Source organism: Notothenia rossii (assembly GCF_949606895.1).
Source record: "Notothenia rossii genome assembly, chromosome: 11".
Classification (NCBI taxonomy): Eukaryota; Metazoa; Chordata; class Actinopteri; order Perciformes; family Nototheniidae; genus Notothenia; species Notothenia rossii.
This window is the reverse complement of record NC_136910.1, coordinates 33,679,893-33,801,788: the sequence shown is the minus strand read 5'-3', so window position 1 is coordinate 33,801,788 and position 121,896 is coordinate 33,679,893. Positions and strand designations below refer to the sequence as shown.

Sequence of the window (121,896 nt, the reverse complement as noted above, 5' to 3'; positions counted from 1 at the left end):
TAATTATATTTCCCTATAACTCAGCGTAAAATATTGTACTACATGTATATGTACTATACTCCACTGCATTAACATAATCATTAGTTGCAGCCTTGCTTTATGTTATAGACGTTGTTAATTTTACTTTTTGAAACACATTAGTATTGTATTCATCAAGGTAGATTCTTGCATTTTAATTTTCATAAAGTAATGTATGATGTTTGTGGGTATTCTAATCAATCTAGCAGTTGACAAGTAAAAGTCCACACTGAAATTGAAAGTATTTATTGAACAAATGGACACTGGACAATGAATAAACAGTAGACAGATAAAGGATGATGGCAACAGAAAGAGTTTTGATGACTAACTGTTTTTGGTAGATATTTCCAAACAGGCATTAAATGACAGAAAATCTTTATGTAAACATGTGAGGTATTCTTAGCTCGTTTTAATGTCTACAACAGATTTACAAAAAGAAGAAACACTTTTCACATATTTGCACAATTCTTCAAACACAAGTTATATTATAACAGAGTCCTGATACAGTACATGGTTGATTATCATAGAGGGAAAAACAACATAAAGGAAATAACAAAAAAATAAAAAAATAAAAGATAATTAACATTGAAATAAATTTGTTCTCTGGAGCCCCAAATTTACACATAAAAAAATCTATAAACTCCAAGACCAGTTGGGCAAACTGATATATAAAGTTGTCAGAAAGAGTAGTATTGCTTTAACCAACAGAACGTTAACCACATTAAATAACATTAAATTAGCAAGAGGGGGTCCACTGTATACAGCACGCTTTGAACAATTATACACACTTGTGTCCAGCTACAACAAAGGAACTTTTATTTAATTAAGACTATTTCCGCTAGTTGAGTTTCTAAAAAATATTACATACAGCTGAGGGGGGGCTTTGTACAGAGTAAAATGTTATGCCTACAAACAATCATTCAAACCCTGTGATTTATATACTGGATACAAAAGGAGTAATCTTTTATTTTGTATAGTTATTTCTAGAATAAGTTCAAGCAGAAAAAGCATGTTTGTATCTGCAGCATTGAACAACATCAGGGAACTTTTTTGTTTGGGCTGGGATATTAGCATTATAGTGCATTATGGCAACTATCACAATATATTATATGTATTTTGTTTATTTGATCTAAGCAAGCATGCACTATGAACATCAGAATATTTCAGCAAAGTGGTGTTATTACAGCACTATGGTTAGCACCTTAGATCATTTACTTAGCACCATGCATTAGAGAGAGGATTAGATAGAAGACAGGGTTTCTATTTGGATTAACTGACCCTCTGTCCTCTCTCCTGTGGCTCAAACTCAACACTTTAAGTCTGTTTATTTTAAGTATGGGAGAAAAAGAGACTCCTGGTCCCATATGGCGCAGAGTATATTATAATTCCTATTGCAAGTCAGGAACGGATACTCCACGATTGTAGAGAAATTAATAAAACACTATTTAGAACTAGAGCTCTTTAATTGTTTTTTTATTATCTCCACAATTCTCCCTAATCATCAGTGGCATCCGGTTCAATAATGTATGACTGAGAAAGATAGAAATAAGTATTACTTGCACTCACTTTCCATGTTTGTGTGCATTAGCGTATCATCAGACGTTGTTACTGAGAGCTGAAACTTATTTTTCCCACATTAAGGATGTCAATAAAAGCCATGGTGTCCCATTTTGGAGCACCAGTAAATACAGATGTGATTCCATGCTCATGCCTCTGGATTGATTCACGTGGGCAAGATCATGATGAGCACCTAAGGCAAGTAAAACAAAAATGGCACCCCTGAAAAAATCCTTCCATATAAATGTAAAATATCAAATCATCTTCTCATTTTCTATTGCACTTGAAGATTATTTCTTTACATAAGATATACATGTATACAAGTTAATAATAAGCATTCTTATATATATGTACATTAAACTAATCCCAATTACTTTAATTATTCTCTCTTAATTGAATAGAATTCCTGGTATTTCCAAAAAAAATGCATACAGTTACAAAAATAAGTTATTATAATGTCCGCAGATGAATTTGGCCTTGGTCTCCCTTCACTTAGCAATGTTTTCGAGAGATGAGGCGTGGAGTTTTTATTTCTCCACGCGGGCGGACATACGGAGATCCTTCCTGAAGAGCTTGAAGAAGCTTTTGCCAAACGGAGAAGCTTTTAGATGCTTTTAGTGCAAGAACTCCCCTGTCCTCCCCATCTCTTCTGTCTCCCCCCGGCTTCCTCCCTCTGTGTCTGCAGTCCAACGGGAGTTTGGAAGAGTGAAGCACGATCTGATTGGAGGGGAGGCTTGTACTCGCTTGGGTTGATTTGCCATGGGTTGGAGGAGACTACTCCAATCTCCACGCCCGCATGAGAGTGTCACCTCGGGGGGGGGATGATCCGTCCCCCTCCATGATCAGAGGAAAAACATGGCCGCCCTCACAGGAAGCAAACAGGACTGACTTCCAGGTGGTAATGTGAGCCAGGTGTAGTCTTGGGGAGGTTGTAGATGTCCACCACAGGGAGCAGGGAGGGGTCCAGGGAGTGGAACACAAAATGGGTTTGGTGCCAGCGGCCATCTTTTATCTGAAACCCAGAAACACAAGACCATCTTTTAAGTCCAAATCATGAAATGTACACTGAGGGCTCCTAAAACACAAGGTTGGAGTCTCACGTTCTGCAAAACACCGCGTTGTGTAACTTGTGATCCTGCTGTGCATTTTTTTTATAAGACATAAGTTGGTGATTAAAGTTTAAAGTTAGTATTTGCCCTAACCCCAATCAAAAACCTTCAGATGAAGATACAACCTCGACTAGACTTTGCTGCAGATTTCCAAAATACTAACCTGACAGCTGATACATTTTAGAATGTAATTCTCATTGCTCTACTGGAAAATATATTACAAATAAATATTGCTCAAATATATTGAAATTAAATGGACTTTTATAATTATGTCTAAAAACAAAATTCACTCAAATGGTGGGATTTGTACTCTGATTATCATTCACATTTTAATGTGATGTGAGACAACATATACAAATGATAAAACAAACTTGACATGCATGACATTTTGATATTGAAAGCTTACCTAGTTTGCTTTATAAAATAAAATAAAATAAAAGCATATCCTTTTCCACTCAGTCCAGCTTGCAGGCATGTAAGTAATCTTACACTGTAAAGTAGCCTAAACAGAGCACGGGGCTAATATGGTCAAGTACTTGCTACTATATCCTGCAAACCATACCCATCGTGATGGAATATTGAATTTTTTTAGGAGTCCTGTAATATTTATGGCAACAAGTCTGAAAGTCTTTAAACTTAAGGGCACAAAGCCAGCTAGCACCATGTGAGTCGTACCCAGCAGGAGTCTTCTAAGACTTCAGGCTCCAGTTCTCCCCCCGCCTCGAACACCTCCCCGGTCCAGGCCTTGAACCTGACGGAGCCCTGGGGGGCCGGCTGATCCTCCGCTGCTCTCCAGATGGAGAAGTTGAGGCAGTGCACGATGATGTGCTGCTCTGCCTCGGAGCTCAGCAGGTGCAGGAAGTTCATCTGGACACGACACACGCTTATGGCCGGCTGCACAGACACACACAGCACAGTTAACACGTGGGGGAAGTGTTTCACACTACAGGTGAATATGGAAACTATAGATATCACCATGAACCGTTAACCTTGGTTTAAGCCAGGTTCACAATTATCACAGCGAGATTTATGAATATCTTATTGTATCAGAAAACACACAGTCATACAAAGAATATGAAATGAGCCATAATCTAATGTTAAAGTACATCTTAATGTCAATTTTGGATGATCTTTCCAGAAGCCTAAAGAAAGAGTAGAGAAATAGAAAAAAGACATGTTTCCCCCTGGAATATCTCACTTTAAATTGTATAATCTAGTGGACTTTGCTCATTCCATCTAATCTGTTTTTGTGTCTTAAATACCTTGGAAACTGTGATTGGTTTTAAGCAGGTCTGTCCACCTCCAGTAAAGTTGCAGGAGACTTCTATTGTGTCTGACGAGCAGCCCAGGTTGGGGTCCATCCAGTAAGTGCCTGAAACACATTGTGGGTCATTTCTTAGTCTATCCAAACATACAATGAATCACTATGTTTGTCTCCAACACAACACTCACCATCGTTTAACTTGTGTTCACAGCTGTGCAGGTCCCTGCAGATGCGTGCAGGGTTGTCCCGGGTGCCCAGGGGGTTCTTCAGGCTCTGGATCAGGTTACTGAGGTAGTGGAGGGTCTTAAAGATCTCTGTGCCCTGGTCCAGCATTGGCAGGTCCATCGCCAGCTTATTCTGGAGGACAGACAAAAAGATTAGTCACTGCAATTTGCAAAAATATATCACAAAACGTAGACATGTTGACGTCAAAATCCACCAACCTCGGTCCTGAGAGGGGCGTGTGAATCCATGACCAAAACACCGTCATCCTTCTGCAGGAAAATAACAAAATGATATCTTATCTCACCAGTGTCTCTTTATCTTTCTGGTTTACACAATAAATCATTTCTAACTACTTAAAGCTTTATTTGATGTTATAAAATCAGACAAAATAACATGACTTACAAATGATTGAGGAATACCCGGACGACCCTACAGAGGTAAAAAAAAAAGCTATTTAGACAATGTATCATGAATATTGAAAAGGAAATGATGTCATGGAAGGTGGGAAACTTACTGGAAGTCCAGCGAGTCCACGAGGTCCAGGAGACCCCTAAAAAAAAGGGAAAAACACACATTATGAATTTAATGTTATGTATTCAATCAAGTTTCCATAGAAAATGCTAATTATCTGTAACAACAGGAAATGACACAGCATACAAACGTACCCTGGGGCCTTGGAATCCCTGTTCAGAAGAGCAAAGGCATATTTTCAGATTGATTATTGTCTTGAAATCTGTCTTTGTCTTTTTACACATTTAAAAAGTATAACAAATGGAAAAGAAAATATGTTGTGAGAAGTTAAGACTTACAGTCTCCCCACGATTGCCCTTCTCTCCTCTGGGACCCTGTAAACACATGCACACAGTCAGTTTTTTGGAAAATAAACGAGAGGAATGGTACATTTTACAATGAATCTGTGTAATACTTACTGCGCTTCCATTAGGGCCAATGATTCCCATGGGGCCAAGGACTCCTGATCTGCCCTGAGGGAGAAAACAGGAAAACAAATATGAAATAAGAAGTGAATTGCAGTTATTAATTTATATCTGTACCATTAGTGTCCTTACTATTGAGCCCTGTGGCCCCTTTGGTCCCCGAGTGCCCTTTGGTCCAAAGTCCCCTGGAGGCCCCTGGAAACAGCAGAGATCATATTTAAACACACTTTTATCATAACCCACTTTGTACATGTGATCAAAGCTGCACTCTAATCTTTGATATCATTCAATGTCTAATGTAGTGTCTAGCAGACTCCTCAGTGACAGATGAATACATTGTGTTTGTGTCCGTTTACATTACATTATACACACAAAATGGTGTGTAGTTTTGAATAAATTGTGTCAAATGGTATCTTACATTTTTGAATGTTCTGTTTTCATCATTTTATTTTTATTGTAATATCTAATCTAATCTATTTAATCTAAAAACAGAGTTGAGTTTGGAGTGTCAGAAATATAATGTGGCTGTAGAATGACATGAGAATTGTATATTAACGTCAATGTGTTTACACTGTGCTGCTGTTTGGTGATGCATACATACCCTTGGTCCAAAAACTCCCAGGATTCCTGGAAAACCGGAGTCTCCTATATCACCCTGAATAAGAATAAAGTCAAAATAAGACACACAGAGTTACAAAAAGTCTATTCAAATGACCGGTGTAGGTAAATCATTGTTTTTCTAACTTATGATACTCACAGGTTGTCCTTTTGGCCCCTGGTCTCCCTGAAGCCCCGGCAGTCCCATCCCTCCTCTGAAACCTCTTTTCCCCAGAGGGCCGCTCTGTCCACGAAGACCCCGCTCACCCTGGATGGATGAATGATGAAGTAAAAATCACTCATGGGCAAATAAATAAGCACCAAATGATATGTAATGAGTGGTGGAATGCAATGCATTACAGAGTTTACTAGTTCATTATCCCTCTCACCTTTGGTCCGAAGGTCCCCTGATCTCCTGGGAGTCCCTGGACACCAGTTTTACCACGAGAGCCAGATTTGCCAGTAACACCTTCCTCCCCATCATCACCTTGCTCTCCCTACATGTAGATGCATGTTGGTATTAGGATTCACCACAAAGATGAACAATACACCAGTATGCATTTCTGTCCAGCACTTTGCCCCTGAGCTCTGCTTTGTTTCACTTATAACACAATACATCTCATTGTTTAATAGAGAGTCATCACATGTGCTGATGACTTTCAGACGTCTAAGAATACACCATGTGAAGTCTAATGCATTTCCTCATAGCAACACCCTCAGGACAAATCTGGTGCTTCTCAGGTTAGTCTCTAAACATAGCACACAATGCAATTCATCACTTTGTTGTTTATTCTGTCCAACACATTCATTTTGTAGCATCATTTAATCCTGTAAGGCATGTCAGCAAAGAAACAAATAAAATAAAGAATAGGTAAGAAAAAACCCATGAACAGACTATATTTGTAAAGCACTGTTCACGCATCAAATGCAGCAAAGTACTTTGGATAAGTAGATTCATAAGAATGCATAAATAAATAAAATAATAAAATCTGTACCTTTATTGAAGCATGCAGCATCAATAAACACTGTAGCATCTCCATTCTCTTCTAGTCTGTCCTTTTATTGCATGTTCTATATATTTACATCTTTTAGACCGAAACTCAGCAAAGCTTTGCCTTGGTGTGAATAGGACTAATATTATTGTCTCACCGGCATGCCTTTACTGCCGTCCTTCCCTGGGACCCCGTCCATCCCGGGCGCTCCCTCCAGGCCCTCTCGGCCCACCACTCCTCTGGGACCAGACGGACCCCCCAAACCCTGAAGAGAGGACCAGAAGAGAGGATTAATCAGAAATACAGACCGAGCGTGTTACTGGCTTCTTCTTCTTCTTCTTCTTCTTCTTCTTTTCGACCGTCTCGTTTACTCGAGAGTAGATGAACACAATCTGTTTTCTCCTCTCCTCTCCACGTTAATCTATTTATGACTTTTGTTTAGCCATCATTTCCAAGTTCTCTAGTCACGAAATGCAGACATTTAAAGCTATGAGTATAAACCATCTGTCATTTGTAATGTAATGAGGCAGGTGTTGTTGACTTACCTCAGGGCCTTTGGTTCCTTTTTGTCCTGAATGACCCTTTTTGCCTTTTTGACCCTTAAGGGAGAGAAAATGGGAGATATTATAGTATTAGTGTCCCACATCTGCAGGTCCTTGTTTGTCACTGACAATGATCCACAATTAGATTGAAGCAGATGCTGTTGATGAGAACCAAGCCAAAATAAGCAAATGAAAGCATAGTACTACTGTTATATCACAGTATTCATTCAGCTGATTAATGACCTCTTTATGGATGTTTCTGTTGGATCTGGTCAACATGAGCTAACCTTCACACTTTGCCAGAGACCCAATGATGTGTTTGCAACTCTTATCTTGCTGTTGAACTTTAATCAAAACTGTCAAATAATGTTATTTTAACTGAGTTCCTTTTGTATCCCTTTCCCCCCTTTTCTTCTTTAGTCAAGCATCAAACAAAGGGTTTACAAATAAATAATAATTACTAAACATATTTTTCCTATAATACAAAGTAAAACATGCATTTATAAAAATGTGAATGAAAAAATTAATCAATAGAAAATGTAATTCAAAACTAAGAGTTTTTACCCAATGAGTTAGTCCGGCATTCAGCTTTGATACTATATATAAAACATAGGATCTAAAGCTCTCAAGGACTGAAGCTAATGCAATACAACTATAATTAGGACTTTTATCATTTTGACTTTTATCTTCAATCCACTGGCTTCCCGTTCATTCGAGGATTCAGTTTAAAACTCTTTTATTTACTTTTAAAGCCCTCGATGGCCTGGTCCCACCCTACCTCTCTGAGCTGTTACACAGCTACACGCCCACTCGCACTCTCAGGTCAGTTGCTCCTGAGGGGGCCAACAACTAATCTATGCGCAGAGGGACCGTGCTTTCTCTACTGCCGCCCCTAAACTGTGGAACGACCTGCCCTTGCTAATCAGACAGGCTCCCACACTGTCTGTTTCTAAATCCCGTCTTAAAACCCACCTCTTCTCCTTAGCATTCGGAAACCAGTAGATTGTTGCTTTTATTTGCTTTCAGTGGTCTATTGTTTTTATCATATGGCTGTTTTTATGTTTTTTATTTTGTAATTGTCACGTTTATTCTGGTTTGTTTTGTGTTCGTATCTTTTATTTTAAATGTATTTATTTTTTGTTTTGTGAGCTGAGCTCTGTGATTTTATATGTTATGCATCTCTCTGTACAGCACTTTGGTCTGGAGGTTTTAAAGTGCTTTATAAATAAAGTTGGATTAGATTGGATTGGAGGACTGCATATCATTTATAACCCTTCAAAAATGCACACACCTCTAGCAAACACACACAAGGTTTTTGTTTCATCCTTACTTGATCTCCTTTGGTCCCTTTGGGTCCTTGTTGCCCTCGAGGTCCAGGATGCCCCTGAAATTGCCGGTTAAGTTAATGCAATAAATAAAGAGGCCCAGTGTGAGCCAGTTGTTTATGCAGACTAAATGGCAGAGCTGTTTATGGAACACTCACAGGTAGTCCAGGAGCTCCAGGCCGGCCTCTTCCCCCGTCCACACCAACCAGACCCTGAGAAACACAGACACAATATTAACCTAATGAACAAAGATATGTTTAAAAACATGATTCAAATCACTTATTCAACTCACTTTGTATCCGGGGTCTCCTGATTCCCCTCTCTCTCCTCTGTCACCTGGAGGACCCTGAGAAAGACATGAAATACATGAGCTAAAAGCAAATGCTTTCATTCCTACAATCAGTAGAAGGAGGGAGAAAATTCAGGCGGGACTTACTATGTCACCTTGAGGACCCTGAGGACCCTCCACCTTCCCATCGTCCCCCTGCTCGCCCTGCAGAGGAACACCAGAACAATGTGAGATCACTGATATCAGGCACACTAATGTATTTAGCTTTGAAACTAAACACTGTATATATCGGAGGCTTACTTAGTGGCTCTCTTTTGAATGCGATCACGTGGGCGATTATGATTCCAATGCTATTAAAGATTATCAGCCTTAGTTTAGAATAACATATTAAAAACACAATTCTAAAAATGTGTTGTATTCCATTAAGGTACTGAGGTTTCAAAACAAGGCTGCACACAAAGAGAGGAGCATTTGAAGATGTTGGTTTGTGTAGCCCATTCGGTGTTATGAATCCAGTCTTAAGTGATGTGTAACCAATCCAACGGGTGCATGGGTGTACTGGGAACAGACGATGTTGTAGAAGATACAAAGGAAGTCCTATATATAAGATTTTATATATAAATGTATCCTTTTGCCAAATATTTCCCCTCTCTTCTATCTCTTACTTATGTGTTACAATTAAAAACACAGTGATACACACATGCACCCTAAAAAAGAGCCAGACTGGTTTATTTAGCTTGGTTTTGTTCCGTCTCATTTAGCATCATGTTGAGTCTTTCCCTCTGCATTGCACTATGGTCTGTCACTTCCGAGCTTTGGTTCGCTGTCCTTTGCACCATTACATACATAAATGAAGATAAGGAGCAAGAATAATAGATTTGTGTTACACATAAAAAGAACGAGGTGTACCTTTTCACCTTTTGGTCCTGGAGGCCCTATGGGGCCCTGTTTTCCCTGATGACCCTGCAAAGACAAACACAACAAATGATGTCATGTTACATTATAAAACCAAATACAAATAACCAATAACAGACAGATTGAAAGTGAAATGTCCACTTGTAGTCATCTTACCTCATACCCTGCGAGCCCAGGTTCCCCCTGGATACCCATTCGACCAGGGGCTCCCTAGAACAAAAGTTTAGTCGCTTGTCACATTTTGTGTAGTAAAGACCGGAAATGAATGACAAATATCTTACACATTACAACCTGAAACAATAAACAGCAACTCTTTTTAATCAATTCGCTTATACCAACAACATGTGGGAAAATGCAACTATTGTAATCAATGTCAATGAGGGTCCTCCTTCATTGATCTCTGTAGTATATAACAAGGTTAAATGAATGAATGAATGTGTATCATTACTGTTCCACTTTACCACGTGTCCGATGGTTCCTCTGGACCCCTTCTGCCCGACAAAACCTGGAGGTCCGGTTTTCCCCACCGCGCCCGTCTCCCCGAGGTGACCTTGATGACCTTTGGCACCCTAAACACACACAAAGGATAAGGTACACAACAACATAGTGTGACAACTTTTGATTTCTGAAGGGTTCAACTGTTATTAGACATGATTTCATGGTAATACCTTGGACCCTTGTTTGCCTTTTTCCCCAAATTTGCCAGACTTCCCTTCTGGACCCTTTGAAAGGAAAATACATTTAGTAAAACTCCTTCAAAAAAGAAAAATGCGAGTTTGTCTTTGACAAGAAAGACTCACTCGGACGCCGTTGAGTCCAGGATTTCCAGACGGGCCCTCCTTTCCTTTTAGCCCAATTTCTCCTTTTTCTCCATTGTCGCCCTCCTGACCCATGTCGCCCTTTTCACCCTGATCATAGATTAAGTAAAGTACGTTTATTCATGCAGCACATTTCAGACACAAAGGCAGTTTAAAGAGACGTATTCTACACATCAAATACGACCATTCACATAATGAGAAAATCCTTAATATAGTTAAGGTAGATTTAATGGATTTTAGGGATGCAAACATTTAATTATGTAACATATTTGAATGAAAATAAGAAATATTCACAAAAACATGACTTCAATAAGGTTAAGGTTACCGTTGCATTATATGGCTGTGTTTTCTTGAGTTCAATGTATCCAAATATTCTTTATATAATACAATACATGAAGATATAATTTTCATTATTGTCACTTCAAATGTAAATATAAATATATATTATATCTGTATACAATTTTACTCTATTCTTGTTTACATTCAGATGTTTCATTTAAAAAGAGTTGTCAACACGTCACCTTGGTTCCATCGGGGCCGGCTTGACCAGCTTCTCCCTCCAAGCCTGGCTCCCCCTGTTATCACACACACACACACACACACACACACACACACACACACACACACACACACACACACACACACACACACACACACACACACACACACACACACACACACACACACACACACACACACACACACACACACACACACACACACACACACACACACACACACACACACACACACACACACACACACACACACACATACACAGGTTAATATGAATGAAGGTCTCGGAAACATTTTTTGGTAGCTTGATGCTGATAAACGTACCCTTGGTCCGATCAGTCCCTGCTCTCCGATGTTCCCAGCAAGTCCAAGAGGCCCCTGATACACACACACACACACACACACACACACACACACACACACACACACACACACACACACACACACACACACACACACACACACACACACACACACACACACACACACACACACGCGCACACACACGCACACACGCGTACACATGAGCGTCATTGAACAGATAATATTCACACAGTCTGTCTTGTATTTGTTTGAAATAAATCCATGTCGTTTTTGACATTACCTTGATTAAACTATGCATGCAACAGTTGATATAAAAGGGACATTTCACCTAAACTCTAAAATACTACTTTCCTTTACCTGTAGTGCGTTTTCTATCAATCTAGAGATGACATTCTTGGTGTGAAACCTGAAGATAGCCGATGTTGAGATTCTGCCTTCTCTCCAGGTACATTACATTAAATTACATGTTACTTGTTAGACGCTTTTATCCAAAGCAACTTACATACTCAATACTGTGGGCAATCCCCACAGGAGCAATTTGGGGTGAAGTGTCTCAGGGACACAACGACATGCTGACTGCAGTGGGGTTTGAACCTGTGAACCCTTGATCCGAACACCAACGCACAACCCACTGCACCACACGCCCCCCCCATAAATGGATTTGGCGTGTCTTGCTTGTGGCACTCAAAGTGTTAATCTGAGTACTTCAACAGAAATGTCTCTTTCTAGATGTTCTTTTTTAGGGTAACTCTGAAACATCTGTTGGGGATTACAGATGAATAATAGCCTCTTGTCTAACTTTGTCGCATTACAGCAACTTTCATTAAAGATAATCCAAAAACCTTACGGTGACGTGTTGTTTCCTGAAGGATCTATTTTTCTATATATCACTACAACTGTCATCGTGTAGGAGGACGTGCGCATCTATCCATACACTTGTTTGAAGAAAATAGGTCCAACATAAACTGCTCACACCAAACTCTGAGGATTATTTTGAGTAACTGGGTCATTGATTTCTGGAAAGACACATTGCTTTTGAGTTTTTCATGTGTATTTTTTGACACTTTATGCATCACCAGTCAAGTGCCATTGAGTTCCAGTATATTGAAGAGAAGGCAGACCTATAAAGCACTACAGGTAAAATGGAGATATGAATTGTATTTGATAGTGAGGTTTTTCTTTAATCTTCTAGGTAAACGTGTCATTCTTTACCTTCTCGCCTGATTCTCCTGGCAGTCCTGGTTCCCCCACCTTGCCTGGAGGACCCTTGATAAACACAGAGGATGGAAGAAATGTTAAATGATTTTGTGGAAAACACTCAGAAATACTGAGTGTTTGGCTTCAGAACAATATATCAGAGGCTGTGTTCCATTATGTATTGTCATGAGAGTCAAACAGAAACAGGACACCTTTGCAATGTGGCTTAATTAGTTACATGTGACAGATTACTTCAATCTGAGAGCGTTGTTGATGCACTGGGGTAGGGTGAACAACAGATACACATGTTTAATCATTTAGTCACACAATACCTTATGTGTGTGTCCTCATGTGGAATAGGAATGTGTGTGAGTGTGTGTTGTCAAAGTCTCTCACCTTATGACCCATTTCTCCCAAGAGTCCAACAGTCCCTGGTGGCCCTGCTGGTCCCTTTAAATGATAACACAAATATTTGAATAATAATCAGATGTAATCCAAGTGGTGGAAAGCAATGTACTTTACATGAGTATTTCCATTTTCTGCTACTTGATACCTCAGCGCTAATAATTTAGAAGCACTTTTTTTTTTTTTTGGGAGGAGTGTGTGGGAGAGAAACTCCCTCTGGAGGGAACACAGGGATTTTAGCCTTTGCAGACCATTTACATGCACACAAACCTATAGAACACTACAGGAGAGGGAGAACCCTGAAAAGCAGAATAGGGCCTCTTCAAAAAAGATGACCATGGAATAAGCCAAATGTATGATAATTACTTGATAACTTTTGGTACCTAAAGTATATGTTGTAATAACAATAATATAATTGCTACTTTTAGAATATCCTACTACTCCTACAAAACCAACTGTGTGTATTTCACCCTAATTAACATCAGACCTTCTTTAGTACGAACAATAGTGAAACATCTGGCTGATTTTGGTCCATCAGTGAAGCATCTGTACAGTTTGGCTCTGAGAGCGATGACCTGCTGAGAGACTTCTAATGCTTGGAAAACACTGACGCTCTGCCATGAATGCTTCTTACTGTCAGTGCAAATGAATGATGTTTGCTCCCCGGTTGACTTGCAGTCCAAACACTAGTGATGGCATAAGTGAAGTCACCTGTGTGCTCTTTCTTTCAATTTTCAAAGACACCTACCAGCTGGGCCCATAATGTATTGTCTCATCAGTGAAAGCAGATGTGCAGCACGACATATGAGACAATGGAGAATGATCGGGAGGAAACAAAGGTGCATTTACAATGTACTTAACGTGAGATTTATATTTAACGATAGTTCCTTGCCTTCCTTTTATCATCAGATATTTCTTAAGGGGAACACAAAACATAGGCTGATTCAAGCTATGAACGAAAAACAGTTTTGCCTTTTGGACTATTTTATACTGCAATAATGATATATTTTGGAAAGGGTTTGAGGTATTTTTTTATTTTTTTGGAAGTTGAAACTCAGCTCCTATAATAAATCTATAATAAACTGTGCAGCCAAAACAGATACACATACGTGAAAATGATCCCTTTAGCAAATATGTATACTATTTTCCACACATTGGATACATGCTATATTTCAGGTTTGGAGATTATATTCGCCCCTGTACATCTATGCAATTTTCTGAAATGTTCTCCTCTTAGGATATCAGAGCAACTTTAGAGTTTGTATTCAAAACGATCATGCAGTTAGGAATGACTGCTAAGTGCAGTCCTAACAATCCAAACAGACTTGATATCCAGTCCTTCCCATTGTATTTGTCTTTCCTTTTGCTGTGTGGAGTGACCTGTGTGAGGTGACCTGCCTTAAGCTGCCAGAGTGTGAAAGTACAAGCTTTTGCTGAAACACGAGAAAATGAGCCTGATTACATCGTACCAATGAAAGCAAAAGAGGATACCCGTCTCTATTATTGGTGACTCATCTTTTTCTATTCAGGACTCTTTGTCGTGAATTCAAAACTCTTTACATTTCTTCCTGCTCTTCTTTGTTTTATGTGAAATTGAATATATTGACTTTGGTCAAAGAAACAAAGAAGGTGGGGGGACTTTTTCATACTTTTCTGACATTTTATAGACTGCAATTCAACGTTTGACTGTTTACTACTGGTATAACTGGCTGCTACTTCAGTGCATTTCTGCGTGTACATACTTTTATAATGCTGTCTCTTATATTGTCGACCTCGGATGTATACTTATGTCATTTTTATTTTATCAATGTTTTATTTTGGCTTTTACCTGCACTTTGCCATTTGCGGTAAGAATGTCAAACTTCCCGCTGTGGGACAGACGAATGATATCTGATTTAAATTCTAATTCTAAATCAGATTTGCTGAATATGGGCAGATTAATTCATAATAAAACAATCATGAGATGCAGCCTTAATGTCAAGATACTGTATGTCGTGAGTTAAGATGTGGAGAAGAGAAAGAGAGCAAGAAGATGGTCAGGTCGTACCGGCTCGCCTGATATTCCTTTGTCCCCTGGAGGTCCTGAGGGTCCCTGGATACCCTACAGACAGTAAAGTAGGTTTAAAAAACACATCATCTTACATTCATAATACTTTGCATGCATGCATAGCTTGTTGACTGTGATCACATCGTTTTGGGGTTCATCTGTGTTTCTGAATCTCTTAAACTTAAAGTTGATTTATCACTATTATCATATCATTTCTATGAATAAGAAAAGTGAACTCACAGGAAAACCTTTAAACCCGGATTCCCCCGGCTCTCCGATCTTCCCCTGTACGGACACAATTCAAAGGAAGAAAATATAAGTCGGGATAAAAACAAGCTATTTATGTAATAATATTATATTTCAAGTACAGACTGTTGGCCTCCCCTCAGACAAAGCTTGAATAATAAAATTCACCCGTCACCCCTCCTTAGTTTACTTGCTTACTCAACTCCTGGATGCCTATGGGCCCATGGTTAAGCTATTTGATCCCACAGACACTCAAAGATTGAGCCAAGGTCCCCTAATATTGCTGTTTGACACCCATACACATACGTATCTGTTTAAAGCATTTATGAGTTTGGAAAAGTGGGGAACGAGCAGCATTCCCCAAAACGACTGTATCGCCGAACAATCTCTATGTGTTTTTTTAAAGATCACTTTTTGTACTTTTTAATAATCATATAGCCAAAGATAGGCAGGAGAGAAGGAGAAAGGAAAGATCATTGATCAAAGAACCTGAAGTCATAATCCCCATAAAGGGAGGGAAAGAGAGTTTGAACTTTGTACCTTCACTTCTACGGAGCACTTCTGTATAAATAAACTGTAAAAGCAATTGATTTCTTTGCAATCTTTTCTCTTGCTTTTCTTATTCCAAGTTTTTATCAACCTTTTGCTATTTGCTCTTGAGAATTCACCCCCAACAAATGAGTTTACAAAACTTCTTTGTAGATAAAGTTTAGCATAGTCAGAGAGATATGCCTGCATCATTTCCAAAAGTGGAGTTAAATGGAGTAAATCTCCTTCAGATGTGGAAATAAGTCTGCTTGTCTTGTATGTAAATCTGCAGAAAGACGTTTCTCTCTAGTCAAATCTTCCTGTGGTCCTCCGCCCTGCTGGTATCAGGTACGTCTTCTAAATCATCCTGATGCTTTCGCCTCTCAAGAAGAACATAACAACTTACAAAATGTACAGGAGGAAGGAGAGGAAAAGTAGAAAAAGTGCTCGAGTGCTTTACCTGTGGTCCAGGGAAACCTATTTTTCCTGGAGGACCCTCAGAGCCCTGTGGAGAGAGGGAAGGATGAGAGAGAGCTTTGTGCTGACACATCACTTCACTGGATACTTCCTGCCTCCTGATAGGATGGAGGAGATGTGCAGCTCTCTACTTTTGGTGCAAAAGATACATTTACCTCTTAAGAATACACTGTTTATGCTGGAGGATATCATTTACACACTAACATTCTATATTATTGTCATTATGTTTGTGTACGCACAGTTTGATTTTGTAAATGTTTCTAGGAAATGTCAGTATATGCATGAGATAAAGTGAGATTTCTTACCGCCTTGCCCTCTAACCCCATCTCTCCTGTTGGACCGTCGGGCCCTATCGCTCCCTGAAACATAAGACAGCTGTCACATCACCAACAGAGGTCACTGTAACATAGCCAGACAGCTGTAAACAAACATCTCTGTGTACTGTACTGCATTCAGGCCAACACGGCCCCCTGTCAGAGGCAGTGACCGGCTGTAAACTACACTTTTCCGGGGTCATAAGGAAGTCATGTGTGTATAAATGTGTGTGTGAAAGTGAGTGTGCACAGAGGGACAAGATTAATTAATAACTACAAGTACATTTACTCAAGTACTGTACTAAAGCACACTTTTTGACATAATGTACTATGAGTATTTCCATTGAATACACATTAGCTTTCTGCTAATCCACTACATTTCAGGGGAAACTATTGCACTTATAAGGCACAACCTGTATTTCACACCACTCGTTAGTGTTTACATTAAAAAACATGCTTATATAACATAAAACATATGTATATATTTATCGACCCAGCAGTATGCAAAGTAACTGAAATTGTTCAGATGTAGACAAAAATAAAAGTGCTTATTTAACCTGTAGTGGTGAGTGATAACACCAACAAAATCAAACATTCTCTGATTAAAATACTTAGACAATGTGCGTAGTAATTAATTGAACCTTCTATATTATATTTTATTAATATCTTTTAAGGACACTTTACTGATAATACTTCTGTAACATTACTTAAGTAATATTTTTATAATTGTTTTTCTTGTGACCAATATTAGTTTTTCAATGGCATGTGGCGATAATTAGAGAATAGAGCAGGTTGATAGATGTGTTATTTCTTTTCCATAATAAAATAAAGCACACACACACACACACACACACACACACACACACACACACACACACACACACACACACACACACACACACACACACACACACACACACACACACACACACACACACACACACACACACACACACACAGTAAGAACAGTCTGACCGTTTAGATTACATGGGTGCGACTGTCAAACAAAATACATCTGCAGTGCTTAAAAGCTGCCAGTGCAGAGAAATGATAATAAATGGTAGCCATCTGCTCTAGACCTGCAGCTCCGCATCCACACACTGGAAGATGCTGGCTATCTGACATGAATCACAGCTACCAGAGATTATAAATAACAAGATTTTCTTAGTAAAAGAAAGAAAATATAACATGACACAGCCACACAGGCAGCCTTTTTGTGTGAGCGTGTGATGACCGGGCACACGGGGAGTAAAGCTGAAGGGATATAAGCCTATTATACGTAGAGCAGGATAAGCAACGCTCATTAACATTCCTGTCTGGGGTACCTGCTACCCACTGCGAGCGTTTACATAGCCGGATTAACCGGTGGTACCAGGCCACGGAGAAAAACACTATCACTCAAGTACAAGGCCTTACAGTTAATTAATTGCACCTTGATTTGTAGCAGAAGTTTCAAACAAAGGCAGAAAAGGCGCAGAAGCAGGGGCATTTGAAAATAATCAGAAACATCTATATTGACTAGTTCAATAATAAACACATGAGATGAATATGCTCCTCAATATGGAGAACATCAGTTGAAGATTTGTCAGCCAAACATGAGTGGTTATTAGAAGAAAAAAAAAAGCATGAATAGTAAAAAGGATTTGTCATGGCTGACAACCATTCAAATGTTTTTTTTAAACAAAAACACAGAAAAACAGAGAGAAGAGGGTGGTGGAAGTACTCAGATCTTTTTCTTAAAGGGACCATATTATGCTCATTTTCAGGTGTGTATCAGTATTGTATGCCTCTAATGTCTCCCTGCTTTAATGTTCAGAAAGCTCTTTATTTGTCTCATACTGCCTGTGCTGCAGCACCTCTTTTTACCCTCTGTCTGAAACCAGAGCCCTGTCTGCTCTGATTGGTGGCCAGCTCTGTTGTGATTGGTCAACCGCTTAGAGATGTCCCCCCCCTTATTAGGTACTATGTTTTGGAGTGCTAGCCAATAGAAGGGTGATTGTTTTACGTGATGTCGCTATGTTCAGGAAGTAAACAAAGGAGTCCAAAGGAGGCGCTTCAGGCAGGGGGGTAGTGTGTGGGAGAAACTCTCTCTGGAGGGAACAAATGAGTTTTAGCCTTTGCAGACCCTATACAAAACACTTCAGGAAAGGCAAAACCCAGAAAACAGCATAACAGGGCCTCTGTATGTTGCAAGAAATGGAAATAAAACACTGGTACTTCGCTTATGTAAATGCACTTGTATGTACGCTTTTATCTCTGACTCTACAGTTTTTCCATGTTAGAAAACATTCTGGTGCCAATGTTTCTGAGAGTGAGGCCAGATGTTACATTGCTGACAAGATTAAAGTGCATTCCTTGAGCCAAGTGCTAAAAGACACATGGTGTTTTAGTCAGTGTAAAAGTTGTACAGCCTCTGTTTTCTTCAGAGTTGAACTCATTTTATGAATGACACATTCCCTCATGGTGGACATTCTCTCAAAAGAGCTGTCTGTCTCCAACTATGCTATGTCTCAATTTGTGTTTTACACTTCCTATTTTGAGCGCATAAGTTAGTTCACATAAGTGTGACAAAATACAATGCTAGTACGCAGATGGTGAACTCATACATTCAAATTGGAAATTGGAACACTGGAAGGGCAGGGACTAACAAACGCTTAGAAATGGCAGCAGAGAAAGCGGTTGCTACTGAAAACACAGGACTGCAATTAATACAATTATCAATTTGTCAGAAGAAGCTGTAAAAGAAGAAGAAAAAGAAGCAGAGGAAGAGGTAAAATGTTGTAATATTTTGTGTAAGGGCAGAGCCTTGTTCGAATTTGAAAACACAAGCCTGATGAATGTTATGCACTATGCAAGTAAGTTCACAGTGTACTACACAGATATAAATATACAAATTGGGACACAGCATTATATTTTAAAGGGTTTAGTTTTGATGTCCTTTATCAATCATTTTTGGTCATTTTCTACATCGAACAAAGCAGAGTTTTGTTTGTCCAGACGAGTGATGGATTCATGAGAACTCAAATTCTTTCTTGTGCTGACTGTGTGTGGTTGGGGCAGCGGGGGTGAGACATGGTGCATATCTGTGGCTGCACACATTTACTGAATGTCTGAAAGAAACACCTCGACATTATGTCCTCTGGCTCTCTCCACTCTGGACTACCCAACAGACTGTGGGTAATGGAGCAGCAGGCAGCAGTATTGGCACTGGGAGCTTTCAGTTTTAATTGGAAACACAGTTTGAGACATTAGAATGTCTCAGCCAATCACAGCGAGGCCCGTCTCCCATGGACGTTCAGATAAAGCTCAATGTCGTTTTATCCCACTCTCCAGCTGGCTCAGTGCACCACATAAAAACATCTATTAAAAGCCTTTGAAATAGTTTGGTGACACAACTGAACTTAAAAAGAGAGTACATAAAGAACAGAGATGTGTCAAGCTGACCCCAAAACATGAATTCTATTGTGTCCTGCTCCATTTTGCCTAATTGTCATTACATTGTCCTTTTTTATTAGTTATTGCCACTTCCTTCTCTGAATACCGTTGGGGAGCATTTAGTTTTCATTTAAATTCCAGCTGCTTGTTTTGACGACTTTAGTTGTATGCAATTTCACTTTTGATGTTAATTTGATTTGACTAATCATAGGTGGTTACTGGTTTATTCATTTTAGGTTGACATATTTATTTCCCAAAGCATGAAAAGCACAGGTGTAATAAATACAGCTGATAGGAGTGCCTTTGTTTCATTTGCATGGAATGCAGTCATATTTAATATGATTAGTTATACCTGGAACTGACAACAACAAGGCCAAAAAAATGAATGTGGTCCCAGCTGTGTGCATCACTTTTTAGTGTCCCCATTTTCATTATGTTTTGAGCATCTTGCAGCATTTAGTTTTTGGCCGATGTAACACGTTTGTTCCTGTCCGCCACCGTAGACAACTCTGCGATAAATGGAGTATCTGATTTTAACTTCACAACGTAACCATATCATCTATCTGAAAATACAGTGACTAAGGGTACAGGTACAATGGGTTTTCAGTGTAATGCTAATGCTAAATGAGCAATTGAATCAGGCTGATACTACTGTGAATAACCCAATCATATGGTCTGAAAGTCACATCATGATCTACGTTTTGCACATTTAGGAACATTTATAAACCAAGTTGTTCTGTCACAGCTGATTCTAATCTGAAAGCTGCCATTGTGGTATTTATGAATGATGTTTTATGAGTTTGAAACCAATAGTTAAATATTTGCTTTGCTAATCCCCCTGATAAATTATGTCCACTCATATTTATCTGCAAAGCAACTTCAAGAATAGCTACATTTAGAATGTCATGGACAGAACAGGCTTCAGATCTCTTTTTTACATGTCCTTCTACTCGTAGTCATTGTTCCATCTATGTGGAATAAAATCATGGCTGGAGCTCTTCCTGCTGTTAATGAGCGCTGACTTGAAAAAGGATGAAACAGACTCGTGCTTTTACTGTGAACCCGAGAGTGTGTTTTGCAAGCACCCATGTCCATTAAACACACACGACCTCAGTTCAGAGGCAGTTCCATATCACTTCATTATGTTCACCCTCTCAAGTTTTTCCAGCGGCTCAACAACAGCAGTGGCACATGGCTCTTATTACAGCAAGTCTTTTACCAAGTATATGCTATGTTCTTGAAGGGATATCTTGGATGTTTTAAAGTGCCGGTTATGCAAGATTTTGATCTATAGTCAGTGTATTACCTACATTAGATGGAGGCACGCGTCCAGTGTGGGGAAACAGTTGAAGCATTCATTGAAGCAAGACAGCCTATGGGATTGACTTGAAATAAACCAAAGACGTCATGTTCATTATTAAGAGGAAACATGCCATTACCTGTGACAGTGACAATCATTGATGTGATAGATTTACTTTTTTTAAATACGGCAACTTAATTGTTACCGTGGTTTATCTGTTTTTATTTTATTAACGTGTGCTCGCCTCTATGTATATGCTCTAAAATTTGATCTGTGTGGTACGTTTGCCGTTGTAACTCCTCTGCAGGACAATTTATTGCTGTAATGCATATTTTAGCAAATAAAATAAATATCAGTTTAAGTGTATTTTTTTTTCTTTTTCTATAATATTATTACTACTATACCTTTTCAGACAGCATTTCTCAATAGGAACTGAAGCACTTATCTATGCTCTTTTCAAAATGACCAGACTCCATTGCTAAAAACGCACATTCTTCCTGGTAGAAAATGATTTTCTGCCTCAATTGATTCGTGTGTATGTGTAATTGTGTGTCTTTAGTGAATCCAAACTAACCCTTTAAAACACTCACTCATGTTCCTGTTGCTAGTTCAATATAACACCTGAATTGCACAACTTGGATCAATAAAGAATTATTTGATCTTATCTTGTCTTCTCCATGTTGCCTTACCTTTTCTTATGTGACCCTCCTTAAACACATCCATACCATCCCTTTAATTAAGGTGAACTATGATACACTTTCTCCAGAACCACAGTCAACAGTGAAACTGCAGAGACCCACAGCGGTGTGAAACCTACCCGTAAGCCTTTGGGTCCTCTGGTACCGGCCGGCCCCCCTGATCCAGCAGAGCCCTGGTGAACAAAGGAAAAAGGGGGGATGAAGAGAGGAAGAGAGGAAGGGGGTCGGGGGAGGAAGGAGAGATACAACTCAGGTTCACACTGACAGAGCACAGAGCCCCCTGGTTGTTGACCCGGGGGGGCGGGCTGACCTCGGGAACACACTACAGGGTTTATTTTTGGATCCGCCACTCACACCAATTAAAGAGCCTGCCCCAGAATCCCGCCCCGCTGCACCCCCCCACAGCCCGTATTTATGTTTGTTTTGGTAAAAACAAATGTTTATGTTTGTTTTGGTGCCCCCCCACCCCCCACCCCCCCCCCCCCCCCCCCCCTCATGCTCAGCCCGCACTCTGTCAAACCTGACCGTGGCAAGGACACCGAGGGAGGGGGTGGGGGGGCAGCTTCTAATTGGTTGTAGGTGTTGCTCTTTTGGCTGACAGCAGGGTAATGCAGGTTCAGCAGGAGGCTGCCAGTTCTCATAACGCTCAGAGAGACCCTCCCCACTGAGAACACTACACACTGTCATCGGAAACATTCTGGAGACACTCAAAGACAGCTTTGTTCAAATATTAGAATTTGAAGCAGTCATGTTTGACACTTTTCCTTAAAACAGCCGTACTTGCTAATCCAGACAAAACTAAAAAGTGGTTAACTGTACATCTCATTGATGGGCTATCATCTGCAAACATTACAAAGCAAAAAGTAATGGGATAAAAGTTCAACATTTTGCAAAAAAATTACCATTATATATATATATGGCACTTTTTTTTACATTTAAATGTTTATGTTTCTAAAATATTCATCTAAAAAGATACCACAGATTGTCAAAGAGAGTTTTGTTCAAACGCTAAACTTGTACTTAACGCAATGCTTCTGCTACTCCGGACAGAAATGTATTGTTGATAACAGCTCAATAATGTCGATAATTTACAAACATTATAAAGCAGATAATAATGGAGTAAAAGTGCTAAATTGTGCAAATAAGGGGAGATATTCTACTCTTTTACTCTTCCAATCTTTTCAGAGGGGAAGGGGACACACACACACATGGATCGCAAAGCCGTTTCTTTGTGCATGCACCATGTGAATTGCTCTATTTTATGTCTTGGTTTTATTTCTAAGGGAGAGTCTATTATATCTTGCATTGGTAAAGGAGGCTGGAAGTAATTTTTTGATAGCCAAAACGACGCTGTTGCTGCATTTGAATCTTAAAAATGTGCTAAAGAGTGGTGACTTACTGGTCTTCCTGGTGGTCCGGTTGGCCCGCTCCCCCCTGGTGTCCCTGGGTGACCCTATCATAGGAACACACACACACACACACACACACACACACACACACACACACACACACACACACACACACACACACACACACACACACACACACACACACACACACACACACACACACACACACACACACACACACACACACACACACACACACACACACACACACACACACAGATTACAACTGACACAAAATATCATGCAAATGGTACTATTATTCTGTCAAACATCAAATGTGTAATATACAAACTAATTCTATGTACGTGCACTGCAAAAATTATATGCAAATGATGATGCACTGTAGAAATCCTGCCTGTTCCACTAAAACAGGTCTGTTATGAGGATATTCTGATTGACATAATGCCTCAAACAATTATATTGCTGTTCTGTATTGTTGTTTTTGACAAAATTACAAAACAATGACATTTAAGTGTAAAAATAAAAATAGAAAGGTAATAAATTGGATTTTAGTCGCACACACACAAAGCACAAGCACAAACACACAGCTGCAGAAAAGCTCTGCACCCTGGAGAGTAACTCTACTGTAACAATAAGAGCCGTGTGGAGAAGAAAAAAACAGACTGAGGACATGATTTTATATCTGAAAACATTCCGCTTTGGGCTGCTTTTCTTTCTTCTTTTTATTGGACCTCACTCTTGACTATGTAATGGGGAGTATTCTCAGTCAGATCAGCTGAGTGCAATAACAATCTGTCCACAGTGAAGACCCATAGCACAGCAAGCCGCTCTGATCTCATGAAATCGTGAATGCTTGTAATATGTCTGCTGGTTTTGTATGATGCAGACTTTTCCAGGGGGTCTGTTTCTGTTTTAAGAGAGCAGGATAAATGTGTATTGAGTTTGCTACGCCTTGAGAGAAATGTAACTGTCAGTCAGTATGAAAATTCTCTCTGTTTCCTGAGATTGATGACTTCAGGTTAATTCACTTCAGTTGGGAATTCAGTACACCTGAGACTGTCGACATCTGACAAAGATAGGGCCATTTAAAGGGCCAAATAAAGGTTGTTTGCACTATTTGAAAGAGCAAGGTGTGTGACAGCCCATGAAAGACAAGACCTGGAGGAAAACTGCGATGCCCTGCATACTGAAGGTCAAATGTGGATGCATGTCTTTAAATAAATCCCAATCATTCTTTGATTCTTTATTCTTAAAAATGCAAATGCAGGGATTCTACCTCTTTGTAAACATCCAATTGAAGGACTTTTCAGGCAACCTTCCCACACATGAAACTACTAAGCACTGCATAGATTCAAACATAGATCTTGTAAATAACTGCAACAGCACTGAGCATTTTTTATAATGGCCCATGCCGATTTCTGTGTAAAGTTTCAAGGTCAAACGATTCTAGTGGCATTGGTTTCACAGAACAATAATGTAGCAGTGTCCGTGGATTTTAAATATTTTCATGGAGATAAATGATTGGACGTTATCCTTTCAAACGTTTTTCTCTTTTGTTTGAATCAATGTTAAGACTTTTCCAGGTAAAGATCTCCCGCCGCCTGCTTGAGGTTAGAAAACCTGCTCCAAGCATGAGGTGATGTGCCTTCTTTCCACTTTGGCTTATTCTTGTATGTGCACACTTTGTTTTGTATTGAGTCAATACAAAACAAAGTGTGCACATACAAGAATAAGCCAAAGTACAATACTATTGACCAAATCCCACATCACTTTATTCCCATGGGAATAACACACACAGTTTAGTTTGAGATGAGCATTTCTTGTGATTTTTTTAATGACACCTTAGCCAGAGAATAACGTATACACTGATCAATGAAGCTATCAAGCTCCACTCTCATGACTCTAGCTTTTTGTGTCTTACCAGTGATCCTTTTTCTCCAGCAGGTCCAGGATGGCCCATCTCTCCTCGATCACCCTAAACACACCAAAGTACACACTCAGACTTTACATGATGGCACCATCCAGAAATAGTAAGTCTAAAAGTGCAAATGAGAATTTATTTATTTCTAAATATGTGCTACATTTCATACAATTCTGGATCAGAAATCTAAACATTGGATAAAACCAGATTCAATACTCTGCCTTATGCAAAATAAACATTTATATGTATTTTTGTATTTGTTTTCTTTCCAGAAGTCCCAAAGAACACCTTAAGAAAACCCAAACTCTTTAATCCCCAAATTCACCAGTGCATGAAAAAGAAATACGTTTTCTGTCGTGTCTTGACTTAAATGAAATAATTTACAAGGAAACGCAAAGTTATTTGACCTTCTCTCCTGCCAGTCCTGCCTCTCCCACAGGTCCGATGAAACCCACCAAACCCTGAAACACACACGCACGCACGCACACAAACACACACACACACACACACACACACACACACACACACACACACACACACACACACACACACACACACACACACACACACACACACACACACACACACACACACACACACACACACACACACACACACACACACACACACACACACACACACACACACAGTTGGATGGTTGAATGGATTGACATTTTGAAAAAAATGGAAGCCGGCTCAGTTTCATTTCTTACTCGTTCTCCCATGGCTCCGACTAGCCCTGTAATACCGGTTTCACCCTGCAGAGATATAGCAAGGCATTTCGTTTGCAATAATTCAATCAATACTGTTAACATTTTGTTTCAAAAGAGTAAAAATCACATGGACTTTACTCACCTTGACTCCCTCTGGCCCAACCTTCCCAGGAAATCCTTTTCTGCCCATTCTACCCTGACAACGGGCAAAGAAGAAGGGTAAATAATGAGAAAAACACTTCATGCGACATCATATAACCTCAGTTAATATAAAGGATGTGCTTCCTGTGAGAGGACAGTTTGAGGAGGCAGAGTGCAGCTGCAGAACATCGGACAGGACCGTCTGGTTCAGGTGATGCTGACTGGACCTTTGTGTTCAGTGACCATGTTCCGCTTTCACAGACGGTAATTCCCGGGGTTAAGATAAGTGCTTTTTTCAGCAGCAATAACTTTGAGTCAGAGACGCCAAGAGACGGAGTGACTCAACGATTCCAGTTGAGTTTAAAGGTTTGGCAGTGATCAGAAGACAGTACAGGCTAACACTGTATTTATCTCACACTGCAGTAAAAGTTCATTATTGGAGTAACCTGATAATTGATATGAGCTGTCCAGGATCTTTTTATCACGACTGACCGTGTCAAACAAATAAAGAAACTCAAGTCAAGTGTATTAATGTTAAGTTGACCATGGGTGTATTATAAGACAATGGCCGACTTGGCACAGACATTTAAGGCCCTATTTCCTACTTAGCTTGGTTTTGTAATTGATTAAGTGACTATGTGTGGTTGTTTTGCCACTTTTCAGATTTATTCGATACTCTTTGTGTTTCTTTGCAACTTTTTTACATTTCTTCGTAGTCTTGGTGTCACTTTTTACATCTTTCATTCACTCTTTGTCACCATTTGAATTCTCTTCGTAGTTTATTTGTGTCTGTTTATTATTTTGTCACTATTTGTGGTTTCTTTGCGCCTAATCATTGTCATTTTGAGTCAGTTTGCAGCTTTTTTTCAACTGTTCGTAGCCTCTGTATCTGTTTGTAATCTTTTTGTGTCTCTTTGTAGTCATTTGATTTGAGTCTCCTGCTGGTTGGTTTGTATCTTTTTGAGCGACATCATTGCAGTACAAGACAAGTGAACATCACAAAAGAGTGAGTACAATAACAACAACAAAGGCCACACAAAAACAGAAGATAGAAATGGAACAAATATTAAAACATGTGTCCAAATCTGAAACAGAAACATGATAACCATTGTGAGATCACTTAAAAAAAAAAAAAATACTAACATTTTAAATCTGGAAACCAAACCAAAGAACATGGAAAGGATGTACGTCTTAAGTTTTGTCTTAATAGTGTCAATTGAGGAGGGACATTTGATCAAAAGAGGAAGGTTATTAGAAAGCTTTGGAGCTGCAATCGCAAGGTATTCTTTACCGCTGGCTTTGATTGTTGAACAGTTGAAATCAAATTTTCTGAGAATCTAAGAGGTCTGCGAGAAATGCACCACGACAAAATGGATGAGGAGCAACAAGGAACGATGAGGGAGATGGTTAAAGAAAGACAGATAAAAGAGGGGGTGTCATTGATAGCAAAGCAGTGAAGCTAAAAGGCAGCTGGAGGTGGAGGAGTAGCATCAGGCACCTGGCCAGAGATCAATCACTGCTCCTGGAGGAGTCATACACCACTTCCCCTCAGATGGGGATGGAGGAGGGAGTGGGTTAGAGGGGGGGGGGAGTATAAAGTGACTGCGAGTAAGAAAAATAAAAGCTAGACTGATAAATACACATTACAAATTTAGAAGAGTACAGTTAAAAGCATGTCTACAATTATAATGGTCAGTTTTCTTTGCCCTTCATTGAAGCGAGAAATTAGAAATAAAGTCAACAAAGCTTGTATTTCTGCAGTGACACATTCAAATCTGCCAGCACTTTATGGCCGCTATAAATCTTGCCACCTATAAACATGGTGATGGCAGTTATCACCCCCTGGTGGACGGGAATATGGATTGCACACGGTCCTGCGCTGTGAATGGACGATCGTCTGGAGGCAGGACATAATAAGAACCTCCATAAAAACTCCAGCTATACATATCTGCAGGAACAACCCTTTATGACCTCAAATAAAATCCAGATGAACTCTCACTGTGATGCAACAAACTCTGGGAAGCACAATTAAAATTAAATAATGAAATGATGCGGCTTACTGTGTAGTGGACCGAGACTGGTTTACAGTAAGCTGTATATGTTATCACACTGCAGAGTGAAATGATTAGCTTTTACTGCAGACTAGGTTGCTCAAAGCATGCTAAGTGGGTTAGTTGAGCATGCAAACAGATTTAAATTCAAACTGAAGCTCATAGACTGAGATATTTCTGTCCCTTTCCTGTCCTCTCTGACTTTTTTTACTTTACTGTACTCCAAAAATCCGGTGTTCCATCGAATTTCATGCAGAACAATCTTACGCTTTTGTCCCTTTTATCCAATTAGTTTTATTTTCTCCTTGTTATTTTCATGTATTCTTCTTTTAGTTGATAAATTAGCTAATTTGCCTTAGATTTCTTTCAGCTGTCATTTGCCCTTAAATATTTCAGATTTTTTTCTGTTTTTGTTACCTCACAGTAAGTTAAAAAGCTCTGCGGAGTGTTTCTGAGTGATGCAGCTCACTGCTCATGTTGTTTAGTGCCTTTTTATTACGTAGTTGGTCAATTATTGATATTTGCAAAGTGTTTATTTATGCTAATCAACTGTCAATGTTTAAAAATTGTCCCCGCTACTTTGTACACAGGTCTTTGATATATCAAGCCAATAAAGCTTATTTGCATTGAAACAGAGGACACTGAATGAAACCATAATGATGCACATAGGTTTGATTGGCCTGAATAATAACTGACACACAGACCATCACTAAACACACACTACACTAATACTACACTAGTGATCCTGGTGGTCTTCACATATCCTCTAACTCACCTCCAGTCCTGTTGGGCCCGGTGGTCCGATCGGGCCCTCGTCTCCCTGGAAACAAATTATATTGATCTTAGCATGAATTATGTTTGGGGACATAAAGAAGAGCCTGGTGCCGTAAAAACATTAACGTCCTTTGGTGCTCTTGGGTCGTTGTGATGTGGGCGGTGACTTACCTCCGAGCCAGGCACTCCTCGTGGCCCCGGTAAACCTCGGAGCCCCAGCTTTCCCTGGAAGGGGAAAAAGCACGAAAAAGATTGCTAATGTTTAAATAAAATAAAAAATGTAAATGTGGTAATGACACAGATGTTTTAACCAAGAATAGTGTGTCCGTCACAGTTGGTCCACTACTTTGGTCCGGACTGAAATAAATATATGAAATATATATAACATCACATTTCACAGAGCTGCTATCATGACTGCAGTCTCTTGCTCTTGTTCTGCTTTATGTTTTAAAACTTCACCAGTTGATGCTCACCTTTGGTCCTTCAAGGCCGTTCTCTCCCGGTGGTCCCATGTCACCAGGAAAACCCTGTCATGATCAATGATACAATCAGTTTTGTATTGTCTCCCTGTACAGACTCACACATTTAAAGCAGGGATGTACAAACAAACCTCGGGGCCTGGAGGTCCAGATGCTCCAGCAGGGCCTCTCTCTCCCAGCTTTCCCTGCGACAAAAACAGAAGAGAACATAAGTAATGTCTTTAATGAATAATTGTATATTTGATCAGAGTTGCTTAAATCCCTGTATTGCATATGTGTGCATTATAAGACTATAGAGCTTTAGTGGTGCTAGAAGGTGTGTTTTGTTCACTTTGAACAGAGCCAGGCTAACTGTTTCCCCTTGTTTACAGTCTTTATGCTAAGCTAAGCTAACCTTAACTGTATGGATGGACACATACAATGTTGTAGGTCTTGTTCTCTGATTCTTATTCCCCAAATCCTCTACATAACAACACTCACTTGAAAGTGAAACCTTTTATTTGTATTTATTTAAACACTTTAATATTTATTGAATTTATTCATACAGTAGTAAATCTACACCAAAACGTACAAAAGCAAAGAAAGGGATACAGTTTATCAAGTTAACAGTTGTATTTGCTTATTAAAACTTTCTACAAAATAAACACAATACAAAAGTTGTCTTTAATTCCAAAAATAATCATTTTTTTGTTAAATGTGTCTACTTGAGAATAGAACAAATATTAGCTGTACTTTATTTAGACACTTTCTATGTTTTAGTGGGCATTTCTGTGAGCATGGAGATTATATATACCTTATTCAATATTGTTCATTCAAATGAATTCATTAGATTTTTCATGTAAAGTGACTACAGTATTTACATGTGGTGGAGCCTGGGTTTATTTGAAAGAGTTGCCTGTTATCTATGTCACAATGGATACCTTGTCTTTCATCTACCTACAGGTACAAGTAAATAACCTGAACCGTAGTACTCAATTCCCTCTATCCCAGAATGGATCTAATTCTTGGCCAATAAATCATTCGATTTTCTGATTAAATTCCCTCCATGCATTGGTCATGTATTTCTACTCATTCAAGCCAAAACTCACCTGTGGTCCTGGTTTTCCTTGCACCCCTGGTAACCCCGGACCCCCCTGGATGCCCTGTAAAACACAAACAAGACATAATAAAAACTACAGATAGAATTCAGAACCCTGATTTCTTTCTCAGGGAATTAGAAAACATTCCACATGCACGACTCTTCTCAGTGTTCCTGTTATCTCCTGGGATCTCTGCTCTCTGATGCTAAAATGTCTGAGACTGCTTACACAGAGAGACAAAATGAAGAGGTTTACATAAGAATTTCCGTAAACTGCACAGCACACATCTGGCTAAGTCGTTATGCAAAGGAACAGTGGCTTTGGTAAAGAGAGCATCTATTTTATCACCGTGTAGATAAACAAGAATGTTCTTCTTCTCAAAAAGAAACTTAATATGAATGTTCATAAATCAGTTTGATTCCATGCTTTATTTTAGTCAAGATTGGAAGAAACATTGCATGCTGTATTTACTCTTTTTGGAAATAATATGTTCTTTTAAAGAACAAATGGTCAGGAACCAAGCCAACCTTCACACACTTTTTCAATGAATTCAAACAATATAGCACAATCTTATATCATGTCACACACAAGAAAGCTAATAAGACCTAAAAGTAAATAAACAGATTTAATTTAAATTAACATTAACTATGGCATAATAAAATGTCAATGTATTTTTTTTCGTTTGTATTGTTTTGTTTGTACTTTTTCATTACTAAGACCCAAAGGCCTTAGTGTCATATTCACAATAGCTCAAGTACGGTGGCCGAGAGGTGCAAACGTGCTACAACGGCCAAACACAATTCAATTAGGGGGAATCACTGCAGTTTCATAACCAATACAAATAAAGAAGAAATGGCCAACTTTATAATCCTGATCATCACAAACGGCTCCGGTCCCAGCTGTGTGCGTCACTTTTTAGTGTCCCTTGGTTTCCGTTGCGTTCTCAGCTTTTGTCAGCTTTTTTCGCTTCTTCATTTGAAGGGGTTTCGCACAAAGTTTTGATGTATACAATTTTTTTTAAGCTGCAGCACGTTTTGGCCTAATGTAAGCGTTAGCACCTGTAGGCCACCGTACTATAGAGTAGTTTTGGCCATTCAAATCTTAAGTCCCAAGCTCCTTGAACAATGCAACATAACGTATATAAAAATAAATCAATAAAAGTTGTGTTAGAAGGAAAATGAATACAAATAAAATAGTGCAAGAGAATGTTGCAGGTGACCAATGTGCAGATAATAAGATGGTAAAAACTGAAAAAAAACAAAGGCTGTGTAACACCCTGAGGTGTGTTTTGGATGCAGCATGCAGGAGAGTGTGTGTGGTTGAACTTTTATGACATTCAAACATGGTAAATGTTGCTTTAGTGACCTACCTTGTCTCCTCTGTACCCGATCTCCCCTTGCTGTCCAGGAATCCCAACTTCACCCTGACGTAGAGAGAGGAATGAAGAACATTAGGAAGAATTGTAACTTCCTACTTCCTCGATCACATTCAGCCTCCTTAACAGACTTTACTAATTACACGCGCTGTACATGATAAACACTCACACACAATGAGACTTGTTCATTAGCCAAGTTCTTCATGTGGCATCAATCTGTTTTATGAAAGGCTCTGATGGCCTTCATGTACACCCACATGTCTTTTGGAATAAACCAGCATTAAACAGTAATTACAGTCAAATGATTAATTCAGCGTGCATGAGTAGCTTTCTTACAGATCTAAAGTGCTTAATGTGGGTGTATCCAACAATTCAGATCATTATTAGAAGATCAATCTTGTTTTAAAACAAATTCAGTGGTAGGATCTTGTCTCTGCAGGATATCCAACAAGCGTATTTTTCAATTCAACACAAGGTTCCATGCTCGTTGCACTAAAGGAAAATCATCACACAATGAAAGTCATAGAAATGCCATAAGAAGAATACATATTAGTGGGAAGTAAATCACAAATCTCATGCTTAATGTGAGTTTAAAACATCATCAGAGGTTTGTATTTGTTTGGTTGAAGGTATGAGTGAATGAAAGCATGCTCTACAGTATGTCTAAAGGTTAAACAGAGGGGGCTACAGTCGGATGCAAAGGAGTACATATCCATCACATGCTGCTCAAACACAGGCCAATAACAGGAATATTCAGATCACCTTATCACCTTTCAGTCCTGGTTCTCCAGGATTTCCCGGCACCCCCTGAAACAAAAGCAACACATAAGTAAGAAAAGGACCCCCAAAGCCAGACTTCAACTACAATTCAGTCTCAATGGTAGGTTACTAAAATCAGTCTCCAAAACTGCTTATCTGCAATTCTATTGGACTGGATAAGGCAAGGCGAACAAGTTTTGATGAATAGATCCTTTATTGATCCCAGGAGGGAAATGGATATAAAATAAAGCAATAAATTGCCCTCTTATTTGGGGTTGTTTGTATGATCGTTGTTAACATAACTGTGTGGATGTTGTATTGCAGCTGTTGTATCCTATTTTGTGCAGATTGGACAATGTAAATTGGAGTTATAACAAATTCCTGTTCCATGGCAAATAGTGAAATATGGCCACCATGACACGGGAAGGTTATTCTAATGAAATTAAAGACATTAAAAACCTTTGTTCATGAAGGTTTTACTGCCAATATTTAAAGTTGATCAGGTTTTTCTGTAGAAGCTGTTTTTTGCTGTACACAACCTGTAAAAGCCAAAGAATTTAGATTTGAATGTGAAAATTACAAAATGTCACAATAAAATCAAAATGGCCCCAAGTGTTTCCCCTATATAAAAATTGTGGCGGCGCAGCGCCGCTGCTGAAATATGAGCGCCGCTGCTAGGGGCGCCAGCCAGGTACCAAAAACAAAAACAAATGGGTTTTTTTCATTTTTGATTTTTTGTTATGTGGATTTGTAGTATTTGTGTTACTGTATGTTCAATAAAGATGTATTTTTGCTAAATCTTGAGACATTGCCACTGTATGTACTAGGCAGGGCCAATTTCTGGCATAGGTGACACAGGCGGTCGCCTAGGGCGCCAGATCTGGGGGGCGCTGTGCTGGTAGCTTTGGGAGGGAAAAAACATTTTTGACCGTTGGCGCTCATCCAAATATTCGGCCTTGATGTAACAACATTCATAATTAAGTCAATGTAACACCCTTTTCACCCCGGTTACACGTTTAATTTGCCCTGTACGTTGGGCGCTGTAAGTGATGAAAGTGGGGGATGTTGGCTTATCAGGCGCCCGCAGCTCACAGCCAAAGAGCGAGCGTGGTAGCGAGAGAGCGAGCAAGGGAGAGGGCGCACCGGTACCGGCGCTGTTGTTATTAGAATCTGGTGCTAGCTGCGCTAACGGATATAAGAAGTAGATTTTTCTACAACCAGGGTGGAGGAGAACTCTCCTGTCAGACTGAGAGGCTTAGTGAGGTAAAGCACTGAGTATTTAGATAGTTAATTTTAGTCTAAGTTATCTCAGTGGGTCTCAAACGTTTTGATCACAAATTATGTAAACACATATTTCCAAGGCACTCCTTTATAATTATTAAGATAAATAAAAACAGGTTTGAAATCATTCCAATGTATACTATAGGACAGTAAACCAAAAATATTGTTTAAAGTTGGAGAGATACAAAAATATGCATAAATAAATAAATGTTAACTAGGTCAAATAAGATATGAATGAACAACAAAAATAAAATAAGCTACATTTATTTGTTATTGGCTATGGAAGGTTAGTGGTTATGTTCACATACTTATTTGATTATTAAAATGTAAACCGGTCTCTAGTAATTATGTGCTCAAAGTGCACCAGATTGAAGCATTTTACTGTAAAATGTTAAAAAAAAAATCTTCCCGGAGGGGCATACCCCCGGACCCCCCTAGAGGATGTGACGTCCACCCCCCAATTCAAACATGTTCATACAATACTGAATACATTTGAAGCCATTTTGACGTCTATTACCTATGTCAATACATTTCTGTTTTTGCAGTGTATTTGTCTTTTGTAGAGATTTTTCATTTATTCTTTACACATAAAATGTCGCCTAAAATCTCACCTAGGGCAGCAAATTGTCTTGAACCGGCCCTGGTACTAGGCCTCAAGAGCCTTTCTTGTGCTGACACATAGAAACAAATTTGCAGGGCGCACTTCGCATGCGCACACACAAAAAAAATCCACGCGCTCCGCGCTTACATTATGCTGGGCCCACATGCCTTAGCACCGCTGCTATGACTCCATCCTAGGGGAAACACTGGTGTGTGTGTGTGTGTGTGTGTGTGTGTGTGTGTGTGTGTGTGTGTGTGTGTGTGTGTGTGTGTGTGTGTGTGTGTGTGTGTGTGTGTGTGTGTGTGTGTGTGTGTGTGTGTGTGTGTGATTACCTTCAGTCCATTAGGTCCTGGAAGGCCTATCTCTCCCAAAGGTCCCATATCACCCTGTCACGAGGACAAGGGAACCATCAGAAACTCAGATTCCGTGACATCATTTCCAAAGTACTGATAAACACATGACTTCCATTTAACACACACAATTGATTAAACAAAACAATAAGCCTCACTGTCTTGCTTCCAGATTATCTACGATGCAGCCATCACATTGCACTCAACACAAATCAATGGGAGGTAATATATGACCACATTTTAGGAGATACAGACTGTATCTCGCAGCCTGAAGCCAAGACTGTGTTTCATCTGAAGGCTAAATTAAATAATCTGAATGTAACAAACAAAAGCTGTTTTCCACAACTGGAAAAAAATCAACCATCGCTGGAATCTTTGCAGAATGAGATTGAAACGGTGATGACACAAAAGAACTGGGTTTGATTTCATTTAGTAAGGATCTGTTAGACGAAGCGATTAAAGACTTGATTGGCTGCTTTCTTGTCAATGTGTGAGATGGAGAGAGTTGTTGTAACAGCATCACAGGCTGCTAGTAGTTATCTTGTTTGTATTCCTCTGCTGCTCTGCATTTTCTGCATGAAGAGACCTACAGGGTGGCCTTGGCTCAGTGTGTTAGATAATGCATGTCACTGCATTTGGTATTCAGGGTGGACAGTTTGTAGAGTTTCTTCTTCTTCAGCTAAGCAAATCTAATGCTTTCTAATAAGTGAAAATATGCGGCTGTTCATATCATATGCTTACATGTCCAAATTGTGGAAATGCATGAAGAAATACAATATATTACACTGTCTAATGTGTTTCATTACATTACATTATTATTATTATTACATTACATGTTACTTGTTAGACACTTTTATCCAAAGCGACTTACATACTCAATACTGTGGGCAATCCCCACAGGAGCAATTTGGGGTGAAGAGTCTCAGGGACACAACGACATGCTGACTGCAGTGGGGTCCGAACACCAACACACAACCCACTGTCTGCACCACACGCTCCCGCATTCAATTAATTAAATTCTGATTTCTAGGGTTTATTATGAATGCGTGCCAAAAGGCAGCCAGCACCACAACCTGTGTTTATTGGGGCTTATTGTTTGTATAATTATAAAATGTATTAAAGGAAGAACAATATTCATTTGACAAAGATATAAAGGACACGCGCTGCTCTCCATGAAAACATAAAAACAAATAAACATGCAGCAAAAAGACATGCATCTAAGCAGACAAACAACACAAACCTCAACAAAAAACAATATGACAGACATAGAAAAGATATAAAAAACAATTGATCATCATGCATCATTTTAATGCAGGATAACACAAAGGTGTTGTGTCCTAAAACTATTTTTAAACTTCCACCCCAGTTGCAAAACACCCAAGAATGTCGAGGGAAATACGCTATTTTCTCGAGAGCATCGAAGACATTAAATGTCACTGCGGTTCAGGAAAGCCGCACTATATTTATTTTTGATAAGTTGTTTAAATACTTCTTTAAGAGCATCCAGTGTTCACCCAGAGTTGAGGCGTGCGGTCTCTAGAGCGGGGTGTTTGTATATTTATATCTCTGAAGTGCAGCTGAGTTTCTGCTGGTGCGTCTCGTACAGTAAACACTCGGCTGGATGGACTCAGAGGACACTGGAGCAGAGCTGTAATCAGACCTCCAATTACAGGCCTGCTGCCACCACCGGGGGCCCAGAATAGAGCGGGAGGATGAAGACGGGACAAGAGAAACCAGGGACACATTATAATCACACGCAATCATGTGGCAGAGCAGGCAAGGAAGGCAAGGTGACAGTTCCTGTGCAGAAATAGTTAATAAGAGAGGGATTCACGAGGAAAACAAGACGCCTCGTTAAGGCCTGTTTGATTCATCAGGGGCTCACTGTCATGTTCAACCTGACAGGAAGTGGGACGGCAAGATGTGTCATTTAGACTTTGCGATCCATTCCAAAAACCATCCGTTTCACTATTTTAGATATGTGTACAGTCCCTGCTGAGATAGTGGCTGGCAGTGTCAATGTCGACGAAAGCTAATTTAGTTTTTTTGTTTCTTTTGTGTATGCAAATTTGGTGCAACTACTTGTCTTTATTCTTTGTTAATGTTAAATCACTTTTTTAAAATATATATTTTTTAATTCATTAGGTTTTTGACCTCTTACAACTTTTTTTCTTGTGTTGTTTACAGTTTGTTTGCACCACTGTAGACCAAAGCAGTTCCTTAAACGTACCTGGTAACAAATTATATTTTGATTCTGGATTGAGAATTAATTGAGCTGTTCAGTTTAATTTAAATCGGTCCTTTACAGCTTTGTATTTCTGGAATAAGAGTCTGGGAAAATAGGATGTTTAGACTGAAGGGAGAACAGATTACAAACAGAGAAACACACACACACTAACACACACACACACACCCCCACCCGCCCACCCGCCCACACACCCCCACCCACCCACCCACCCACCCACACACACACACACACACACACACACACACACACACACACACACACACACACACACACACACACACACACACACACACACACACACACACACACACACACACACACACACACACACACACACACACACACACACACACACACACACACACACACACACACACACACACACACACACACAGTGCTACTCACAATAAGTCCGAGAACTCCGCTTGGACCGGGGGCTCCCAGATCACCCTGTTCAGAGAGGAGAGGGAGACGAGGGAGAAGGTGCAAGTTTCTGGGGTTATTGGCTCTTTTTAGAACAAACATGCTCAGAAGAGAGGGTCAGTGTTCATCACAGCTTATGAGAGGGGCTTTGTGCATGTATTTGTGTGTGTGTGTGTGTGTGTGTGTGTGTGTGTGTGTGTGTGTGTGTGTGTGTGTGTGTGTGTGTGTGTGTGTGTATAGGAGTGACACCCTTTAGAATCAAAGATTAAAAAGGTTTTACTATCATATGCACAAAAGCTAAATATTGATGAAAATATTGTGCAATATACTTGTAGAAAGAGGAATGCGTGTGTGTGAGCCCATCATCCCAATGATCTTGTTTTAAATCTGCAGGTTGGTTCTTACTCCAAAATGAAAGAGATAGATGGACTTTTGTAAAGATCCTCATGGTCCTAAGAGGATGAATGAGTGACTGTGACCTCGCGATTTGCTGACTTTTCTCTTTTAGCACTACTAGCTTGCCAAAGATTTCACTTATATAGTGAAATACCTCAAAGAACTGGTACTAACAATCATGGTTTCACAAACCCTACCCTTGTGACTATTTGCTTTTCCGCTAGCACCACCATGAAGTTGCACCACTTTTTTGAAATGTCCAAAGAACTAATGATCCTTTATCTTTCTTTTAGCGCTATCATCATTGTTAGTTGACCAAATTCCTGCAAAAAGTTTAGCTTTCCCATTAGTCTCAATTGCACATTGTTTCTACTGCTAGCTAACAATTTGAGAATGCTAACATGCTAATCTGAGAAAGCTGAAAATGGTAAATATATTAACAGCATGTTAGCTTGATGTTAGCATTAAGCTCAAAGCATTGTAGAAGTACATAGATCTGCAAGCATGGCTGTAGATATAGTTTTGCTAAGAAAGATACATTTTAGATAGGATTTTATGCTTTTTATACTTAATGATTGACTAATAAAAGTAAGTTGTAATAAAAGAGACAGTGGGGAGAAGTAATAATCACAAAACCTCCTTTTCTCAAATGCAGGGAAAAGTGGCTCATGTATGGCAGAAATATGTAAGTATGTCCTCTTGGAGTTAATAAACCAGTAGATTATTAAAGGGATATATGCAGAGATCTAATGCATAATTGATATTCTCCTAAAAAAGGAAGAAACGGGGCGCTAAGGAAAGATGTATTTAGAGTAGGATTTGTCTTCTTTCAAACATGAATGCACCTTATGTTTATGAGTGTGTTAAAGAGCAACCTGCTGATGTTTTATGCTTCCATTTTAGAGTTTACCACTCTGACTGATGAAGTGCTAAATTTCCAGAATGACTTTATCATAACAAAGTGAAAATGCACAAATTAAATAAGTTGATTTCTTCCATGTGGAAACAGTCTTTTCTGACCTACCAGTTCTGAATTGGGAACAATTTCTCAAAACAGCATCCTATTACATAATTTACTATTCTTGGATATGACCCACTAATAAGGCCACATGTGTGTGCTGGTGGTCAGTGTATATTGATGAATGGAAAAGGTTTGCATTTGAAAGCCAAGGCAGCTAATTGGTTTCCCCCTTAATACTGCAGGTTTCTTAGGAAAATTATCGGCATAGGATGAAATTAAATACTGCAGTAAAACTTGTCTCAATTAAAAAAACTCACTTCAAATGAAAGAGAAAAACAGAGGCAAACAGCAGGACTGCCTGTGATTTACTCACCAGCACGGCCAGAATGTCAGCACTAAAACAGCAGGGCCCAGGGGTGTGTGAGTTAAAACACTGCTCTATAGTGTGTGTGTGTGTGTGTGTGTGTGTGTGTGTGTGTGTGTGTGTGTGTGTGTGTGTGTGTGTGTGTATTGGTTATGTGTGTGACATACTGGTTCTCCATCTGGTCCAGGTGGTCCTCTCTCCCCAAAGTCCCCTGGAAACCCCTGAGGACAGAGACAGAGAGGCTTTTATGTTCTCAGCAGCACACACACTTCAAACTCACAACATCCATTACATTTAAAGGGTCCATTTGATTTATGCAAGTACAGTCTGCTTTGTTTAACATGCAATATCTAATTAACACCTCTGTTAAACTAGTTTATAATGTTTTCATTTATTTTCTGTTTACAATCTATTCTTTATTTTTGTTATATGTCTTGCATTACGTAATCATTGCTCTTTTCTAATATGCAGTTATCAGATGTGTCTATATAATGTGCATGTTTCATAATTATGTAATACAAAAAAAAATGGAAAACAAATTCATTTGATATAAATGATTTTGCCATTTTGTCAGTTAACAGTTTAGTGCTACTATTTGTCGTCTTATTGTGAAGTCGATCAACAGAAAAAAATCGGGCAACTATTTTGACAGTCAATATGTTATAATATAACCGTGGAAGAGAATTATTCATGCTAAAATTGCAGCAATTATCAAGATTTTCTTGCTTTTTATTTGATATCAAATTAAACTGAACATCGTTCGATTAAAGACGGAAAGACAACACCTTGAACTTAAATACTATGAGACTTTCTCTGACATTTTGTGGATCAAATGAATATTATAGAAAATAATTGGTATATTGCTCAATATTGAAAAAGTTTGCTTATCAAGAAACTCAGCGAAAATGGAGCAGATGTTTTTATCGGCTATCGTTTGAGGTTGTCAGCGTCTCCAGCTGGTCTCTATCGTCTCCCGAGATAAATATCTTCTCATTAGCTGCTTAATGCTGCGCTGAATCCACCAGCTAGTTGCTAACCTTGTCTGACAGCTGTTTGGTGAGGGACAGCTAGTGTATAGGAGCTTGTATTTAAAATGAAGATCGCTCCATGCCGCTAAAACAGTAGAGTTATGGACCAGAAAAGCAAAACAATAATCTGAAAGACACCATAAATCTCCATGGAGCTGATGGGGAACATATATCACGTACAAGTAGTATTCTGATTTATTGTATATTACAAACTAAACTAAACTAAACTAAATTATAGTTATTTCCAAGTCATCAAAGTGAAATGCACTTTTTGTTGATGCTAACGGACGTTTCTTAAACACAGAAATAAGAAACTTGTTGTAAAAAATTACCAAAACGTGCGTTTCATTGGAGGATGATATGTTTAAATTATTGCTTAAAGTACCACTCATGCAAATGCAGAATAAACCTGTTCCACTTTAACCATGCAGTCAAGATTTACAGACTATATGTTCACAAATACCGCCGCCGACTGTTAGATAACCAAAAGTGATGCTACTGTAATTGCACAGCAATTAGGACCATTTGTGTCAAACATAACATTAGAAATAAAGAAATATGAACAAAATAGGAGCCTAAGTGCCCCATTATATGCATTAAATCCATCAGTTGTAGGGTGTCAGCAGCCAGCTGTTCTACTTCTTGGAGTATTTCTAAATGCAAGAGCCAAGTAATTACTCTGTCCATTTAGCAGTAAACAGGATGCTAATCTGAGTTTTGCTAACAATTGTTGGAGCTGCAGAGACAAACCACATTAGCAGAAAGCTCGAGGGCCATGTTAAACACAGAGCATCCAGAACCTCTCATAATGACCGGGTCCTGCTGCGGCCGCCACACATTGTTCCAGAAATGCTAATTACTGTACCTCCCGTAAATAGCAGCTATTTATGTAAGAGTAAAGATGTTTGAGATATACAGCATGTATTTATTTTAATCTGTTGCTGGCCTTATAGAAATAGAATCTGCTGACTGAATGTAAGTCTTTGTGTTCGAACCTCACATTCAAACAATAATAAATCCTTGTGACTGATGGTATGCTTTCCTAACCTTCAATTTAGTGACGCATTGAGTCAACGACTCAGATATAACTGCATTTATTTCTGTAACAGTGCAACATTTTTTTATTTTCTCCTCCTGTCCGGCCATTGGAGGACATTCCCAAAAGATGGGATGGGACGGCTTTGTGGTTCTTAGAGGTTTTTTGCGCAAAGAGGGAAGCACAAGTGCAACAGAAATCTATGAAGCATGACGGGGACCCAAAGGATGAATCATACATCTGTCACCGCAACCTTACTACGAACTAAGGACAAGTGTGGGAAATATAGCTTTGCCAAGAACAGCACTTTGATGAGAGTCATATGTCTGCTTTTACACGCTGTTAGAGAACCTTCAGTAACACACTGCAGCAGCAGTCAGATAGCGGGTTAATGTGAAAAAACTGCAACTGATGAGCCTCAAAAAGACAAACAAAGCCAAACAAGGCCAAAAAAGTTAAGCTGAAATGCAGAACTCTTGGCAATGCTCTTCGGAAACTTTTTAGGCTATCCACTGTTTTAGATATATCCCTCATCACTCTTTTGGTACATGTTGGACTGATTGTGTGTGTGTGTGTGTGTGTGTGTGTGTGTGTGTGTGTGTGTGTGTGTGTGTGTGTGTGTGTGTGCGTGTGTGTATGTGTGTGTGTGTGTGTGTGTGTGTGTGTGTGTGTGTGTGTGTGTGTGTGTGTGTGTGTGTGTGTGTGTGTGTGTAGCCATTAAAGCGCCTGGCTGCTGTTCAGGTGCTTCTTCTGTTCTTTATCCTCCGTCAGGGAGGAGAGGGATGATCTCTCGGGGATCAACTTGTAAGTGTACTAGCTTTCCATTTTCCATGAAGGAGCACTGAAAATCTATGATGGTGTTTTTGTGTGTTTTCCACTTGTGTATACTGGCCATTTGTAATGGGGCTGTAGCAGTTAAAATTGCCTCCTGCAGGATTTTAAATGATGCTTCTACTTGGTTTGGAATAAAACTGGGTAAATAATGTGTTTTCTTTTTAACGTAAAACGCCTTTTTTTGGTTTATCCTGATAGTTTTACTGTAATTTTTAAGTTCAAGAGTACTTCTTTTATGCTTGGTATGGTGTCTTTAAAGGTGCCTCCAAATTACATCTATAATTAGTATTATTAATGATATGTTAAATGGTAAATTATGATTCACTGTCATTTGTCTGAAATAGCAGTGCTGCAGCTGTCATAAGATCATCCAAGAAGATGACTTCTCGTCCATATAAATACTTATTGACTATTTTTTCAGTTTTTGCATGACCCTTTCCAAAGCTGTATCATTGACTTCAATAGGTTTTCGTTGCAGAAAAGTGTCTGAAAAACAAAATCAGCCATCAACTCCAAAGATGCTGCCCTGTCTGAGTGTGGAGAACACACACAACACACACATCCCAAGCGAACACATGATCCAAAGCCTCACAAATGGGGAATTTGCACCCACAACTACTTCCTAAACATTTGTATAATTACAGAATAAGTTACAGTGCAAAACCTCACACAGAGCGGACACCAGCTTGCGTGTCAACAGACTTCTTTTTATATTTAAATGACTTATTTGCTGAAAAAACAATAAGCAGCAGCTGCAGGATGATCTCAGTATGGAGTTGCACGGCTTCACACTGTTTCTGAAACAGGCCGTCAAACTGGCTTTTACCACTATCTGACACGCACACGCATAACACAACCGACAACTTCCTCCAAATGGCTGGGCTCCATGCTGGGGGGGACCAAGAGCCATTCACTCCAACAAAAGCCTTTTCTGGTTGCATCCAAGCCCCCGACGTGCGGCTGCGGGGACTACACACACACACACACACACACACACACACACACACACAGACAGACAGACAGACAGACAGACAGACAGACACAGACACACACACACACACACACACACACACACACACACACACACACACACACACACACACACACACACACACACACACACACACACACACACACACACACACACACACACACACACACACACACACACACACACACACACACACACACACACACCTCTGCTGCAGCTAACCAACAGCCATGGAAATACTGAGCCCAAACGCTGACGTAAATCCAGACCCCATAAAGTTTATGTGTAGTTGCAGGAGTCTCTGCCCCGACAGCTCTCGATACGACCCAAATAGAAGAATATCTTTTAAAGATTTGAAAAGGTAGTTCATGTAATTCCCTTGATTTAAGGTTGATTGATATCTTTCACCATCTCCTCAAAACTGTCTATCGAGGGTTGCCTTTCGTTTATTACTCCAGTAAATGGTTGCTTTTTTCCTAGTACAACATATTTTTTATGCGTTTTATTTCCAAGAAACTCAGCAGCACATCACTGCTAAACAAAAGATTTAAAGTGGCGCTTTTGTATGATTCTTTGTAGAAAGATCGCATTAGTCGACTAAGAACTTAATTTAAGGACGGCCCTGATCTTCTACTTTGAAAGTAAAATAACAGAAGTCACGTTCACATTCAGCAGAGCACAGTTCATCACATTTTGTAAAGATTATCTGTAAAGTATGTTGAGACAAAACTTTACCGGCCTACCCATCTTGCCCCTCTTCCCTGGTACACCGGGAGTGCCCTGAAAATCAAAACAAGAGAGAGCAGAGGTGGAGAGGAAAACAGAGCAGAAGGGGGAAAAAGGAAAGGGTTCAGGAAAGGTAGAAACACAGAGAAGACAGACATTATGTAAAAAGCATATCAAAATCAAACATAGCTGATTAAAGCCCACCCAAAACACACTATAGCTGCTGCAGCAGCAGATGTGGGGAACAGCTGACTGCAGCCATATTTCCCAGCTTATTATGAGGGATTTAGGCCTCCATCTCAAGGCCTCCATATATATATATATGTTAAATAAACACGGCCCCTCCTGGGAGAAGGCTGGCAGACTGTCTGATGTGCAGCTAAGGTATGAACAGGTCCTGATTACAGCCTGACGCAACCTCCTGCAGCATGTAGGCTCATCACTGCATGTTTTAGAGGCTGTGCAGCAGGGGGAGGCCGGGATGAGTTCAGGCAGTTCAAAGGCTCTGAGAGGGGCCTTTTATCATATGAGTCATCAACACTCCCACACAAACCCGTACAGCAGCATCCCCGACAGCTGGGGAGCGTTTCCAACATTATAACAACAACAAGACAGCTGAATGAAACAGCAAGAGAGACACTGTTTCATCTCACAGGGCCCATTAGCCGGGTTCACTTGGTCACTGGAGGTTTTTGCAATAATTGACTGTGCTTTAGAGAATATAAACGCTGGACAGAGGTACATTCATTACAGGGGATTGCTTATAAACTACTCAAGAATTTCCATTAGCTGATACTCTGTATTTAAAACTTTATCCATCCATTGGTTAAATTCCCCAGCTACCCATCGGTACATATAGCATAAGAAAAGTTCCACCCTTACCAGCTGCAAGATTACATGAATATATTAATGCATCAATAATTATAAGCTGGTAATATGATATACAAACTTCTAAAATGGTCCGCAAAATGTGTATTTTTGCTAATACTTTTGTACTTTTACTTAAGTAAACATCTGAATGCAGGACTTTTACCTTAGCAGAGTATTCCTAACCAGTAGTTGTGCTACTTATACTGCAGAATAAATTACTGATGTCATTTGTTTATGTAGAATATACACATTTTACAAGAACTCACTCTTTCGCCATCGGCCCCAGGCAGGCCAAAAAGCCCCGGGATTCCAATGAAACCCTGCAGGAGAGGAGAGGAAGAAGAGGAGATAGGAGGAACAGGAACATGGGATGTGAGTATTTAGACACTACAAAAGCAGCAGCAGGAAGAAGAACAGTAACTCCCATTGGCTCTATAAGGGCTGAGTTTCAGGGGGCCGGGGGATCCAGTATGGATAGGGTGGACTTCCATGAAGAACCAAGCCATGAGGCAAGTGTATATGCCCATGGACTGCATGGTGCTGGCTTCCACGATGTAGTCCAAGGGCACATACCCTCACGCCAGGGATCTCTGAAGACAGCAGGACGTCACAGTGAGCTGCTGGTGCAGGGGGAGACACACACACACATAGGAAGACAAAAGTACACACACCACAACAAGTAGAACACTGGAGGAAGTAACAGGCAAGTGGTTTTTACGTGCACACAATATGGAGATTACTGCAAAAGAGAGTATTTGGAAAGGTGGCTCAGTGAGAGAGAGAGGACGGGAATGCCTCCTTAAGACAGCAGGGCCTCATACGGAGCTTAAACAGGAAATTCCAGTCAGCGGGGGCGGGGGTGGGGCTTCGGAGCAGCCGAGGGGAGCTGATAAAGAACCTTTATTGGAAAGCAACATAAAAATCCCTGTTTGTGTGCGCTAGCGTGTGTTCTTTGAATGTGTGCCTTCAGGGTGTGTGTTTGTGTGCGGAGGCTTATCAACAGCCAGTCTTTCAGAGAGCGTATACAGTTACACAAGGTTTACATTACAACTGAAGGCTCCTCATTCTATTAATAGTGGTGCACACTGTGAGTCATGAATGTGTCATGTGTGCAGAGGTGCATGCATGCTTCTATACATGCGTGCACTTTGTGTATTCCTCGTGCAGCAGTTTAACAACACAAAATGTCAACAGTTAGCAACCTTTAAGCAAACAACTTTCTGCCTTTAACTCTTCTATACATATTGCGTAATACAAAGTGTCAGAAAGCTGTCAGGCCTGTTAACTTGATCACAGGTCCTGTCAGAGCTCCATGTTAGTCCTTTAGACTTTAGATCAAATCAAAGTTGAGCAGAACATTTATAGGGAAGACGCTGAGTTAACTTACCCGGACGCCTTTAGGCCCCATTGGTCCTATAGGCCCTGGTAAACCCTGAAAAACAAAGAGAGGAATTTGATTTTTGGCCTTTACTGGTTTATATTTATACCTGAAATAGTGTTTCCTCAAATACACTGTAAATATGATAGTCAACGTGCAAAATTATGGAATTGCACGTTCAAATATGTAACCTACAGTCTATCAAACACATCAGAAATTCCACCATTTTATAAAACATGTTAAATTATTTCCAGGATCAACCTATAAATCAACAACAGGCCAGTAAACTGGAGATGATTTTGTGCAATAAATGTACCCTTTTGGCCTTATGGTGGCTTCTTTTGAATTATTATTCTGACTTTTTCATCCAAATATTTTCCTGCAGGTCAGCTGTTAAACATAACCTAATACCATTGGCCCTCTGCCCTCACTATGTCCTCGACTACTACAGTACCAGTCACAGCAGAGGATTTACTGCACCTGCCTGCCAGGATAACCTTTGGCACCTGGGCTTCCGACTGGACCATGCTCTCCCTGCAGAGGGGGAAGGAAGAAAGGGGGGGAGAGAGAGTGGTGGGTTAGGTAATCAAAATGACAGTACCACAAACACACATTCTGCAGGAGGAGAGAGTTTCAGAGAGGGAGACAGAGCTGGGGCTAGGATTTAGCTCAAAAGTATCCGAAGTGTAGAACTAAATGCCCCTCTGAGTGTTATCACTTTAGATTCATACTGTATAACTGATACATCAATATGTACGACAAGTACCATTTTACGTGAATGGAAACTTAAATCAAGTTCATTTAAATGCACCAACAACAATAACAAAAGGAACACCTCTTCAATAATAAATAATCACTGTGAATTAGTCCTATTGTCTTCGTTTCTCCCCCCCCCCCCCCCCTTACTTTGGTGTTGTTCGTGGTCAAATTTGACCGGTCCTGTTTTAACAACCATTAATCATCACCAAATTTCATTTAACGCCCTTTCAAACTGTAAATATTGTATCAGACTAGGTATACATGAACAACTGCAGTAAATATACAAAGAATAGACACTGAACATGTATTGCGTGTGCCAGGTGTGATCCATGTTGGGGGACGGGCACATAAGAGTGGCAAATGTGTCAAATTGTTCTGTCTGTGTCTGTGTGTGTCTGTGTCTGTGTGTGTGTGTGTGTGTGTGTGTGTGTGTGTGTGTGTGTGTGTGTGTGTGTGTGTGTGTGTGTGTGTGTGTGTGTGTGTGTGTGTGTGTGTGTGTGTGTGTGTGTTTTGTATCTGATCCGGATGGTTACTAATTCCTTTTCTTTATGGCGGTAATTTTTGACCGGGAACACCATGGGTGTTACAAAGTTGACTAAATCATCCAACATTCAATGAAAGTGGTGATCAGCAATTTGACATGTTCAAATGTCTACTGTGAAGGATATCATAAAGCCTTAATGCAATCGAATGTAAAACAAAAAAGTTATGATTGATGAAAGTAGTGAATCGGTCAGATTTGACCCGAAGACAACAGGAGGTGTTTGCTGTTCACTAGATTTACCGCATGAAAATGCATGATATTTTACAACTTATATAATTTCTATTGCTTTATGTTCTGGCTTTTTTTTTTGGAGCCCAAAACATTTATGTATTTCATTTATTTTACAAAAAACTAAATGCAAAATAAACAATTTCAAAGATTAGTTTAATTGATAAGATTATAAATACTATTTAGTCTTTTTATATTTTTGTCAAGCATTATATAATATCATATCGTAAATTATGTTGATTGTGATCATTTTCACTCATCTGAGACCATAACAACCCTATTCTGGATAAAAAAACTTATGTTGTAAAGTAGTAATTATAACTACAGTATAGTGGAGCAAACTGTTCGAGATGTGCCTGTGAATTTAAGTGGAGTAGAAGTACAAAGCAGCACTAAATATAAGCACTTAATTACATGTACTTTAAACTTGTACTTTAGGTACAGTACTTGAGTAAATGTTCTCACATTCACCACTGCATATTGCACATTCCTACAAATGATATAAATACATGTTGGAAACCAGGACTCATGATTCCTGCTAGAGGTTGATGAGATGTGGTCTGAGCACAGAGGCTGATTAGTACTTTGATTTATGTGTGCGTGAGTATGCATAACACACACATACAGCAGAAGGTTGTGTAGTGTTCATGTATAACTTCCTTTGACACACTCCAGACGTGCGGCCATGTGCACTGCTGGCCATTCCCTCTCTTGGATAAATATAGTGCATAATGCAGCCAGTTAGTTAACACTTTGGCTGAGTAGAGGTTTGGACCTTTAACCAGCCGCCCGGGTTGTATTATAGTAACAAAGAGTCATCAGCATATTCTGCAGCTGGACCCTGTTGGCAAAATCTGGATCTGCCAAACAGTTGTGCTGATGCCTCTGTCACTGGTGCTAAAGTGATTCAGACTTGAGGACATGATCATCATTTCTGTGGGAAAGAAGGGGGCGTTTGAGGATGGACACGGTGTAAGGACATGGCGGTGAGAGAGAAACTCCAATGTGGGAAATCCCTGCACTGACGTCACAAGGGAGAATGGGGACTCACTTTAAAACTGTGTGACAAAGAGGTGCATGTTCCACTCTGCTTTCCATGACTCAGGCCTTTCCCTAATACAAACAGTAGTATGACCCAGCCAGAGTGGAAATAGCTCTGGCCTGGATGCTCCACACTTAAAATAGTCCCTGTGGGCTGGACTTAACAGCCTCATGTCTCCTCCCACTTGTAGCAGAGAATAAAGGAGTTCATTGAGCTGATTTCCCGAAGAGGGAAGGGGAGTGTAAGGGAAATCAAATCCACCATATTAAGATAGCATCAATGTAAAATGCCATAACTGTCACAAAAAGGAAAACGTTCTCCAGAGCTGCAGTGTAAGAATGTGTCACTGTTGGCCCAGTTGACCTGGTCCTGTTTTTCTTCTTAATTTTTTCTCTGTTTGGCATGGCGTTGTGATATCCTGGAGAGTCGCTGCAGCTCAGCGCTCTGGCCAGATGTCTGAATAACAGCCTTAACTTATCGGGCTACTCTGCATGTGTGCTTGGTGCACGCACATTAACACACACATAGAGTGAGCACATGACGACTGAGTTTTAAAGAATGAGGTGAGACGGGAGAATTTGGGGATTAGTCAGCGATAAGCGCCTTGATGGAGGACTCCAAAAATAGCAAAACATGAAGGCAAGTGCAGGTAATGGGATGTACCTGTTGGCAAAATATAAAGACAACAACATCATCTTAGCATGGAGTATGGAAATGTTAAGCTTATTGAAATGTGGGATTAGTGAATGTGTGAAGAGTAGCAGTGGCATGGGAGTAATGCTAAATGTATGTATGGGATTGTGAAATATACTTACAGACTCTCCGGGGAGTCCGGGTGGACCAGGGTGACCTTTCTGTCCCTAAAAAGGCAAACAGAAAGAGAAATGAGAAGTTAGTTCTAGAATAAAATAATCAACAGGTGGCATAAACACTAAAACTGTTCACAGACAAAGAAAAACCAGAACAATTGAGTTTTGTGCAGAGTAGAATATGCATGTTAACGATAAAAACTCAGTGCCATATGCAAGGAATCAATCTGCCCTCCTGTCAGAGGATCAGACTTTCCACTGGCTGTGTTCAGAGAGAAATGTAGCTCGCTGAGGCCGTGCCAGGATCCTGGCATGTCGAGGATATAAATGCCTTCCTGTTCGAGTCAGATATCTCTGCAGAGCAGACTGCAACACTGAAGACAGCCTGACATAGTGCTGCCCTACAGTTCTGCTGACTGCAGCAACACGGACCCCCAACAAAGAGCGGACGGAAACTAAATCAAAGGTGGGAAGACGTGCCATTCAAAACCACAGTTTAATAGAGTGGGAGAGCAAAAAAGAGAGACAGGAAAGAGGGAAGGAAAACAAAATAAAAACAGAAGGGCAAAGAAAGGAGAGCCTCCTGATGTCCCGTTTTCCTAAACCACAGCTCCGGAGAACCGGGCCAACACTCCCAGAGTTCCTGTAAACCGTCTTTCAGCCCTGAGCTCTGACTGCAGCAGCATCTCTTCTCTCATGATGCTAACCCATCACTCCAACTGGCTTTCACCCTCATCCCAACACTTTAAACTGCAAACGTCAGCATCATACTCCACGTTCAGCACCTAAATCAACAAAGTATATTTTAGTTTCCTTTTCCATCACAGACCCAATCATTCATCATTGTACCATTCTCTCTGCATCCAAGACAAATCAAAGCTCCTTTCATTTTTGGAGTATGTCTTGCTACACCTCACATCATATGCTGACATAATCAAAAGAGCACTATGAGGAGACGCTCGAAAATACGTGAGTAATACACAAACAGAGATGTTACAAGGTGCTGAGAGAGCGCTGTAACGCGAGTGGAAATGTGTGTGTGTGTGTGTTTTCCATCAGTTTGTGAGAGCACTGTTGGTAAGCAGTGTTGTGGGATGGATGCAAGTGCTGACACATTGCGCCTGTTTAGAAGATTTCCATTTGATGTTGGGCAGTTATAATATCTTGATGATGAATTCATGTTTGTCTGACTCGCCTACATGTGTCTGAATCTGAAATCTTTTGCCATGAGCCTCGATTTCTCCGTCAGGTTGGTCTCCAGCCCTCCATCTTTCAGGAGATGTAGTGACCCAATGTCGTTCTCATGAGACAGTAATGGAGACTGAAATTTCTTGCAGAAATATATCCAAAATCAAACAATTTTCAATATATTATGTCTGTTTTTAAAATGTTCGAGGCCTCAACATTCTTCTCTTAAATTCTAAAATAAGGATTTTAATGACTTGGGGGAACTATTCAAGATACAAGTGATGGACCCTCTATCCTTTCCTAAATTGATTTCTTTACTACTAATATTCTTGTGTGTATTTTCTTCTTTCATCAGTCTTTGTTAATCACATAGAAAAAATGCATAAAAGTGGCAGGATAAATAAAACAAAACTGATAACCTGTAATGTAAACACCTGCAATGTGTGCACATGTATTCATCAAACCGAGGAGGAGAAACACACAATACACACGGCGTTCAAGCACAAAGACACAGGTACATTGTCATCGAATGACATAACATAGTTAGTACAAACATGTGTAGAGGCTTTTGTTCCCAGGCTGTGCTATGAGGTCCATGATCCACACACACACACACACACACACACACACACACACACACACACACACACACACACACACACACACACACACACACACACACACACACACACACACACACACACACACACACACACACACACACACACACACACACACACACACACACACACACACACACACACACACACACACACACACACACACACACACACACACACCGCCCCCCACCTCCTAACCCCACCCGGTCATCTCTAATCTTATCTCGCTCATTAGAGCTCTCTAATGAGAACGCCCTTCCCACCGGCCTCTTGTGTTTCGCGACACTTGTTCAATGAGCATGTGTGTTCAATCAGATAAACATACCCAATGCTTTTCATTTAGCTCCCCGGTAGCTCTTTGTAACACTTTTGTCCACCACATGTTACCCCACTGAGTCGAGGAACATCCAAGGGAAGCCCATTTCAGAACAAATGATCATAAAAGACATATTGTGTCTGCAGAAGATTTGTGATTCCTCTGACTCATTACCAGTTACCATGTACCCACTACAGCTGTCCTCTACTAAAGTATTTGACCTGAGTCTCAAAAACTACAAACACAATTAAGTATTTGGTACAATCTAAAACTAAAGTCGCAAACTTTAAATATAAGCTCACATAGGGGTGCAAAAACCTCTCATATGGAATGTTATTTTTCTTGAGTTTTGAAACAAATCCTGACATTTGAAAAAAAGTGTAAAATTGTTTGTGGTCTAGAAAATAAAAAATGGTACTTATCCCAAAGTCTCTACCAGATTCAAGACTTTAAACCAGACAGAACACATGTTGTTGCATTTCTCCTTATCAAATTAAAGGTAATCTATAGTTAACAACTGTACACCACAAATGATGAAGATGTGTGTTCCGCTGTCTGGTAGCAGAAACACACTGCTCAGCTCATTCATCTCTGCCTTCATCCATTCTCTCTCTCTCTCTCTCTCTCTCTCTCTCTCTCTCTCTCTCTCTCTCTCTCTCTCTCTCTCTGTGACTTCCCTCTGCAGCGTGGAGCCAGATGATTGCTCAGAGTAATTTTCTGGCTCCATGCATGTTCTGCACGTACAGCCCAACATAAAGCCTCTGCGCGGATGTCTGGCAGGCACAGACGCACCAAACAACTGCAGGAACCTATCCAGACAATTTGGCTGAAATCCACCCCGGCGGAAGAGAAACGTCTCATCTCTAGACTGCTTCGCAATTTCAGAAGCATGTTGTGCTTTAATGCAGTATCACTATTAAACAGTGGAAGACAGATTTGTTGCTCTTCTTGCAAAACATGCGAAGAAAATGATGGTTGATTTGACTTATCCCATAATTACAATGATGATTAGCATGTGGATTTGTTAGTTTGAACAGCGGGCTGGAGCTAAATGGAGAGACTTTGGTTTGGAACAGCTCTTTGGGGAGCTTCAGACAGATTAGTGTCGTACAGTAAACTGTCTTGCATAGATGAGGAAAAAGAGTATGAATAATACAGTGTATCTCCTGCAGGGAAACTACAGGAGATCATTGTACTCTGTATTTGAAAGATGTTCTTGTTAGGAGAACGATGGTTTGGATTTAGTTGAAAGGAAAATCCTCTGCATAAAATCTACAGTAGTCAGCAATTTATAGTACATTTGCTTTTCTACTGTGTGCTAAGAGGCAATTGAAATAGTACATAGAAGTCTACAAACAGTGTCTTCAATCATTGACCCTAAAGTCCTCACACATGTACATGTGTGTATGTAGGAGAATTGCACATGTACATAAAGGAATTTATCATAAACAAAGAGCCAACATTATGTGTCTCAAGAGGGTCATATTTTCACAGAATATAACATAAAAAAAACTGAGTGTACATGAGTGTTTATGGATTATGGACTCCTGTAGCTGCATATGGACTCTGTAACAGACCTTCAGGGACAACACTTTTATTCCTGTAGCCTCCTGTAAATCTGATTTACAGAATATCTCTCTTCTAATGCAATGATACAATAATTTAATGGTATGAGAATCTGCATAGTTTTGATAACTGTGATCAAGTTGAACATTAACATTGAACACTTTATGACTACATCTAGCAAAGTTTCTAAATATTTTTTTTAATTTATTCTAAAGGTCCCCTGTTATACTGTTTTTCATCAATATATATCTGAAGTGTTTTGCTCGAAATACCAAACAGATCACCCATTTTAACATCTCATAATCCCCTCTGCTTCAGCCCTGTTTCCAAAGTGCTAATTCTCTGTCTGTTACTTTAGATGAAAATAAGGAGCCCCTCCCCACGCCCCTCTGAGAGAGATTTGGTTAAAAAGAACACAAAAGGCGCTTTCACACCAGAGTACTTTTCCCAGTATAGTTCCGATATAGTTCCGAAAATGTGCGTTCACACTAAAAAATCCGGAACTACAGTTCATGAGAACCTGTTCACCCCCTTTTCAGTCCTTGCTAGAGAGCAGGTACTTTCCTGGGGAGAAAAAGGTTCCCATTTCTGATTGGCTGGGCGGATTACAAACCACGCCCCGTAAAACTCCCAAAATGGTTTGTGAAGCCGCCAATTTATTTTCCTCGCATTAGCATTATTAGCATTAGCCCAGCGCACAAACGCAGAGGGACTAACTTATGGCAACACAAAAGAAAACATGGGAGCGGTGGAGATGAGAAGGTGTCGGCGTTTCTGGCTATTTACTCTGGGACTTCCAGCCGGGGACTTCGGGTGGCAGTATACGCCGTGAAGTTATTTGCGGCCTGCCAGTAAACCCAAAGCAGAAGAAGAAGAAGTGACGTCAGCGGCTTCATTTGCCTAATCCTCCCTCAGGGATTTATTCCGGTGTGAACGTGATCTGCTCTTTAGTTCTGATGAACTAGGTACGGCAAAGTACTTTGTGTGAAAGCGCCTATTGGTGCTCTAGGAGGAGATTCAGGTGATAAGGTGGGGGGGTACCTTGGTTGGTGATTGGCTAATGGTTACACAAGACAACACATCGTTATGACATCATGAAGTGGCCAAAATCTGATCAGCTCATTTTCAGACAGGTTTTTTATAGAAATGGATCAGGAGAAAAAGAGAGAGAATCTTTTTTCCTGAAACTTTCAGAGTCTCTTTCCACAGAGGGGACACATGTTGATGTAGAAGAGACATGAAGAAGAGGGAACACATGTTGATGTAGAAGAGACATGAAGAAGAGGGAACACATGTTGATGTAGAAGAGACATGAAGAAGAGGGAACACATGTTGATGTAGAAGAGACATGAAGAAGAGGGGACACATGTTGATGTAGAAGAGACATGGAGAAGAGGGGACACATGTTGATGTAGAAGAGATATGAAGAAGAGGGGACACATGTTGATGTGGAAGAGACATGAAGAAGAGGGGACACATGTTGATGTGGAAGAGGCGTGAAGAAGAGGGGACACATGTTGATGTAGAAGAGACATGGAGAAGAGGGGACACATGTTGATGTAGAAGAGACATGAAAAACTGCAATTCCAATATCTTGCAATATCTCCAGGTTTTGTCATTTAAACTCTGTTATACTGTAGATAAATCTACAGCAATGCATCAGATCTTCATGTACTGTGAGAACAACGCATTGACAGAAAAACAGCCATGTTTTCAGCTTGGCCTTTTGCAGCAGATAAGGCGTTTTAAAGACAGGATTTAGCTTGAGATGTAGCAGAACTTTCTCAAAACAATAAGGAAAACTTCATTCTTTAGTTTATCAGTAATGCATGATATTAACTGGACATGAAAGAGATGTACATTGTAGTCTATAATAAGGCTAATATGTCAAATATTAGCCTCTAAGATGTGGAGGAGGAGTATGAAGTTGCATGAAAATGAAATAAAAGCACCTCAAAGTAATACCTACTTGTGTGAATGTAATCAGTTACAATCCAGCACTGGTAACATTGCTACTGTACACTATGTCTTGGCTTTAGGGAAGAAAAAGCAGTAGTAGTGTGAAAGACAGATGTAGAAAAGGCAGCCAAACCAGTGAGAGGATGCAGATCTACTCGCAGAGGGAATAGACACAGAGGGAGTAAGGTTAAGACTTGTGGCTTTTCTAATGCGGCCTTGTACTTGAGGTTTGGCCCAGTGTGTGTCCCCTCTCCCTGACCCTGCCCACCATACTGAAAAGTCATTGAGAGTCTAGAAGAAATGCTGTTCAGAGCGGAACATGCTTGGCTTGTCTGCCTGTGTAAAATCACGCTCTGCTATCGCACGTTCAAAGCACCACTGTTTTCTCCATTAAAGTTTTCCATGGAAAACCAGAAGCCAAATTCCAGAATTCCCGGTTGAAGTGTCAAGCTAAGGCTGATAAAGAGCTAGTGTGTGTGTGTTGGGTGTGTTTGTGTGTGACAGAGACAGAGAAGGTGGAAGGGAAAAATACGGAGTAGAACAAAGGGAAAGCTGCCTGTTTTCCTAAACCACAACTTCGGAGTAACGATCCAAACAAATGAGGAATGAAGAGGAAGAAAAAGCTTGATGGCAGGGTGGCCCTCTATAATTGCAATGAAAGTCATCAATGATGTTTTTATATTGTAGTGACCTTGCATCCATTCAGGACAGGGCGCCTGGGACATTCCACCTGAGCTGACCAACAAAACGAACAGAACAAAACAAAGCCTGTTTCACAACCGCCTGTCTGAACATTGACTCACATCTCTGTCATGGTGCTAGGCATGTGGGCTCAAGATGCATTAACATCAACAGCGTAGAACACAGCTGTATCTATTGTGCATTGTTTAGCACAAATGGGTAAATTAGACGCTCTGTGTTTGTGTAAGGAAAAGGAAGTTGACTTCTTGTGGCTAATTTTTACAAGTTTCCATCACAGTCATCATGTCTGTGGTTCACTGACCGATACCTGAGGCATGCTGTGATGATGTCAGTGTGTGTTGATGGAGAAGCCATGGCAACAACTTCCTGAAGTGATGCTCGGATATCTGATATACTCCTTAGGGGCTGATTTAATAGAGTGCTGCAGGAATAAGTCTTAAAGCCCAGAAATTAGTCAGCGTTTTTCCACTTTTGGTCGCTGGTGTTGAAATCAAACTTTTTTGCTTCAATTAATGTCGGTAGTTAGCACAAGCTTAAGAGATCATCATGTTTTGTTTTAGGACCAAAAATGTGCCAGTAAATACCACACTTAGACATTTTGGAGCTTTCGCATGGCTTAAACAAGGCATTTGCTAACAAGCAGCTAAATGAGACTACTATAAAACATCAAACCAAACATTCGTCCTCTTTAGTTAAATGGTGTTGACATTGAAGTTATTTGCTTTTTTAGGTTATCTTTTTATTTCTGCTGATTGCATTAACACTTAAAAATGACATTATCTGAATGAACAAAATGTTTAAGAATCATACACCTTTGTTAGCCACAGGGCTTATTTTATGCAATTATTGAAAAAAGGGAAATTCCATTTGATTGGGCAATGCCAACTTTCGGGTTGGTTTCCAAAAATTCTTCTTCCTTGCAACACTCTATACATCCTTGGGCTTCATGGAGACAATTTGCTTAGAATCTGCACTGCTCATATATGTTTTAAACCCTTAGGAAGTACACACTTTCAGTTTATAAACAGGCCACTTACACTTACCGACTGTATGCTAAACAACAGTATAAGACGTCATTAAGTTGTTTTACGCTCTCACCTGCGGCTCTGTAACTGTCAAACTTTCTGTCAATTCACCACCAAGACTCATTGAGCTTGAAATAAATGTTTTCCACAAGCTTTACATTTTCCATTCTGCCCGAGTGTGTAAAAACTAAAGCGAAAGACAGGGACATACAACTGGACACAGAGACACACAGACAAAAGCCAACTGCTAACAAAAGCCATATGTTAAAGCCGAGGCAGCCATCCAACTACAGTCTAACACTGCAGAGCTCTGTGGCTCTGAAATGTAATTGGACACATACAGAGGCACTTTACACCTCTGCTGAAATGCAAATAGTCTACCTGCTAAATTCAATTACTCAACAACTTCTTCTGCTTTGTTTGAAATGTGAGCATCATTGGGCTCAATTCTTTTTGACGGAAAGCAGTGTATGAGATCTTCAGCCACCTTGAGACGCGTGTTTACATCTGATTGTTTATGAATAGTGGAAAAGATTAATTTTCTACAGACCTGAACACCACACAAGACACCCTAAGCTCCCCAACTGTATTTAACACTACCCTATTATTAAAAGCAGTATTGTTTTTATAAGAAATTTGTTTGGTTGGTTTGGTCAACAAGCTTACTACTTTAAGCTAACAGTTGATGCTTTATCTGATACATTTAATGCTAACTATTTTAACTACCATTACTTCTAGCTAACCATTTTAACTGCCTTTCTATTAGGTTTATAACTATAAAGTTACTATTTTGACTGTTTATCCATCGCTTTAGATAATTATTTCAAATGTTTCCTTTGGCTAACTTCTTTTCTGTTTACTACATTTGGCTAACTGACTAACATTACTTTAGGCTATTTTTTTTCCAACAGACTTTAACCTAACACTTTTCCCCGATAGATTTAACACCAGCCATTTCAACTACTTTTACTTTTAGCTAACAACTTGAACTGTTATCATAACTTTAAGCTAACTATTTTGACCATTACCTAACTGTTTCATCCTCTCTGCTAAATTGTTCACTAGCTAGTAAAGAACAAATTGGAGAAGGAAGAGAAACTGATGCAGTATCCATCTCTGTAAGAAGCGCAATAGATGTGTTTATGGAATATAATTAGAATACAGACAATACATATTACACAATAATATAAACATGGACTCCCGTTGGACTCACTCTTTGTATGTTTGTCTACCAGAAGCTCTGTCCCACTATTTCCTCCCTACACTCTTGAATCAGACAGTGGTGATGTTGTATACAAGTGCATGATCCTAATTTCCCTAATGACAAAACAACTCCTCCTTCATCCCTCGTGACATCCTTACTGCCAACATTAAAAACCCCTCTGTGCTGCATCCAGCCAACACAGATGGAAGAAATGGTGAGCACAGCAAAAACGAGGAAAGGGAAATGGAGAGGATTAAGGAAGAGGGTACAACTTTACAAAGACCAGTGAGTTTACTTTACAAAGACCAGTGAGTTTACTTTACAAAGACCAGTGAGTTTACTTTACAAAGATCAGTGAGTTTATACAGTACACACACATCACAACAGACACAAAAGTTGATGGAATGCTGACTGAAACTTTCCTGGGCTTCCCAAACCTCTTCAAGAGCCGTACTATTTTCAATTTTCACATCTACAGTAAGCGCTTTGCTGACACACAGCATCCGTTGTTGGTGGTTTAGCTCTTATGGCAAGCATATAACATCAATGAATTACATTTTATTGAAAGGAATTCAGTGCAAGGGATTTAGGAGTATTGCTCGTTCTTACCTTCCGACCTTCTTGGCCAGTCAGTCCAAACGGGCCAGTAATCCCTGAGTCTCCCTAAAACAGAAAGCACAATCATCAAAATGCACTTATGCAGCATTAAGGAGCATGCCAAGCAGGACGTTGTTATAAATTAATGTAGCGTGTAAGAAAAGGTGAACTACCTTCTCTCCTTTAGGTGCTGGCCCAGGTGACATGCCAGGGTCTCCTTTCCTACCCTGATTAAGAAAGAAAAATACAAAGGAGGACATTGTGTGGGTGAATTTCTCTGAATAACACCTTTTATTTTTGGCCAAAAAAAGGGTGATGGTGTAAATCCATTGCCTTTACATTTTCCATACATAGGTTATAAGCTACAATTGATGCAAAACAACAGGATTGAGTTGCCATGTAGCTGATAGACTCCCATTACAGATGCTTTAGATGAACAGCATTACATGGGTTTAGTGCCTCTCAGGTCACGCACAGCAAGCTTCATTGTCAGCAGGTAACAATAACGTGGCTTCAGCACATCAAAGCTATGGATCGGAAATGAGTGCTGAGTGCATGGACCCCTGCTATCTACAACTTTATTTAATTTATTAACGATGAAAGAGGAAAGATTGCAGTGCACCCCGAGAAATCAAAGCTTCATAGTTATTTTCTCAACACACCTGCCAGGTAGAAAAAGTCTGCTCGGCACCAGTCTGCTGAGAATTTGGCACAGTTTCAATTTTTTCCCGCCCAATATTAATCAAGTAATTAGTGTATGCCCCTGAATCTGGCATTCTGTGTGAGTATAATGGCGCGTTTCCACTGCAGCGCGGAGCTCGCTTTAAGCGTGGCGAACTGTACGGGGCTCGTTTTTGGTTGCGCTTCCACTTGGCCTAGTTTTGGCCCGGGGCTACTTTTTCACCTTTCTTCTAGCTAGACTAAATCGTGGTTCTATCGAGGCCAACAAACAGGGCTGAGTCGGGCTGAGTTTGCTAAACTAGAGAGAGAATCGCTGTCAAGGGGGCTACAACTACAACAAGATGAACATATTTGACCGTGATTTAATTGTAATACACGTTTCAAAATGATGCCGAAGTAACTACATACTGATACCGGTTAGTAAAAACCATGAATTAATGCTTTGACAAGTCTGCAGACAGACGGCAGGCGAAAAACCTTTTAAAATGTGTGATCTTCTTATTATAGACACATGGATTTCCAAACATTTGGTCTACCTACGCTGTAAAATGTATTATCTCTTCGATTTACACATAGCATCTATTGCACGTCTGTCAGTCCTGGGAGAGGGATCCCTCCTATGTTGCTCTCCCTGAGGTTTTCTCCCATTTTCCCCTTTAAACTGTGGGTTTTTCTCCGGAGGTTTTTCATTGTACGATGTGAGGGTCTAAGGACAGAGGGTGTCGTTTTCTCATACTGATATTCTGCACAAACGGTGCTGTTGTATTTGCTGTAAAGTGTCTTTACTGTAGGGTATTTTTATTATATGTACAGAACTTTGGCTCGACCAAAAATCGTTTAAAAATGTGCTATATAAATAAAACTTGATTTGATTTGTTGTCTAAATGGAGATCGGCTAAGCTAACGCAATATAGGCTATATGCTCTGACCGTCCACACTCACAACGGCCTATACAGACATAAATAAACCAGCGACTGTATTCGCCATAACACAGGCACTCAGTGGTTTGTACTTGTTTAACTTTTGTCTAGTTTCTGAACAGATATGAAGAGCTTGAGTGCAAACAGCTAACGACTGATGATGTTGTTTTTTCTGGGGTGCTCACGGGTGCTCATTGAAGATGATGTCACGGCTCCGCCTACACTGCGTTACTATAGTTACTGCCCCAGCTCCTAAACTGTAATGGAAGCGCAGCATTAAAGTGAGCCGGGCCTAATAAGGCCTAACCAAACCGAGCGAGGCCGAGCGAGGCCTGCGGTGGAAATGCGCCATAAGTAACATAACTTTAATTATTTACCCACTTTTGTTATCATTATTATTTACCAGGAACATTTTCATCATATAAGGAATAGTTCAACATATTTGGAAATGCCAACAAAATCCAATATAACGTCCACTTACTAAGCACCTATAAAGCTAACAAATTGCTTTGTTGGCAGAGTGTAAAGATGTCCAAGAGATTCTAGGAGGTCAGCTTTTTTTCCTTTAAGTATTTAACAATGAAGATCACCTAGTGAGATGCAGAAGGGTTGGTAAGGGAATTTTGGACTTTTGGACAGGGCCAAGCTAGGTGTTTTGCACTGTTTACAGACTTTGTGTTAAGTAAAGCTACCACTACTGTAGATTTAAAGCTCAATAGTGATAATTGTTTTTAAGCTAAACAAGCTTAAATAAAAAAAACACTCTTACATTACACAAACCAGTCTGTGGTCTGTGCAGTGGTAACCACGTCTTTGTCTTTTATATATCTTTGTATAAATATGTTTGTCTTAATTAGATATGCTTTGCATGTGGATATATATATATTTTTATATTTTCTTCTTTTCTTACGGTCATGTTTTAGAAAGGCCCTATTAGTTTTGGGGTTTTTCCTTTCCTGAAGTGTGTTCGATAGGTTTGTGTGCATGTAAATTGTCTGAAAAGGCTCAAATCCCTGTGTTCCCTCCAGAGGGAGTTTCTCTCACAAACAAACACACGGAAATGTAAACCTGATTTTCCCCCTGGCAGCACCACATGTAGTGCTGGGATGTTTCTCATGTCTACAAATGTCCAGGTGTGGCTGCACTGAACTTAAATGACCCTGATCCTTTAGCCACAAAGCTCTATTACCCTTGGTGCCTTTTATGGACTCCAGCTAATATAGAACATCTCCCCTTAGAGGCAAGAGAAGATCATAAACTTCTTATTAAATAAGTATTAGAGGCAGGTACATAATCATGTAATGGAAAAATCAACACGGCTGCAGGGCATTTTGAACAAAAAGCCAGATTTGTAATCATTAGTTAGACTAAGTGTGTGTGTACGGTACCTTGAGCCCAGGTGGACCAGGTCGGCCAGGGTTCCCATGGGGACCGGCGGCGCCCTGTGAAACAGCCAAAGAGAGAATAACATAATCAAAACAGTGATCGAGATCTCAATCAATCATCATATTGGGATAGAGCCGATGCAGACTGTGGCTACTGTGAATGAGACCAGAAAGAGGAGGGGGGGGGGGGGGGGGTGTAAAGTCTGTCCGGAGAACCTCAGCTTTCATGATACTTTAACCTATTTCCCTATACATCAGCTGTGTGTGTGGTGGTGAAGTATTTGGGGTTGGTGTTGGGGGTAGAAGCTTATGGAAAATGGGGTCTGTGGAGCTGCTTCACCATATGGATGTGGTTTTCCTGCCCCCTGTGGACTCCTCTTCACAACCCCCCTTTCCTCCACACACACACACACACACACACACACACACACACACACACACACACACACACACACACACACACACACACACACACACACACACACACACACACACACACACACACACACACACACACACACACACACACACACACACACACACACACACACACACACACACACACACACACACACACACACACACACGCACACACACACACACACACGGCATCTTCATGAGTAATGCAGATCATCTCGTATCATAACACTTTGAATTCCTCCGCTGGTGTGTGTTTCTGTCAGCATTGGCTGAGGAAATGAACAGGACTGTGTCTGAAAGCAAACAGAGTGAGATCTACAGTAGCAGCATATTGGTAATGTGAACCACCTCGCACCGTCCAAAAGCCCCCCCTGGGAAGGCTTAGCAGAAAACTTTTTGGAAGAATGAGAATAATCTAAACCAATTTCATGACAGAAACAAAGAGTTTGAAGCTACATCCCCACCATCCAAATATCTGTCTACCTTCTCCTCCTCTGAGAGTATTTTCAGTGGATCTCTGACCCAACTCCTGCCCCCCACGTGCTGTGTCACCCTCGGGCCCCTAACCCACCCCCGGAGGGGGTCAAGGGTCGCGCGAGTCAGAGAGAGCGGAAAAAGACCCACAATTGCTTTAAGAGCTGGGTCAGCGAGTTTCACTGAGGTGAGTCAAAACAAATCAGGAAGCCATTATATTCCTGATCTGCTCTACAAGCATAAAAAAACAACATCTACCAATATATCAATACAGCCAGCGCTTAATTATCCACAAAAACGGAAGCAGTGTGGGGTTTGGGCAGGGTTATACGACTCAACAAAAAAGCCCTTTGAGTAAAGTTCAGAAACAGGCAGCGTGCAGACATGACAACATAAAGGCCTGTTGCTGTAACTGCTCTTCCTTCAAAGGGCGCTTTGATGACACCAATGTCTGATTCATATGAGACAGAGTTTTCATGAATGAACAGGACGTAAATGAGTGTACAGGTGTTGTTATAACTCATGTGAAAAAACGAATTCCACACTGCCCTCTCTTGCAAATAATTATAGAACTGTAAAAAACTTAATTTGGATCCAATCCAAAATGTATTGAGTTCTATTTTTTAAACCTTTTCCCACAAGTTGCATGTACTTGGGCCAGTAGTCTTGCTGAAAACGCAACAGAAAAAAATATATTTCGCATTTTCTCTTTAGCTGAGGATATAATACTCCACAGGATTTAATGAGTAAGACAACATAAGACAAGACAAAACAAGACAAGACAAAACATAATACCATCCAATAAGGTGAGACAGGATAAGATCACCTGGAATAAGTTTTGAATAAAGACATAGAAAGAATAAATAAAATAAAAATCAATAAAAATCAAATTGACAGTAAAATACAAAATTAAAATGCTTCATGTATAGATATCAATAATTGTGAATTTGTTAAAAAATATATATTGTACATACTGTGCAAGTCATGTGATTGAACATCGTTTTTTTTTAGAGGGGGTCATTCTTTGGTTATGAAATAATGGTAAACATGATCTGTTTTTACCTTGTCATGTTTTACAAAAGGATTCTCAAGGTTTAAAGACGTACTGTAGCCTCTTTTCGTCCCACGCTCACTTCCCCCCCCTGCATTCAGGTTTCAGCTGGTTTTCTCTCGCTGTGTCCAGACAGTGTTAAGGGACACTGTTGTGCCCTGAATAAACTAAAACAAATAGACATGCTTCAATTACATGCTTCAAATTTAACCATGTGGTCTACCGCAGCCTGGGCACTGGCTGGCACAGACATTTGGAGTTGCCTCCATGTCGTGTTCCCTCTCTCGCACAACAGGTGTCTAATTAGAGAAGCGCAGGGTTGGTCATACACAAGCTATCAAATGAAAAACCACCAACCTTTGAGCGGCGACGTAGGGAGTTTCTGCGGCTGCTGTGGTCATAATGCTGCTAGCTCTGCACATTTCATTACCATTCTAAAAATGAGAACAGAAATCTAAAGAAATGATGGCTCCTAATGTTTCATGCAATGTGTGCTGTCTGCTCTAAGGGAAAAAATATATATGCTTCACACCATATGTGAAACCAGAAATATTGCATATGCATTTCTGGATCTTAAATGTGGACGTTTTACATCACTCTAAAGGTTATACTCCCAGACGGAATATTTTAGACAAGGCCCTGTTTTAATGGGAGATGCTGTAAACAGGGCCTGACTTTCAACACTGGCTCGTAAACATTTTTTTTTTTTAAATGTATATACAGTCAGCGCATTAAAGATAAAAGAGATTCTGCATGGTGCCATGCCAAATAAGAGCCGAGGGGGCAATGTCTGATAAGCTAACATTAACATCAAGAGCATGAGAAACTGCTGGACGTCTTCTTAATTAAAGATCCCAGTCATCACACACACACACACACACACACACACACACACACACACACACACACACACACACACACACACACACACACACACACACACACACACACACACACTTGCAGGAAAGGAAAATATTTAACTGTTCATTAAAGTTGCAAGAGCTTTGCCATTGCTGAGTGAAAAGTGCAGGGGTTGCAGGCCAATGCCAAATACATTACAGTAAAACTTCTTAATAACAGAAGCAGAGAGGCAGATGAATGAAGCTACTGGTGAAAATCCAGTCATATCAAATCTATTTGCCAACATATTTAAAGCTAAATACATCATGCAGTGACCAGATGAAAAAGGAAATGGTAAGTAGTCCAAAGTATTACTTAGGCATTTTACAAAAATAATAGTAATATTTCATAATGGAAATGACAAGGTTGAAAATAACGATGGAAACCAAGAACTAACGTTATGCCAAACACTTCAAATCGTATTAAAAAATGTGGCAGGAGGGAAGGATTGTAGCATGGGCTGTGGTTTTAACTGTCCTGGAGTTAAAGCAGATCTATAGTTGTTCTAGGTTTCTATACGTGCATCTGGGATTTAAATGAACTTTATGTGCAGATGAAGCGAAGCAGCAAGTGTTTTAGAGGGGAAACACTGGTAAACAGAAACACAAAAGAATAAAACCAGAAAACTAAAAGAAAAATGCCAGGTTAAAGGGGTCCTTTTATTCTCATTTCCAGGTTCATATCAGTGTAGTGTCTCTCCTGGGACATGTCTCCATGCTTTAATGTTCAAAAAGCTCTTTATTGTTTTCATACTGCCTGTGCTGCAGCACCTCTTTTCACCCTCTGTCTGTAACCAGAGCCCAGTCTGCTCTGATTGGTTAGTTGGCTGGCACTGTCATTAGTCAACCGCTTAGAGATGTCCTGCCCCTTAGCCATTACGTACAATGTGTTGGAGTGCTAGCCAATAGAAGCGTGTTATATAGTGATGTCACTTTGTTAAGGAAGTAAACAAAGGAGTCCAATGGAGGCGTTTCAGGCAGGGAGGGAGTGTGTGGGAGAGAAACTCCCTCTGGAGGGAACACAAGGATTTGAGCCTTTGCAGACCATTTACATGCACAGCAACCTGTATAACACACTACAGCAAAGGGAAAACCCCAGGGCCTCTTTAAATGTGTTATCTTAGTTTTCATCGTATGCAGAGTGACAGGTTATGTTAACTATTATTTTATTATTTAGGATTGTCAAAACATTGAATACAGATATTCATCGAGATGTATCCCTTTTTTTTGTGAATTTTAGATTTGGACAGTCCTGGAGCTTTAGTATTTCTAATAAAGTCGTAATTGTCAGGTTTCTTTATGGTCATCATTTGAAATGTATCCTACCAAAACCTTTTTGGAAACGTTTTAGAAATCACCTGAATTTTTCGATTATTAACTGTAACAGTCAAAGTTTCCGTTTCTATACGTCCATGTAGGATTTGAATTATCTTTACGTGCAGGTGAAGCAAGGCGGTGAGATTTCATCTAGTGATATAGACATGAAGTAGTTGAACAGGTAGCATGAGGAAAGATGGGCAACTCGGACAAAGACCCTTTTGACGCAGCCGGCTCCAGACGGATCCTGCAGGCTTCAGATAGAGAGCGCCCGCCTCACGTTTCCTCTCACACCCTCCTACCACCGCCGTCACCACCCACACTAGAAAGAGCTTGTGCTGCCTTTTTCACGGGACTCCTAGCTGAGGGCTTCTGTACTGACAGTGGTTCCCTTGGCGACGGCGTCTCACACTCACATGTTTGGGATCAGAGGTCAAGGTTCATGGGTGGTGCTTGGTGGGGCTCAATGGTGCTCTGTGTGTCATCATGCACAATTCCAGTAATACGAGTTTAAAAAGGGTTGTGCAAAAAAAGATTTTTCCTTAGCAAATTCCAGCTGACTTAAGTTGATGGAATTTGATGGAATAAGCTAAATGGAAGGTTAGCTCCAGCTTTCCACCTGCAACATTAGTGTTTTATACATATAAATGCATAGATAATGAAATACATGTATTAATAATGAAATAGGTGAAATGCAGAGACTACATGTCACTGTGTGTGCAGTGCTGTGTACCTACTGTATGTGTGACTTCCTTTGTTGTATTTACTTATTTACTACTTATCTTTTTGTATTCTATATTTTAATGTGTTTTTCTAGGTTTATTCCTGTCTTTTGTATGCACCTGTTCCTATAAGAATTTATTTTAAATGTATGAAAGCCATGTTGTTTTAAATATGCTACATTTTCAGATAAAGTTGAAAAAGACCCTAAAAAAAATGTTTGAGACTAAATATTAAAATCATCCATTCCCTATTCATTTGTCTTGTGTGTAAATGCTTGCACTTTGAATTGCCTTTGTGTCTGAATTGTGCTATATAAACAAACTAACCCTAATCTTAACATTTATCACTTATCCAACAATTATAAACCTTTATAAGGGGCAGATACATCTTCAGGTGATTCATGGAGATATCCATACTTTGGAAATTCCCCCTGTCACTTGCTCTCCCTAACTGATTCCTTCCTTTAGTTTTTCATACGAACATATGATGTTTATGATTATTCCATCCTCCAGAGACCCACCCATTCATTTGTGTCCTCTGTGGAGCACATTGGGTTTTGGTCCATTATTTTGAGGTTACACATGCCACAGCATTAGGTCCAATTGTTCTTCACAGAGGACATCCTGGGCTTTTCAGACATGTGACATATATGTGGGGGTGTGGCTTTTATAAAAGATAATTTCATTGTATTTCAAAATGGCGTCCATCAACACAAGCACTATTTATAGAAAGAGAAATGGTAAGTTTGTAATGTTGTAATTACCAGTGTTGTGAGTTCAACATTTTAATTAATTATAGTAAGGGAACATCTTAGGAGACAGTGTAGTGAGTTTTCAGAGCAGTGTAATACTTATTTGACCTAAAACTAAATGTTAGGAATGTCCTCTGAGGAGGACATGGGGATTTGCTAATTTTTTATTTCCCCCATTTTACAAACACAAATGGAGTCCACTATGGGCCAAACTAACACGTAGGTTTCTGTAAGGTTCATGGCAGACGGACGCAGTGGGAAAACATACATCAAGTGCCTCAAGTGTCAGATGTATCTCTGCATTTCGAAAAAGGATGGAGTGCTACCAATGAGGGCTCAATATTTGTTGCATTTGTTGTTGTGCTCTAATGTTGTCTAAATGTACTTGTATGTTAATGTTGTTTGTATACTATGCTTCACATAACTACCACCCGATGTCCTCTACAAAGGACACACAATAAAACAAAAATAAAAATATTTGTTTTTAGTTTGTGTTCGTCATTATGGATACCACCCGAATACCACCCTAAAGACTTGTGTGATAAAAAAAAAAGGAAATTTGAAACCTTTTTCTTTCTGGGTCTCAGGAGGATAATGTAGCAACACCCGCTGTGAGTCTGCAGCTCCGAACAACCTGCAGCAAATATCCAGAGTTCATTTATTTCAGTGATGAACAAGTGGATTATTTTCCACTAATTGAAACCACACTCTTTTATCCGGCCAAGAGGAGAGACATGTTTGTGAGTGTGAATTTTGCAAGTGTGTAAGTGTATATGAGGCTATCAGTTTTGTAATTAAACTTGATTAATGCTTCTGTTTACAGGAGGTCCATAATCTGACTCACTCTTTATATAGGCTCATAAACACAGCCGCATATGTCTGTGCTGCGTATTCACTTCTGTGTGTGCGTTAATCACAATGACACTGGTTCAAGTGGCATGAAAAAAAACAAGGGTCTTTACTAATTGTTATTTATTCAACTGGCTTGTTTTCATTGTTTGCACATTGCAAACCAACCACTTCCACTTACAATCCCACATGAAGCTCAACAGCTGGTTTGCCTTGGTCGACTAAGATCTGAGGATCAGTAAATCAGTGTGAGGTGACACACTGCTGAGGAGTGAGGGGCTTTACCAAGGACAAGTTTAAGTGCAGCTCTACATATTTGTAAGTCTTAGCAAAGCAAATTCTTTGGGACCCTGAAGGTAAATATGGTGCATATTTTGAGAAAAGCCACTTATGGGTCATATACAAATAGTTTCACTCACTCATATGAACATGTTCACACAGATCTGTCTTTAGATTTCTAAGCCTAATTAAAGTTTATTCCAGGTTGGTTCATAAGAAGTGTGGCCTGGTGTTGAAGAGCTGCAGACTGGTGGGAGGTGCTGAGGGTGCTTAAGTAGCTCTAATTAGAGCCAGACAAAGACCTCCTTATACATCTATGGTTCACAGGGACTTTAAACGCCTCTCAGACACAGACTGACAGTAGGCAATAATTAGGAACACATAAAAAGACACACGCACATGAATCCATGGATGTAAAGTGTCAATAATTTGCAGTCATGTGATGCATTTAGATGATTCTGTGTCAGGATCGACTGAAAAGCTAGTTTGTAATGTGTGTGTGTTATTAAAATGGTAAAAGAAGTGCTAAAACATGTTGAGTCTGTCTTTATTAAATGACAAAAAAGCTGTAGATGACAGCTAGGCTGTGCATTGCCATGCTAACATGCTAACATGCTTACAGTAATACCGCTAAAATGCTGTTCATGACGTTCAGCAGGTATAATGTTTACCATGTCAGTGACCATGATATCTTTTTGTATGTTCCTTCCCTTTGTGGCTCACTTGAGCTTTGTATGTGTTATATGGAAAAACAATGGGGTCACCTCAGTTATGACAATTCATCCTGAGGGGAACATGAACATTTAAACCAAATTTCAAGGCAATCCATCCAAACGCTTTTGAGATATTTCACTTAAAAGTTAAAACCATAACTTTCTGATATGTTATGTTATAAGAATACAAGTCAGGTGATCATTTTTCGTGGCAGTTTGTCCAATAAATGTTGAGATACTTAGAAGTCAGTCTGAATCCATACAACAGATAGAAACAGAGGAAGTTCCACAAAGAGTGAGACTATATCTGTTTAACTGGCCATGGAGAAAGAGGCCTTACATTAGTGCAGGATGGGAATCCTATGAAGTGTTGCTGCAGCTCAGCAAGGAGAGAGTCCAGCGCCATGTGTTCCCTGTCTGTTTACAGTGCTTTTATTAGGCATCCTGTGGCACAGCCAGCCTTTTGAAAGGCCCTCTTTATAGGAGCTTTCCTGTTTATGCTTTGGGGTGGGAGGTCAGCACTCGCAGCCCCATGCTGAATATGGTCAATCTGCCTGCATAGGTAAACTGTGTGTGTGTGTGTGTGTGTGTGTGTGTGTGTGTGTGTGTGTGTGTGTGTGTGTGTGTGTGTGTGTGTGTGTGTGTGTGTGTGTGTGTGTGTGTGTGTGTGTGTGTGTGTGTGTGTTGGCTGGGGAGGGATTTTAAGTGATGTAGGAGCCTGGCTTGGCAGGGTATTATTTGGGCTTCGTTAGCATGTACGTCAGCAGCAGTAGCAAAAACACAAACAAACACAAACACACGCAGAGGGATATCCACATACTGTACCCACAGTAAACCTAAATACAGCCACGCTTATTGACTTGGCTCCATAAAAAAGAAAAAAAAACTTGGATTTGAAAACCACACAAAACAACGGAAGAGTATCAGGGCCAGATATAAGGGGAATACATTTGGAGAGGTACTTTTAACTTTGCATTTCAAGAAAAATTCAGAGGGTTAAGAACAAGGTTGAAATGCTAAGAACAAGTTGAATTTTGAAAATAAAGTAAAATGCAAAAATGTTGAGATTATAGTTTTACATTTCAACAAAAATAATTTGTAATTTTCAAAGAGTCAAAGTTACTCATCACTGCTGGTGCCAGGCATAGGAAACATTACATCTGCATTCTCAGAATTAAGTTAAATTGTTTGGAAAAAAGTCAAAATCTTAAAAAAGAAAGAGAAAATATCAAGAAGATTATAGAGTGGTGCAGTGACGAGTTCTAAAACAGGAAGTGAGTTAGCATTTGACCACTACCTGTTCCCTCGTCTCAGAGTCAATGGGATTTCTCCATAGGATTTTGGAAAATAGCTTGAAATAAGGTCTGTGGTTGACACACATTTAAGAGATGGATCACGTTTTGTTTTACGACATTAAATACATCAACTTGTACAATTTTGAATCTGTATTTTTGAATATCGATCTTAAGTTGGCGTGACGTTGAAGCAGCGACCCTGCTGTAGTTAGTTTATAGCATAACGTTAGCATTGTGCTTCTGGCGGTTAGATTTATGATTAGAAAATTATAAAAGTAGGGTAGACATGTGGATATTATCCGGCTGAACAAATGTGCATTTATCAAACAGGTTAGTTTCCACAGACCTTATTTCGGGCTATTTTCCAAAATCCTATGGAGAAATCCCATTGCTTTGTTGTCGAGGGAACCCATGCGCAGTTTAATTCCGGGTAAATACGTCATCCCTGCAGGGCCAGGCATAAGGGGATATTTTAAGAACTAAGATATTCTTAATAATCAAAATGTTGACTATGAAGTCAAAATGGCAAAAATGAAGTCAAAGGATATATTTGTTGAGAAGAAAGTTGAAATGCAAGGCGTAAGAATATATTAATCTACACAGAAAGACACTTATTTCTTGCATTTTGAGAGTAAAGTGAAAATAGCACTTCTAAATGTAGAGGATGAATTGCACTTGTTCTTTCATATACTGAAAGTTTGTCTTAATTCTCAATATTTCTCTCATCCCCTTATACCTGCCTTAATAGCCTTTTGTGGAGGTTACAAATGGACGTGTGTTTGATGTTCCTGGAGGTGTTTGCGAGAAACTTTAAGGACACTTACCCTCGGACCCTTCTTGCCCAACAGGCCTGTCTTCCCCGGAGGTCCAGACAGTCCCTGAGGAGAGAAAAGGCAAACATAAGATCTTATTCAACAGCCAAACAATTATTTTCCTATCTTACGTTATTAAAACCATCAGGTCATTCAGACTCCTCTGTGGGCTGCACCGACAGGCTGCACAGTGGCTGAAGGGTTACAAAAGAAAGCGACACCTCTGAAGTCATTCCGCCTCAAGGTGATAAGAGTTCAGCCTTATCCATCAGGAAGTTCTTAGCCTGTGTGGCAGGAAACCGTAGCAACACTAGGAATAACAGGTCATTTCCTGCGCCACTCAATGGCCCTGTACTCATTGCGTTTTTTTTTATCAAAAAAGAGGAAAAGGGAGAAGTGAGGATAAACAGAGGCTGCTGAGGCAAACAGGAGCTACCTGTCCTCTGCTCCTGATCTGAAGCATGCCCAAGCCTTGGAGCGGCTGTTTTCAAATGCTTCCTTCACTGTACATTCAAACCTTTATTTAAGTAAAAGTACTAAGTCATTATGTAAAAAATGCTCTACACATAAAATGTTCACTTGAGTAAAGGTACGATCAACCACATTTTGTAAAAGTACCAAAAGTACTGATTCTGCAGACAAATTGCCTCCATTATGTGATATATATAAAACAAAAAATGGATAAACAAATGATTGATCTTTATGACTTTCTCTATTACGTTATTTTAATATATTGTTTATCTTTTATATTTTCGTACCTCAGACACCACTGGTTTATTCTTTAGAGATTATTATTCAAATATATTACATTATCACATTGTCAGGTAGCATTTTACTGTTGCAGACATTATTCATGTTTAGGACTTTATTAAATTTTCTCTAATATTTGTACATTTTCGACTTTTTGTACTTCAAATATTTCACTGGTTTATTATTGAGAGATAGGAAAAATAACTGAAGCTGTGAAATAAGTGGGGAAATTTTTTTAATATTTCCGTTTTAAATCTAGAAGTATAAAGTCTCATTTAAATGACTAGAATATGGTTTATTGCAATTATTTCTGGGAAGAAATATTGTCCAACAAATGTAATAATCGTGACAGGTCGGAAATAGCTTTTCAATCCACACACCCTACTTAGTTGTGAAATAACTCAGTGTGAATCTCTGTTTTCATCCTCATACTGTTGGTTTGTTAAAGCTTTTACTGTAAGTCCGTATGACAATTGATACGATCTGACTGTTGGAACATCAGAGAGAGGCAGCAACATTGACCAAACGCTCAATGACCTGGTTATTTAAAGCACAAATACTTCAAAAATATTCATGAATAGAGTACTTGAGTAAAGTCACCTAGTTATTTTCCACCACTGTTTGTACTCTGCTGTTAAATCCGATGCCTGAGATAACATGGATATGAGGATCTGGTAAAAAGCAGCCCCATCTTCCATAAAGCTCACTTATTGTAGTGAGAAACGTTTACTCTGTCTGTCGTTGCCTCAGCTCATTTTTCACAAGGCCATGAACTTTAAGAGACAAAAGCAACTTCAAAACGACCCGAGTCTGAAGGTTAGTGTGATCGCAGCTAGTTTATCACTGAAGATTATAATTGGCCCTCACCATCTCCTCTCGGTCGACCTCCATGGTGGAGACCACCACTGATGTTACAGGTGGCGTAAAGACCCCTCAATACCAACACACACTGTCCATCATCACACTTCCACCCCCGGTCACACCCCCCCGTTTGGATGTCTGTTTATTTCAAGTGTCTCTTTGCATCTGTCCATTAAAAACATATTTCTTTCTTTCGTTCTTTTATTTTATTTCAACGTGGCTTGTACGGTACTTTGACATTCAATACATTATACAGGAAATACTATCTAAACTTCCTACAAACTTCCAACAGTTCAAATGCAATAAGCTTCAAAGGGTCCCTATTGCGCTTTTTAGGGGGGTTCACTTTCCTGAGTGTTCTATAGGTTTCTGTGCATGTAAATGGTCTGCAAAGGCCAAAACCCATGTGCTCCCTCCAGATGGAGTTTCTCTCCTACACTCCCCCTATACACTCCAAAATCGAAGTTATTTGTGTTGTTACCTGCTGGAAAACACACATATTTTTGGGGGTTGTCCCCACAACAAGTCACACAGGGAAGGATTAACACAGAAATACCTATACGTTATAATATAGAAGCAATAGCAGTTCGAAAGGCTTACTTGCAACATATTTTTTCATTGGTGGTCAAATAATTTAACTAATAAAATAAAAAAGTATTCCACAGGAAAAATAACATCTAAACTTCAAACATATTTTGATTGTATTTATTTTTTACATTTGGAGCAGAAATGCTGCTATGATTGATGATGATGATGATGCATTTTGATGCATTGATGACTATGTTTAAACTGTGAATAGATTTTACTTCTTTTCTTTTAAATCCTGGAAAAGCAGCTCTATATGTTCAAGTGTACAGAGTAAGAATACACATTTTTTTTCCAAAAAACAACAACTAGAGAACACAGAGTGTACATTTTCAAACTCCCCTATAATCTCTTTTGCCATAATTCTAAAGAAAACTGCTTACAATATCTTATTGTGGCAACATACCCAGGCAGTCTGAGGCTACAACTGAACTGAACACAGAAGCTTGGTATTTGAATCAAATTTAAACTCACTTCTAGTGCAGATTAAATTCAAAATGTAATCGGATTCAAATCCCATCCCTCACTTTTAGCAATCACGAAACGAGTTCAGGACACACTGAGGAGCTAAAGCTGCTTCAGATGTGGACATTTTCCAAATCTGAGTCTAAAATAATGTTTCTCCTGGCACCGAGGTGCAAAATCTGCACACTGGAAACAAGAGACCAAAGTCTTTCAGAAGAAGGCTCGTAATGCTTTAGGCAGCAAGAGTGATGAGGGATAAAGCTATTGGCAGAAACTCAATGAACATAAGCTTTCGCTGACTTTCATATTTGTGAAAATGTGTGTGTATGGATGAGAGTGAGTGTGTTTGTGATAAGGATTGAGAGACAGAGTTTTCACATGGCATGTGTGTTTATGAAATTCAAACTATGTTGAAAAGGAAGCATGACTGAGTTCATCGGGGATCTCCAGAGGCACACCATGGCAACACACACACATGCTTACAAATGCACACACTTTGAAAGGAAGCACCTGTTTAATCCCTGATATCAGAATCAGAATCAGAATGTGTATGTGTATTGTAATCATATGTATTCTCATCATAAATCCATATGTGAGCCTGTCAAATGGCAGTATTTAAATCAGAGCCCAGACGTAAAGCCTAGAACATTTATACAGATTCTACAGCACATGCTACGTTTAGGCAGTTTTGTGTTTTCAGATTGGTTTAATTTACAATACCATTTAGGTGTAAATTACAAAGTTTTTTGGCCAAGGGCCTAGGATCAAATGTAGGGGGACGCATGAAGTGATGGGTCTGTTGTCCCTGCCCCTACACATTTGAGCCTCAAACCCTTAATTTCCTGCATTATGGTGACTGTTTATGAATGAATATATGGTCTTTTGTCAAGCAAAGGAAAACACTAAATTCAAGAGGCATGCAACAATTTAATAATACATTAGAATATAGTGAAGTAAGGCTCTAAGGCAGGAGTGTCAAACCCAATTTCATCGCGGGCCACATTAACATTATGGTTGCATTCAAAGGGCCGGTTGTAACTTCAAGACTATGTAAAAATAAATGTATAAATATTTAATATGAAATTAAGTATTATAGTACATTATTGCCTCTTCGTTGGATCATTTTCGGATAGGGTAATTACTTCATAATTAACTAAGTCTTTAAGAAGAAGTCTAGGGCAAATAATTGCAAGTCTTTTAAGTGAGAATGTCACAAAATGATTTAAAAACAAAAGCCAAATTCAGGAAAAAAAAGGAAGTGACATTTTGAAAAAAAAATGAACATTATGAAAAAAAGGCAAATTCTGAGAAAAAGGCAACTACTAAGAAAAAAGGCATATTTTGAAGAAAAAAAAGTAATATTCTGAGAAAAAAGTAAAATTTGAGATGCATTGTGGGACATGTAGTTTATGGGCAACGTGCTTCTGTACTGTAAATCATCATGTAACCGTATAATAAACATATTATATTCTTTGCAAGCTCTTGTGGGGCCACAGAAAATGAAGTCACGGGCCGGATTTGGCTCCCGGGCCTTGAGTTTGACACCCCTGCTCTAAGGCATCTCGTTTTGCTTTCAAATATGTATTCTCCTGTAGATCATCTCGTACAGCATAAGAAACACTTTATTTCCCTTTTTGTTTCAGGAATAAGTTATTTGAATGGGCATATGGAACCTATTCTCAATGAAACATACATTTCTATACTGTCCTGGATTTTATTCACAGATATGATTTTTTTTTTAAGGGAGATTTTGACAAGGGAAATTCAGTATTTTCTGAACATCCCAACCAACTCTAAGCCCTTGGTGTCAGACAGTCCTACAGTAAATGACCTTCTAACGTCCCTACATAATCATCCGTCTACAATCTCTTCTCTGTGTTAGAGTACAGCACCTCATATTGAGATTACAGGTAGTGCTTTCTAGATGGCAGTAATTTAGTTCAATGTAATGACAGTCAAGTTTGGCGTGGACATAAACATAGAGGTACGTTAGCCAACCCTTAACACAAATTACAGACTACTACAATAACTAAGCAAAGAAAACAAGTATCAAACACACAGGCGCTGCTCACACCTCACACTGAAATGACTCAATCACCAGCATTAAATGCAACACACCCTGAGGTGACACTGGGGGGGGGGGGGATTAGTCAGGCCTCATGCAGACAGGAAGACTTCTGCAGACAATATGTACTGTAAAGCTTAAACAAGTTAAAAATCACAAACACAGTGGATTTGTCAATGACAAACAACTTGGACAACTTTTTTAGCTCCATATCTGCCAGCAAGATCTCAACAAAGTCCTTTATTCCTCTCTTTGGCCAACAAATGTGAGTGTGTATGTGCCTTTGCTCTCTTAAGGAGTTCAGTCAATATGCAATTGGATGCTAGGTGTGAAAATGGAAAGGGTGAAAATAGACCTGCCTCAGTTTTTCCCGCTCACACTCATTTACTATGAGCCTGGTCTACTTTTGCATTGGGAAGCTGAATGAATGACGGTGTTTACCGACTGCCTTGACCCTTGACCTGGCTTTGAAAGAGGGCCATGATACCTCCACCAGCCCTCTAAACAAGAGGAATCTGGTGCAAAGACGGCAAGGCGTCAGAGCTGACACGTCACATCCAGCCTGGAGGCTTCTGAACACAGAGGAAGAGGAGGGAAGGGAAAAGTAGGTTTTCTAACCTGTGTGGGAAAACAGATAGTGCCACAATAACCTACATATCTCTGTGGTCTCCTATTTCTAGCAACAGACCACGAGAATTAAACCTGCTCTTTCACTGGCGACAAAGACCAGCACAGACTGGGAAGTCACTAATGGAACATATTTCACTCACTTTAGCTACAAACCATTGAACATAACCGCCAAAACTGACAAGCATAAACAGCCAAGATATGTTTCCTTATCCTGATTTTGCAGAACTTTTAGTGCAACAGGCAGGCTAATAAACAGAGCCAAGAAAGGATACTATACTCAGGGGCAGTGGGTAATTAAGGCTAAATTATTGGTCCCTTTACCATTGTGCAGTACATATAAAGAATACAATTTGCTGATGTTCCCTAAAAGCCAAATTGGAAGACTACTTCTACGATTAATTATGTCCAGCAACTCCAAATTCCAGCCTGTAGTATAAGGCTACGGTTTCATAGTCAACAAATAAATGTACTAACCAGACAACTCATAAGAACGTAGTACTATCAGAGCGCTAACTATGTTTTAAATTCTGTCAGAAAGAAAGACTCATAGAAAAATCTGTAGAAGCATCTTTTTTGGTGTTTAAACCAGTATAATAGTTGGTAAAATATTAGCCTTCCCGATCCTGAGCCTCATCTGCCACCTATGACTATATTGCATCACTCTTGTTAGCTTCAGAAACTATTTATTCTATTTCTATTCTATTTATTCTCTTTTTAGTTGCAAGATTTCTGTTTACCATTAGGCACATTAGGCTACATCTTTAAAGCATGTACTGTTAGTTAGATCCAAAAAAACAGGAACTCAAGCCATGTATGCTCTGATGTAAATTGACTTCATTCTGGTGGCACACACAGACAAAGGTTAAGAGGTGCTTACCGGCGGGCCTGCGTCTCCTTTCTCTCCCATAAGTCCCTCCAGCATGGAGAACAGAGTAGGGGGCACCTCCCAGCTCAGGAAGCCGTCGGTAGCAGGGGGTGTCACTGGGTTGTCCGATGGTCTGGTTGGTCGCACAATGACTGTAGCCTTGGTGGTTTTGGATTGTTTCGTTGGTTTGATGACCTGTTTGGTGACTGGCTTGGAGGTCTTAGCAGTTGTAGTTTTGGAGACTGTTGGTTTTGAGGGGTTGACTTTAGGTTTCGTTGGTTTAGAAGGGACAACTTTGACAGGATTAGTTTTGGGTTTCAACGGAGTGGCTTTGGATGGAGTAACTTTAGGCTTGGGGGGTGTTTTCTTGGCCGCGGTTGGTTGGGGTTTCTTTAGGACTGTACCTTGGTATGATAGGGTAGAATAAGGTTTTATCTTGGAGGGTTTGGTGCTGGTAGTGGCTGGAATAGTAGGTTTCTTATTGTCCGTTCCTGCAATCATCTTTTTGGAGGGCTTTGGGGGAGTTGGTTTGGTGGGTTTCTGAGTTAAGACTTTAGAGGTGGTAGGTCTTGGGTTTGACGCTTTTGTTGGGGTTGCTTTTGTCCTAAGTGGTGCTGTGATAGTTTCGGTCCTGCCCTTGGGAGGCGGGGAAGCCAAACCGAGCTGGACTGTAACTGGCATCACTGTCCCCAGAAAGGGTGTAGGAATGGTCCCAGTGCTGGGCTTTATTGTTTGGGTGGGGGCCACATATCTTACAGCCGATGCAGCAGCAGCGACACTCCTAGCCAGGCTGATCCCGGTGGTCTTCTTGGGCGTTTCCGGGCCACCACGTTTAGGGGTAGCAGCGGTAGCAGTGACGTTTTTACCTTGTGGAAGGATAGGTAACAAGGGAGGAAGGTTAGGCCTGTATGTGTCTGCTTCCCTGCACTGTTTCTTAATGTACCTGCAGTAGTTGTGAGCTGCCTCTGCAGAAGGGACCAGGTCAAACTGGCAGATGGCTCCTTCAAAGTGAGCCGAGGCTTGCTGCTGGCTGGTCCGCCCCAGCAGGAAGGAGCCCTGGAGCTCCGGAGCCAAACCCTCCTCACTGTCCCACCCAAAGTCTGCATGGACGATCTGCTCTCCGCAGGAGGCATAAAGAGTCACTTTCTGTCCATTAATTCCCACCGCCAGCTGGTGCCACTGGCCATCGTGGGGCTCGTAGGGCAGTGACACCGAGGTGTTCGGCCCTGTGTGGAGGACCAGGTTGCTCGGTGTGAGCTGCAGACCCAGAAGGAGCTTCTTGCGGCCTGAGAGCACGGTGAAGAGGAAGGCACTGTTGAGGCGGTGCGAGCGCACACTCAGCACCAGGGCCAGGCTGGGCCAGACGGCCGCTGGGAAGACTGAGCGCAGGGGGGATTCAATGTGCGCCCGCTGGTTGAGGATGATCCCCGATCGGAACGGAATGACCCCTGCTGGCACAGAGCGCGACGGTTTCTCTCCCTTGAGCCCCAACTTTTGGAGGATGTCCACATCTGGATAAAGAAGAGAGGGATGTTAGACATGCATGTTTCTGAAGGTTACACATCATTGCAATTAGAAAAAACTGAATATGAAGTGATTTTAAAATGTATTTTAAGTTTTAAGATATAATCCTTCACTTCAGTTCACATCCGTTTTGTTTGTCTTTAATAATTTTTTCTTTTTTAAATGTATTTTTATTTTCTCACTGTACAGAGGTGAAAATAATTCCTGCCTTGATCAAAAACCTAGAAATACACTATTAGGAAATACGTAAATTATGTACTTCAATATAGACATTTGAGCAACAATTTCACAAAATAAATAATGTTGAGCAAATATTATTGAGACCAATCATGTCAAAGGAACATTTTAGACATCTTAACATTATTAACAGGACATTCTCGACTCATTGTGAGATTAAGCTCTTATTGTAACACGTGAGACGTTGACTACTCTTCTTTGACAACACTGGTTTATAAGCCAATTTCAAATATATTACACCAATGTATTTCTTCTATCACAACGGACAGGCGTGGCAGTATCACCGCCATACATCAGGTCTGACTGGTTTTTAGCCAACACAAACAGCAGTTCACAAAGTAATGGAGCTTAGACACAGCAGGGTGAACAGATGGGGGGGTGGGAAGGATGGCTGCAGCAAAAAAAAGAAATAGAAAGAATAATAAACTCAGTGGGTATGACACTACCAAACTGCTTCTGTATGCTGTCTAGTGCAATTTTAGGGAAATAAATAAGATTATGAATAGGTCTATACGGACATAAAACTGTGCTGATGATAGGGGGGTAAGGAGTGACCTTGGATGGGCAGAGGTGCTGTGGTGGCCTTTGATTACAATGTCAGCGGTTTGCTGCCTGATGCTTTTCTCCAGCATGGCACGTTGACCATATGACTCTCGTGAAGCATAACACAGCCTTCCTAAAACAGATGTCCTCAGAATAGAACATGTTTATTGCTGTACATTCTTTTTTTAAAGCTGCTCAGCCCCAAAATGCTATTCAAATACGGCCATATTTTAACAGCTCAAACGGTATATAAATTCATTTGAAGTTGTAAAGCCAAGCCAAACCAAAGAGTTATGGTTCCAAACGTATGATCTTTAATGATTTTGCCTTCCTGTCTTTGGTTGTTGTATTGATTTTGATGTAAGATTAAGTTACTTAAGAGGAATAAATTCATGGTCTATAAACTTTATGTATATCGTTGTTTTTTGCATACAGCAGAAAATAAATGAAACATGAACACGAGAAACAATGCAAAATGAGGCAACAGCTATTCACTACTCGCTACTGATAATCAAGTATCCCCATGTAAGCCACGCTGCAAGACAAAATGTGTTAAGGTTAAAGCAGACAGAACCATGAAGGCTAAAATCTTGCTATAGGACGTCCTCCTCTCTAAGTACCCATCTGGACAACTCAAAGGGGAAAGAGAAACGGTTGGATACTGAATAAAGCTCACAATATGCCTTTGTGAATTGTTAGTCACAAAGCTTAGCTTCTAAATTCCAAATGATAAAACGTCCAGATTATTAGAACATTAGATTTATGTACTGTATATTTAAAGGAGCCCTATTATTCTTTTTGGGCTTCTCCCTTTCCTGTACTGTGTTTTATAGTGCATGTAAATGGTCTGCAAAGGCTAAAATCCCAAAGTTCAGGGACATAGTGACATAACTAACACTCGTGCTTCTTCTGGATAGCGCTCCAACACATTGTATGTGATAGGCTAAGGGGCGGGAACTCTATAATGGCGCATTTCCACTACAGCGTGGGGCGCTGTTTAAGCGTGCCGTGCCCAGCCCGTTTTTGGTTGCGTTTCCACTAGGCGTAGATTCGGCTAGCGGGTACTTTTTCACAGTTTTCTGGCTCTCCAAAATCAAGGTTCTTTCCTGGCCAACAATCGGGCTGAGTATGCTAAACTAGTGAGAGAATCGCTGGCAACTAGAATAGAATAGAATTCCTTTATTGTCATCGCACCAGGTACAACGACATTTAAAAAGCAGCAATCCTCGTAGTGCATTTCCACATAAAACAAATAAATTAGGGCCGGGACTTTAACGCGTTAATTAAGATTAATTAATTACACAAAATTAACGCATTTTAATCGCACTTATTTTTGCACCGCGGAACGTTTCTCACTGGATGAGTTTCAGGGGTCCCGATTATACTGGAGCACCAACTAACGTTCATTACTTCAGACAATAACAAACCACAGTGAACAATAGTCAAACATGAACGAAGAAGCTGATGAGACCGCTTTGGTTGGCCCCGTGGATGGGACATTTTGTTTTAAAAAACGGACGGATGGAAGCGTCGATAAGAGCAAGGTTGTTTGCAAATTATGCAAAAAGGAATTCGCATATCACCGCAGCACATCAAGCCTCAAGTATCACCTCAATGCAAAACATATAGCAGCTAGCGTGGAAGCTAGCATGTACGTTAGCCCGACTCGGAGTACAAGGACCCACACCCAATTCGCATTGATCAAACAGCGGCCTATGCAACAGAGAGATTTTATTTTTCATCAGGATATTGGAAGAATAGGAGGGATTGAGGTCAATCACTGGCACTTTTTTATTTTATTTTAAATGGTACACTTTATGTTGAACTATTTATTACGTTGTTGGTGCAACTGGCACTTTATGTTGAACTGTTTATTGTTTTGGCCAAGGTTATTGAGAGAGTTGGACTGAAATTGATTAGATTTTTTAAATCAACTGTTGGTAAATCAACAAAGTCTGTTATGGCCTCTGAAGCATCAGAGAGATGTTTTCTAATAGTCAGGGTTTCCAATGTTCTGAATGTACTTGAAAGTATTGTGCTTTACTTAAAAAACAAAGTGTTATAGTTTACGGAAGGTCTACCTACCTATAGGCTACCTGAATCTCTGAAATGTACTATATTCCTAAATATGCTATTGCTACACTTTATGGCAAAAATTGCACTTTTCTGTTGGTCTTGGTGAAGTACCACCTTGAAAAAAATAAACAATGTTTTGTTGCTTAAGCTTATGTATTCAGTCATTATTCAATGGTATACTAAAATCCATGTGAAAAAAATTGCTTCTCACTGTTCTCAGGTCAAATATTTATATGTGATTAAAAATGCGATTAATTTCGATTAATTAATTACAAAGCCTCTAATTAATTAGAGTAATTTTTTTAATCGAGTCCCGGCCCTAAAATAAATATATATCTATATAAACATATACACACATAAACATATGCCTACACATCAATACCAACATGCATACTCTCTGAAGGGCTTTCCTGTCCTTTTCTGAGCAGCTGGCACACCACGTGGTTAGGCAATATGCCAGCACACTCTCTATGGAGCAGCGCTAGAAAGACACCAGAAGCTTCTCATCCAGGTTGTTTTTCCTGAGGATCCTCAGGAAGTGGAGTCGCTGCTGGGCCTTTTTCACAGATGTTGTGGTGTTGATAGACCAGGATAGATCTTCAGCAATGTGTGTGCCGAAGAACCTGAAGGCGGGAACCGATTCCACACAGTTGCCGTTGATGTACAGTGGATCTGATGTTGTGCTGTTTTTCCTGAAGTCTATAATGAGTTGTTTTGTTTTTATGGAGTTCAGAGCAAGGTTATTATCTGAACACCACACTGCCAGTCTCTGGATTTCATCCCTGTAGGCTGACTCATCTCCTCTTGTGATCAGTCCAACCACAGTTGTGTCGTCCGCGAACTTGACGATGGTGTTGGTGGGGTGAGTGGGGGCACAGTCATAGGTGTACGGGGAGTAGAGCATGGGGCTCAGCACACAGCCTTGTGGTGAACCGGTGCTGAGTGTGAGGGTGGAGGAGAGGTGAGGGCCTATTCTCACTGTCTGGGGGGCGGTTAGTTAGGAAGTCCTTAATCCATTGGCAGATGTTTGGGGAAAATCCTAGGTCAGATAGCTTGGAAACCAATCTGCCCGGGATGACTGTATTAAAGGCAGAACTGTAATCCACAAAGAGCATCCTCACATAGCTCTCCTGGTGTTCAAGGTGGGACAGTGCACTGTGAAGGACAGTGGCGATGGCATCCTCTGTAGACCTATTTGCTCTATACGCAAACTGATTTGGGTTGAAGGTGGGTGGGAGAATGGTTTTGATGTGCTGCAGGACCAGCCTCTCGAAACACTTCATGATGAGCGGTGTGAGTGCTACCGGACGGTAGTCGTTGAGGCTGGAGATTATGTTTTCTTTCGGCAGAGGGATGATTGTGGCAGATTTCAGGCACGAAGGGATGATGGATTTTGGAGAGTGACAGGTTGAAGATCTTTGTGAAGACCTCCGTAAATTGGTCTGCACACTCCTTCAACACCCTTCCCGTCACGCCATCAGGGCCTGCAGCTTTCGTCGGGTTCACCGCTCTAAGCACACGCCTCACATCATGCTCCTGCACAGTGAGGGTGTGATTGTTGGATGCTGGTGAGGTTGTTGTGTCCGTCTCTACTGCATTGACCTCAAAACGAGCAAAGAAACAATTAAGTTCCTCTGCCAGTGAGGCGTCCCCGTCAACCGTTGTGCTGTTATTGTTATTGTAGTTGGTGATGTGCTGTATACCTTGCCACACCCGCCGTGGATCGTTGTTGGTGAAGTGGTCCTCAATCTTCCTCTTGTAGGCTGCCTTGCCATCCCTGATGCTTCTCTTCAGGTTGGCTCTAGCTGCACTGTATTGAGCACTATCACCAGACCTGAAGGCGATGTTTCGGCCCTTGAGGAGAGCTCTGACCTCCTTCGTCATCCAGGGCTTCTGGTTGGGGTATATCTGAATATGTTTTTCAACAGTCACATTATTCACACGGTTCTGTACTGTATATAGCAGAGTACAGTTGATGCGTACTCCTCCAAGTCCTGAACCTCAAAAATATCCCAGTTAGTCCTTTCGAAGCAATCCTGTAGCTGCGAGGAAGCTCCTTCAGGCCATGTTTTAACAGTATTTGTGGTGGGTTGAGTTTTCCTCCTGACAGGGGTGTATGCTGGGGTTAAAAGGATGGACAGGTGATCTGACTGCCCTATATGTGGTAGTGGTACAGACTTAAATCCCTTCTTAATGTTTGAATAGGCCTTATCCAGTGTGTTTTTACTTCTGGTAGCACATTTTATGTGTTGTACAAACTTTGGGAGAACTGTCTTTAAATCTGCATGGTTGAAATCATCAGCTATGATATGGGCGGCTTCGGGATATGTGCTTTGTTGTGAATTGATAGCACTGTGCAGGTAGCCTAGCGCTATTTTAGCATTATCATCTGGTGGTTTGTAGACAGCTGTTACTATGACAACGGTAAAATCAAGAGGGAGGTAAAGAGGCCTGCATTTCACTGCCAAGTACTCCAGGTCTGAAGAGCAATGACTGTCCATGATTATGGCGTCCTTGCACCAGTTGTTATGTACGTATATGCATAACCCCCCTCCCCTGCTCTTACCAGAGTCTATGTTTCTGTCCCAGCGGTATGCTGTTTGCCCCGCTAGCTCAATGGCTCCGTCTGGGATAAGTAGGTGTAGCCATGTCTCCGTTATGATCAGGATGCAACAGTCTTGTAAGTATTTATTTTTCAGACATCTATAGGTTTAGTTCATCCATTTTGTTGAGGATGGATCTGGCGTCCGTGAGAAAGATGCTGGGGAGCGGTGGTTTGTGAGGTTGTCTCCTTAGCTTAGCCAGTTGACCGGACCGGCATCCCCGCTTCTGCTTCCTGCTCCTCCTCCGTCTCCGATGCCTGGTGGAGCCGACAACAATCCACGGAGAGCCCGGTGTCCTGGCTATCTCTTCCGGTATATTGTGGGTGTGCAAAAATGCACTTGTTATCGCCACATTGCACTGTAATCCTATCGTAAGTAGGTCCCTGCGGCTGTACATAGGATTTGCACTGCTAACCGTAACATTGGCTAGTAGACATACGGACGAAAAAACACACAGAAAGCACAGAAAGGAAGAGCTACGAGCCGCTGCGATTGTACGCGCCGCCATCATCAAGCTCTACAACAAACTCCAACAAAATTAATATATTTTACCGTGATTTAATTGTAATACACGTTTCAAAATAATACCGAAGTAACAACATACCAGTTAGTAAAAACCATGAATTAATGCTTTGACAAGTCTGCAGACAGACGGCAGGCGAAACACCTTATAAAATGCGTGTTTTCTGAATGGAGATTGGCTAAGCTAACGCAGTATATGCTCCGACCGTCCACACTCACAACAACGGCCTACAGACATAAATAAACCAGAGACTGTATTCGCCATGACACAGACAGTCTGTGGTTTGTACTTGTTTAACTTTTGTCTAGTTTCTGAACAGATGAGGAGCTGTGAGCTCTGAGGGCTAACAGCTGATGTTGGTTTTGTGTTTCGAACTATGGTTTCGAATGGAAGATGACGTTACGGCTCCACTTACACTGGGTTACTATAGTTACTGCCCCAGTTCCTAAACTGTAATGGAAACACAGCATAAAGTGAGCCTGGCCTACCAAGGCCTAACTATACCGTACTAAGCCGTGCGAGGCCCTGCAGTGGAAATGCGCCATAAGCGGTTGACCAATCACAACAGAGCCGTCCAGCTAACCAATCAGAGCAGACTGGGCTCTGGTTTCAGACAGAGGGTGAAAAGAGGTGCTGCAGCACAGGCAGTATGAGAAAAATAAAGAGCTTATGAACATTAAAGCATGGACACATGTCACAGAAGAGACACTACATACTAATATGAACCTGTAAATGAGCATATTATGTCCTCTTTAAGTATAATAATGTTTGCATGGCCCCCTTTTTTAAAGGCTATAGGGGATTAATGAACCAAATAACAACTTTAGAGAACCTCCCCTCTTCCCTGCTCCTTTCTATCGTTCTGATCAATAGAGCCAGTTTGGAAGTCCAGAATGTGACCACAGAAACCAAAGTGAGCGCAACATCTCGCTGCCTGGAGGCTGAGTACAGTTTCCAGCCTTTCAGCCAGCGTTGATTCTCTATTCAGCGTTTCAGTCTCGGGGGTCCTGGGAGCTCATTCTCTACATGACCTCTGATCTCAGAATGAGGCCCCTCAACATCTTTATTCTCTCGGGGGGTCACTCTGACCTGTGGTCACTGGGCCCTGTCTAATGGGGGCATGTGTATAGAAGTCCTGCTTATGAAAAGATACACGTGGGCATGGGACGTTGATGAGATGACAGAAAGTGGGAAAGATGAGGGGAAAGATGGATGGGAAGTCCTAACAGTTGCTGCACGGGGGAGCCATGGAGAGAAAGGACTTCAATGAGATGGTTTTCTTTCTATAACACAAGGCTTACTTCATTAGAGCACTTTGGGAAGCTCAGACTTTGGAAATGCATAATTGCATGGAAAGAGAAGGAATTCGATCCCTGGTAGTGATCAAGGAATTAGACCTGAGGGAAGAAGCTGCTCCCAACTTGATGTTTTTGCAGAAAAACATAAACTAATCTGTCTAATCTGGAATTACTGAGTGCATACCAGGGTTTAACACAGTTTGAATCTGATTTCACAGAACATTGTACTCAATCGCGACCTTTTTCTTTGCACATTGAAAAGTGAGCAAATGTTGAAACACATCGCCAGGTCTTAACAGCTTTTGCGTGCTCTCTATACGATAGGGCTGTAAGATTTTCCTTGGCTCAAAACATTAGTGCTTTAAAAAAAAGGCAAAGGAAGCAAAACCTGCATGGAATATATATTGTACCACTGTGAACTCTCCTCTCTGTGTGGTCTCCTCTGCAGGAAAAGGACAACAGGGCTTGGCAGTGAAGCAGGGGGGTGCATTACATGTATCTTTTCTCCTGTCTCCAAACTTCTTTCACTTGTACCATTACTGGGGCATGCATTAGCCATGTGGTTTTAGATATACAGCACACTGTATGGGAGTGAACACACACAGAGAGACAGACTTGTGTTTAACACATGGCTACAGTTCTTAGCCTTGCTCTGTGCCAATGCACTCAAGTACAGAGAGAAGGTCCAAGGCTCAGTGTGTAACGGTATCCCTGGTAGGAGATCAGGTCACAGACTCATTCGAACACACTCAAAATGATCTCTCTTCGGCTGACTTACAATGGTCTACAGTGATCTTTTTACGATCTCTCTGGGCGGAAAAACCATCCAGCAAAACAACGTATGATTTCCCACAATATCAGATTCAGAATCATGATTTATGATTACAATGAGGGACACAATATTCGTTATGTACATTTTTCTTCTTTTTTTTTTAAACCTTTATTTGGTAGTGACAGAGATACATGCAACAATGGTCCTCGGCAAGAAACGGGAATCAAAAATTGGTTCCGGTTGAGAACCATTTGCAAATTGGACGGTCAATCTGAATTGTATGCCTTTGAGGTTAACAATTCATTTAATTGACGCGAGCCGGTTTTGGGGAAATGTTCACGATGCAGAAACTGATGCAGCGTGACTTCAAACTCTGCGTCTAAATTCTAAACTTTGTTTAGTCTCAGAGATTATAAAACAGCTGCAATGACGCTGAAAATTAGATACTTTTTTTAAACCAAAAATCGGGAATCAACAATTAATCAGAGCAATAAGTAGACTCGATAATGGCATTGGTATCAGTAAAATCTCATCAATCTGTATTTTACCAGCTTCGATCAAATCCGGGAATTTCGTAGTATTATGATGTGTGTAACTTACCGCTTGCATACATGCCCCATTAACATTGTAGTTTTCATTTTTGCCTGTATTTGACAGTTAACAATGGAGATGTATGATATTTAGCAGAGCTCCACAGTTGGATTCATTGTTTGAATTCACTCTCAAACAATAATGTTGGTCATAGACAGTGTTAAGAGATCTGACAAACTAATCAGGGCCTAAAATTGGCAAAATCTACCAAAAAGGGAGCCAATTTTTCATTTCCATTAAGGTCTGTCTGACATAATTCTTTCTTCTTTAAAGTCTCCAACAACGAGCATGTGATATTTACTTAATAATCCCAAACAAAGCTTATTGCAATTATGTATGAATCTACTCAAATCTACCATGTTTACTGCTATGAAATGTGATATCAAACATGTATACTCGATTCCGCTAAATCCGATATAAGAAGCCATCACTTACAAGAATAGATTAAAGCTTTTACACGGATTTAATCACAGAGGTATGACCTTGAATTAAAAATGAAAAATGTTTCAGCCTCGTTGTAATGAACCGAGATGACATTTTGTTTGTCGGTCATCAGTTCTCAGTGCCTGCGTGTCGGCCTATTGAATTCCCTGTCAGTCTCAATCATGATAATTGGAGGAGAGAAGGGGCCTGTTCACTGGACTGTATCTATGACTTCTCATCAGGGGAAACCGCCAAACGATACAAAAAATGTACACAAATAATTAAACCCGACCAAAACTATTTTCAACTGCCATTCTTCATTCATTCAAACATTCTTACTGTTGCAGAAGATACATAAATGATGAGGTTATAATATCCATCTCCATTTTTACTTATCCTGCCTTCCTAATTAAACTTAGAATAACAGTTTGGATATTAAACCATTTTTTAAGCTCCATTTTTGGTCTCCTCCAACTCCTAAGGGAGTTTTCTGGCTCCTAAGTATGTTCATTGCTCACTGTTTCTGTCTGTTGTTTGTGCGGAGTACTTTTAGTACAGCAGCCGGACAGACAAACAATGTGCTTATACTCGCCCTAAGAGTATAAGTACAGAATGTACGTTCAATACTACAATCAACTCCTTCCACTTCTTCATGGTGATATTACCTTATCATCTGATAAACTTTCATTATAAAATAGGAAGTTGTTATTTGTGTGTCCTGAATAAATAACTTCACATCTACTAAATGCTATTTTATATGCTAACAGTAGTGTTTTTAGACTAATTTGTTTCTATAACTGTCATCTTTGAATGATCTATGACAGAATAGCCTATGGGAGGCTGTGTACTTTGAATCAGGGGGTAGCAAGTTCGAGTCCCACTGCAGTCAGCATGTCGTTTTGTCCCTGAGACACTTCACCCCGAATTGCTCCTGTGGGGATTGTCCACAGTACTCAATGTATGTAAGTCGCTTTGGATAAAAGCGTCTAACAAACGAAATGTAATGTAATGTAATGTAAATACCATAGGAAACAATCCGATACAATGATACTTTTTGTCAGATCAAGTTTGACATTTTTCTTGCATCCCAGCAGCAAGTGATTATTAACGTATCACTTGTGCCATGTAGTATTGCAATATTGTAGAACACTCTTGATTACATATCTAAAAAAAGAAGTGTGCTGACTCAACATGCAATGGTTGGCCCAATTCTCATAGTGTTTGGGTGCTTTAGCCAAATTGGCAAAGAAGATACCAAAACTTCTCCAGTTTTAAAGAAGAGGAGAGAAAGGGAAGTTAGTGACTGAATTGAAAGAAGAGTGGAGGTGACATAAAGTCACGTCTTACCTTCAGGGTGTACTTGTGTAAGTCCCAGGTAGCAAGTACAATATAATACGGTACAGAGCAATAGGGCTCTCCTGCAGGAAGAGAAGAGAGGATGTTAGCAGACAGTCACACATTACTGTAACAAACAAACTCTTCAAATAATTGTATGCAATTTCCTAATAAGGAACGCTATATACACTTGTTTATGAACTGTAGCGATTAGCTTTATCGCCCCATTTACATAAAATCATTATTAATGCTTAGAAGCAGTTTATGGTAACAAATTGGAAACACATTTTTTGTTGCAAGGTTGTTAAAAGTCCTTCTGGCTGGTTATATTTGGTGAATATAGTAACTAAAGTTGGTTATCCCGAATCATGGGTTCCTCACTTTCTAACAACACATAAATATTGTAGAAAAAACATTATTAAAATATTCATGCGAAAATGCTAGAATTTTTTTCTCAAATACAGAGATTTCTGGCTTTTTCTCTGCTTTTTATTATAATAAAAAAGTGAATATATTTGGGTTTGGACTAACAAAGCAACATTTCATATTGGACTTTGAGAAGTCCAAATCGATTAATATAGTAAATGATTGTCAGATTGTTTAGTTATGAAAATAATTGTTAGTTGCAGCCCTTCTGGCATTTAGACATGAAAAGAGTATCTTACAGAATGCTTAAATACAGAAAAAACTGCTGTCATTAGAAATATATGAAAAATAATCAATAAACTAAATTATGACTTAAAGTAAGATTACAAAACGTAAGTATTTTTGAAAGGATTGCATAATAACATGTACTCTGTTAGCTTTACAATTGAGCTACTGATACCATGTCTCCAAAATTGTCTGCAGAAGCACTTTTTTTCAAAACACACAAAAACAGCTTCAAGTTGTGGTTTGTAAGACAGATATAATGTAGTAGACTTATCCTTCAACTCTCCAAAACCAACATGTGTATGCCCCCCACACAAAAAACAAACAAAAACAAAGTCCCTGTCATCACTCTCACCGCATGCAGGTGTGCAGCAGAGCTGAGAGGCTGATTGGAAAGTGGACTGAAAGCCCAGCGGGGGCGAGATCTGGTGACAGGCAGGGTAGCCACTGTTTACCAGTGGAGGTCATCCAGACACACATGGTCACACACACACACTCACTCACTCACTCACTCACTCACTCACTCACTCACTCACTCACTCACTCACTCACTCACTCACTCACTCACTCACTCACTCACTCACTCACTCACGCACGCACGCACGCACGCACGCACGCACGCACGCACGCACGCACGCACGCACGCACGCACGCACGCACGCACGCACGCACACACACACACACACACACACACACACACACACACACACACACACACACACACACACACGAGGAGGAAATGTGTATAACAGCTGTGTGGCTGGAGGGAGCAGGCATTGGGGGGCGTGGGCCAACAGCTCCAAATACAGAAAATGTGGGAAACTGTTGCAGAAATAGATCTACCTGCACTAAACCAGGCAAGGATGTTGTAGAAACGCGAACATCCTCCACACTGCTTCCCCACACTAGCTTGGCTGATTATAATGAAGGTGTGTGTACATGTCTATGTGTGTGTTTTTGTGGTGTCTATGTCTGCTTTGTTCCAGTTTTTTGTTGCCAATAAAGCTTCATCGCAATCAGCCCCTCTAACAGCTGGCTGTGGTTACTCAGGATGTTCAGTGTGTGTTTGTGTATGTGTGTGTGTGTGTGTGTGTGTGTGTGTGTGTGTGTGTGTGTGTGTGTGTGTGTGTGTGTGTGTGTGTCAGACTGCCAGCTGTTTACAGTCTCATTCAGTGTCTTATCAGCTGAGGAGAGATCCGCTTTCTGAAAATGAGTCATCATGAATGCTGAGATTTTTTACTCCAGCAAAATCAACTCTCATTCTGTCCCACAGACTGCTTACATCTGTGCAAAGTGGGCCAAGTTTCCTGAGAAACTGTGCCGTTTTCTTTGGCTTTTCAAATTAAAAGTTCCCGGGAGCTTGTTTAGATTTTCATTGGGTTGCTTTTTAAAGTGCACATGACAGGTAGGGATATTTATTTTGCGGTTGCACTGAGGTGGGTTTGTGCACAGCGGACATTTAAATCATCCGTCTGACATCTGTACACTGACCCTGTCTCCTGTGTCTTTCAAACTGCAACAGTGAGCGATGACACGACTCCCTGAGGGAGTTCCCATCCAAGCTGAGTGGACAAAATACAGACCAGACGAACAATACCTGTGCATAAGTCATCCATAAGCAGAAAGTGTAAGCTACATATTATGCTGTGAGCCACTGAGTCATAGACAGAAGCTGCTCTGTACTGCTGATAACATATTTACTCTGCTCACTGAGCTTCTTAATTTAACTGCTCACACATATCCCCAGTGATTAAATGGAAAAATAAGTTGTGGATAGTTTAGTCAATAATTGCGCAATCTGCAGAATCAGATGATTCAATATTCCCTCAAAGCTTAAAGTCTTCTCTTTTCTTTACTAAACATGCATGTCTTCACTCTGATTCTAACCTCCCAACCCTGCACCCCACACACACACACACACACACACACACACACACACACACACACACACACACACACACACACACACACACACACACACACACACACACACACACACACACACACACACACACACACACACACACACACACACACACACACACACACACACACACACACACACACACACACACACACACACACACACACACACACACACACCGCCCCCCACCTCCTAACCCCACCCGGTCATCTCTCATCTCTGACAGTCTGTCTGTAGGCCAGAGACCAGTCAAAGGTTGAGGAAAAAAAACCTCACTGAGTAGCCACTATAGTTTCCGTTTATGTTTGTACAACTTTGGACTAATCGTTGATTCCCTGAAAGGAGTTCCCACAGGAGTTCCTGCCCCGTGAGCTCACACACCTTCAGAAATACTCACACCTACACACACACAAACAGTGGAAAATTCCTATGGATGAGTTGACACTAAAAGAGGCTGATGAGGGTAACTGACCTCTCATAGGACCATTAGTTTACTTGGCTTTGTATGATCTGTTCTCTCTTTAGGCTATTTTTTAAACCAATTTCTTCTCATAAAATAAGCAACACCAGTCATGTTCCAACTATTATCATGACTAAGAGAAGATAAAAGTATATGATTCATCGTGACACCCTGCTCTACTAAGAGTCTGTGGTAACTAAGGCCATGTTTACACAGAGACGAAACGGATTGTATCCACTACAGTTCTCTATCGTATGGCTGGCATCACTCCCTGTGTGTTGGGAGGTTGACATGTGATATCGAGGCAGTCCAGGAGTGAGATGAAATAATTTGCCTTGCAGTACCTTGCTGTCATTGAATTCCCCATTTCTGACCATAAAGCTGTAATTTGTTATATCCATGCCCCCCTTTATAAAGCCAAAGAACAACGGTCCATCACCTTCAGAACCATTAAACACATTAATCCCACAGACCTCACCACTCTGATTAATTCCTACCCCAATCCTCCAACATCCACCCACCCTGCTGACCTGGTGAATGACTATAATAACTGTCTCTCCTCTTCCCTCACTGCCCTGGCTCCCCTGAAAAAAGTTTCATTTACCCACTCCGCCCCCTGGTTCACCTCTGAGCTCCGTCAGCTCAAAACAACTGGCCGCCGACTGGAGCGGCTGTGCAAAAACACCGGACTCTCAGTTCACACGCAAATGTACTCAGATCACCTTCACCTCTAGAAGAACGCGCTTTCCAATTCCAAATCCTCTAATTACTCCAACCTCATCAGCACTGGTAACAACAGAGTTATTTTCTCCACAGTCAGTCACCTACTTCAGCCTCCTCAAACCCTCCCTCCCGATATCTCCATTGACCAAATTTTTTCACTCCAAAATTAACAACATTCACCTACAGTTGGCCTCAGCATGAACCTCCTCAAGTGATCCACCCTGGATGGTTTCCACTGGTTCACCTCTCATCAGCTCCCTCTCCATCTTCACCCCAGCATCGGAATACACCATCTCAGAACTCATCCGTAAAGCCAAAACCACCACCTGTCAGCTTGATTCTCTTCCCACCACCCTGGTCAAGGCTTGCCTACCAGCCATATTACCCATGATCACTGACATATTTAACTCCTCCCTCACCTGGAATTGTACCCCCCACCCTCAAACTGGCTGCAATCACTCCCATCCTCAAATAACCCGGTACTGACCCAGCCGATCTAAACCACTACAGGCCCATCTCCAACCTACCCTTCATTTCCAAGACCCTTGAGAGGGTGGTTGCCGCACAGCTTCAGTCCCATCTTGACATAAACAACCTCCATGAACCCTTTCAAACTGGTTTCCGCCAAAAACACAGTACTGAAACAGCCCTGGTTAAAATCACCAACGACTTCCTCCGTGCAGCTGACTCCGGACTTCTCACCATCCTCATCCTCCTTGACCTCAGCGCTGCATTCGATACCATCTCTCGCCCACTACTTCTGGACCGCCTGGCTGGCATTGGGATCACTGGTGTTGCACTCTCCTGGTTCTCATCATACCTCACTGACAGACAACAGTTTGTACAACTCTGTAATCACAAGTCAGAGGGTGCTGACATTTCACTGGGTGTCCCCCAGGGGTCAGTACTGGGTCCATTCCTATTCATCATCTATATCCTACCCCTGGGCACAATCCTCCATCACCATGAGGTTAATTTTCACTGCTAGGCCGACGACACACAGGTCTACATTTCCTCCAAACCCACCACTGCCCTGCCCCCCACCTCCCTCACCACCTGCCTTGAGGACATCAGGAGCTGGATGAGCAGGAATTTCCTGAAGCTTAATAGTAGCAAAACTGAGGCCCTGCTCATCAGCTCCAAATCCACCCTCACCAAGTCACAAAACACCCCAGCACCAAACATCATCATTGACGGCTTCCCCATACCATTCGCTGCCCAAGTGAAAAGCCTTGGTGTCATTCTGGACGGCTCCCTCTCATTCGCACCACACATAAAAAACATCACCCGCACCGCCTTCTTTCATCTTCGGAACATCTCCAGACTCCGCTCATCTCTGTCCCAACCCAGCACCGAAATCCTGGTCAACTCATTTGTCACATCCCGGATTGATTACTGCAATGCACTTCTGACTGGCCTTCCCATCAAACTCATTAATAGACTGCAAATAATCCAGAACTCTACTGCCCGGATCATCACCCGCACCAACTCATCCGACCACATCCCCCCCATTCTCACTCAACTACATTGGCTCCCTGTATGCTACCGTATTGAATACAAAAATCTTCTACTTACATATAAAGCTCTCCACAACCTTGCCCCCATCTACATCACCGACCTCCTTCAGCAGTACACCCCCTCCCACACACTCCGCTCTTCCTCCGTAGGACTTCTCACCATCACGAACTCTCGCCTCAAAACCGTGGGTGCTCGAGCTTTCAACTGCTCGGCTCCCAGACTCTGGAACTCCCTGCCACTACATATCCGACAGTCTGACAACATTCAAAACCCAACTCAAAACCCACCTGTTTAAACTGGCATTCTCATTATAAATTGTACCCTGTGTCCTTTTGTGTCCTTTTGTAGTCCATTTCCTGTTGCTTGTCTTGTTTTACCCCGGCTGACATTTCATTAAATCCACCGTTTTAATTTTCCCTATATTACCCTAAGGTGTCCTTGGGCGCTATGAAAGGCGCCCCCCAAATAAAATGTATTATATATATATTAATATTGTTCTTATTATACATCCATCCATGGGTAATATGAGCGTTGTGGTTCAACCGATCTAAAGCACTTTCTGAAGCAGTCACGTGGTATTGAGGGGCAGCGAGGCTTCGTTTGTCATCGGTGACGTCACTGGCCCAAAACAAAACAAGCCTTGATACAAGCTACACAAAAAACTTCCGGGATTACTCGACACACGCTCCGAAGCCTCGGCGCAATACGTAACATCACTAATGTGAAGAGCTTTTAAAGTTGTATTTGTTTAACATTAATAACAATTCCGGTGTCTTGAAATGAAGTGTGATTAGCTAACATTAACTATGATAGTCTTAAGGCAATACAAACAATCATCTGTTAGCTTATGATAGCGTCTAACCGTACTAAAGGCACTAAAAACAATTATTCGTTAGCTATAGCTTTCGGCAAAATAAACTGTTAACATATTTGATTATTTGTTTAATGAAACTGTAGCGTGATTTTGGCAAGCCCAACTAGGTGTCCTACATTAATTGTTGATTTAATCACTAATTACAGTAAGAGTGTGAGTAATGTGAATCGTGTTGTTTGTTTAAAGTCGGTTGAACCACAACGCTCATATTACCCAACAACTACTCTGGTGTATTGAATTGGATAGCAATACAAGCAACACGTGCTAAATGTGAGTCTTACCAACCCAGTCTAACAAAAAAACGTGTAATAACTACGTTGGTCCACAACTTGGGATGTAGTATTTCTACAAAAACGCCTCTGAAATTGTAAGATCTCTACATTTTTTTTCACCATTCATTCCAATGGCTATGTCACGTGATCTTCAAATTTCTCCCTGCAGAAAAAAAATAACATAGCCGACATTTGTTTTATTCTCGGTGGAAAATGCCTATTTTAAGGTTATTTTGGCCATTAAAATGCGTTTTGATGTCATTTGTTCCGAGAAATATGAGTTGTTGTTTCAGATTATGTGTGCAGTGGATGTACATGATCTTTAGTTTGCTAGTTATTACGAAGATTACTTCAGGAAATTGTGTCCATTCAACGTTTTCATTGTTACCAAGGTGGTTGCTAGGGACGCTGGCATCGATATTATTTCTGTTATGTTGGGTAACTGTTTAATGGTGTTATCTTTATTGCTACCCCCTTCCCCGTCAATTTATAGTGTTGGTCCACAGCGCAAATATATTAGTTTAACAAAATCCACATCTAAAATTGTGGCATAGATCTACTTTATTTTCCCCTGTGCAATTCTCCATTTACTCAACAATAACACATAATTATCCTTGTGTTTATTTATTTGTTTGATTAATAAGCACAAGTTGGAGCCCGTCAGGACCGAGGGTCGGAGCAGCTAATTTGCTTTAGAGAATATTACACCCGGAAGTAAGTATTCTCTCCGCTTCGCTTGACAAACCCTTTGATAGTCCTCAAGCTCTGTAATTGGATGTTTGAGGGTTCTCCGAGGGTTACGCTGAGCGTCGAACAGCACTTGAAATGGGATGGAACCACGGCAGACTGTCCAAAATTGGATTTGAACGTGTCCCCCCGTCCCCCACCCCGTCCCCAGAACTACACATGCTGGCTATTGTGTTTTGCAACATGTTCTATGGCACGTCTCTACTGGGAATTGTAGTTTTAAAAGACGTTTTCGTATTTCCCATAATAATAAGTTGCCAGTATTAAACTGTGTACATCCCTGGAGGTTTAGGGGATAGGATAGAAAAACTCAAATTTAAAACATATAATTAATAAATGGGTGAAAATTGCTTGTGCCCATAATGGGCAGCATTAATATATACCCACATGACAGCTAAGGTCAGAAGAGCTTTATTTAACAGCTGGTCTTATATCTGTGACCCCTCCTGTTTTTAATTGATAAGCCTGAAACATGCACTTGTCAAGATTCAGAGGCAAATATTACAAATATGGCAGTAGCCATCGATCATCTTAAGATAAGATATACTTTATTGATCCCAAGTTGGAAACATTTGTGTTACATCAGCATGTGTAACAGTTGTAAATATGCAGTGGTGTTTATTTTTAGTGGTGTTTCATTCAATGCATAACTACACCGTAGTTGTGTATATGATATGTCAATAAACCTTAGAAAATCTTAAAATCTTGAAAGGGATGTGCAAAATAGTCATTATATACAGTCTTTAATTAACTATTAGTAGAGAATAACGAGTAATGAATATACTTTATAGGGATCCTATTAATATCTAACAATAAAAATAATGAAATTCAATAACATGCTTTAACCACTAGGTGTCCCTTTATATCAGCTGTGCACCGGTGTATACAGCCTATCTACCAATTGGATCAAATATAAAAGTCAGCCGATTTAGGGTTGATACTGCAAAGAGACATATTGTGTGAAAATATATGATAAATTATGATCCACGTCACGTTTTCAGTTTTGGCGGCAGTTCTCCTGTTTAAGTCTTCTCATCAGGGCTCTATAAATAAAGAACTACGGCAGATATGTAATATTTAATGCAGCCGAACCGTGCATTACAATGCCGTTATGTGATGACTTTCAAAGAGAAAAGCAAGCACACTCGGAATAAAGTATTATTTTATTTTTTTTAAATGTTTTCGGTCTGTTTCCGGTATTTGTTTATGACGATGTGATTGTGAGATGTGAGACTGGGCTGGAGAATTGCACAGGGGAAAAATAACGTATCTATGCCACAATTTTAGATGTGGATTTTGTTAAACTAATACGTTTGCGCTGTGGACCAACACTATAAATTGACGGGGAAGGGGGTAGCAATAAAGATAACACCATTAAACAGTTACACAACATAACAGAAATAATATCAATACCAGCGTCCCTAGCAACCACCTTGGTAACAATGAAAACGTTGAATGGACACAATTTCCTGAAGTAATCTTCGTAATAACTAGCAAACTAAAGATCATGTGCATCCACTGCACACATAATCTGAAATAACGACTCATATTTCTCGCATTAAATGACATCAAAATGCAATTTAATGGCCAAACTAACCTTAAAATAGGCATTTTCCACCAAGAATAAAACGAATGTCGGCCATGTTTTTTTTTTCTGCAGGGAGAAATTTGAAGATCACGTGACATAGACACACGCTAGCCATTGGAATGAATGGTGAAAAAAAACGTAGGGATCTTACAATTTCAGAGGCGTTTTTGTAGAAATACTACATCCCAAGTTGTGGACCAACGTAGTTATTACACGTTTTTTTATGAGACTGGGTCGGTCTTACAGGGAAACAGTAATCTGTTAGCCTATGATGACTCGCTGCAAAACCAACTTTTATCCAAAGTGACTCACAAAAAACATAAAAGAACCATAATTAATATTAGAATATCAATACAAATAGTTACATAGTCAGCTACATTACTTATTACATTTTTAACAGGGTCATTAGTCATCTGTAACCTACTACATTTCAAAAGTAAACTTCCCAACCCTGATCATTAATTATACTCAGCTAATTAATTAAACTTCAGAGGATGACAAAAGCCTTTCAATAATAAAAACAGGTTTGAAATCATTCCAATGTATACTATAGGACAGTAATCCAAAAATATCGTTTAAAGTTGGAGAGATACAAAAATATGCATAAATAAATAAATGTTAAATAAGATATGAATGAACAACAAAAATAAAATAAGTTACATTTATTTGTTATTGGCTATGGTAGGTTATTGGTTATGTTCATATACTTATTTGATTATTAAAATGCAAACCGATCTTTTTCATATGGGTGTTTTAGAGTTGTACCCCCTAGATCAGGTCTCATGTAATTGTGTGCTCAAAGTGCACCAGATTGAAGCATTTTACTTTAAAATGTTCAAAAAAATCTTCCCAGTGGGCATAGCCCAGGACCCCCCTAGATGATGTGACGTCCACCCCCCAATTCAAACAAGTTCATACAATACTGAATACATTTGAAGCCATTTTGACGTGTATTACCTATGTTAATAAGTTTCTGTTTTTGTAGCAAATTTGCTAGAACCGGCCCTAGTACTAGGCCTCAAGAGCCTTTCTTGTGCTGGCAGACACATAGAAACAAATTGGCGGGGCGAACTTTGCACGTGCACACACAAAACAATTCCAAGCGCTCCGCGGTCACATTATGCTGAGCCCACGTGCCTTAGCACCGCTGCTATGACTCCATCCTAGGGGAAACACTGGCAGTATAGCCTAAGTTCTGTCTTCAGTGAAAATGCTTCTTTAATAGTCATTGTATTACTATTTGAATTCATTGTAAATAATCTTAACTGTGCTGACTGCCTGTTTACTGTTTATCAGACAGTCTCATCATCTTGGGGTACTGCAGCTGGAGCTGTTTTCTGGTGGCTGATGGAACAACAGACCCTCAGCCACAGTTGGTGTCTGTTGTTTTTGTTTTTGAGTAATCAAGCACCTCTTCAAAGACAGATTTGATTTGATTTATTTCTAACGTGTAATACAATAATAACAAAAAGTATAATAATATTGAAATGAAACAAGAGAATTATGATACTGTTGAAATGTAAGCAGTATCAAATTGATAAACTAAATATTGACTTACAAATTATATATAAATAAATGATCTACCTAATTACACATCCGAAAAGGCGTGGGAAGGAGTTTACACCTATTTAATCCCACCCCTTCTCCTTCTTTCTTTTAACAAAATATTAGGGCTGTCAGTCGATTAAAAATATTTAATCGCGATTAATCGCATGATTGTCCATAGTTAATCGCGATTAATGGCACATTTTTTATCTGTTCTAAATGTTTCTTAGAGGGATATTTTTCAAGTTTGTAATACTCTTATCAACATATGAGTGGACAAATATGCATAATGCAAATATTTGTTTATTATCATTTGATCAATGACAAATATTCTCATGAATATTAAACATAACAACCTCTGAACATTACAAATATCCGCCTCAATTCAACCTGGAACCTCTCTCATACAATACAATAATACAATACAAAGTGTGTGTGTGTGTGTGTGTGTGTGTGTGTGTGTGTGTGTGTGTGTGTGTGTGTGTGTGTGTGTGTGTGTGTGTGTGTGTGTGTGTGTGTGTGTGTGTGTGGAGACACTGTGATGGATTGTTGGAGCTATGTGCAACTCAAGGCATATGCTCGAACGGGAGCTGCCTGGACGCTGTGATCATGTTGCGCGCACTATCCGTGCTGAGTGTGCTGACTTTTCGTACAATGTCCCACTGTCTGTCTACCTGCATAAAGTCATCCGCTCGGCGCAGTTGTCGGCGAAATGTCGCTCCTCTGTTTTCATTTAAACAGCACCTTCTATCCGTTAGCGCAGCCGGCTAGCACCAGATGCTAACAACAACAATACACGTAAGGTGTGCACGTTCTCTCTCGCTCACTCGCGCCACACATACACCCTCCCGGTCCTCCCGATGGCCAGTCGGTGCGTGCCGGTGAGCGTGGAAGTGTGGTCTGCCGCAAGCGGACGGCAGGAGCGGGGCTGTCAGCATCAGCTTGTAGATGGTATTTTAAACTCGATGCGCTCTGAAACTACGGGGCGGCCGAGGACAAAAAATACACATGCGTTAATCGCGTTAAAATAATTAGTGGCGTTAATTTTTCTTGCGTTAACGCGTTATTAACAGCCCTACAATGTATGTATACATACAATGTGCATTTACAATTATAAATAGATTATATCATTATAACTACAATATATATATATATATATGTATTAATTGGCGTTGTATGTCAAATTTGATAAGACAAATATAAAAGACTATCTGACATACAAAATACATTTGTTATTAAAAAACAAAAACATAATAACAACAAATAGTTGTTAATAATAATAATTTAATTTCTGTAAGAAAAAAATATTTTCATGCATTTTTAGATCGTTAATAACAACCATTACAATGTCTAAAGAGACTCGCTGTGTATGCGACTCAATACTTGCTGGTTGTACTTTTGCGGGCATCCAATTCGCTAGGTGGCGATGTTGCAAAACAACTAGGGTCCTATGAGTGTGGTCAGGACTGTGGTCCTGAAGCTGCACCCTCCGGGGCTGCAGGAACATAGGCCCAATCCCAAACCAACCCTACACACTACCCCTCCGTTTGCGCGTTCGCGCGGAGGGTCCGCCACATTAAGGGCTGTTCCAAACCAACGAGTGTGGAGCGGTGTGGAGGGGGAGTGGGTTATCAAGCCCTCAAACAGCGAGTCAGCAGCGGTGCTTACTTGAGACCGGCCTCTACCTGACCGGAGTCAACGCTGTGTGTGTCCGTCAGGAAACACGCTGTTTACAAGTAGTTCCAGCAAACATCCACCGATAAACTGCGATGTTAACAACCTTGTGATAACCTCATATTTTTTAACTTAGGATCGTATATCTGTGTTTAGTCTAGAAAAAGGTAAATGTGTGCATTTTATTATAAAGTTGTGTATTTACAGACTGTTGCAAAAACTAAGAAGCTTATAAAAAATCAGGTTTAAAACTAAAAGAGCAATCAAAGATGTTTGGAGTTTTATTTTTTGTCAAAGAGATGCCGATTTGAAACCGTTGTTACATACAGTTACGGCATTTCCTGTTTCTGCCGGAGAGAGGGGAGTTTGTCCCAAAGCTTGCCTCTGTATTTACTCCCTCCATCTGACAGGGGGGAGCCTCGTTGAGCTGCGAGTGTCAATCCACGGAGTTCACTCCGTCACGGAGGGGGAGTGTTTAGGGGTAGGGTGTAGGGCATGGTTTGGGATTGGGCCACTATTGGTCTCGTGTGGACGGACACGTTTCTTGAGCCGATACCGTGTGGACTGAAGACTTTTTTGATATCAAATTCGGTTCGTTCTCCGTTTTGTCTCCGTGTAAATGGAGCCTAAAACACCAAGCTAGAGCAAGAGTGAAAAACATAGAAGGCGTATGTGCCAATATTACTTTAACAAATGTATACATTGTAGGTGTTTTATCACTGTAAAAAAAAGTATGTCAACATATTACAGTATTTGGATGCATAAAGCCAGGATGAGTTAAATAGGGCGCCACCGTGTGGACATGGAGTGACTGATGCTCCAACCAGCAGAATGTCTCTCAGGTAAATATGCATCTTAAATGAATCACGGATTTGCACCACTGCTGTAAATGTGTAAAACATATAAATCTTACGGAAACCGTCCTACAAATCCTCCAATCAGGTGTGAACAATATACCTAAAGTTTGGTCGACTTCGAGACTGTGGGACCAATCTCCGGACTTTACTGCTCCCAAAAAGCCTGAATCCCAACTTGCTCTCCTCTCATCCGTTAAGTAAACCAGATGTTCACTGCGCAATAAAAACTCACATCTATTTAAAATAAGAACGATGCATGCAAGAAACATGAATGAATACATTCATGAATGGAGGCATGAGCTTCAAAGACTGTATGCAACAGCTGGCTGCTTCCCTAAAAAAAGGTAGTGTAGCCAAGATAAGACCAAATATGTTGGCCAATATGTTACTATGTCTGTAAACACATGCATTAAACATCTGGATGTACTGCCTCAAATCAAGGTGATAAGTGGATGTTATCTGGTAGACTTCTGCAGACGCTGATGCAAGGTGTTAACGTAACTAATTCTAAACTAATTTTCATTTTTAAAATCCACGTGAAATGTGTCTCTACTGTGCCAACGAAGCTGTGAACCCCAATGCGTAAAAAGGAAAGTCATGGGAAGCATCTAGCACACGCTCTTCTGGATGCTGATGAACTTCATAGGAGACATTAAGGGTCTGAAATACATGCTTGTTTTGCTCAGATGAATCAGTTTAGAGAAAAAAGTGGCAAAGCTCACAAAAAACATCCCAATAAACGTAGTGTCTTAAGCACTCACAATATTTATTGTACACAGACAGGAGGGAATCTGAAAATAGCCACAACAAATCAATTATAAGTGAGTCTGGTGAAGATGCCTCTTTGTTATTGTTCAGTTTGATATGCGTAAAAAAGGAGGGAACAACCATTTGGACAAATACACTCAGTTTTGCAAAGTTTTCGGAAATGCTCCAAACAGACCCCATACAGAGCCCCAACAGTCCCCAGTGAACACCTCTCTGCCCGGGGGAGTGGCCCGCAGCCAGCCGGTCCGACACAGGTACACACATGGAGCTCCTGGAGTGACTCGGTCCTCTCCAGAGATCCATCTCATTCCAGCCTCCTCTCACAGGGCACACAGACACAACACAGCAAAATAAAGGGTACTCACTTTGTGTCTAGATGAGAGGTTCTGCAATCTCTCCTTCGGGTGCCTAAATTCATTTGTATTCATTTGTCCTGGCAGTCAAAAACCTGACCGTTAATCACAGCGTGACTCCTTTGCAAGAGGGGGGCAGAAGACACCGGTCGCCGTTTTACACATTTGACAAGCTGGAGATGAAGTTCCAGAGGAAGAATCTCATGTTGATGCGCCTGTCAAGCCCGACATAAGTTCCTCCTAGCAGGCTGCTTTGGCAGAGTTTCCCTGTGCGAGTGTCTGTCGATATTCCCCTGTGTTTCATTCATTTATGCCGATCCAGAGTGAAGGGACGCAGCCGGAGAGAGAGCTGGGTTCTTGTGGAGGGGGTTACGGAGTCAGGAGCGTTTTACTCATCCCTTTCCTTTTTAAATGGGCTTTCTGTGGGTAAAGCGATGGCAAAACGCACCGCACGGCCAGGTGTCAGGTTACAAACCCAGCGGCTGCAGCGAGAAACTACACGCCTCCTCCAGGGGTGGCAGGGGGGGGGGGGGGCTTATACATGGAGCCCTACCCAGAGCCCCATGCACCGGTGAACGCAAAGCACGGTGACGCAGAGCTTCAAACAGGGAAACTGCTAAACAGGAAACGCCTCCAGAGACTTTAGATACATTTGTTTGGCTTTTTTACACAATTGAATTCATTGTTGTATAAGTTCATTTAAGAAAAGCATTAAATACTGGGGAAATGTTGAGAATGCAGCATTTGTGTATGAAATGTTTTGCTAAAATAATAAAATTATTGATTCCAAATTCCCAAAATTGCTCAGCTCAATATTAATTAGGAGGCATAAACTATTAAAGATAGAAATAGAAGTTACACAAACCACAATTTACAAAAATACACATCCAGGTGGGCAACAAAAAGTAGTCTATACCAGTAACAGTATTACAAAAATAAAAATAAGTGTAGAATCAGAATCAGGACCAGGTGGAGGGATTATATCTCTTCGCTGGCCTGGGAGCGCCTTGGGATCCCCCAGTCAGAGCTGGTTGATGTGGCCAGGGAAAAGAAAGTTTGGGGCTCTCTGCTGGAACTGATACCCCCGCGACCCGACCACGGATAAGCGGGAGAAGATGGATGGATGGATGGATGTAGAATCAGAATACCTTTATTCGTCCCCCAGAGGTGAAATTGACATTGTTACAGCAAAGGTAAAGAGCCAGAAAATATTAATTTAGAGGCATGCATAAAATAGATTAAAATAGAAATTACGCAAATGACTATTTAGTAAATAAATACACATCAGTAGGTCGATCATTAAAGGTATCTTAAAATAAATAAATAAGAGGAGCACGTAGTGATGTGATAGCAGCCACGGGATTAAAAGTGGAATTATATATCGCAGTTATTTCCAGATTTATGACAGCAGGAAACTGCAGAACAGGAACGCCTCCAGAAACTCCCCCTTCACCTTATTATCCCTCAATGTGGGGAATTATTTGGATTTGCAAATAATTTATGATAGTTTTGAGTCATCAAATCCATTTATTTGTAAGAGATATGCTGTTTGGGATTTACCAGCAAAGAATAACTTTATAAATCATCACAAACTTGGCAAGGGTGTCTCATCTCCCCTTGGATTGAGGAACGCTATGAGTAACCATCTGCAGAGTACACACACGTACACACACACACACACACACACACACACACACACACACACACACACACACACACACACACACACACACACACACACACACACACACACACACACACACACACACACACACACACACGTTTTCGGAAAGTTTGTACAAAGTAAATTTCCAGCTATATGTGCTACTTCTTTGGGCAGATTGGCTGACCTCTGAAGTCCCCTTCTATACAAATAATCACAGGTTGAAGAATACTTACATGTTATGCAGTTAATGAGTTTGTAACCTCATGTCTTATTTCATTTATTGTATCTCAGATTGGATAAAAGGGTCAGCTGAATCAGATGTAAGATGAGGTTTAGAACTTTTTAGCATAAAGTTGCACCTTTTTCCTACGTCAGATATGCACGTTGAAATCAGTGTTGCCCATTGTGTTGGAGAAGTGTTAATAGAGAGGGAGCAGCACCTGGATGCTCCCACTACCTGAAGATGGGTCACGCTGCAGGACGAGGTCTACCGAAGACCCCGCACAGCCACAAGAGCTAATAATTACACATCTGTTTGAGATGCTTCATGAACACGCATGCTTAACAAGGTGATGAGACATTAAGTGTTCTTCAAAAAAAAGGGAGAACAAGGAGTAAAAGGTTTTGAGTATGATGTGGTTAAGGTGAAAGCTGCCTACAATAAATTCTGTAGATTATACAGAATAACATGGACTGGAAGAGAAATGCTGCTAGATGTTTTTTTATTTTCATTTCATTTAAATGTTTTGAACACAAAGATATATTCATTCGAGGCAAAAAACTCAAATCTTTAGCAAGTAACACCAAATCTATTTGCAAAGCTAGATGACATAAGTTGTAGATAAAATATGTTTTTTATTTTGGGTGAGCCTTAATTCATATGTAAATGCATGAACAGCACTCAAAACTGCCACATCAGCGTTCCTTATTACTTTGGGCATTTCTGAGAAAAACACACCTGTTTGGAACGTCATCTCTTTTCTAAAAATTGACTTATCATGTTAAGCAATCCTGTTTTTATTGCATTAAACCAATTTGAAGTGGATAAATAGTATAATTTATTTTAAAAGAAAGCCAGATCGTATCACCTTAAAGTAGTTACATCTACATGTATCTAAACTCTCAACATGAATTGGCATTAAAGAAAACTGCTTGTTGAGATGAATGCTGCGGCTGCAGGATAAGAATGTTAGTGACTTGGCGTGCATTAGCCTGCTCTTTGAGTCCAGTTGCCCCAGGCCTCCAGCGCTGGAGGCTGGCCCTGATTGACTCTGTGTTGGGTGGAGCTGGGTGCGTGTGTGAGGCCATCTTTTTGCACCTCAGCCTCAGGCCGACAGTCAGCCGGCCTGGGGGGCGGGTGCTAATGGACGCAGGTCATTAACATCCTCTTTACAGCCCCCTTCACACACTCCGTCCCTTGTGTTTCAGCACTGGGTGCCACCCGACCCTCCCCTGTTTTTCCAATGAGCCACATTGCCCCCTCCTTCCAAAATTACAAACTCTGAGCTTGCTAGCGCGCTCACTGCCACCCCTTAAAGCTGCTTAATTATGGTCATTGGCACCACGTCTGAAAGCTCCCTTTATCCCCCCCACGCTCCAGAAATAGGTCCTGCTGCAGCACACAGGCAGCACAGATCAAACGCTCCCCAAAGGGAAGGGGTCATTACTGGTGCGCAGGGCGGACGCAGCCCAACGGGTGCCGGGCCACGCCTCGAGCCCAAATTGCAGCCTGGGCCTGGTGAGGACACAGAACTGCTCTTTGATGATCGGCAGAGCAACAGCACGAGGCTGTTTGGATATCAGTGTTTACAGTGAGCTGTGTACTGTATATAAACAACCAATACAGTGTTTTGCAGACTAAAAGCTAAGAAAATGGACCCTGGGCTTGGTTGGGAGTTCACAAGTTTCTCATGGTTTATATTTTTCTGTAAGCAGGGGTGGATGAAGTATTCAGATGGTTTACTTAAGAAAAAGTAGCAATTCGTCATTGTGAAAAGACATGGTTACGAGTAAAAGTCATTCATTAAAAAGAACCAGAAATAAAAGTACTTATTTTTGCATTTTTCTTAAAATTATAAAATATCTTTTAGAATAGTATACCGGTATATATTAATAAATTCATGGATTCATCAATATATACCGGTATGCTAGCTTAAACTATAATATTTCATCCTAATTTATTAATTCCAATGGATTAATAATGTAAATCTGCAGTTACTATAGTTGTGAGAAAAATTAAGAGGAGAAAAAAGTACAATATCTGCCTCCTAAATGGGTCAAAGTGAAGTATAACGTAAAATAAAAAGAATAAAGTAAAAATATGTAAAAATGTTACTGAAGAACAGTACTTGAGTAAATGTACTTTTAGAATAAGCAGTAAGAATTGACTCCAGGTGAAAAAGTATTAAAAATGACAAGAATTTTATGACATTGTATATGTATTTGTGACTATTTCAAACGCCTCAGGAAGCAGTGTTTTCAATGCAGGTAAAATAACCTCATGTCACCCAACAAATAAATCGGTTTGAAGGCAGTCCCCTGTGTGCCGGAGTGTTTTCCCGCTGGCAGTGCAGAGGTTACCGAGGTGGTGAACCAGACAGTGCTGTCTCTCTCAGCTCCACCACACACAGAAACACTGTTCCTACCAGGAATGTGTATGTATGCCGAGGGTGTGTGTCTCTGTGGTTTGTGTTTTTCCTTTACAGGTGGTTGTGTCCACTTGTGTGTATTCCTGCTTCTGTCTCCTTCCTGAGTAGGATGGTTTATGGGATGCACTCAGAGGTGGACAGTGGATGTGTGTCTTTCTATTTGTATTATTATGTTCAGTTTTTTCTTTTCCTTCCTCATTGTGCATTTTTTTTATGCTAAATCGTCTCCAGTTCCAGAGGTGGAATGGAATGAAATGCATTTACTCAAGTACAGTGATCAAATGCATTTTTTTATTTAATTTAATACTTATACTCCAATACATGTATTTGACAGCTTCAGTTACTTCATAGATTCAGATTGTTAGCCAAAACAAAATATAAATCAACAAATGAATTCGATTTTTATTTAGCTTAGCTCCAGGTTTGCCAGCTATGATAGACCTTTGAATACAAATGTTCTTACATTTCTGCCACCTCTATTCATCTCTCCCTGTTTGCTTTCCCTCTCCTCAATATCTTTCTTTTTCTCTCTCCCTGTCCTCCTGTCATTCCTTCACCACAAGCATTTCCAGTGCTGGCACCTCAGAGTAGACAGCCACCCGAAAGCTGTGCCACAACCATAATGAGCATGTTGAGTTCTCATAATAACACCAGAATAACCTGCTGGGGAGACAAGCTCTTTCGGGGGGGGGGGGGGGGGGGGGGGGTAGACTGAGACCTGGACTCAGTGTCAGCAGCACACAGCTTGATGAAGTGTGAAATATGGAATATGGACTTATATGTCCCCCTCTGTGCTGTGTTTAGATGGATTTCTGCAGTGCTTGCTGTTTTTTTTACTATATTTCTGTGTTTTGGGTTTTGCTAAAATTATGCACATTGACTGTAATCGTGACACTGCATCTTTCACACCTCACTGTTTATACTGTACAGGGATTACTATTAGGAGGGAGAGGGGAAGGTTGTGTATTTTTTCTTTTTTGGTAGACTAAATAATTTGGGTTAGTCTGGAGATTTTTACAACCCTGTGGCAGCTCCCAAAGTTAGCGCCATTCTGCATTGTAACAGATATAGATAATTTAAAATGACAGTGGCAGCTCTTGGTTAAAAAATAATGAATGGCTAGAATATCATTTCTTATTTGAATGTTTTTTATATCATAATTTTACCATTTCTTAATTCCAGTTCCATTATGAATGTTGGTGGCTGAGTTTAATTTTTTTTCCATTTAGATATTAAGGTTTAAAATGTAGTAAATCCTTTTAAATTGCAACATGAGATTATATTGGAAACTTAAAAAAGTGGTGAACAAAACGTTCACATTATCACCATTTTAATATCGTTCTTCTATGTAGACAAGCAGGTGTTACGGAACATTATCCTTCATTTTGAGTTGTTTGAAGTGCCTTGATGAATATAAGTTGAATATTCTCTCTCTTTAAGCTTTGTTTTTGGTCTCCACCAACTCCTGAGAAAATCAGTCTTTTAAGCAGCTATATGCTGCACGATGTTCACCAGCTATACTCTAAATCTACTTTTGGTGAAGAGCATGTATGTACAGTGAGTTTTTAGAACTTTTTAAGGAAAAACAGCTTCCTTCTGAGGCGGGAAACAAACTATAAGAGTGGCAAGAGGAATCTAAAAAGTAAAGTTGTAGGCTCGACTGCTAAAAACGAAAAGTCGCTGTAAAAACTGTGAGGCAAAGAGCTACAGCTTCAGCTAGGAATTCTCTGTGGATTCCTCACTGTGAAAGACCCCTATAACATCCCCATTTGATTCATTGCTATCATAAAATTAGATATTATAACAGCTTTAAATATTTCTTGCACTTTGTTATGAATGGCATAATTGCATATATTAAAAACGTACTCTGAGTTATTACAGGTTTCTGTTGAATACTCAATTTTACTGCATTTTACGGTCTGTTATTTATTCATAGCGGGCCGCTGCTATGGACACATTGAGTGGAAGCAATAAACTCTTTTTTTAAATCAATCAAATCATTTTCAACATTTTCTTTGGAGCTGACTTATGACCCGTCTCTGCAACACCCTCCCCCAAAAATCTCATCAGAGCCTTGTTTCAAAAAAATTCATGTTCAGCCTTTCCTCCCCATCCTGATCATTTCATCATCAACAAGTTACCTTTTGTGAATACAGGAGTGCACTTTGACACTGGGTAGGATATTTCTCCTGCAGGTAAGGCTTGTTTATTATGCAGGACAAATATCTTGCACCATGTGAAAGTGGAGCAGCAGATTCCTGGACAGTAGCTCCGGCCTCTTTTCAATCCTGGCATATTTTTTGGCAAGTCAGGAAGAATATTGACACAGGAATAACTTGGCAACGGCAAAAAAAAAAAGCGCAACACGCTCGGAAGTTAGTCCGCACCTGCGTGGTATATAGACGATGTACTGTATATGCATACTGTAAGTGTGTGCACAGGTATGCAGGGTAGATGTGAGAGAGGAATTGGCTGCATTGAGTGCTGTGAAATTCCACCGTTGAAGCTCCTCCCTCCATAAACAGTCAGCATGTGTAGGAGAAGGAATCCTTATTTTAAATTCAAGTCTTTCACAGTAAAATGAAATCCCATCTGCAATAAAAACCCTAATTAATTCCAACTTTCATTTCCGACTCGCTGCTTATCATGTGTCACACAGATCCGTGATACCTTCTTATTCAGGACACTAGGCTCTGTATTGAATTTGCATGGGGCCACGAGAGACCCTGGTAGCCCAATGGGAGCAGCAGTGAAACCTGCTCTCTCTGGCATAAAGTCACTGTTGGGATGCCAATGATGCCCTCTGTAAAAGGACTTCATTATGCTCTCAGAATATGGACTAGACAAATATTTGGCTTGGTCATTATGATGCTGGATCCACTCCCCCCACGGAACCAGCTCCTACACCAGGCTCAGTGTTTCTGCATCCCAGAGATGCCCCCCCCCCCCCTGTTCCCCAACATTTACACCCCCATCTACCCCCTCTTGTCTCCTTCCTGACACCAAATGGGAAGAAATACAACCACATTACTGGAATAGCAAAAGAGAGGCAACAGATGAACAGAGGAGGTATTACGCTGCCTCAGGGAAGTATATATATTCATTGGCATAAATGCTATGAACAAATATTAAAAAAATGTACACATTTACTAAAGATTATATTTAATGTATCAGGCCTGCCTTAAATATCAATACTTTTGATAATCAGAACACAACTATAATTTGGAGGCAAGTATTGTATTTTCTACTCCTCAACATTAATATAAAATAGCAATTAAATAATGAATTATGATGTGTTAGCATTCATTACATTTCACTAATTACAGTATATACCAGTGGTATGAAACATTATTCTGAAAGAGCCAGCCAGGATAATGAACTGTTTTTGAAAGTGTTGTTACTTTATGTATTTGTTTATGCTCATACCTTTGTACTGTTCAAAAGAACGAGTGCAGGACTTGGTATTGCCGTTTTAAGTGAAAGAGGATTTCTTCTTCCAGTGAATGCAGGTAAATACTGCAGCTTGTGTGCATTTTATGTTGGCAGATTCACTGCGTGTGTATGTCTGTCTGCAACCACACTGTACACAAACTGTGTGTGTGTGTGTGTGTGTGTGTGTGTGTGTGTCTGTCTGAAACCACACTGTACACAAACTGTGTGTGTGTGTGTGTGTGTGTGTGTGTGTGTCTGAAACCACACTGTACACAAACTGTGTGTCTGTGTGTGTGTGTGTGTGTGTGTGTGTGTGTGTGTGTGTGTGTGTGTGTGTGTGTGTGTGTGTGTGTGTGTGTGTGTGTGTGTGTGTGTGTGTGTGTGTGTGTGTGTGTGTGTGTGTGTGTGTGTGTGAATTGCAGCCGTTAACTGTCCTGTAAAGCAAAACGGTTCCGGTGGCTGTGCCTGGCTTTCAGATGGTTCTGATAACGGGGTTTTATCTGACTCACTGTGGCCGCAGTGACTGCAGGAAATTGGAGAATTTTCCTGTGGACACATTTCACGGTGCCTTTTATTACTAGTGGCGAACCGTCAAGGCCTTCAAGGTATTCAGAGAATACCCTGGAACACTCAGATAAAACAAACAAAAAATTGATTTAATTATATAAATAAAATGTAATAAAATGTATATAAAATGAATAAATGAGAATCGGATCTGTGTTGTTGATCTGTAATATTACAGTGTGACGTTGATTTGTTTGTCCTTCTCGGACCATGCACTACGCATTTCAGTGGTTTTGTGTTCGAAAAGAAAGCAACCAACCAATCAGATCTTGTTCTGGGTCTCTGGGTAGAATATCCTTCAACCAAGGTATTCTACATCCTTGATAGAATGCCCTGGCCGTTGCACTGAATGAGAGCGTGCGTTTGGACTGACAGTTTGATCAACCAATCATATATTGATTTGTAGCCAATGGGCGTATTCTTTCAGAGTTTCCCTCGGTCCCAGGGTATTCTAGAAGGCCCGCTAGTTAACTGGCTCGAGACAGAGGCCGTTGCTCAATCGCGAGGATGCTGGCTTGGTAGTCGCGTACTTCCAAGTCACTTCCTTCAGAAACGAAGAAAGTATGCTTCCAAGCCACGGCTTTGGAAAACTAAGAAGAATGGAACAGACTAACAATTGTGCCACTCTCTCTAACGGTTTCAACATAAACTGTACCGAAAATAAATACCTCACGATGTCTATCTAATTATGAACTTTTTTTACTTTCACGGAACACATTTTTGGTGATAAAAACATGTAACAAAGTAACATATTTACCAACAGATGTTCTACACCACTATACTTACATTTAAATGTGTGCTTCATCGTTTCAGCAATTCTCCGAAGGGTTTTTGAAATTGGTCCGTGCGCAAAGCATTGTGGGGATTTTAAGGACGCGAAGTCTACCCATGTGCAGCCTCGAAATAACCCCCAAACCAAGGACGTGGCCTCGGTGGAATTCCAAGTATGCTGGAGATTGGAACAGTCCTTCGACGGCACTCGATGACGTAGTATCCTTGAAATATTGGCTTGGAAGCCAGTTTCGTCGAGATTGAGAAACGGCCAAGGTCCAGTTTTGATAGACCAGGGGCGAACCGTCAGGGCCTTCAAGGTATTCAGTGCAACCGCGCTGGATTCATTTCAGAAGTGGGGGGGGGGGGGGGGGGGCAAAAAGTGCGTGTGTATGTGACATACTTGCCAACCCTCCCGATTTTTCGCGGGATCGAGACTCACGTTTTCCTCCCGGGGTCATATTTATCCCGCATTTCTGCCTAAATCTGATTTGTTTCATTCTAACATAACGCACCAAATTCTACTTTTTCCACTCTGACTTCAATACAGCTACACCATTGTTTGGTTTCCATGGTAACGTGTCTCTTTAGTAGCGCGAGTAAATTAAAGTCTGAGAGGTTGTTCAGGAGGAAGATAGTCAGATAAAACAGAACAAGAATGGACAACTCGACCCTCTGCTCACTCTTTCCTCTAAATTCAACTATACAGGTCCAGCCCACACATATGACAGCGCAGTTGCTCATTCCATCTCTTCTTTTTTCCTGCTACGCTCTTGTTTGACAAGCTGAATGTTGACTGGTGTTTGACTGAAATTAGCTCTGTGAAAAGTTCCAGTTATTAACTCGTTACTCGGTATTTACAAAGCTGTCATCTCCACATTTGGAGAAAGTTACAAACCGTTTGACAGCAGCAAATCTGCATATTTCACACAAGGCTCGTTTAGTGGTTTTGCAAAGAATTAACCACTCTCTGTTTTCTACCATTCTGCATTGAAGTAGGCTACCTTTCTGTTTGCCCAAATAATCTTTTATTTGCCCGTCTCAATGTCCCGACAACAAACCTCCATGCAGTCGTAACCAGCCTGTTTCGGTTCAACGATGCCGGCGGCGGCGGTTTTGACAGCCTCTGCGGCCGCAGAGCTGCTGCTTTTGGGTTCATCTGCGCTGGTTCTATGGTTGAAGGACCAGGCTCCGGAGTTGCGGATGTCAGGGATGTGACATTCAAGGAATTGAATTTTTTCTTATGCGCCGGTTCTTCTGACATGTTTGCAAATGTATCTATTAACGGCTGGCACACAGAACAACGTAACAAATAACGTAGCCTAAACAACGTAACAAATAAACACATCTAAGCTTTTTTATTGGTTGTAATTTACATGGATTTGAATGGTGTGACAATGTCCTATTTGATTGGATTAAAATGTACATATTCTTCCTGTTATGTCTGCCTGCTTTATTTTACCTAATGCAAAGTGACCTGCTGCTCCATCGAAATCATTCGCATTGACCCGAAGACACATTTTGAGTGTATACACTGCTGGAAAAAGGAGATTCCTAGCTTGTAATGATATCAGGATTGTTTTTGTACTCCAAATATTAAGCAAAATATGCTACATTATATAATGACTGTCACCGAGTCATCATTTTGAGAAAAAGGCCTTCAAAGTTTCCTCTTCTCTGGATCGATCTGATTGATTATTAGCGGAGCAAATGATCAAAGTAACGCAGGGAAGATATTTTCGTTTGGATTACTGGTCTGTGACATAAAGTTACTCCGTTCTCCGCTTGTAATTATGCCGTCACAAGCTTCAAAGTTGTATTTATCATCTGAATTTGCCGAAACACGTTTGATATTCTGAAAGCCAAGACTTGGTTTATTTGAAATCAGATGAAAACAAACTGTAACGGACCCTGCCGTGTTATCTATGATTACTATATGCCTTACATTCATAATTCCAGCGGAGGGAGGGGAAGCAGCGCTGTGGAAGAGCAGAGTGGCGAGTGAGAGCTGTCATCTTCCCTTCAGAAGCTTCAAAAATGCCTGTAGCTAATGAGATTGAATATAACAATCAAAAATAACAAAATATACAGAGCTAGATCAGATCGCGTTTTAGATGCGACTTTAGAGTAGAGGGGAATTATTGAAACGGGATTTGTACAGTGTTCCGCAGCATCCGCTGCTGCGAAAATGTTGGGCAGGGCTGTAAAGTGGGGGGGGGGGCAATGGCCCCCTGGCCCGCCCGCTTCCGGCGCCCTTGATTCAGTGAATACCCTGGAACACTAAGATAAAACAAACAAAAAATTCAAAGTCAACATTTCAGTCTTTACTGAGCTGTGTGGGTTTTGTTCAACTTTAAAAAAATGTTTGAATGGTGATATACACAGTGATAGATGTTGAGGACTAACGTTTATAATAAATACATTTGTATTGATTTTAACATCTTTTCATAGTTCATACAATCTTTGGGATCATTTGTATTAATGTGGACCGGAGGGAGAGGGTGACGAGCATAAGTTTAACTTTCCTTTTTTATTTCAATTCCAACTTTGGTCATGAAGAATAGTTTCTCTGTTGTCCACGTTCATAAAGCATAAAGCAACAGCATCAGAGCACGGTGCAGAGTCTCTAGATGAGTTTACAGTAGTCCATCGTTCTTATTATACATCCGTTTTGTAGTCCGCTGTATGGAAAACTGTAGTTTCCCCACAGCAGCAGACGCACATTTATGACCTCCGCTGAAGCATCATAAACACGTCGGATAGTGAAAGTGCAGTCGGATTCTCTAAAGTACCGCAGTCTCTTCTCCTAAATCCTTTTGAATTCTCCTATCCACTATCCCTTAACCCCATGACGTTTCACTCAGAGGTCAAGGAATAGACGATAGGGTTAGAATTTAGGAACTGATTTTTGGATTATCCGACCGCAGCCGTATGGGAATTATGGCTCTTTGAAGGGAGCCGGATCTTATGGCTCCGTTCCTTTCAAATAGCCGTTCAAAAGAGCCGTTTTTTTTTTAAAGGGGGCGGGGTTACTAGCTTTATCTGCGAAATAATCACCAGGATAATGATTGACTGTATTGCCAGACCTAATGTCAATAATCTGCATTGTAAACATGACACAAGGTGGCGCCATATCCATGTAATCATGTCAGTTAATGTACTAGCCTACTTTGAATTTACCCTCTGTAGCCTATGTGTAAAGTCAATAAAGTTGGCTTGCTTGCTTGCTTGCTTGTCCTTGATCCAATTGGTAGATACAACCCGATATCACGGCAAGACGTGAACATGTGACGATTTACCATGCTGGGAGACGTGAAGATGTTACAATTTCGTCCCTTCAAACGTGACAGTTACACGGTATTGTTAACCCAAGTTAACCAGTGGAGAAATAACCGGAAATGCCAAGAAAATGCTACCCCGACGGTTGGTTGTTATTGTCAATATTAATATGATTTATTTTTTAATAGTCACACTCGATTACGCCAATTTTCTTGTTGCCCCAGCTGGTCGACACCTATTTTAGAAGAAACAAAGGCTACATTAATGTATTAAATCAATGTTAATCCATGCGCGTGGATGTGGAATTAACGGACGTGACGTTGTGCGATTGAGTTGCCAGGCAACAGCTTCGGTTCATGTTAATTTACAAACTCTTCAACTACAACCATAGTTATATTTAAAACATGTTAGAAGTCCTCACGAAATACTTTAATGCAAATTAAAATGTAAATGTGAAGGAATGTGTGTATAACAAAATACATCGGTGATAAACGAAACCGGAAACAGACGTAGGCAAGGTCCTCAGCTCGATGATTGGATGGTTTAGCCGCAATGCATGCTGGGATTTGGTGTTTATGTGAAATCTGAAAACGTTTTTTAAAAATAAAATAATACTTTATTCCGAGTGTACTTGTTTTTCTCTTTGAAAGTCATCATATAACGGCATTGTAATACACGGTTTGGCTGCATTAAATATTACATATCTGCCGTAGTTATCTATGTATAGAGCCCTGCTGAGAAGACTTCTAGACAAACAGGAAGACCTGCGCCAAAACTGAACGTGATGTGGATCATAAATATATAAGCAATTAAACAACATCTTACATTTATTTTCACACAATACATCTCCTTGCAGTATCAACACTAATTCGGCTGACTTTTATATTTGATCCAATTGGTTGATAGGCTGTATTTACACCATAACGGTGCAGAGCTGATAGAAAGGGACACCTGGTGGTTAAAGCACGTTATTGAATTGTATTATTTTATTATTAGATTAATAGGAGGATGTGCAAAACAGACAAACTAATAAGGCTTAATTTAAACATTAAAGAGTACTTTAGGTTAAGGTCTTCTTTTGAATAAGAAAAAAGCTTTGGGGGTAGGCTATAGAAGAAGAATATTGAGGGATGAAACCCTCTTTAATGGTCACACATGCAGAGCACACAGCACAAAGAGTGACATTTGTATCTACAGATACATATTAAGCCTGACAAAGTACTTAACGTCTAATATATTGCTTTCCTGCAATGTTAACTATGTTAAAGCACTTATTTTTTTATTATTTGTTTATTATTAAACTGATATTATACATATGTATTATACTCTTATAAGATGTATGTAGATAGTATAAGAAATGTGCAGAATGACAGTTTAATGGTGGAGGTACACACATATTGATAGATTTCTTGCCTTGCACTGTTGAGGAACCTGAAACCCAAGTTTTTCATTCATTGCATAACTACACCATAGTTGTGTATATGTCACGATTCTCATGTTATGTCACGTTTATAGTTTTGTAGCTTTGGGTGTTTTTGCTGTTTTCCATGTCATGTTTCCCTTTGGGTTATTGTCTGGTCCTTTTCCCTGTGTTTTCCTCTTGTCATTAGTTTCCCTGGTGTGTCTAATTGTCTGATTATGTTCACCTGGGCCCCTGTGTTTTCTCCTCCCTCCTCACCTGTGTCTTGTTGTGTGATTGAGTCCGGTGTGTATTTAAGTTCTGGGTTGTCTGTCTGTCTTGGTCGGTTCGTCTTGTTCCCTGACTAGTTCTGCGGTGAGTGTTCTGTTTGTCATTGTATAGAAATATCATAGCCTTGAAATAAAGGAAGTTTCAGTTTAAATCTGCATTTGGGTCCTGCTTGTTTCACAAACCGTGACAGTACGAACCGACCAAAAAATGGGCCCAGCAGATCCGTTCGAGTCGGAATTATTAAATGTTTCCTTTTTTTTGGCTAACTGCTCGGATAGATGGAAGAGAGCACCCGGAGTTCAGCAGCGCGAGGCTGTATTGTCGGAGGCGCGCCAGATGGCTAGGGAGAAACCAGGTATGGTGAAGTTCTTACCTGGCTGGATTTCAAAGATCCTCCCTGTGTGTGATTCCCGGCCTGCTAGCCCCAGGCATGCTAGCTCCCGGCCTCCCAATTCCCAACCTGGCACCATACGCCTCGGTGGTTTCCGTCTGCAGTCAGCCCGTGCTTCTGCCCCAGTTCCTGCTCCTGTCCAGGAGTCATATTCTGGAACTCGTCTGGCTTATGGAGGTCCACGGAGTATTCAGGCGGCTGCTAAGAGGAGGAGTCGCAAGGCCAAGCAGGCAGCTCAAGCCCCAAGAGCCATGGTTCCGGCTCCAGAACCGGACCTTACAGCCATATTTCCGGCCCCAGAGCCGGACCTTACAGCCATGTTTCCGGCTCCAGAACCGGACCTTACAGCCATGTTTCCGGCTCCAGAACCGGACCTTACAGCCATGTTTCTGTCTCCAGTGCCGGCCCACACAGCTATGTTTCCAGCTCCAGAACCGAACCTTACAGCAATGTTTCCGGCTTCAGAACCGGACCTTACAGCCATGGCCCCGGCTTCAGTGCCGGCTCCAGTAACCATGGTCCCGACTCCGGCTCCTCGTCACCTGCTGACTCATCGGCCGACGCCAGCTCCTCGAGTCCTGTCGGCGTACCGGCCGACTCCAGCACCTCGTCTCCTGTTGGCTGTCCGTCCGACGCCAGCTCCCCATGTCCTGTCAGCATACCGGCCGACTCCAGCACCTCGTCTCCGGTTGGCTGTCCGTCCGACGCCAGCTCCCCGTGTCCTGATGGCTGTCCGTCCGACGCCAGCTCTCCGTGTCCTGATGGCTGTCCGTCCAACGCCAGCTCCCCGTGTCTTGTCGGCATACCGGCCGACTCCAGCACCTCGTCTCCTGTTGGCTGTCCGTCCGACGCCAGCTCCCCGGGTTCTGTTGGCGACCCAACCCACTCAAGTGTCGTTGGAGGTCCCGCAGACTGCCCCGCTGCCGAGGGTCCTGCCAACCCCATGTCCTGTGCCGTTGGAGGTCCCGCAGACGACTCTTCTGTCGGGGGTCCTGCCAACTCCATGTCTTGTCAAGTTGGAGGTCCCGCAGACTGCTCTTCTGCCGGGGGTCCTGCCAACCCCATGTCCTGAGCCGTTGGAGGTCCCGCAGACTGCTCTTCTGCCGGGGGTCCTGCCAAACCCATGTCCTGTGCCGTTGGAGGTCCCGCAGACTACTCTTCTGCCGGGGGTCCTGCCAACTCCATGTCTGGTCCCGTTGGAGGTCCCGCAGACTACTCTTCTGCCGGGGGTCCTGCCAACCCCATGTCCTGAGCCGTTGGAGGTCCCGCAGATTGCTCTTCTGCCGGGGGTCCTGCCAACCCCATGTCCTGAGCTGTTGGAGGTCCCGCAGACTGCTCTTCTGCCGGGGGTCCTGCCAACCCCATGTCCTGTGCCGTTGGAGGTCCCGCCGACTGCTCTCCTGCCGGGGGTCCTGCCGGTCCTGTGTCCTCTTCCATGGGGGATCTTGCCGACACCGGCTCCTGACCGGCCTCCGGAGCTGTCTGGTCTTCACCCCTCCTCGGACTCTGCCTTGCCCCCGGGCCGTCCGCCCGAGATTCCCTCCATGGACTCTGCCTTGCCCCCGGGCCGTCCGCCCGAGATTCCCTCCATGGACTCTGCCTTGCCCCCGGGCCGTCCGCCCGAATTCCCCTTTTTGAACTCTGCCTTGCCCCCGGGCCGTCCGCCCGAATTCCTCTTTTTTGAACTCTGCCTTGTCCCCGGGCCGTCCGCCCGAGACCCGTCCTCCAGACCCCCTCCACCCACCCTGCTGGATTTTTATTTTTTTTGGGACGTCTGGAATCCGTCCCTTGAGGGGGGGGTTATGTCACGATTCTCATGTTATGTCACGTTTATAGTTTTGTAGGTTTGGGTGTTTTTGCTGTTTTCCATGTCATGTTTCCCTTTGGGTTATTGTCTGGTCCTTTTCCCTGTGTTTTCCTCTTGTCATTAGTTTCCCTGGTGTGTCTAATTGTCTGATTATGTTCACCTGGGCCCCAGTGTTTTCTCCTCCCTCCTCACCTGTGTCTTGTTGTGTGATTGAGTCTGGTGTGTATTTAAGTTCTGGGTTGTCTGTCTGTCTTGGTCGGTTCGTCTTGTTCCCTGACTAGTTCTGCGGTGAGTGTTCTGTTTGTCATTGTATAGAAATATCATAGCCTTGAAATAAAGGAAGTTTCAGTTTAAATCTGCATTTGGGTCCTGCTTGTTTCACAAACCGTGACAGTATACTATGTCAATAAACCTTAGCTTAGAAAATCTTGAAAGGGATGTGCAAACTAGTCATTATACAGTCTTTAATTAACTATTAGTAGAGAATAACGAATATACTTTATAGGGATCCTATTAATATCTAATAATAAAATAATAACATTCAATAACAGCTCTGCACCGTTATGGTGTAAATACAGCCTATCTACCCAACCTGGTATCACGGCAAGACGTGAACATGTGACGATTTACCATGCTGGCAGATGTGAAGATGTCACAATTTCGTCCCTTCAAACGTGACAATTACACGGTATTGTTAACCCATGTTAACCAGTGGAGAAATAACAGGAAATGCCAAGCAAATGCTACCCCGACGTAATGATTTATTTTTTAATAGTCACACTCGATTACGCCGATTTTCTTGTTTCCCCAGCTGGTCAACACCTCTTTTAGCATGGTAAATCGTCACATGTTCACGTCTTGCCGTGATACCGGGTTGTGTACTAGCCTACTTTTAATTTACCCTCTGTAACCTATGTGTAAAGTCAATAAAGTTGCCTTGCCTTGAATGAAATTCACGCAACTCTTAATATTAGATCCTGTGTTTTTAAGTGGCGATGGAGATTATTTGTTGACCCTGCTTTAAAGGATATTTTGCCTTTACAAATGGTGTGCTATATCACTGCCTGGGTTGGTTTTGGTTGAAGTGCATCCAAGTGCTGCTGCATTTTCGCGTTTGGCTCATTTTCCATCCGAAAAACACGTTGTCTACCTGTCCTGTACCACTTGTTATGACTTCTCTCTCTCGCGTATTCCGTTAAGACCCACCCCTCACTCCTCGTGCTGAAACCTATGGCTGAAACCTACCAGAGGAGGGGCGGGTCTTTAGAGCATACGTTTGGGGAACAAAATCAAGCTTTTTAAAAGGCGAGTGGATTTTGGCAGGCAGTGAGTGCGGACAAACGATTGAACGATAAAAAGAACGGCTCTCACCAAGTAGGACTCGGTTCCCCTCGTTCGTACCAAAGAGCCGTTCAAAAGAATCGGCTCGTTCGCGACCGACACATCACTAGTGAGAGCATGTGAGGAGGGATGCTAGTACTTACGTGTGTACAATGTCTCAACGACTAAAAAAGTCAGGCTTTCAACAAAGAAAAGAAAGGAGAGAAAGACAAGAGAGAGGGACTAAAGGGCGACAGTATGTCACCCAGTTTTTCAAGAGAAAAGGTGGGTGTGGTCCATGAGTGGTGGAAATTAGTCTGTTAGCTAAGCGTAGTCCATTGTAAATACTAATTGTAATGTTTTACTGACATTAAAGGTGGGTTAGGTAAGTTTTAGAAACCGGTTCGAGATACACTTTTTGTTATATTGCATGGAATGCTCTTAACGTCCCGATAGCAATGAATATCTTAAGTGCTTTGACAGAAAAAATCCATAACAAATTTCATCTGTAGAAGCCGTAGTACTGTAAAAAGCACGACCAATCATTTTAGCCGGCCCGGCTAAAATAACCGGATGGCCTACCTGCCTGTCAGCCTTCCATCTGTGCACAAACTTATCTTGTGCCCTCATTGGTCATGTGCGCGTTCGTGTGTGTTGGAGGAGGGGCTCTGTAAGGAAGTGGCAGATTTTTTCCGGTTGTGTATTTTCAAATTCTAGCGCACTCGAGCTGGTTTCTCCAAAATTACCAAGCCCACCTTTAAGTACTGTTAATATCTTCACAGAAAATTCAGAGGTTTTTCATTTCACTCCTCTTTTAGCTGACATTTAATAAATGGAGGTAGGCTACATATCAGTTGTCCCTCCCCCTGGTGCCAGTG

At 40.8% G+C, this 121,896-nt stretch overlaps 1 protein-coding gene across 1 annotated transcript; it reads right to left on the bottom strand.

Annotated features, from left to right (window-relative positions):
- Positions 1–248: 248 nt before the first annotated feature.
- Positions 249–103,904, bottom strand: col27a1a (collagen, type XXVII, alpha 1a). The gene is made up of 61 exons (XM_079657754.1): positions 103,463–103,904; positions 89,509–89,579; positions 77,584–79,082; positions 71,363–71,416; positions 61,771–61,824; positions 58,955–59,008; positions 58,794–58,847; positions 49,611–49,655; positions 46,703–46,756; positions 46,232–46,276; positions 45,111–45,164; positions 43,984–44,028; positions 39,527–39,580; positions 37,621–37,665; positions 34,950–35,003; positions 32,739–32,783; positions 31,971–32,024; positions 30,611–30,664; positions 29,654–29,707; positions 29,517–29,570; positions 29,215–29,268; positions 29,045–29,089; positions 26,220–26,273; positions 26,078–26,122; positions 25,772–25,825; positions 25,365–25,418; positions 23,473–23,526; positions 22,193–22,246; positions 16,632–16,685; positions 16,310–16,354; positions 15,316–15,360; positions 15,076–15,129; positions 13,020–13,073; positions 12,639–12,692; positions 11,427–11,480; positions 11,108–11,161; positions 10,569–10,676; positions 10,437–10,490; positions 10,230–10,337; positions 9,925–9,978; positions 9,763–9,816; positions 9,001–9,057; positions 8,857–8,910; positions 8,723–8,776; positions 8,570–8,623; positions 7,243–7,296; positions 6,855–6,962; positions 6,095–6,202; positions 5,866–5,973; positions 5,710–5,763; positions 5,241–5,303; positions 5,103–5,156; positions 4,983–5,018; positions 4,839–4,856; positions 4,688–4,723; positions 4,576–4,602; positions 4,392–4,442; positions 4,137–4,305; positions 3,947–4,056; positions 3,360–3,578; positions 249–2,587 (listed from the first exon to the last, which is right to left on the bottom strand). Exons 1-61 carry the CDS (start codon positions 103,513–103,515, stop codon positions 2,441–2,443), a joined length of 5,283 nt encoding a protein of 1,760 aa, XP_079513880.1. The 5' UTR covers positions 103,516–103,904; the 3' UTR covers positions 249–2,440.
- Positions 103,905–121,896: the final 17,992 nt, after the last annotated feature.

What these genes read in the sequence shown, in the direction of transcription:
- col27a1a (XM_079657754.1), bottom strand. Translation starts at nt 103,515, where the DNA reads ATGAATTTAGGCACCCGAAGGAGAGATTGCAGAACCTCTCATCTAGAC. An exon ending in ACCTCTCATCTAGACACAAA is followed by an intron (nt 89,580 to 103,462) that starts GTGAGTACCCTT and finishes CTCTTCCTGCAG; the next exon opens with GAGAGCCCTATTGCTCTGTA. An exon ending in CTGGTCCACCTGGGCTCAAG is followed by an intron (nt 59,009 to 61,770) that starts GTACCGTACACA and finishes TTTCTTAATCAG; the next exon opens with GGTAGGAAAGGAGACCCTGG.